Source organism: Equus caballus, chromosome 8, assembly GCF_041296265.1.
Source record: "Equus caballus isolate H_3958 breed thoroughbred chromosome 8, TB-T2T, whole genome shotgun sequence".
In the NCBI taxonomy this organism is placed as follows: Eukaryota; Metazoa; Chordata; class Mammalia; order Perissodactyla; family Equidae; genus Equus; species Equus caballus.
This window is the reverse complement of record NC_091691.1, coordinates 28,017,154-28,161,332: the sequence shown is the minus strand read 5'-3', so window position 1 is coordinate 28,161,332 and position 144,179 is coordinate 28,017,154. Positions and strand designations below refer to the sequence as shown.

Below are 144,179 nucleotides of genomic sequence, written 5' to 3'. Positions count from 1 at the left end.
GAAGCAAGGCAAAACAAATCAGTCCCCAGCATTTATCTTGCCAGAAAAACTGATGGTCCTCACCTTTACCCGCAGTAAATCTTTCTCCTCCTCTGACACATACTTAAGTAGTTTGGGGAAACCATTCGTTTTCCCATTTTTTCAAAAAGTTTTTAAATTGTAAAACAAGCCTTTTCTAGGCGCCTTACTGGTGGGAAGCATGACTGTCACCACGTTATCATAAAGATCATCAGAAAGGTCTCATTTTGGCTTCCAGAGGTTCTACCCTAGAAAAGGATCCTTGTTTATGTCGATGAGAGGAAAGGAATCGAGACCTCACTCGTCACCAATTTGGTCAACAGCACACTGGTCGCTGAGATGGGTCACTGGCCGGGACGCAGGCTCTAAAGGTCGCAGATCCGGGACTCGATTACCAAACAGTGTTGATGGCGGGTGGACGGTGTCTCGGCTGCCTCCCCCCCGAAGAGGAGAGGGGGATGCTGATGGTCCCACGGGAGCAGAAGCCAAAAGCAGCCAGCAACTTCCTTCCGTCTGCTGTTCCCAGGCACAAACTCCTCCAAGTTCCACTTGGAAGAGGGCCCCCCGGGCAATGGTTTTGGATATTTGATTTGAGCTGATCCTATTACGAGATAGAAAACAAAATGCCCGCTCCCACTTCGTACATCAGTTTAAGGAGTGGCGTTCTTTCCTGAGGAGGCAGGTGGAGCGTGACAGGCGAGAGGGAAAGGTACTGGGCCAGGAATTTACACTGGGTAATGTTCAGCCGGTGCCCAGAGTTAACCTGATTTCCACATTTATGTGTCATGATGGAATTTAGAAACGACTTTCAACAGCGAGCTGTAAATGCTGAAGCTCTCAGGGTCACGTAAGCCCCACAGAGTGGAAGAAGGCGGGGGCCTTGTTATCTCAGCGGGAGGGACGCCGGCCATGCCTGGAAACCATGTGACCATGAGTTTTGCCCCAGGACAGACCTTCTGGTTCTGTCCATCAGCTTCACAGATTTCAGACACGTTTTCCAACTCTCGACTCACCCGTCCCCTCTCTTGAGGGGAAGACAGACGCTGCTAACCCCTGAGTGACAGACGGCGGAGCAGAGCGAAGGAGAGACCAGAGTGGATCCTCCAGGTCACCGGGCAGGTCCCCATCCTGTGCACCCTCTGATGCCTTCTCTCGAGAGGTGACAAAGGCCAGGAGGGCAGGTTGGTAAGACGCTCCCTAAAGAGGAGGGGGATGCTTGGACCCAGGTCACCGACAGAATCAGTCATCTGCAGAGCGTCCTGCCCGTGAGCAGACCCAGGTCATCCCAGGACCCAGCGCCCGCAGGTCCCACCTCTCTGCAGGCTACTCAGGTGAGGGCCTGTGACCAGTGAGCCCAACCCTGCACGTTCCCCCGACCCCCAGATCCGACCTTGGCTGGATTCTAGTCATCATTCCTGTCTCTGCTCAAATGCCTCCCGTCAGGCCTTTCCCTCCCTTCTCACCCGATGGGAAGTGGGTTCTGCCCCAAGTGAGCCTCTGCCCTTCCACCCTGCACTGTTCCCCGCAGCTCATCGCAGTCTGAGGTCACCTGCTTATTGGCTTGTCATGGTGTGTCTCCCACTCTACACTGGGAACTCCGTGAGCGTGGGGCCTGGTCCCCCTGGCTTAGTGCTACATTCAGGGTGCCCAGCCCAGAGCCTGGACTCAGGAGGCGCTCAGTAAATACAGATGGAAGAAATGAGCAAATCCAAGTCACCCCAAAGCAACATGTGGCTGCCACCTCTGCAGACGCCTCCTTAGGTAGGAGGCCGAGTGATTGCTACCTTTAAAATAACAAACATTCGCTGACAGAGATGGCCTTCTGCCTCCCCAGCGTCTACCCTCCTCCCTGAAACAGCGCTCAGTTTGATCAGACAGCTGGTGAATGTCCTTGACCTCAGAGAAGGTGGCCTTTCTGCAGCTTCAGAAATCAATCATAGTTGGTGTCTGCCAAAAATGGGACTTCAAGCCTCTAGCATGGTGATCTGCCCAAAGTCAGGCTCAACTCTGGCCAGTGAGATATGGGGAGAAGCCATAGGGAATGCCTTTATCTTCCTGGGAAAAAAATAATAGTAATAATAATAATTGGCAAGTAGATAGTGATCACTTAGCCAGTATTTAAATCACTACTGATATAACTGAATTAAGATAAAATTTGAAGAGGAAAGCCCTTTACTCTTGCCTGTTAGCCTTTTTTCCCCTACTGCTGGCATGTAGATGTGATGCCTAGGGTACAGCAGCTATTTTGGCACCATGAGGCAAAAAGAATGAGGAAAAGACCAAGAGATCTCAAGTGCTCTGATCCTGATATTATGGAGCTGCTGAACCAAAGCAGAAACTGACTGCTTACAGAGCTCCTGCCCTGGACACAATAAACCCCCCTTTTTTTTTTTAGCTACTATGCTTCAGCTGTTCTCCAACAGACAAAAGCATTTCTAACTGACACAGGCTGGCTAAAGACAAGGATGAAAAAATAACATGATCCATCCCTCTCAATGGCTTAGTGAAGCCCAGGACAGGACAAACAAACAAAAAAGACCAATGGGGCATCAGTCTCTGTAAAAAGCTGGGGAAAGATAGGGAAAGTGGAAAAGAAACTAATTGACCAGAAAAGCTCCTTCTTTGATTCCATCTTTTGCAAAGGATGGTCCTGGACTGCCTTTCCCCTGAGACACAGGGATATCTACTGTAGTGCTAACAGTGACTGTGCAGCCTCTTTGCTGGAATTAAAACAGACTTTCATGTATGCAAAGGAAGCTTCTCTTTCTTCTCCCCCAAGCCAGGAGCCTTCTGACAGCAGAAAGCTGCCTAGCATGTTGCTGCTGTTTTGTGGATTTCTCACAATCTTCTAAGGTTCAGAATTCCACAGCATCTTATCCTATATCTGGGTCCCCATCTCTCTCACCGGCACGCCCCCTTCTCCACGGCATCACTACTGAGAAAGAAACCGACATGCGGAGAGAGGAGTCTGTCTACTTTGCTCCCCTCGATGGATTTCTCAGCTTGAATTATACCTCATAAAATGAATCTTTGCTCTTTATCTCAGCTGCTACCGTTTCTGCTGCATAATTCTTCAAAGGGCTGTGCTAATTGCTTTTTTCCTCCTTTTCTCTAAAATTGGAAGGAAACGGTTTCCCCAGTAAAGGCGCCCTTCCCTCCTAATCTGTAACAGTGAGCGTCTCAAGACCTGCAGGCAGCTGAGACCTAGGCTACACTGTGAGTGGCCTTCTCACCTTCTACAACACTGCCCCACTTGCTTTTCTGAGTCACGAATTCAGACATCTGGGGTGGCTGAAGATCAATGACATGGATGACAAAGAAAGAATGTGTTTCAAGTGGGAACACAAGAGCACACCGGCTCCCTGATCAGAGCTGGAGTTGCTGTGGGAGAGAGAGCAGAGCAGCCTGAGACTCACCCATCTGCCTCCTTAAGGAGGCTGTGTCCCTCTAGGGGGTGGTGGGGGGCCGTCTGTGCAGCATCTCCGCAGCTGTGTCTCTGAGACGCTGAGGACGGCTGACCACACACTGGCCCATGCTGTGGCCACAGTTGGGCAGGTGAGCTCCCACCCAGATCTGAGGGAGGCGCAGACATTCCTCACCCACGACTGCCCGTACGCCGCCCCCCGTGGACACACGGTTTATTATATCCATGAGCCTTCACAATATTATTTACTTGATATTCTTATTTAAATTGACCTCACAAGGTAACGAGCCTTGTTGTAAGCAATAAGCGCTGTGAAATCCTAACTCTGGTATGCAGGCTTCATTTTACTTTGTTTCCAGTGCATTTTCATTATAGGAATAGCTGCATATATGATGTAGATGTGTGTACACACGTATAGATCTCCCGTTCACACACAAACACATACATGCACACCCTCACCCGTGCACCACGTGCATTATTGAAGAACCTTCAGTGACGAGTGTGTTACACTTTGACAAACATGAATCTTTTTGAAATGACTCATTTTAGTTGGGAGAAGATGAGGCCTGGACAGGAGAAAGGACCTGTCCAGAGTCACTGAGCTAAAACAATGGCAGAGTGCCCCCCCGGGTGTGGCGCGATTGGGTGGAGCACGGTCCACAGCCCCGGGGCCTGTGTTCAGACACACAGTGGGGGCTTGGGGCCACTTGGGGGAGGGGACACGCGAGCTGCAGCAGGTGGGTTGAAATCCATGGCTTTAAGCTTCCCTCCTACCTCGGAATTGACAGCCCAAGATGACTTCTTGCTCCAGCCGGCCAGAAGCCCCACTGTGCCCTTTCCCGACCCTTCCCTCGGTGGAAACCCCATCATGACCTCAGCAATATCCAAATAAATGCCAGATTCCAATATCCAAATAAATGCAGAGAATGTTGAAAAAAAGGAGTGAAGAGAAAATAACGGTAAAGCTATTGAACCCTAGTTAACCCACATCCTAAGAGTGTGCCCTTGTCCAAGTACAGGCACAACACAGACCTCACAAAGAAAAGAGTCAGTGACTTTGTGGGCACAGTGAGCAGGACACAGAAGGAGCCCTTTCTGTGGGGTCTTCGGCACAGGGACAGGAGACCGAGAAGACCTCAGGGTTACTGTTTCACAGAGTTGTCATTTCGTTCCTCCCTAATTGCATTACAACCCATCATAATTCTGTGGGACTCAGGGACTCAGCTCAGTCGAGGCCAGAGTTGACACCCGGTGCAGATTGGCAATGTCTGGAGATATTTTTGGTTGTCTCACTCAGCGGGAGGGGACTGGCATCCAGTTCCTAGAATCCTGGGATGTACCTGAACACCCTACAAGGCACAGAGCAGCCCCTCTCAGCAAAGCATCACCCAGCACACAATGTGAACCACGCTGAGATCAAGAAACCCTGAGGTCAAAACAATAGCTCGGAGCGTCACTGAAGTGACCGTGAGCGCAGCAAAGGAAGGCACCCCACTTCCATGCACCGAAATGTCAGAGGATGGGTCCTGTGGAGGCCTCCCCATCTCTTCCTGCCCTCTCACGGGGAGCCCACGCTGTTCTTCCTACCAGCTGCACTCAGCTGCTCCAGGAGAGGATGCTGCACAGACAAGGATGCTACCTACTCCTGCGATCGTTAATTTCCTCGTTTCCATCTGAAGAGAAAATTGCAAAGGCTATTTTATCGGACGGTGTTTTAAGTTATGTTCATATGCAACGTAATGTGACAGGAAGTATTACTGAGAGGAAACTGTGAGAAAAAATGAAAAGTTATTTCTTCTTTGAGAATGGAGGAGACTGGGGAAAAGATCCAAAAGGGGATATTTTGCCCCCTTAAAAGGGACAGCCTGTCTCTCAGCGTCGTCCTCTGCACTGCGGCTCCCAATTACGCCATCTGTGGACACGCTGGACTTAAACAGAGCCCGACTCACCGTGAGCGTCGCCTGGCACGAGGGACCCCTGCTCACATGCACTTTCACAAGGTCCTGCACAGTTTTAAATTTTCACCCCTTGTGAGTGCCCTTTGGGGTTTGTAAACTGATCCTGGTTTTTATTTAAAATCACTTCGTTCATAAATAATGATGATTAGTGCAATAAACTCCTCCCTCAGTCTTGCTCATCTCAATTGATGGTGATTTCATCTCTCCTGAATCGAAGGCAAAACAAGAAAACAAGCCAAAAAAAACCCACATAATGAAGTGAATCTGTCAGCACGTCTTTGGGGCTCTACCTTCAAATATTGAAAACCTAGCTCCTTCCTGTCACTTCCATTGCTGCCTCCCTGGTCTGAGCCGCCACCACCGTCTGTTACCTGGGCTCCTCCAACAGCCTCCTAGCCGAGGCCTTCAGTTCTGCCTTTGCACCTCTTCGGTCTGTCCTGAGAATGACGCCCAGAGTGAGTCTACGAAAATGTATAACAGAGCAAGCACCTCCTCTGCTCAAACCCTCCACAGCTCCCTAATTCCTGCAGAGAAAAGCCGCAGTCCCTCGGCGGCCGAGAAGGCCCACCGTGATGCCCTCACTCGACCCCACACACCTTCCTGCCCCAGGGCATTGCCACTTTCTGATCCGTCTACCTGGAATGCCTGGGTATCCATGTGGTATCCATATTCTCTCATTTCCGTCCATGTTTACTAAAATGGAAAGAATCTTCATTTCTTGGAGAGAATTTTCCTGGACTCCCTCCAACATTGCAAATCTTCCTTTTATCCCTATCTCCGCTATCCCTTCCTGACCTCGTGGTTCCTTCTCCTTCGCACTGTTCATGATCTGACATGCTACCTACATCACTCACGTACTTTATCTCTGCCTGACCCCTAAGAATCTAAGTCCCACAAAACAGGGATTTGTGTGTTTCATTGTTATCAAATTTCCAGTCCCTAGAATCGTGCCTGCCACATAGACGAAGCTCTCAGTACACGTCTCTTGAATAAATTAATGAGATATAAACAGGAGAGTTGCTAACCATGTGGCCTTTAAACATACACTGTCTCTAAACAGCTCAAAATGATTGTAATACATGTGTTCCAATTTCCAAGAGAACAAATACCAGAAATCAACAAGCACAAAAAAATTCTACCTTACAAGTTATCAAAGAGATGCAAGTGAAAGCAATATGATATTTCACCTGTCAAAGTGGCAAGTAGTTTTAAAAACAAATTGATACTACCCAGTATCAGATGTACAAGCATTTCCTACACTACCCATGAGAACATAATAGAATACAACTTTCCTGCAAAATGTTTTGTCAATATGTAGCAAAAACCCTAAAAATACATCTGGGTGTTAAACTAATCATTCGATTTTAAGAAATAATTTAAGAAAATAACAAGAAAAGTAGACAAAGACGTATAAGCAAACATTGACTGTAAATTGCTTATAATATTTTTAAAAATGGGGAAATTCTTACTATCGTACAAGAAAAGAATTGCTAACATAAATTATATTTCAGCCATTTAGTGAGATACTCTGGCCAATGAAATCCTGCGTGGAAGCTTGCTGAGTGGCGTGAAGGAAGCGAACGGTATGTTCTTGTGGGAGATTAAGCAGTTGGTCACAATCTCTCACCCTTCCCTATATCCACACTCGCCCACAGTGAGGCCCGTGCTCTCACCTTCCTCTGTACGTGCCGGATGGTATAAATTCACAGCCAGTGAACTACCGCTCCTACTCAGAGTTACCTGAATCGTCGCCAGTACTAAACTCAGCAGAATCTGAACTTTCAATACATGTCCCTAAAACAGAGAGGCTTAGGAGGGTACCAGCCTCCCACAGCAAGTCAGCAATGGGATGACACACAAAATCTGTCTCCCAGGTCCGGGCTTAAGAGCTCCCGTCTTATCAGTGTTTCCTTCAGGTCCCTTAGGTGAAGATTACTGAACGATCCAGGGCCTCTGAAAGATTCTAAACGGCTGGGTGCTGCACCACCAAGCAGGCGGTGCTGAAATCCACGTCCAGGGAGGGGACTGCTCACGTTTCCCCAGATTCTCTTCAAAGACAGAAGCAATACACACCAGCTCCTCCTGCCAGCGATTCAGTGAATAAAAACGTCACAGTGACACTGCACCTGACACTGCAGGATGGAGACGGGCACCAGAGGATGGTGGGTGCAACGTGCTGGAGTCCCCCACCTGGAAGGCCAGTTCAGCACATGCCCAGGCATCAGGGAGACCAGCCTGGAAACCACTCGGCAGCTGAATCGACCTGCTGCTTGCGATCATGACAAGCCTCATTTATCTCCTCATCGATAGCAACACATCACAACAGGCTGCCAAGCCCATCTCGTGCAGCATCCCTTCTATTTATAGTTTACAGAAAATAATTTATTCTTCAAAACTTTCTAAGGGCTAACTTTCCTGTTGGCCAAAAGCAACTTTAAAAAGAATCACCGGTAACTGTCAACGTGACCGACCATCAACCTTTGGTCCAGTCCAGAATCCCCAAGTGCTGTACTCATATCAACTCAGGTCACACAGAGAAAGTACCTCAGGGCTGCCCTTCAAGGGGGACCTTAGCCACCTCCCCTGCCGCCACCCTGGGCCAAGCCACCACACCCCCTTCCCTGGATGCTGGCAGCAGCCGGGAAGTCGTCCCCCACCTTCCCCCCTTGCAACCCTCCAATCCACACCCCACACGGCAGCCAGACTCCCAGACTGAATCGTTTCAAGCATCCGTGAGTAAGATACTGCCACTCTTCTGCTTAAATCCCTTCAATGGCTTTCTACTGTTCTTAGGAAAAATAACCCAAACCTGTTCCATGGTTCCGGGAGGCCCCGCCTGACTGGGCCTCTATGTACATCCCCCGTCTCATTTTGTACATTTCCCCGTGTTCAGTGCAGACAAGCCCCGCGGTCCTTCTCCTAATTCCTGAAATAACAGACTCCCCCTTGTCTGTCCTGTCCTTCACTGACAGTTCCCAAAGTGGCAGTCACCTTCCATTCATCTGGCAGGACGTAGGTTACAAGCCATGTTCACATGAAGTGGATTGTTCCCAGCTGCAGGTTGCCATCCATGAGCGTGCGCGTCTCCTCTTCATCCAGCAAGCGTCTCAAGGAGCAAGACGTCTGCAGAGGGAGAGCTGCCGTGGACGACCCCAGAAGCCCCCTCCCCTCCTACGAGCAGGACACGCAGAGCCCGCGGCCGCCCCCAACCAGTGTCCCAGTGGGGTCCCCACCTCCCCAAGTATCCAGTTCTTGGAGAGCAAAAGGTGAAGAAGAGAGGGGCGAAAAAATGAGGGGAGGAAATCGTTCTCGCTGACACAGCTTTAGTGCGATCTCCTCACCAAATATATTTGTCAAATATCTATCATGCATCAAGCACTATTTTAAAGAATTTTATTGAGGTATACGTGATATAAAGTATAACACATATGTGTTACATATATAATATTTGGTAAGCTTTGACCTATGCATAAACCTGGGAAATCATGACCAAAATCAAGACAAGGATCAAAAAGTTTACTTGTGCCACCCTGTCATCCCTCCACCCCACCCCTCCCTGGGCCCACACCTATCCACACACAACCGCCAATCTGATTTCTGACGTTAGAGATTTGATCGCATATTCCATAATTTCGTAAAAATGCAATCATCCATTTTCTGCATGGCTTCTTTCATTCACCATAGTGATTTTCAGATCTATCAATATTGGAACCTGTATCAATAGCGAATTTCCTTGTATTGCCTAGTCCTATTTCCTTATATGAATACTCCACTGTTCATCTGTTCCCCTGTCCACGGGCACCTGCGTGGTTTCCGTTTGGGCTAGCACACAGGGAAATGCCACGAGCAGTCGTGACCAAGTCCTCGTGTGGACATAGTTTCATTTCTCTCTGGTAAAGACCTAGAAGTGGAATGCCTGCATCACAGGAAAGATGCATGTTTAGCTTTTTCTTAAAAACTGCCACTGTTTTCCAGAGCAGCTGGACCATTTTACCTCCGTCAGCAGAAAGTTCTAGTCCCATCCTCACCTACAGTTGGAAGTGTCAACTGGCCCATTTTTTCTTAAATTTTAGCCACTCTAATAGGTGTGAGGTCATACTCACTGCAGTTGTCATTTGCGTTTTCCTAATGACTGATGATGCTGAGCATCTTTTTATGTCCATGCATCCGCTTGCCAGCCACCTGTTTTGCTATATTAGATGCTTGGTTTCAGAGTCACAAACGATGCCCTTTGAACTGGAACTCACGTGGAAATGACTGAACAATCGGTGCCGCCTGGGAGGAGAAAGCTGACTAGATTGGCAATAAAATGAGAATGAACCTTCTGGTGAGAAACGCAGGCGGCTTCCGTCCAAATGACTCATAATTGCTCGTTATTTGAGATGAACGGGGCTGCTCGGCCACTAACAGCGAGGAGGAGTCCTGCCTGTGATGGTGACAACTGATAACTCACGACACTAAAAACAGCAAAGACCTCCTAATAGTGCTCATCCCCGTCCTCACTGGGAGGCAAGTGTTCCACAGGAAAGAGCTGGTTGCTCTGTGACCAGCAAATTCTCTCTGAACCTTGGGAAGAGCAAGCTAATGACCTGGGACCCGGAGGTGAAAATTGATTCGATGGTCTCCATCCAAATCAGACACAGTCTGTGACTCTCAGCCTTTGGGCTACAACTGTTGGAGACAGAGATACACATTCTGATGTCAAGGACAGGCGGGCGGGAGAAGGGATGAGGCCGGCCTGGAGGGGATGCCGTGCTACAGGGAGGTGATGTGGAGGTCGAAACGTGGAGGCTGGTGCCAGTTTCTGCTTTCTTGCTGTGTGACCTTGGCAGCTCTTTAAACTCTGTGCCTCAGTCTCCGCATCTATAACACGGGGGAAACAGGAGCATCTGCTCAGGAGGTGAGTGATTATCGTTATGACCACTGGAGGGCGCTGTCCTGTCTGCGCGGGGCGGCCGCTCCCCGGTTTCAGTTAATTGTTCCCAGAGGGTAATGTGGATCCCCTTTTGCCAGATCTTCATATTCTTTTCCCCAAGATAAGCCAGAAATCTCGACTTCAAGCAAAATTCCTAAATTCAAATCTTTCATATACAAAAATATTTTGTGGGCCAAAATATTTTGTTGGTCCAGCCTGCAGATTGCAATTACACATGTCACGCAAAATGAGGCGAGGGGGCCCTTGTAATTCTCTTGTGGTAACCACAACGGCTGCCGCTACTGCTCGATTCCTTATCACGAGTTTAGGAAATGCACGGCGCTCTGCACACCACTCCCTCTTTGTTCTCCCTGCAGTACCACCTCCACTTGGCAGATGGGGAAATTGAGGTTCAGAGAGGTTCAGGGATTTGGCCAAGGTCACACAGCCAAAAAGTGGCAGAGTGGGGATTTGAACCCAGGTCTGCCATCCCAGGAGCAGTGTCCACATCCAGTCTGCTCTGGTGCCTCTCTCCCTGCTCTTTCTCTGGCATATCCAGCTCTTCAATCTCCCTTTCCTGGGGACAGAGGATGACCAAACTAACATTGGACCAGATGTCTCCATTCAGGACTGAACCGCCTGGGGCAGAGTTGACAGACAATCACCCGGGCAGGAGGATCTGCTTCCCGCGCAGCCTCCCTCTGCTTCGCACATTTGGAAACAGCCCTTAACGAAGTGAGTCTGAGCCCGAGGCAGCTCATTGCGGCGGCGCCCTGCCCAGGCATCATTAAGTAGAAGCTGCTGTTTCTCCAACAGATGGGGCTGCTCTGGTTCGTGCACATCTATGTGCTATGTGTAGAAATCCCATTCCATTTAACGTTGCCAGCTGGCTCAAAATATTCCCCATGGCTGTAAGGATACAATTTTCCCTCTTCATGGGTACTCCTGCTGCAAATTCCCAGGTAGGTGTTGACCACATCAGACTTTCCTCATCCTATTGGGGGATTCTCAGTGTGCTGAAAATCAAGGACTTTGTACGATACCTCTCTCTTCTTTCCTCTCTCTCATAGTTGGACTCACGATCATGGACTGGACCAGATGGGGTGGAAATAGTGGTTGATTTGCATGTGCCTTGGGTGGCACAGAGATGAGTCTCTTTGTCAATGATGATGCCCAATCCTGGGGGCCATTTCAACAGCAGGATGTCTGCCCCGGGCTGTTTGGAATGCCACTGGCCAACACTAAAGCGTTTGGGCTCATCACAGATGCAATAGAGGGCGGTGGAGGCAAAGGTGAGCTTGGTTCTACAGATGCCTAGATTCCAATTGCGCTTCAGTCGTGGTGTCATCTTGGGAAAGAAATTGTTTTGTTGGGTTTGTTGATTCATTTTTGCCTTGAAGGATTTATCCTATTATAATGTTGTTCCTTCTTGGGACTTTTTTTATTTCAAAGCATTGATTTAATAAATAATATATGCAGATAGTAAAAGAAATAATCAGAGTGCTAAAGAGTAAGTGTACCCAGAAACAAATCAGGCCCACGCTGGTGACGCTTCATGTCTTAAGCTGTGTGTTACCAATGTGAAGGCTCATTCTACTGTTGTTCTTTTCACAACACAGGTTTCTTTGTGTATTTGTATATATTTAATGTATACGTATTTACTGAAAATTCTCACTGCCAATGTTGAACCCATCCTCTCCTTCCTTCCTCATTTTTGTGTTTATCCTTCCAGGCACATCCTATTCACACACTCACTCGTGCACACATATGCACACACACAGAGGTAAACATTGCCTCCCTTTACACACGTGGCAGCGTATGAAACAAGGTGCTCAGCACCTTTCTTTTCTCTCTGAGAAAAATATATCAGTGGGTGGTCCATGTCAACAGGAAGAAAGATCTATTTCATTTTTAATAATTAGTTATTGTTTACTCCATATTTTACCTAAGTTGTCTCATGAAGATGGAAATTTAGACTGTGTCCAAATTTGCTGTGATGGATGATGCTGCAACATCTCTTCTTGGGCACCTACGTCCCTGTGCTCATTCGTTAGACTGCCTGTGGAAGTCGAGCCTGGAAGTGGGCGTGCTGAGTCTCTCGCGCACCTTCCCGGCAGCTCCCCTCTGGGTCTGTTCACCCGGCCTGCTGAACCTACATCTCAGGCAACCAGGTCAGCTGGTCCCCGGGGTGGCGGCCAGCGTCAGACTCCGATCTCTAGTACAGAATGTCAGAGTAACTTCGCGGTTCCTAGGGCAGCAAGAACGCTCCTTTTGCCTCTTCAATGAACGCTTGCTACTTGGAGCAACACCATGAAGGAAGCTTAAAACTGTTCTAGTGAGAAGAGAAACAGTAACAAGTGTTGGCAAGAGTGGGAAAAAGCAGGACTCCTTAGGCATTGCTGTGGGGAGCGAAAATGGGGCAGCCGCTTTGAAAAACAGTTTGGCCGTTTCTGAAAATGTTAAACAGAAGTTTACCAAACTCCACTCCTAGGTATCCACCCCCAAAACATCACCATCTGTGCACACACATGCTTGCATGTGAATGTTCATGGTGTCATTGCTTATCATGGGCAAAAAGCAGAAGCACTGTAACCCTCACCAAATGGTGGGTTAATAAGCAAAAACTGGTGGTACATCCAGACAATGGGATGTTATTGAGGAATAGAGAGGAATGGAGTGAAGATTCATGCCGAAACACACATGAACCTTGCAAACATTACATTATGTAGGAAAAGCCAGACACAAGAGAGCATGTACAGTATGGTTCCATCTGTATGAGATATCTAAACACGGGAACTCTAGTGACAGAAAGTAGATTAGTGCCTGGCAGGAGCTGGGGATGGAGCAGACGTTAATTACAAATGGGTGTGAAGGACTCTTATCCGGTGATGAAAATGTTCTAAAACTAGATTACCGCGATGGTTGTACAACTTGGCCAATACAGTAAAAATCATTGAGTTGTACACTTAAAATGGGTAGATTTTAGGGTATATAAATTACATCTCAATAAAATTATTTAAAAATCAACCTTCCAGTGATCCCTCACCCAAGCATTGTACTTGGCTCTGTGGAGGACACCAGATGAGAAAGTCGTGGTGTCCTGCCTCTCAAAGGCTGGTGTCTAATAATGACCACTAGCAAAGTCACAAACCCGGACAGCACTGGTTCCTTCAAAGGTCTTTATTGTTTCCACACTTGGGCTGACATTTTAGAATGGGAAGATTTCACAATGAAAAATCTCCAGCTTTCTGTCTGGTCTTGAATATTGGCAAATCCGCAGCTCTGTCCTCACAGAGCCACGTGGAAACAGTTGCGGGGAGCTGAGTGGTGGCGCCCCCTGTAGACAGGGCGTGAGTCCTACGGGTCCCCCTCTCCATTCTCCCGCTCCCTGGCATCTTCAGTCATCCACAGTGTGAACCTGCTCTGCTGGAGAAATTTAATTTTCCACCCTGACCTGTGTGTTCTCAGCACTGTGCTAGACATCATGGGGTTTTCTGAGCACAAAACCCTACACCTGGCGCCAGGAGGCTCGCATTATGGGAGACCAAATGAAAACACAGGTGACCAGAAGTGAAAATGCAGACTGCTCGTCTTTCCACTTGGACTTTCCTCTGTGGAAACCCACATTGCTGTCCTCCTCAATCCTGGTAATGGCCCTTTGCACTCACAGCAGCTTCATCTCAGCTCGCTCCTCTCTGCAGAGGTCTGGCATCACCTCGGTAGCACAGACGTACACAGATTTGTGGGACCCTGTTCTGGGCACCCTGTGCCTGCATTCCTTGGCAAGTCAGCGGGGCAGCAGAACTGGGGCAAACCTGATGTCTAAAAGCAGATGGCAGGGTCACCTTACACACCCTGACACAACACCTTTCTGCTAAAGTGAGCCTGGGTTTTACACAGCTGCCTCTTAAATGGGGGTTTTGAACGGCCCACAAGGGAGCCCCAGTGGGAACTCTGATTGGAGGTAAAACCACAGGGTGCTGCACGGCTCTTCCAGAAAATTAGACGGCGCTCTGTCCCGTTTAGGTTTCCTGCAGCCTGGGCAGCTCATTGTGCTGAGTAACTGCTTTCATCTGCATGCTGTCCTGCCCTGGAGAGAGACTGGGACCTCACAACCATCGTCCATGAATGAGCCACCTCATCAGCCTAAGGTAAATATTTTCCAGAGGCAGAGATGGTTCCGGGAGATGGGGAAAGGCGCCAAGTCTGTCCTGTGGTCCACAGCAGCCCTGGGCTTGGTCTTCTCTGAGTTTTTCCGCCCCCTTTCTGCTCTCAGTTAAAAACCCTACAGCTTCCTTCACCTAATCTTGAACAGGTTACTTGTCTCAAGGGTATCAGTGTTTTCAGCATGCTCTTTAATTGTGGGGCAAAACCTACGATAGATTGCATGTACCCAGGAGGTCTGCCACAGTGCATTCCACGCCATCTTAATGCGACGCTGACAGTCTTAGGTCTAAATATCCTCCCTTCAATCTTGGGCAGACATGTGGCCTTGGTAGAAGTTACACTACGTGACCTTTGAGGCCTCGTCATAGAAGCCCATTCCATCTTTCAAAGGAGGAAAGGCGTGACGTTCATCAGTGTTATCTTGGATCATTGGTCTCCTGTTAAACATAACTAAACACAAATTTCACACATTTTTATCAAAAATGGCATGCGGAGTACTAGGGTATTCTTATAACATATTATTCTCATTCATTTGATGATCTATTTATATCCACCCTGTAGCATGAGGACTGAAATTGACAGTCCTCTGATAAGAAACATGGAAAATTTAGGATCTTATGATTTGAGGTGAGTTTTTTGTTTTCAAGTTTCTAGGCTGTTTGACTTTTCTATAATAAGCATCTTTTAAAGTAAAAACTGAAGTCATAACCAAAACACAAAGGCATCCGTCTCTCCAGGGGGCAAGCAGTGGGGGTGGGCTGATGGAAGCCAATGCACATTTTACCTGCAAGCTGCCACGTACCCATCATTGCAGGAGCACCTGGGAAGCTCTGGAAGGAGCTTCATTCACTCGCCCTCAGGTGGGGGGTTGGAGGCCAGGATGTCCCTCCTCCTCGAAAGGAGGTGGGTGAGGTCAGGAGAGCATGAAAAGTGCCACCGGCAGGGAGTCAGGGAAAAGGGGGAGTCATGTTATCCACTGAGTAGCATCCTCGGGGGAAGAGCGAAAATCACCAGCAGTGGTGACAATATCAAGTGTCCATCAACCAATGAACAAGAAGCAAATGTGGTCTATCCACACGACGAAGAATTACTCAGACAGGACAAGGAATGAACTGCTGATTTGTGCTGCAACATGGACGATCTGGAACGCATCTTGCTGAGTGAAAGGAGCTGGACCCGAAAGGTCACATAGTGTGGGATTCCAGCCACAGTAAATGTCCAGAACAGGCAAGTCCACAGAGACAGAAAGCAGACTAGTGGTTACCTGCCTGCGGGGCTGGGTTGGAGGAAAATGGAGAGTGAATGCTAATGAATAGGAGTTTCTTCTCAGGATGGAAATGTTGTAAAATTGATTGTGGTCATAGTTGCACAACTCTGTGAACATAGAAAAAACAACTGAATTGTATACTTGAATGGGTAAATTGTGTGGCATGTGAATTACATCTTAATAAAGCTATGTATGTACATACATATATAGAGATTATATATATCTATGGCACCTTTATCTCTCAGAAACATGTAGTAGGGAAAAAGAACTTAGACACAATTTTAAATGTCATCTGAGAGTAGGCAAAATAAAAACCATTAAAAACGCTGGAATCAGAAGTCTGCTTTGCAAAGACGTGGGTAGCAGTCGGTTCCTCCGTCTCTCCAGGGCAGAGCGGATGCACAGCCGGCAGCCATGCTCACGTCTGGACCTCGCACTTACAGCTGGTGTCTGCTCTAATTGCTTAGTGCTCGTGGCATTTTTCTGCTGAATCTTTGGAACATTATTTCTACTCTTAAATCTCTGTCTCTGTTTTTAAAGCACAAAGGCCTAAAATGAAGGGAATTGTTAATTTTCATTCTCTTACTGTGCACTAAGCATTTTATGAATTATATACTTTTAATCTTCAAAATACTCTGGTGAGGCGTTTCTGGTGGGAATGATTTTACTGTTTTATAGATAAAGATACTGAGGCCGTGAAACTCTAAGAAACTTTTCTAGGTCACGCAGGTAATAAACGAGGAGCTGAGATTTGCACTCATTCTAACATACTGTTATTATGCCTCTAAAGAAGCTGAAGAAGTGCAAAACGAGCACACAGCTCCATTTGTCATCTGTGTTCACTGGCAGAGAGGCCCGGTATGCGTGGGCATTTTTAAGCAGGTATGTCAGACTTAGAGATGGAGGTAGAAATTCTGGAATAAGTTAAGTGTCTCCTAGACAACCCAGTGTTGTGGCGAATAACCAGTTCACCCATGGACAGTGAGGGTGCTTATCTTTTCAAGGAGAACATCACTGTCTGAGAACACCGCATCCTGAGGACATCACCTCACACCCGTGAGGAGGTGTGGACCGGGAGCTTAGCACTTTCACGTCATTCCCCCCTTTGCATTCACCACTCATCACTAACCATGCAGAAAATTCCGTTGGCCAGCCTGAGGTGCAAGTGGCTGCTTTTGAAGCATATGATAAATATTAGAGGCATTAGCAGAACCTTTAAAAATTTGTCACATCCCATTCTTGCCACAGAAACAACCAAGATCCTCTTACTGGCTGACAAACAGCGGTTTCTCTCTGGACTTCTTTCACTGGGTCTGTATTTCCAATCTACCTAAGAAATTGCACGTCCAACAGGGTTTTCCTGAAGAGATGTAGGTCAATTGAACCAAATACTTTTATAGTTTATTTTCCGCCTTTGACATTTAGCTGACTCCAGTCAGCTCTCAGGGCTCAATCTTTTTGTATTTCTGTATGTCTAAATGTGTGCTAGGAAATGACCTAACGTGGAAACCCTGTGATGTGGCCACGGTGGTAATAGGTTTGCTGAAGATGCTCGCTGGGGTTCCGGTGCTATAATAACACTTCAATGTGGAGAGCTGACTTGCATGGGGCATCTTAGAAATGTGGCTGCCCACTCTGCAGTAGCCACAGACAGCACCGTTTACAAAGTGTGTTGCTCATTCTAGTTTGAGTAAAAGCATAAAAGGTTGACTTGCCCCAAGTTTATTCTGGAAACCAAGAGCCAGACAATAGAGTGCCATGTGGTGACAATCTCAAACAAACACTGACAAATTAACTTTGGGAGGCAGATGGGCAAAATCTTATGAAGCGAGAGTTCATCAAAGACAAGTCTTAAAGATATAAGAACTTATTTCTTGTCCTAATAAACAGAAACTAATCACTTTAATTAACTTGAAACTTTATTGTTCTCGATCACTATGAAGATCTTTAACGCTTCAGAGTCAGGCTCCTATATTTGAGGACGCCCTGGGAATTTGGAAGGTGAAGGAAATTCTGCTAATTCCATCATACCATCTAGAACCAGGAAAGCAAGGATATGACACACCTGGTGTCCACCCCACGCCTGCACCCAAGGCAGACATTGCTAATCAATCACAGCACTCTTTCCATCACAGGTCCATTTTGTCTTCAGAACCCTCATTGCAGTGCTCCTGAGTGAAACCAATCACCTGTTTCCTATCCTCAAACCAGACCAGTCTGTAAAGCTTGCAGTGAGGAGGGATAATTGGAAATGTGTGGATAAATAGCCACAGTGTGGAGTATTAATCAGCAGTTTTAAAAATATGAAGACGAACTATTCCACTGGCTTAGAAAGTCACTCAAAACATGTTGGAGTACACAAACCAATCTGCACAGTATAACGTCCTTTATCTTAAAACACACCTATATTCAAAATAATCCCATATATTTTCCACGACTACATATATACATATGTAAATAGATAGATAAAAGATTTGGATGAAAATACCAAAATGGTAACAGTGGTTAATTTAGGGGAGGGGACTGGATTGGGGGAGAATCAGATGAGATCGTAGCCTTGTCTGTAAATATTCCATAAGAGAATGCATTCATATATTATTTAGCTAATTAAAGTTTTACCTTAATTTTTTATTATGGTAAAATACACATAATATAGAATTTACCATTTTAACCATTTAAAGAGTATAATTCAGTGGCATTTAGTATATGCATAATGTTATGCAACCATCACCACTATCTAGTTCCAGAACATTTCATCACCCCAGAGGAAACCCTGTACCCATCGTCAGTCTCTCCTCACTCTTCTCTCCCCCCAGCTCCTGGCACCCATGAATCTACTCTCTCTCTTTGTGAGTTTGCTGTTCTGGATATTTTATATAAATGGACTCATATAATAGGTGACTTTTTGTGTCTGGCTTCTTTTAAAATTTAAACACCACAAAGAGAAAAGACTCAAGCGTAGGTCCTCAACCTTTCAGCGCAGCCCTCTGCCGTAATCAAGATTTTCCAAAGTTGCGGCTGATTCCAGGGGCCGCTGGCCTGTCTCCTGAGCTTTCCGAGTGGAACCTCGTTCCCTGGGGCTGGCCTGGAGGGTTGGCGGCTGTGTGGACAGAGGCTTCTCTCCGGGATCGCAGGGACATGCAACCTTTTGAGTTTCAAATAAAATATCTCTCCACTGTGGAAACTCATGACAGAAGTAACAGTTTGAGAAAAGTGTAGATCTTAGATTTCCGCTTCACGATGTGTAATTGTTAATGGGACCTACAAAAACAACAACTCATATGGTTCCGCCTCATACGTAGGTGCCTTAATTGTGTATTGTTTGTCTCCCTAACCATAAACTTCAGAGGTCAGGGGCCAAGTTATTCTGCCAAGTGCAGGATACTACATTCAGTGTACTCAGTACGTAACTCTGTGTCCAGCATACACTGGGGATCAAGTGTAATCTGTAGAATAAATGAATGGATGGATGATGAACCAATGGTCTGATTCCCTCATGTGAAAGATGGAGAAACAGGCCTAGAGACTGAATCTGACTTGCCAAAGGCCAAACCTTTCTCCCAGAGATGCAGGCTCCATCTATCCATGCACACATGTCCTGAGTGTCTTAGTCTGTTCAGGCTTCTGTAACACAGACAGGGGGCTTAAACCACAGAAATCTATTTCTCACAGTTCTGGAGGCTGGAAGTCCAAGATGAACGTGCTGTCTGACCCAGTTCCTGGCTGCCAATGCTCACCTTCCAGCCGTGTTCCACAGGAGAGAGGGGGAGGGGTCTGCTGTCTCTTCTTTAGGGGCACTGATTCCATCAGGTTAGGGCCTCACCCTCATGACTTCATTTAACCTTAATTACCTCCCAAAAGGCCCTATCTTCAAATACATCATATTCAGGATTAAGACTTCTGCTTATGAACTGGGTGTGGGGGAGTGTGACACAATTCAGTCCACAGCACTGAGAAGAGAAGCAGCAACTGCCAATTCCATAAAAGCAAGCAGAATCCCAGGCCGAGTCATTTCCCACTTCCGTCCTTCCGTTTCCCTCTCAGACAGCTGCAGTCAGCACTTCAGGACACGGAGGCCCTCCCACCCTGCCAGGGAATGCTCCGTGCCTCCCACAGCAGCTAAGCAGATGCTGGCACCCCCTACAGACCTAGCCTGCTCCCCACGAGCTCCTGGTGCACTGGGTCCCATCCTGTGCAGGGAGCTGGAAGGGGAAAGGAGGCAGAAACACACGATGGATTGCCAGTTTCACAAACCTCACTAAACAGAAGCAGGGCCTTATCACACCAGACCGGTGGGCGCCCCAGCAAGTCTAAAGGCAGACCAGGCGGTGCCAGTTTCCCTCTCTTCATCTCAAGCCCTGGCCTGGACCACAGGTGGGAGGGGGGTTTAAAAGGAGACATTCACGCATATGCTGCCAGACGTTAGATGTGTCTAATCAACTGTCTAAGGGCCAGGAAGGGATGTTTGGAGGATGGTGCAAGGAGCCCAAGAATACGAGTTTAAACAGAAGCCTTTGGAGTGGACTTCTGGAGACACAAAAAAGACTGAGCTGTCATCACTCCGTCTTAACTGGCAGATGACAGTCTCCAAACATGCAGGAGAAAACCATTCAGCGCCCTGGTCCTGTGGGGGGTGTGGGGAGGGAAAGCAGGTGCCTTCATTAACCGTGGATGCCAACATTCCCACAACTATGGCCACTTTCCAGCCAAAGGATTATTGCTCTTCCTGGATTACCCCCGCCCCCTCACCTTTTCTTGTAACTTTCTGCCAATCCGTTGTTTGTTTGTTTTTTTTTTTAACTTGGATGGATTGCCATCTTGACGGCTGTCTTTAGAATTTTCCTTTCAGTCTGACCCTGTTTTCTAGAAAAAGATATTTCTCTTTCCATTTCTACTCCTTTAATGAGGTCTGCTGGAAGTATTGTGCTCTCTCACCCAAGGCGGGCTCAGAAAAACCATTGGTCCACTTTTGAGCAATCATGGAGCACTTTCAATTCTTCTCAAGGATTCAGCCTCTGTCTACACTGGGATAAAAGTTTGGTCCAGACTCCTTAGTCAACATAAATCCGTGAGAGCAAGTTGCTGTCATATTCACATTAAAAGGAAGCAAATTAAAAATCCAGAATGCCCAAATGACTACGTTTGAATTTTCACCCAATGCTCAGGAGCTGATCAATAATAACTTAAACTGAGGAAATTTAGGATCCCAAAATAAATTTTGCCTCAAAAAGGAAAAAATAAATTTAGACCCTAGTGGAAAAATATATGGATTTTATTGAGAAAGATAAATCAGGCGAAGTCAAAGAGTTACTTATCTTAGCTAAATAAATTTTCAGAATACTTTCTCAGAAGGCAAGAGAGTGGATTGAATGAGAAAGAGAGAATATGCACCATAAATCAGAATAATTGCATTATTTCACTATCTCATTGGCTCAGTTTTCTCCTCACAAAATTTTTAAATTAGGAGGAAATCAATTTTTGCATTTAAAACCTTTTATAATGCACTCAGCCACTTCTAAGTGATAGTAAAATATATATCATTCTAAAAAGCAGGATAGAAATTTAGGTTGGATCCAAAACTCAATGGGCAATAAGGAATTCAGACCATTAGGACATAAATTGTCATTTGCATGCGGTCGAAGAGGGACTGGTTCTGAGACAGCTGGCAGTAAATTGAAATTAAAGGAACAGCTTCTTGAGTCTGATTGTAAGTGGGCAGGCACCCTCTTCTGGAACATTCTCAGCACTCTACATGTGGCAAGTTCCCATCCACCAACCCCATAAATTTGGGTGAAGAGGAAGATTAAATTTTATAATGCTCCATACAAATCAGTTCCAAGTCCTAAAATAGGGCATGTCATTAGGCTGAATTCTCAGAGCCTTCCTAATCAACTGGGGCCATGTTTGGGAGAAAATCAAGTTTTAAAGGGCAGTGGATCCTGAGAGGTAGGTGTTCCAACTGGCATCCAGCTCTGTATATGAAGCTATCAAATTTATAACTATTTTCAAACATTATTCCGTCTTTTCTCTTTTCATTTTCTTTATTTTTTAAAAACTAAATAGGCTCATATTATCACATTTTTTTTCTCCACTTTTATGACCACTCTTACCAAATCTTAACTCAAATGCATTGTGGTTGAGACACAAGGTATGCAGATATGTGACATTTTTACATTGCCAATCTAAAAACCAGACCTATGACAATTTTCAGATATTTTATATTCAAGATTTATGAGAGCAATGTTGAATAAAGTTTAATTAATAATGCAAATGACACCATAATGCTCTGGAGACATTTAACTCCAACCATCTGCTTGGCAAAGAAAAAAGAATTAATTTCTTCTCACCATTACAAAGAAAATGATAGGGAGAATTAAGATATTTCTTCCATCTTTCTTTTTGGTCCAACATCTCTTTTAAGAAATATGCACTTTTGGCAATTGGAAGTTATTAAAATAAAAAGAACTAACATTTATTAATTGCTAAGTATGGATCACATATTGTGCTGGATGCTCTATAAACTTAGCTCATTTAGGGAACCCTCCTCCACAAATACCAGCCGGGAATGGTGGACAGCTCTCCTGCCTCTCCCCACACACCCCCACGCTTTTGTTTACAACACCCGGATGGATTACTAGCAGTATAATTATCGTTAACACTCCTCAGCTAACCTAAGAAAACCAAGCCCATGGAGCCGCCGTGTAGACAGGATAGAAAAAAAGGGAAAATTCAGCTTCCAAGTATTCTGATATTTAGTGCAAGTTAAAAATGGTCAAATCAGACATTTCTGAAACAAAAGGCTTAATTTGAACTTTAATTATGTAGAAGGACAGTCTCCTGTGACTTGCCCATTCCAGCCTGCTAGAAGGAGAAGTTTTCTGATTAACCAGCTTTCCACGAAAACAAAAGCATTAGTCTACAGAGGCAGCGTTAAGCTAGTCACTTAATACTTTGGATGCATATAACAGAATTAAATAAGTGTAAATATGTTCAATCATATTCACTTTAGCTACTCCATAAAAATATTACTTTTTAAGTTAAATTAAGCTTATTTAATTTTTGTTGCATTTTAATAAGTTTATTTATAAGAAAGTAATCTTAAGAGGACAGTACATTTCATGGATTGAAATAAGAAAAACGAAAGGCTTCCAAATTAGAATCCATGGTTGGGCAAAATTCAGCAAATTATTATTAAATTAAATTCAGTAACTTATTACTATTATTTGATTGCTTGGGATTTTGACTAATCACCTCTCTAGGACCCAGATTACTGATTTACATGCCGTGTCTTCCAAAGCCATTAAATGTGGCTTCAATTCACCTCTGCCTGTTCTTCCTTTTCCGTTCTCGGTAATGAGTTATCAGCCGTTGAGTGGGAAAAAAGACTGTAGGTGTTTGCTAACATCCCTCTTCTCAAGGAGAGGAGGCTCATGATACCACAAAGCTAGGTGTCTCCTGCCTGTGTCTCAGAGTTTTTGTTTCATCTGAGCTCGGCGGAGAACAAGGAGATGGTAGAATGCCCTGACGTCACATCCTGGCATGCCGGCTCTTACAATGTACTAATGTAATGTCATCTATCTATATAGAGTACTTAGCATATCAGAAGGCTTTTACTTTTACAAAGCTCAAACTGGTCTTTGTCCATGAGATGGCAGTCTAAAATAGTGATCCAAATTCTTTTTTCAGCTCATTCTACAAGTGGGACCATGCTGAGAAGAGAGAAAAACTGTCTGCATTATTGCTCCAACCCAGCTCCCGGCCAGTGCACATAGCTCCACCTTAGCCTCGTCACAGTGCGGCATACTAGACGGTGAAGATATTGCTCTGTTTAACCAACAAGTATTTACTGAGCACCAACTATGTGCAAAGCACTTATCTATACACTGGTGATGCCACGGAGAGGAAAACTAGACTTTTGCCATCATAGACTCTATTTTTTTAGAGTGAAACAGGCTACAATCAAATATATAACATGTCACATGGCAATACAGCAGTCCCCACTTACCCACAGTTTCACATTCCACGGTTTCAGTTACCCATGGTCAAATACAGTCCAAAAATATTACACGGAAAACTCCAGAAATAAGCAACTCATAAGTTTTAAATTGCCTGTTGTTCTGAGAAACATAATGAAATCTCGCTCCATCTCGCTCCATCGCACCCAGAGGTGAGTCATCCCTTCGTCCAGCGGATCCACGTGGCACAGGCTACCTCAGTTATCAGATTGCAGTGCTTGTGTTCAAGCAACCCTTATTTTACTTAATAATGGCCCCAAAGTGCAAAAGTAGTGATGCTGGCAATTCGGATATGCCAAAGAGAAGTTATTGTTGTTAATCTCTTACTGTGCCTAATTTATACATTAGACTTCATCGTAGGTGTGTGCATATAGGAAAAACAAAGTCTGTATAGGGTTCAGTGCTATCCACGGTTGCAGGTGTCCACTGGGGGTCTTGGAACATATGCCCCGCGGATAAGAGGGCCTATTATAAATGCAACGAGGTTAAACAAAGCAGGATAAGGGAACAGAGAATGAAGACAAGGGTGGTTATTTTAGATAGAGCGGTCAGAGAAAGCTTCACTGAAAGGTGCGATTTGAATTGACAACCGAGGATGAGGATGATGATGATGAAGAAGAAGACAATCACATCAATGATAGTCGTGGGTACCTTTGTTGTTACTGTACTCACCACTTGGCATGCTCTGTCCAATTCTGATGACCCTGCAAAGTGGATTCTGTTATTACCTCCTATTTTAAGAAATATACACTGACAAGGAAGGGGGTAGATGCTAGATTGGGAATGGAGGAAACAAATTCCAAGAATCTGGAGAGGGGTCACAGGCACAGTTAGTTAATTAGACACATTGAATCAATGACAAGATAGTTTGAATGAAAGCTAAGCCTAGATAAGGACAATTATATCCAACCGATGACAATAGGGAACCTAGGATGTCACTCGTGGGACACTGTTTTGAAATGGCAAGAGCAGAAATCATTGAAATTTGCAGCCGAAGATATTTTAGAAATTGATATGTTCCTCCCTCAGGGAATTCTGCCATTCTGTCTGTCTGGAAGGTTCTCACTCCAAACTTCCTATAGCAGACGCCTTCTCATTACTCACAGTGCCACTCAATGGTTGCCATTCTCAGCGAAGCTTTCCTTGATCTTCTCCCCAAGGCCACACCCCTCCAGGCTACCTCAATTATATTATCTGATTGTATTTGCATCCTCAAGTTATCCTTAGCTTAATTACTCATTTGCTTATTCATCTATGTGTCTGTTGTCTTTTCTGGTAGAATATAAACTCCTAGAAATTAGGAACCTTGTCTACCCGCATGACCTGCTGTTTTCCTATGCCTAGAACAGTGCTTGGCACATAGTAGTTACTCAGTAAATGAGTGGTCCAATTATTCTATAAGTGAGCAAGCTGGAGAAAAGGAATGTTAACTAATTGGTCTAAGGTCATGCACATATCCAGGGGCAGAGCTAGGACATAAGTTTAAGAATCTTGACTCTTGGTGTATTCAGATTCCCAGATTCCTGGTGAAAAGTCCCTAATATTCATATGCTTAATGGTGAATCTTAAATTGAATGCTCATGGTTTGGAGGAACACAAACATGGGGAAGATTATCACTATTTTTTGTTCCTTCTTGTCTGCACAGTGAAGTCTTGTCACCCAGGAAAGCTGAGCCCTGAGACTTTTTGGAAGCACATACATTTCACCTCCAGAAGAAACTCTGGAAATGTTTTTCTTCCCCCGATGACATTAGCAATTTAGAAAATGATTTGAAACATAAAGGCATTTCACAGTAATGCCAATAAGACTTGGCAAATCTCATTAATGAGATATACTAACTTGGAAATTACCACAATTCTATTTCACAGCGAAACTATTGTAATTAAGTCAGAGCGTGTCTGTGTTATTTAGGAAAATAAGTAATTACACTATGCCCTTGGGACGTATTGCTGATTGGGTGCATCGAGCTAATACTCTTGCAGTCTTGTCTGGAACTGAGCTTGATAATCAGATGTCTAGGACCATGCTCAGAGCAGTTGACTGCCTCCTACAAAAATATATTAGTGTCTCAGCGACACTGCCCCGTGAAATGCAGGTCACACAGCAAACTGCCCGTTGACATATACTCAAACTGTCTTAATTACGAAAGGCACAATGTTATTAATTCAACAGACCGTGACTGAGCAACCCCTATACACGAGGCCTGTGAGGAGCACAGGGTCCAAGGGTGACACGGGCCACAGGGTGGAGCTGGCTACATAGGGTATTATCAAGAACCCAAAATCAGCTCAAAGATGCAATCATATCACGAAACAGGGTATCTGAGGGCCCAAAGAATTGCATTCCAATATTTAGAGCAGATATGGCAGCCACAAAGGAAGTCAAATCCAGCTTCTTATCAATCAGCACATTAAAGATGAGTAAGTCTAGAGCTAACGTACAGCATGATGGCTGTAGTTAATAACACTGTGTTGAATACTGGAAATTGCTAACAGAGTAGATTTCGGGCGCTCTCAACACAAAAAAATGGTAACTAGATGAGGAGATGATATGTTAATTAGTTTGGCTGTAGCAATCATTTCACTATATATAGAGAGAGAGATAGATATCTATACTGACAGATAGCCATCATGTGGTACACCTTAAATATATACAATTTTTACTTTAAAAGAAAGAGGAGGGTGACTCGGCCAAGGATCTAACAGGCAGTTGACCTGCTGGACCAGTCAAAGAAAAGTTCAGACTCAAACCCCACACCACCACCTCTGGTCTCACCTCTGTCCAAGGCTTTCTGATGTCTTGTGCCCAGCAGAGATGACCCCTGAGGGTGGCAGTTCAGTTTGTTTCTGATTGATACGATTTACCATCAACATTGGGACAACCTTTCGATGAATGGGTATTAAGAGTTTTTATCCATGGCCGAAGGGGAAAGAAAGAAACAAGCCTGCATTCACCATCCCTTCTAATTATATTCCTCTAGAAATTTTAGGCAGGTTGTGACTAAAAAACTTCTTTTTCAACAAAGAAGAGTTGGGATTTCAGTGTCTCTGCCTACCTGGAACTGGATCTTTCTCTTATTAATTTTCCTATGAATGCAGTCATGGGTTCCCCAAGACTAGACAATCACAATTACATACAGGGAACACTGATTTCATACATCAGAAATACAGAAAGTACCCAGATGGAAGAAAGGGATATTTACAAACGATCAAAAGGGACTTTACCTTAAAAAAGTGAGAGGAAATGGGCTTCTGAAATGCCCATCATACTGTGAACACCTCCCATTAGCATCTATTCCTATTATGATAATATTGACGAGGGCATGCAGCACCTCAGACTACAGTGTGAGCTCTCTTGCCAGCGTCATGAACATTGGCAGATTATGAATATACATTTTAAAAATATTCTTCCTCTAACAAAATCCCACTTGTTACCCAAGTAGGATATGAATTAACTATTCTGGGTCAGGATAGGATTGGAAAAGTTATCAAATGGAAGTTTTATTTAACTCTTAATGCTAGTTCAACTACTTTTTGCCATACTCAATACAAAAGGGCTAAATTCTTAACTTACTCTCTTTAAGGCGAGTGGAGCATGACACTCCTGACATCGAGGTTTAAAATTACATTCACAAGGAAGAACGGCTAGCTTTACAGAAGAAAAATCCAATCCTGAAGCACAAATTCCACTCCAGATCCCAGCTAGTTGGTTCACCAACGAGGGACATTGGGACTTAGGCAAGAAGATGTAGATACCTTCTCAAAGGAATTGCCGCCTTCATGGGAAGCCCGGTCTGAAGTGCACAAGCTGCTGATGGTGAGTTACTCAAGCCTTTTGTGCAGAGAAAGAAAGCACAATTGTACCGGTGGTATTCGTGCTCAGGAAGTTCTCTAGGATCATGTAAATTTTCATTTATATATATATAACATTTTACACATATACAATTTTTCTGTTTTATTTTGGCTAGTTTCTGTCACCACGTGTTCAAGTTGACTAATATCTATTCTGCCATTAGCTCCATCCAGTCTATTTTTCCTCTCAATCATTGTTGTTTTCATCTTTAGAAGTCTGACTGGAGACTTTTTATATATTCCATGTCTTTAATTAACTGATGAACATACGGGATGCAGTTATAACTGCTTTAATCTCATCGTCTGCTGACTCCAACATCCATATAAATTCCGGCTTGAATGGATGCATTGTGTTTTCTGATGCTGGGTTGTGTTGTCTTGCTTTTTTGTATACCCGGTAACTTTTCACTGGACACTAGACATTGTGTATTTTACCTTATTGGATGCTGGATATTTTTATATTCCTATAAATATTCTTGAGGTTTCTTGGGGGACACAATTAAGTTCCTTGGAAACAGTTTGGTCCTCTCAGACCTCACCTTTGATTTGTTTGGTAGGAACAGAGCGGTGCTCAATGTAATGAGTCACCAGCACTGGGCCCAGACTCTCCTGCACACATGATTCAATCTCGACGAACTGTGGGGTTTCCAGGCTGGCTGGTGGGACAGGAACTACTCCCAGTCCCGTGTGAGTGTCACCCTGTTCTCACCAAGCCTTTCTGGTCATTCTTTCTCCAGCCTCACATCTTTGTAGCTTTCTCACATCTTTGCCTGATAACTACCCTTACGAACTGGAGGGGGACCTCCAGCAGATCTCCGGAATCCTCTCTCTGGGCTTCTTCCTTCTCTCCTATGCTCTGAAGAAATGCAGTTGCCTTAGTCTTCCTTGACTCCCAGCTCTATTTCTTCAACTCAGGGAGTCCACCTGTCTCTGCCTGGCTTCTCCTGCCTGTGCTGAGGTCTTGAAACTCTCTCAAGGCAACGTGCCAGGGCAATTGTAGGGCTCACCTCACCTGTTTCTCTTTTCTCATGGGTCACCAGCCAAAGGGACTGATATGAAGTGTCTTGAAAACTATTGCTTCATATATATTTTGTTTTTGAGTGTTTCACGAAGAGGGTAAAGTCATCCACATTACTCCACCCTGGCTTGAAGGAGAAGTGTTCTCATCATAATTGCACAAAAGCAAACTGCCTTTGCTACTAGAGTTATAATGTCTTGAGTACAGGAACCGTACCTGAATTGTTCAGCAATATGCATCCTAACTCAGTGGAGGGCCTGACCCACGATAGGTACTCAATATTTAAAAATCAAATAAATAATGAATAAGAGAATAAATGATAGCACATCTGTTTGGGCATTTAAAATGGTTGATTAAAGATACTAGTTTATAGAGTCTAACCTATCATTACTGATTTAGGTGAGGATTCAAGTGGATAGACATCTGCAGTTTTAGCCACCCTGGCATCCTCTTTACTTTCTCCTGATAACAGCACACTAACCTCCTGCGGCAGACTGTCCCTTCCCCATTCTCAGTCCATGTGACAGAAGTGGGAGCAATGCCACTGCCAGGTCCAAGGGTAGCCCTGAAACCCAGGATAAACAATCAATGCATCCCATCCTATCATCACAGTTCAGAGAGAGACACGTGGCTCAACTGGATCTGTGAATCCAAACCTCATCTTTCTAGTAATTATTGAAACAGAAAAGCTTTGTTTTTGCTAAGTATATTGAACTGGCTGAATGGAAGCTTGGAGCTTCTAGGGGCTCAACTTCCAAATGCAAGGATAAATAATAAACTCAGAAAGATGAGCAAAAAGAGATCCTAATGGCATTATTTCAACACCTGGATCCATGTGGATTTCCTGTCATGTGAGTTAATGAATTTCCCCTGTGCATTAAGCCAGTTTTACTCAGGTTTCTGTCATGTGCAGTCTTAAATAATATACTCATAAAGCTAGAGTATATTATGAGGTAATACATAAACTGTTTCTGAAACATTTTGTATATATAGTGAAGGGTAAGGTGATTGAAGAGAAGTAGCAATCAAAGTGGGTGTATCAGTTAGCCATTGCTGAATAACAAAAGATCCCTCAAACAGATAGCATGAATAGTAAGCATCTCTTACCATGCTCACAGGTCTTCACATCAGCCAGAGCAGCTTTGAGCCCGCAGGTCTGTGCCTCTGTGGGTCAGCTGAAGATGCACATAAACTTTGACCTAGTAATTTCATTCCTAGGTATCCTCAAAGGTACACAAGGGAACAGGTACACAACGTTCATCTAAGCAATAACCCCACTGCCAAGCTACCTGGATGCATTGAGTTTCCAGGCAAGGAGTCTGTCAGCTGACTTCCTTTACCTCTGGCTTGGCATTAGCTGTCAGAACACTTTCAAATTTGCTTTGTTTTTCTAATCTCTTCTCTCCTCCTTTATAATCACATGGTTTTCATCTTCATTTCCTCACAATAAGTGTGCCTCAAAATATTTTACATTAAGACTTTTTCTGCCTTTCTAACCCAATGTGCTGGGGCTTTGCATTTAACAGCTTTTAAAATTCTTATCACAGTATTTCAGGCGGCCTGTATGGTATATTCTATTAAAACGATTCCAGCCCAGGTTGTCACAATTCAGAGATTACAGCTTCTGCAGGATGTTTTGTTAGGAATATATTCATATATTCGCTTTGTTAGCCATCAGACACATCCCATAAGCCTGCATTTAATATCTCATTTGATAGAATAATTCAACAAAAGGGATGAAATAAGCAATACTTATTAATATTACAGACTGGATTTTACAGTTATATTATCTAGTCACACACTGTCATCCAAGCGCAAACGTTTCGCGTTTCTTGCTCTGCAGGCAAGGACAAATGGCAAAAGGAAGTGACAGAGGAAGGGAGAAGGAGGCAGGAAATGTGGGAGCTTCTCTTAATTATGCAACTCTGATTATATAATTACTTTTTCTCATACACTCTTTCCTATCTCTTCCAAAAAGAATGCAAAATTTATTCTTGCGAAAGTGATAAACACCATCTGTGTTGTTCTTTGAGCTTGAAAACATCACTACTTGATCAAATAGTTTGAGAAAATAGATGCCCTATGTAAAATCCACAGATACCACGATCAGTTACCCAGGCAGTATTTTCCAAGGGCGCAGAGTTGGAAAATCACAGTTGGACCCCTCAGGCACAAAATCTGCATTGGTAAGACAGTGGGGACAGCCTGGCCACCTCTTGTTTCTGTCTTCCAAGCATCTTTCCAATGGGCACCTCTCTGCTGCTCTCTGAGCCCAGATGGGGTCCATTTGCCCCCCGCTTCCAGGGTTGGCTACAGTGGTTGGTTCTGGGTGGGTTCATGATCCAAGTTACCCCAAACTAAGCCAGTGATGACCACTCCCAGGACTTGTGCTGGACCTGACGGGGAAAAGCATTGTGGTCCTGAGGTGACCAGTCAGCCAGATAGACACTGGGAGATAGTGGTGGCCAACCTGCCACCAGGAGGGATGAGCCTGACAGAGATAATCCCAGTCCAGAAGAAAGGCAAGAGGCAGGCTATGCTTGAGCATCTGGATCCAGACACCCCTGTACCAGTCCACCCCTGAACTTCTCCACATGCAGGAGGAAACTAGGTCTCCTTTTTGGCTTAGTCTTCATTAGAACAGTACCTAACGGCATCAGGTGGACAAATGCACCCTGGCAACCAAGAGGAAGTCCTCCAGTGGGGACACACACACAGGGCCCCAGTGCAAAACGGAATCAAACAGATGCCACCTTTGAGAGAGAGAATGACTTGGCTACCTATCCAGCAGGCATTCTCTCATACTTCATCCTTGGTAACAGGACTTGCTCCCAACTACAACTCCTAAAAATGTCAAAGACTCACCCTACCAAACTCCTCTGAATTCAGGACCCACTGTGGACCAATGGGATCTGAAGGGAAGACTACTGGCAGGGCTAGTGGAAAGGTTTTCCTCCCTGGTAAAGAGCTATACATGAGGAGAAACATCCTTCTTCCTGCCTTTGGATATAGCTGGGTGAGTTTGTGATGTCTGGAAGAGCTGCAGCTACCTTGTGATCATGAGAAACAAGCTGGAGAATGACAACCAGTGCCTGGGGTATCATGGAGAGGAAAAACAAACATCTGAATGACATAGTGTGCCACTGGATTAACAAAATATGGAACCAGACATTTCTGTTCTTCTTGTTATGAATTATAATAACTTCTATAATTTCAGCCACTTTGGGGTGGTATTTTACTAATGGCAGCTGACATCATCGGAAGTAATACACAAATCTCACACCCTCTCCATGTATTTGCAACTGAGGCTTAGGGAATGTTCATTGAGTGTGTGCAGATTTCCAAAAGTCCCATATGGCATGACAGAGTTGCATCATGAAATCCTTTCTCAGTGGTGTAATGGAGCGTTGAGTTTGGGAATGTTGAGTTTGGAATCACCTAGGTTCCTGAATATCTTGATCAACCACTATCTGCTTAGAAGGTTTTGACCACTCAACCTCAGTCACTTCTTACTCATTGAGAGAGAGCTTTTAAAGCAGACAGAAAATGATCCCACACAAGGTTTGTTGGGGTCATCACGAACACAGTCCTCACTGCACACTTCCACTAGAAAAGGAAGTCCTAGCCAATCCCTCATGCTCTCACTCACTCACCCACTCGCTGATTCTTTCATTAAACAAGCACTCATCAGCACCTTCTTTGTGCTTAACATTGTAGAACTCAAGTATTTTAAGGATTGAAGAAGAAGAAAAAGGGAACTTTAAGGCTCTGTCACAATGACATAGCTCTGCTGTTGGAGCAGGAACATAGCCAGAGAAGATATAAATGAAAAGGTGTGGCTGTTTTCCAATAAAAATTTATTTACAAAACAGATAATGGGCCAGATTTGGCCCACAGCTATAGTTTTATGACCCTTGATCTAAGAAAAAGGAAGTTTCTGCACTTCTTATGTGAAGGCTCCCAGATAGATGAGGCTGTGGGGAGGAGCGTCTCTGTACGTTGATGGTGACCCCTTGGCCCTGTATCACCAAAGTGGAAAGGAAGAAAAAGACAAAGACAGAATCACTAATGGGACTCTTGGAAACTGAGTTAGGTCAACAAGCAGTTTACAAATGAGCAATATAAATTCTGACCTCCATTTGGTTTGAAATGTCACATTCCTTCTGGGAACTGCCAACAAATTACTCTGCGAGATCCAAGGATAATTATCATTCTGGAGTGCTGGCAAGTTACAAATGAGTTTAAGGTGTTATTTGCTTGAATGATAATTTGCAGTGTATTTAAATGGACTTTCATTCCTTCCTCTCTCACTCAGAGTTTGCCTCCTCTGAGAAGCCATGACTCAGGGCTCCCACGTCCCCTTTCTAATTCTCGTGCCCTCTTCTCCATGGTTGGATAGATCAGCCAAGGAATCTGAACCTCTGCCTCATTTGGGCCTCTAAGCCCTGTGGCTGCGGACACAGGATCCACCAAAATCCAAGTACAGAAAAGCTTTGGGCGAAAATGGTTTTCTCCCACAAAGGAATTAATTCCTAGACCCCCACAGCGAGCTTGAAGGGATGAAAACTTACTCTGAGGATGAACCATGAAGCTGAGGAGACAAAGAACCCAGGAGACGCCTGAGCTGTTTACACAGTGCCACAAACCATCAGGATGGTGGGAAGCCCATCTCAGAGCCGGGGGCCCCCTCACATGCTGTGTGGTTGAGGGACAGCCTCTCCAGGGGGAATCTCTCTCCTGTGCTGCCATCTTGGAGAGCGGAAACCCCACCCAGTTTAAAGGCTTCCCCAGAAGAACCAGCCAAGAGCCTCTGCTTGCATCTCAGATCTTGTCATGCCGCCGTACTCTCTGCTGGAAATGTGATTTTTTTGCTAGGCATGTCAGTGGTGGGGACAAAATCAGGATTCTGTAAGCAAAGGACAGAATTAAAAAGACTGATAATAAGAGTTGCTGAGAATGAGGAGCAGCTTGAGCTCTCCTGGATCATTAGTCATAAAACGGTACAACGACTTGCAGAAAAGCTTGGTAGTTCCTGGAAAACTTAAACCTATACTTATTATATGACCCAACACATCTGCTCTCGGCAAAGGAAGATTGCACATGAATGTGTATAGCAGCTTTGTTCATAACAGCGCAAACCTGGAAACCATGCAAACGTGATCAACCGGTGAGAGAGAAACGGGGGTGGGGGGAGGGGTATCTATTACCAGCAATAAGACGCTTCTCAGCAATAAAAAGGAGTATTATTACTCCTATTACTACAGAGCCACGTAACCACAGGCAGGAACCCCACAAACACTTGCTGATGGAAAGAAGTCAGACACACGTGCTGCGTGATCTTCTAGAAAGGACAAATCCAGCTTGCAGTGACAGAGAGAAAAGGAGTGTGTGCCTGAGTCTCCAGTTCGTGGGCGTATTGATTAAGAAGGAGAAAGAGGGAAATTTTGGGGGTGATGGCAATATTCTGCATCTCGACTGTGATGGTAGGTACATAGGTATATATATATTTGTCAAAATACATCAAACTATACATTGAAATGGGTATGCTTTAATGCATTTAATTACCTCTCCATAAAGCTTATTTTCTTCAAAAGATCCATATATTTGCTGAACGGAAAATACGCAGCACATTATGATAGCACAGCACAGATACGACATTTATCAGCATCTACAGCACTTCCACCATCATCTAGTCCAGCTGTCATCTTCCACCTGGATAACTGTCAGAATCCTCCACTGACAGCCCTACATATAGTCTTGGAGACTTGGTGCCTCATCTCTCTTAGTAGCCAAGGTGAGCCTTTAAAACCCTGAAACAAATCATGTCACTCCTTGGCTTAAAACCCTCTGAACACTCCCTCTAGGTAAGAATAAAATTTGAAGTTCTTTCCTTGGTATATCAAACAGGATTATGCTCAGCTGTGAGTCACACGAGGACCCCAAAATGCAGGGCCTTAAACAAGAGAGAAGTTTATTTCTCTCTCAAGATAGTGAAATCTAAAGGTTATTAGCCCAGGGCTAGTATCAGAGGCCCAGGCACTCTTCTCTTGTTGCTCCACTGTGCAAAGCTTCCATTCCTAAGGTCACCTCATGGTCCAAGATAGATGCTGGGGCTCCAGCCATTATATCCATGTTCTAGCTGTCAGAAAATAGGAAGGCATACCTCCTCCCATTAAAAGCACTTAAGGGAAATTTCAAGCACCATGACCACTGACATATCATAAGTTAGTCAAAAAGCCATACATACGTGAAAGGGAAAAAATGTTAGAAAATATAGTCATTATTCTGCTCAGCTAAACATCAGGATTTCTATGCATGAGGAAGGTAAGGCGGAATAGATACTGGAGAACTCCAGCCTCAGCCACATGCCCATCAGGGGCTGCATGGGTTCCCCCTCCCTGATCCCACTTCCCCTCACTCTTCTCTTCCTTCCTCTGCTCCAGCCGCCTGTCCTTCTTGCTGCTCCCAACACAGCAAGCTTATTCCATTGTCATGGGCCCTGCCCTGTCTGAACAGCTCCTCCCAAGGAGGTGTTCCCAGCCTTCCTCTCTCAGCCCTCAGGACCAGCCCATCTAACATGGCTCAGAGTCTTTCACTGTTCCCTCCCCCGGCTTCGGCTTCCTTCTGCACACTGATCCTGGAGATCTGCTTTGCCTTTTCAAGTTGACAGAAAAGAAATCTGTCCCCTCCTCCCCAGCCCACTCCTGCATACCTGGAGTTCCAGGGAGAAAGGGGCACTATTTTAAAAGAGTAGATAAAATGTTTGTGAAAAACTAGGTGTAGTGGGGCTGTATGGAAATGTGGCACTTCAAAGAAGGGGGATTTCCAGGGAATTCCTGGCTATGCCTAGTGACTTTGGGAAAGCAAAACTTTTTAATGTCACTTAGCAACTGTCCTTCGGATGCGGTTACAGGCCAGCTTCAAGAGCCTGAGGCAGAAAGGCTCGGGGGAGAGAAGTGGCTCTCACCACGTGCTCTTGGCTTCCAAGACTCAGCCCATCCTGGACTGAAGGGGCAGCAAGAGGAGACGCTGGGCGCCCGCGGTGGAGTTGAAGCCCAGGGCCCGGCGCGCTCGGAGCCCGGATCCACAGCCCCTTCAACTCAGCGTAGGCGGCGTTCTTCCTTTTTCTGCACTTGACCGGAACCCCGAGACCCCGGACAAGGGCCTGTGTCCTGCGAGGAAGGGCGCCCTATGCCAACTGCTCCTGGGACCCAGACGCTGATCCCTCCCCTCCATCCTCTGGTCACCCGGGCCCTGGTGCCGCTCAGTTCACGTGACCAACCGGACCCCATGTGCACGCAATAAAAATAGCAATTGTCATAATACCAGCTGGCCTCCTCGGGAACGCTCCAGGCGCTGTGCTGTGCGCCAACGGGCCCCTCCAATTCCCTCCACTCCGAGAGACCGTACATTCCCGCGCTGGAGAGGAGGAAGCCCAGTTCTGTTCCGGAGACTCGAACCCACCTCTCCCAGACAGGCGCCAGCCCCTCCGAGCCCCACATTCTCCACCCGCCACCCCAGACTGCTTTGAAACCAATTTCCGGTGCCCGCGGGGTGGTCCCAGATTCCTGATAGGAGAAAGTGCCTTTCTCCGTGGGCCAAGATCCACTCTTGGGCCCCATGGTGAGAGGCAGAGGGACGCAAAAGACTGGGCTCCCTACTGCTGGATCGCCAGCCCCACAATTCAAGCAAAAGGGCGGTGCAGTGGGACCCCACAGGTGTAGGAATGGACGCACAGTTATACACTCCATCTTCCATCCTCACAGGTTGACTGAGCAGGGGGCCGGGCAGGGACCCCACGCTTGGGGCAAAGATGAACAAGAAGCGGGGATAGTTCTATCCCCAGTACTACAGCTGGGCCGACCTGGGGGCAGGAGGTGGACAGATCAAAGGAACCTTTCCCTTAGCCACGCCCCCTTATTAATTGTGGGGCTGCACCAAGGACACGCGGGACCTGTCAGACCGCCCCAAACGCCCCACGACTCCCAAGAGTATCTGCCCATCCAGGCAGGAGGAGCTGCGCACTGGCGCTCCCAGTGCGCCCTGCCGTCTCCCCAGGTCCCCTAGACGAACTCCTGCCTTACCTCTGCCCGGAGGCGCCGGGTACAGCCCCCGACCGCGTCCTCGGAGCGCATCCTGCGTCCCCCCCGGCACCCCGCGGGCTGCCCCAAGCCCCGGGGCCACCCCGGCTGCGGCTCCGATGTCCGGTACTGCCGATCCTCCCCGCGGTGGCTCCTGATCCACCACCGCCGGCGCTCCAGCGGCCACCATTACTCGGCTGGGTTAACAGTCCGGGCGCCTCAGACGGGATCGCCCCAGCCCCGCCCCAACCCCTTCCAGGTCCACCCGGCCCACCTGAGCTCCGCCCCAGTCCCGCCCCGCCCCCTGCGCGGATCTCTTCTAAGCCCCACCCAGCCCACCTGTGCCCCGCCTCAGCCCCATCTCAGGCCCCTCCCAGCCCACCTGTGCCCCGCCTCGCTCCCGCCTCGCCATCACAGGCTGAGCTCCGCCCCCAGCCCCACCCAGCCCACCTGAGCTCCACCCCCGGCCCGCTGTCCTCTGAGGTCCGCACCGCCCTCAGTGCCCCGCCCAGTTCCCGCTCCTGGTCCCCTCGGCCTCCGGACAACACGCCTCTCCCCACCTCCTGCCCGACTCCACCTCCGGAACCGCCCCTTCTCCCTTGGCCACATCTCTTCCCCTCCGGCCCCGCCCCGCCGGCCTGGTCTGGGGCCCCCACCCCGTGGAGCGCCAGGAGCGCAGCAGGAGACAGCGCGGGATGGAAGTGGTGGTGCAGAAGGAAGATGCAGAGGGCAGGACGCGGCGCCTCCGGGGGCGTCCTCTCCTTGGCCCGAGAAACTTCAACGTGGCGACCCCCTCCTCCACGATCTGCGTCGCAGCCCTAGTGGCTTCTGCCCAGATCCGCAAGGACTCAGACGCGCAGAGGGCTCCTGCCACCCTCCCGCGGCCCTGTGGGGCCAGTGGTCAGCACTCCCCAACCCCAGCTTTCGGGTCACATCCCGCTCTTATCTTGGGAGCAGGGAACGTGTAGGATTAAAAATCCCCTGCTGTTTATTATAGAAAGATCTATAGTTACGTTTTTAAACGGGAAAATCAAGATGCAAAACTAGTTGATATGTATGCGTACATACACATCACACCAGAAACTGCTAACCGGGATCCTCGGGGAAGGGACTGGGACATGGGGATAGGAGAAAAATTATTTTAACTCCATGTTCTTTCTGTACTGTTTATTTTCTTAATGTGCATGTATTGTCACGGAAACAAGCAAACAAAAAAAATGAGTACCCCGCGGAGGCCCTGAGAGAGTCTGAACTCCCAGATGGCAGGATTCTGTCACCTTCCCAGCAAATACAGGTAAGAAGGACAGATGGACAGTCAGGGGCCGTCCCCCCCCCAACCTCACCACCACGCCGGCAGCGCTGGCAGTCCCCTCGGCCCACTCCTCACCCCAGGGCTCCGGGTTCTGTGCTCAGCCCGAGCTGGCTCAGTCGAATATCAGAAGGGCGGCTTGACCTTTTCATGTGTCACCATCGGCCCTGGTTACTAGAAAACCCCCCGAGAATCCTGATCCCAAATGCTTTGAAACAAACAAACAAGAAAAGTACAGATTGATCGAATGAGAAGAAGCGATAGAGAAATCCAGAAGGACTGCACACCCATTCCTTTTTTCCCCAGGACTGACCCTAATAGAAGAACAGGAGCCAAGCCTGGGGCTGGGAGAGCGTTTTGAAGAGCTCGCTTCAGCAGCGCGGGCCTCTCCCAGCTCTGTGGGGCTGGGGTCCTGGACCAGGCTGGGAGAGGAAGAATCAGGGGTGTTCTCAGTCCCTCCTGCTTGGTGATGTCAGAGGGAGAAGGACACAAGGGACCCCTGGTGGCAGCCGTCCCTTGTCGTTCCAAGGACACTTGTTGTCCACTCTGGTGGGAGCCCACAGAGGAGCAGGCTGGGGTGGGGCACTGACTTGATGCTGGGTCACCTGAGGGTGGGGTCACATGCTCTGGCCACTTTTCACTGCCCTCCCATCATGCTCAAACTCAGCCCCAGATGGACCTTTCACTTCTTATACAGGACTGCTGCTGGGCCCTTGTGACTAAAACTTGGCAGTTCTGACGGAATCCAGCCATTGGGACTTTCCCGACGTGGCTCTTGTTTCCCTGTGATTAAGAGTTTTATCTCACCCAGGGCACAGCGAGAGCTGTTTCTTATTTAAAAAGGTAGAGTGTGCTGCTTGGGGTGGCCCAGACTTGCTCTAGGATTCCAAGAGCCTGTCCTGTGACTCTCCCACTGGGACTTCCATCAGCTTCACGCCGTCCCTTTCTCCCCATGGACACCTCAACACCGTGGAGTCTGCCTGATGGTTTGGCCCAAACATTACGTTTGATTGCACCAACCCCTGGACTGACTGCAGTGCCCTTTACCCACCCAAATCCAGCAGCCTTGCAGTCACGTGGTGGATGGGCTGGAGTAATACTCCTGGGAGTGAAAGGTGTTCCCTCTGGACCCCAAAGAGGCCCACCAGGCACTGTGCTTCCCTCACTGTGGTATGGGATGAGGTGGCTTGCTGTTCACGTCAGAGAGGATACCCTGCAAGGCTGTGACCACTGAAGTTAGAGTCCCCGAAGCTTCCTGCCCGCCGGAGCACCTGTCCTTCCAATGCCTCTAGTGCACTAGCCACCTGGTTACTTGTTCTGTCCGATCAGCCTGGTGTCATTGATGGAGTGGATCCATGGCATCTTCAGTGGGATGTCCAGGCAGGCCAGGTCTGGGGGCTGTATTTTCACAGCGAGAAGGAGTGTTAATCTAGTCCGGAAAGAGCTCTGTAAGTTCATATTGCTGTCCATCCACGTGAATACAAAGATTCGTGTGTGTGCACGCATATGTGTGTGTGCTGGGTTGCCATGCAAAATCTATTTAAAAATGTATGCCCAACCTTTACAGTCTGTACACAGCAGGAGAATCCTTGCATCCTTGGGTATGTGTATCTTTAAGTTTCTGTGTTGCCAAATTGCTCTCCAGAATATTTGCACCAATAGGCAAGTTGCATTTGAGGTCAGAGGTTTCTTTACTTTCTGAAATGAGAGGATTTTCCAGAAGGTAGTGCTTGTATATCTTATTTTGGGGTGACATACATCTGGCTTGGTTTTATAGATCTGCAGTTGGTGTCTTGTTTTCCAGAGAAGCACTCATCTTTATGGCTCACCATTTAATTTCTCTGCTGTCAAGAGGCAGAATTAAGTTGTTCCTCTTTTTAAAAGAATGATCTAAGTAGGGAATAATGAATGCAAAATGCTGCAGTTAAACATCAGCAGATAAGCTGATGGATCGGCTGTCACTTAGATTATGCTGTAAACGGAAAGAAAGTAATATTTAATCATTTGCAAAAAACAAAAACAGTGGTGATGGATTTGGTGTACTTTGACTCTGAGTGACTCATTGCAGCAAACTGTTATTTTCCAGTTAGTGGAGGGAATTAAAAGGGCAAAGCAGAGAAAAGCCATTGCTTTCCAGAGCATGCCAGGTCTCCTCCACTGCTGAAACATAGGAACCGTGGCGAGTTAACTGTCATGGGCTGACTGGTGTCCTTCCCAAATACATATACTCAAGTCCTAACCCCTAGGACCCCAGAATGGGTCTTTATTTGGAGACAGGGACTTTAAATGAGTAATTAAGGTAAGATGAGGTCGTGTGAATGGTTCCTAATCCAATGTGACCAGTACCTTTAAAAGACGAAGAAGTGCAGACCCAGATGCACACCAAGGGAAGACGCTGTGAAGACACGGAAAAGACAGCCGTCAACAAGCCAACAAGAGAGGCCCCGAAGGAAAGCAGCCCTGCCTGCAGGACTCTTCCCTTGCCTTTCCCAGCTTCTGGCGGCTCCTGGCATTCTGTGGCTGTGGCAGCATTGCTCCAGTCTCTGCCTTCATGTCCACATGGCCTTGCCCTCTCTCATCTCTGTGTCTTCTCCTCTTCTTTAAGGACACTTGTTATAGGATTTAGGGCCCACTTGGCTAATCCAGGATGAGTGCATCTTAAGATCCTTCACTTACCTACGTCTGCAAAGACTCGTTTTCCAAATGAGGTCACATTCATTGGTTCCAAGTGGATATATCTTTTGGAAAGTCACCATTTGGTCCACTGCAGGGCCCACTGGATAATTCAGTGTTACCTCCTCACCTCAAGATCCTTAATTTGATTAAATCGGCAAAGATTTTGTTTCTGGAGAAGGTCACATTTGCAGGGTCTTGGGATTAGGGTACGGAATGGCTTTGGGAGTCATTATCAGTGCATCACACTACCCAACAGGGCTGTCATGGGGATGAAACTTTTCCTATGCAAAGTGCTTCCAACAGTGTCTGGCGCTGAGTAAGTGACCTGTAAATATTGCCTAAATTAATATCTTTGTTATCCACACCTGGATCAGCAGTGGGGGGAAGACAGACCAAGAGAGTGGTGAGTTTCAGGATAAATGAGAAAGCACATTTCTTTGTAACAAAGAAGAATATTCCCATATGATTAATATGCAGACGAAAGGTTTCCATGTTGTAAGAACCAATTTAAAACACCTATTAGGAATAGTCCTTAGTACCACGGTGATAAATTTCACAGAGAAGATGTATGATGAAAAACGTAATGACCCGGTAAAAAGGCTTAGATTTAACAGGGTTTCTTTCTAAATGCAAATAAGCCAAGTGTGGCTTTTGTGACCCATGCTAGTGCGTCACACCAGCGGTGGTCTCACTCCCTGAGGGTGTCTGCCGGCCCTTCGGGCATTTGAGACGCCCTCACACCCTTGCACACCCCACCCACCACTGGGCCGTGTGGAAGCCGCTGAGTGCGCTCTGGAGAGACGCTCTCAGATCCTGGGAAAAGGGGCTTTTTCAGAGGCAGGTGTAACCTGGGTGTGAAGGCAGAGAGCTGGGGTCCGTGGTGGCTCCTCCTTCTCTGCTCAGCTGTGTGACTTTAGTCGGGTGACAGACTCTCTCTGAACCTCTTCTGTAAAATGAGAATTTCTTTGCAGGCTCACCGTGGGAAATAAAATATAAAGAGCAGTCTAGCCTGTTAAACATTGTTCTCCTAAACGGTTTCTTCCCTCTGCAGAAATCCACTCTGAAGAATTGAACCCAAGCGCAGTGTTGTTTGCTTCTTTTAAATTTCTTCCTCAACCATGAGGGCAAAATGGATTTTTTAAAACTGAAAGCACACTATTAGGTGAATGAAAATAGATCCTCAAGGATATTTTCATGCTGTATTTTGTTTTTCTTCCCAGAAACCCCTTTTCATTATAATTTTACCTGCTTCAAAGGCAACAACAAAATAAAGTAATTGCTTTGTCAGAGCCCAGACCACAGCAGAGTCGGCCCTCCGTGAGAATCTCCTCAGAGAGGCTGAAGCAGTTCTGGGGGGGAGGGAGGACCAAGTGTCGGATGGGGGCCTGCGACACCCAAGCCGAGACCACCGGAGCTGTTTCTCTGAGGCCCCTTCTGATCATCCTGTGTAAGATCATGGTCTGTCCTGTGAACAGAGTGGAGTTTCTGACAAACAGAAATATGTATCTTCCCGTGACATCTACGATTAAGTTTCGACCAATGGTGAGTGAGCTGAATGAAGGAGATCTGGGGGTCAGGGTGGGCCTCTGGTCGTCTTTTGGCAGTTCTTAGACACTAGTCAGTCCCTACAGGTTATGAACGAGCGGGTTGTGTAGTAAGAAATTCGGTCACTTAACCTTGCCCAGAGAGAGGTCTGACCTTTGCCCTCTGCTTCTGGGAGGTAATCTGCGTCATGCCCAGTTATCAGGAGTATCTTCTTTTGGGGCAATGACTGGCCACACTGGCTCTTAGAGTGGGGCCAGCTACACCCATTGATTCTAGAATGGGGGCTACCCATGCCAGAAAGACCAGCCCAGGGACTCAGGGTTGGCCTTTGGGTCACACAGTGTCATCGGTTGACTGGAGTCTGAGTTCAATGACTCATGCCTCCAGGATGGAGCCCCAGTAAAACATGAACTCTGAGGCTCGAGAGCTTCCCTGGGTGGCAGTACTCCTATGTATTGTCACGCGCTGATAGTGGGAGGGCAACGTGTCCGGACTCCACAGGAGAGGACAACGAGCTCGTCTGGGACCCTCCAGCGTCCCCTGCATCTCCCCTCTGCCTGATTTTGATCTGATTCCCTTCCCTTTAATAAACCACGACCACAAGGAGAGGAGCTGCAGTGAACTCTGTGAGCCCTTCAAGCACATTGCTGAATCTGAGAATGGTTTGGGGGACCCTCGAACACGTGGTTGGTATCAGAAGTGAGGATGGGGGGCTGTCCCTGTGGCCAAGTGGGTAAGCTTTTGCACTTTGCTTTGACAGCCTGGGGTTCACCAGTTCAGATCCTGGGCACTGACCTAGCACCATGCTGTGGCAGCGTCCCACATGGCACAACTAGAAGGACCTACAATTAGAATATACAACTGTGTACTGGGGTTTTGGGGAGGAAAAAAAAGAGGAAGATTGGCAACAGATGTTAGCTCAGGGCCAATCTTCCTCACCAAAAAAAAAAAGGAAAGAAAGTAAGTGAGGGTGGTAGTGTGGAGGGGTGTGTGCCCCCTACACTTGGCTGTAGGCTCTAAACTTTGCAGTTTGCCTAAATGTAGGCAAAGGCCAAGTGTTGGGTGTGTCTCTCCAGTTCCTCCCTTTCCAGGGCACATCCAGATTTTCATTTATAATCGTGCTTCTCGTACATGCTGTCAGCACCTCAAATCGCGGGGGCCTTTCCTGCTGGGAGGTCGTGGTGGGAACTAGGCGTCTCTGCAGCATTTCAGGGGGCTGCGTCTGCCTCGGGTGATGCTCTCTCGGCTGCTTCTATTGATTTTCTCCTCCAGGGTGGAGCGCGGGCTTCTCTTGGTTGTCCTTTGAGTCACCGCGGCAGGAGACCCGGGTGTGCGGTGGAGGACGGCGCCTGCGGTCCAGGAGCAGCCCCCGCTGTCCAGCTGTGGGGGAGGGCGGGCTGGTGGTGATGTTCAGGTCTGTCAGGGAAGCATTTCTGAGGGTTCCGTGGCTGTGAACTTTCTTTCTTTGTGCAGGGATGGGGGGGCTGTAGGGTGACCCCTTTCTCTGTGACCTCCAGCCGAGCCGGAGGACTTCCTGAGGGTGGGGAGGGGGCGCTGGCTGGGGCTCCTCTGTGATTACCTGGCCGTCCCTGAAAGACCCTTAAGCGGCCATTCTGGGATCCCCATCCCCGCAGGGGAGCACGGACTGGAGTCCTGGTCTAGGAGAGCTCGGGAGCTGGGCAGCAGTCATGGCGGTGGGTACTTTTCCGCTCTGTTTTCTTGGTAACAGTTCTTTCTTAAGCTAGGAAGTGAATTTATCTTAAATTGGAGTGGAAACAACTTACAATGAAACATTTGCAATTAAAGTATGTTTATCACTAAGATAGTCACATTTTTCTTTTTGAACAGTGCCATTGACGCTAAATATACCACTGAAACTGTAAGAGAAATATCTATTACCTGTTAATAATGGCTATTTTTATTCTATTTATTTCCTCTAGAGCCTTTGTCACAATAAAATAGACGAGAATTGTGCACTGTGAAATTGAGCTGAATTGGGAAGAGCAGGGTTCATAGAAAGCATTTTCACTCCCTGTAGGAGTTTATTGAATTTCTTTTCATCGATTGAGAAAAGTTTCCTCTATTTATGGTGTTTGCTGGTTTGGGGAAATATCTTTTCTTCGCTATAAATCCTCTCAACTCTTTGAAGATGAAGTTAGGTAATTACCTTCATTTGCCTGTAAAATTTTAGGATCTGTAATCAGATCAAATATTCCCAATTATTGGCATAATATCTCTCTTTTATGCGTGCTTTGTATTTGGAATGTTTTTGCTTTATTTTACTTGTGCAATTCTAAAAGTAATACAAGGCACCATGTGACCTGGAATGACACTCTTGGTCATTTACTCCAGGGAAATGAACACTTATGTGCACACAAAATCCTGTATGTGGATACTCAGAGCAGCTTTATGAGTAACAGCCAAATCAGATGTCCTTCAATGGGTGAGTGGTTAAATATAGCAGTGGTACATCACGTCATGGAATACTACACAGCAATAAAAAGGGGAAAGCTGTCCATATACACATCCATTTAAAAGAATGTCCAGAAATTATGCTGAATCAAAAAATTCAATCTCAAAGTGTTCCACACTGAATGGTTCCTTTTATATAGTATTCTTGAAAGGACAAAATTACAGGGGAGGAGAACAGATTAGCGGTCCCCAGGAGTTAGGGACAGGCGAGGGTGGGGGAGGCTGGGAAGGAGGTGGCATCTCCATAAAAAGGAGCATGCTTGTGCCGACGAAGGTGTTCTTGGATGTGGTGGTGGTTACACAGAGTTACACACGGGGAACAATTGCGTAGAACGAAATACTCAAAGACACGCAAGTGAGTGTGTGTAAAACTAGCCAGATATGAATTATGTCAGTGGGTCATATCAGTGTCCACTTCCCAGCTGTGGGAAGTATGCTATATTTATGCAAGATGGTGCCATTGGAGGAAGCTCAATGAATGGTACATGGGACCTCTCTGCTTTATTTCTTACAACTATTTGTGAATTTACAATAATCTCAAAATTAAAAAGAAATAATTAATGAAACAATACAAGGTCATTGTTGAAAAACTGGAAAGCACAAAGTATAAAGAACCACTGTTACTATTTTTCTCTTGTCCCCTCCAGTGTCTTTATTCCATGTATTTATGACATACTTGAGTCCCGGGATGCGATCTCCAGACTTCTTGTTATGAAAGACAATATGTTCTACATTTTTTAGGATACAGTAATTTGTATTATCTTACCTGTAGGCCACAGCATCCTCGTGCATGCCCTGCCTGTGCTGTAAATCTTTGCGTGGTCATTCTGCCTGGTCTGCAGTGAAATTCAGTTTCTCTCCACTATGAAATGAATGTAAGATTTTATGCCATAAACAGCAACAACTTCCATTTATTTGAAAGGTTTTTTTTAAAATGTGTATGTACATGTACTTGATATGTTGCATCCATATGTCTTCTTTGGGTCAGGATCATGGGTAAATGTTTGAAACGGTATGAATCATACAAATGCACAATGCTATCCAGTAGCCTTATTGCTTTTTTGCAAAATATTGGAAACTGCCTAAATGTCTGCCTTCGCCACCTATCACTGTGTAACAAGTAACACCAATACTTAACAGCTTCAAACAACAAATGGTTATTATCTCACAGTTTCTAGGGGTCAGGCCTGGGCCCGGGATGGCTCAGCTGGATGGTTCTGACTTAGAGTCTCTCCTGAGGTTGTGTCCAGCTGTCGGCTGGGCCTGCATCTCCAGCTTGACCCGGGATGGAGGTTCCCCTTCCGGCTCACTCACTCGGTCATTGACAGGCCTCAGTTCCTCACCACAAAGGTTCCTTGAGGCCTGTGTGTCCTCGGAACATGGCAGGTGTCTTTCCCCGGAGTGGGTGACCCAAGAGAGAGAGCAGTCAAGGAAGAGAGGGGCCAAGATGGAAGCTGTGGTCTTTGCACCCTCATTTCTGCCTCTTGCGTTGACCGCACAGACCGATGACCCTGGCACAGCACAGGAGGGGCTGCCCGAGAGCGTAAATACCAGGAGCGGGATCCCTGGGGCCACACTGGGGCCGGGCTCCGGTGCTGTCCGCACAGGGGACGGTGGTATATAAACTACTGTCCACCACACAAAGGGACTCCCGCCAGGTGAACGACAAAGAGGGCGAGTTCCACAAACTATGGTTTCCAGGAGATATTGTTAGGTAAACATTCTACCTTTTGTGTAAGAAAGAAGGGAAAATAAGAAGACATCCATGTATCTGCTTATGTTTATAAAAACAAATAACAGGAAAATAAGGCAGCTGAAAATGAAGCTGTTGCCCTGAAAAAGGTGGGGCTGGAGGGGCGGGCGGACGGGAGGAGGGGCGGGGCGCTCTGTACACCTTCTTGAATAATTGTGACTTTTGGATGCAGGAAAAAATAAATCAGCAAGGATGGGAAAGGAGTTTAAAGTGATAAAACAGAGTATAAAATGAACAGGTGCAGCCAACTGTATTTCCAATGCAAACTGTAACCACACTGAGGGGAGCAAACTGAAAGAACCAACAGTCAGCCGTTGATGATTAAGTAGCTAGGAACTGCAGTCTTTTTCCTTTTTCACAATTACTGATTATAGCCGTTAGCTGTTCCCCCGCCCATTGTTGACTGTGCTGTTCAGGCAATATGCTCTCTGACCCCCACTAGGTTCCTACAGTTAACATCTCCTGGAGCCTGGGTCACCACGGTCATGGGGGTTTGAGCTGTTTTTCAGGAATTAGAACCCTTTGTCCACTTCAGGTGGATTGACACCAACAGCCCATCCACTGGGCCCGTGCAGGCGTCTGATAGGCAACCTTTTGACGTTAAGAGCTAAAAACTCCACCCCCAGATCATGCTAACGCCGCCATTTTGTGAACATGCATCCTATGAAGAGGCATGGGGTCTGACTACACTTGCGCAGATCAGCAATTATCTCACCTCTCCTCGCCTCCAATCACCTCTCTCCACATTTCAGACCAGCTTGCCCCCCCTGCCCCATAAGTATCCCTGAGTCCCCATTTTCTGGAATGCAAATCTGAGCCTCAGTCTCTTGCTTCCTCACATGGCTGCCTGGTGAGTAAACCCTCTCTCTGCTGCAATCTCGTCATCTCGGTGTTTGGCTTTCCAGGCGGTGGGCAAAAAGGAACCTGGTGTGGTAACAAAACTAAAAAAACAAAACAGAGGACAACCACCTAATCCGTGTGAACGCAGCATTTCCCTGTGTCCTCTGACTCGGGGGCAGAGCGTGGAGGCAGGGCAGAATCACGAACACATTCTGAACCCCTTCAGTTGTAGCAGCTGCGCTGACTAAGACGGGGGTACACCCCACTTTCTTTTCTTCCTTTTAAAGTGCAACCTGTCTTATCAGCCTCAAGGCATAGGGGACCCCAGCGTGCTGTGAAGTTTTCCTTTAGCTGGTGCGTGTGACTGTGGGTTCTTGGGTTTGTTCCTGTCTCTCTACAGGATTGTCATTATGATAATAATGTCCTGAGGTCCAGACCTGCCTTCTCTGACCTGGAGCCTGCTGCTCAGCCCCAGCTCCTACCCCTCGGCCACCCCAACCCCTCCGCTGTCCCACAGCCACCCATGCCCCTGGCCCTCCCCTGTTGCTGCCCCCTCCCTCCCGGGCCTGGAAACACACACATCCTCATGCTCCACCCTCATCCTGTCCCCTTGCTACTTTCCATAGTTGTGACCCTCTCAGGGGGGCTTCTCCAGCCTCTTTTATTTTAATTTTCCCTGATTTTTAAGAATAATTTTGTTAAAATAAAATGAAATGGAGGCCAGGCTTGAAAATCCACCAAGCAGACAGAACCATTTAAGCCATGAGAGCAAAACAAAATCTAGCTTATGTCATGAACATAAGCGAAAACTAACTTAGATTATTTCTTGTAAATGCCTCTGATAATCATCAACAAAGCTGAAGTCATCTTCCCAAAGTGGTAGAAGATAATCATCTTCTAAGCCATCCTGGCATGTCACGCCTCGGAACTTCGTACCAGCTCTGGGTTTGGTCTCTGGGTTTACAGAGAATCTGCTTATCGCTCAGTAAAATGTTCATATCGAGTAGAGCGCTCTGAGTTCTCTTTCAACAGCTTGTTGAGGTGAAATTCGCATAACATAAAATTAACTAATTTAAAGCGAACAGTTCAGCGGCCTTAAGTAGGTCACAATGTCGTTCGACCTTCATCTCTAGTTCCAGAACATTCCATCCCTCCAATGTGCCTTTCCTTGCAGGCTCTGCGCACACTGGCCTTTCTTCTTCTGTAGCCCACTGGTGTCCTCACCTTCCAGCTAGGAAAGCTGCTCCCCTGCCCCTTCCTCATGCCTCGATCCCTCCTTTCTCTCTCTGTTGTTCTTGTCTCCAGCTGGTTCTCCTCTTTCTGCCCTTCTGATCCTCACTCACCCCTCAAGGCCCAGCCCTGTTCCAATCTCTTCTAAAAGAGCCTCTTTGACTAGATTTTTTAATTCATTTTTCCCTTATTGTGTGCATGAGGTGGTTTGACTAAAAATATCCTGGTCTCCTGGTCCTTAACCTCCTTGAAATAGTACTTAATTCTCTCCTCAAGCAACAGAAACCCAGCTCAAACTGGTATAATCCACAAAGAAAATAAATTTGGTCACCTAGTAATAAAAGTCCAAGAGGACAGCTGACATCAGGCATAGCTGGATCTAGGTGCTATAATAATATCAGGAATCTGTTTCTCTGTCTTTCAGCTTTGGGTTGGCTTTGTTAAACTCCATGGGGTGACAAAGGGGCCCTCAGCAGCTCTAGGCTTTTGTCCCATCATGTGTGCAATGTTCACAGAAGGAGAGCTTCTCTTTCCAGGTGATGTCATTGGCCCAGCCTGAGTCATGTGACCATTTCTGAACCAATCACTGTAACCAATGGAATGGGTTATGCTAATTGGCCTGGCCAGGTCGCATGCCAACCCCTGGAACTACTGATGGCATCAAGACTTCTTGGAACCACATGGACTAAACGTGAAGACTGGGTAAGCTGTCAAAGCAAAATTGGCATGCCACTATCAGAAGAAAGGAAAACGGATACTAAATTGGTTAAAATCAACCTAAATCAAAAAACCCCACCCAGAGGTCTTGATTCTGGGTTCAGAAATCTTGGTTCTCAGGCTCCCAGCATGTCTCATTAAGATGAGTTGGCCAACTTGGATCAGAGAGAGGGGACAAATGGTCACCTTAGGACTAAACAAAATTTTCAAAGAAACTGTCTTTGCAGGCGCTGATCTCGCAGGTTCAAAGCTGAAGTGGAAATTCAGTCTTTGTTGGATACTGCAAACCCCAGCCTGCAGGCTTTGTTCCCAGCAGTCTCCTGACTCTCCTGGGTGGTGGCGGATGGGGCCTGATATTGATGTTAAAGGTCAGTCTCTCATAATGGCCATCATATTGTCACAGGGCCCCTCATTAGTGCCATGTGGGAAGAGTCGAGTGGGCCCCAGTGTCACTTCTCATTCTATTGTTTTAGGCCAATTACTGGTCTCCGCCCCCCACAGGGCTGACCTGGTGCTCACGCCCAGATTTCATCTCTACCTGGACTTCATTCTTCTCCATTAGAATGCACTATTGGATCGTTTGCTAATGAGCTTTCCAAGTTCTGTTGATGTGAGCTGAGCACTGGGCTAGTGCATAAACATTGGTGCCTGAACCCATACGGACCCATCTTCCCTTTCCTGGAACCTAGAGAAATAGCTGCTCCTGTAATGAACATTGTGGCCGTTTCCTATCCTGAGCCATCTTATTCTTGCATTCTCGCACCGGACATGAGCAGGTTTCTCAAGACAAAAGAGAAACATAATTTTTTTTTAATGCAGTTTACCATTTTCTCACTCATGATTCTAGCTGATGGTTGCTCAGCCAGACAAAACAATATCATAATCAATGCATTATAGATGAGAGCACGTTTCCAGGAAAAGAACTCCAGGAGTACTTGCATGGATGTAATTAGCAAAGAAGTTAGAGAAATCACACGCACACAATCCTTTTAACTATGGTTGACTTAAGACCTAATTACTTTAGAGTAATTGGCCTCTCAGAAAGCTTTTGAGGCTGTTGTAATGAATACAATGGGCCAATACGGGATGTGATGGAATCATTGGGTTTTAATTAATTGGATTCGGGGGGATGCACGTTTCCTGAAGGAAAGCCCTTCACTCGGGTGATTTACACTTTGGGATTTCAGAAGCCTATAAAAATTTCTTCCATTGCATTTCTGTCCAGCTGAGGAGTATTGAAGACCACCAGATCAAGTGAAAGTTACAAGAACATCATCCGATTTCCTACTGAAATGATACTCAGCATGTCAATATGCTCCTCGGCTTCTCTCTCTCTCTTTTTTCCAATTTTTTTTTATTGTAGTAAAATACACAAAACACAAAATCTATCATCTTGAACATTCTAAGCGTACAATTCAGTGGTATTAAATATATTTTTAATATTGTGCAATCACCACCGCCTTCCATCTCCATAGCTATTTTCATTTTGTAAAACTGAAGCTCTGTATCTGTTAGACAATAACTCCCTCCTCCCTCCAGCCCCCCGCAACGAGCTTTCTAAGTACCTCATACAAGTGCAATCATACAGTGTTTGTCTTTTTGTGATTAGCTTATGTCACTCAGCAGAATGGCTGCAAGATTTACACACATTATGGTACATGTCAGAATTTCTTTCTTTTATAAGGATGAATAGTATTCCACTGTATGTATATACCACATTTTGCTTATCCATTCATCCATCAGTGGACACTGGACACTTGGGTTGCTTCCATGTTTTAGCTGCTGTGAATAATGCTGCTGTGGACACGGATGCACATATATCTCTTTGAGACCCTGCTTTCAATTCTTTGGAATAAAAAATAAATAAGTGGGATTGCCGGGTCAGGTGGTCACTCTATTTCTACTCTAAGAACAGTAGGCAGAATCTCCCAGAAAGACTACCTTTCAGCAGTTTACGGGATTTGGAGACAGCCAAAAGAGCAGATTAAAAATTAAATAAGTTAAAAAGAAAGACTACCTATTCTGGTCTCATTGTATTAAATAGCTCTAATAACTTGCAGACATTGCAGAACCAAGCGAGGCACTGTGACACATCTTACCACTCAACCATCAGTCTTGCCAGTTATAGCAAAGGGTAATTAAGACCATATCCAATTCAGTGTGCCCTCAAGACAGCCTCCCTAAGTAAAGATCAGCCCCCTAATGTGACAGAAAGGCAGTATGCACGACATACACAAAACTGCCCCCCCACCCCCCCCACCCCCACCCCCCCGCCCAAGAAGCAAGAAAGCCCAGACAGGACTGAGGGGAAGAAATCAAGGGTGGAGAGCAGAGGACAGCCTGGGGGCGGGGCAGTGTGGTTTTTATGTGGCTTTTAATCTATAAATTTACTTCAGGCGTTCAGGCTGCTGGGCCAGCAACTTGATTCATTCTATTCGCTGTACTGAAACTCCTCTGCTATGAACACGTTCATTTCTTTCCTCCCTGCCCCCAAGTCATCCAGTGAACAGACTGTGCAAATAACCAGCAATAACTACCTTTGCTGGCCAGTGATATTACACCTGCGCACTTGGTAAACGCAGCTGTATGCAGTTTCCAGGTGGTGGACCGCTGCACTGCTAACCTGTCCACCGCCCACAGCTCATAAGGCAGCTCGTGGACCAGCAACACATTCAGCAAACCTTTGCTACAATGTTCACTTAACAGGGTTCTGAGGTTATGCCATTTCCTGGTGCACAAGAAAAATACAGGCATACAAAAGGATTGATGTGAGAACGCAGGTGGAATCAGCTAAGGAGAAAAGAAAAGGGGAAAACCCATTAAGATGTTTGATTCAGTTGACCTGTGCCTACAGGAAAACCTCTGCTCATGTATTCTTTCTGAAGATGAAAGGGAAAAACAGACCCAGCTCGTGAAAGTTCATGAAAGAAACTGGTGGCTGTCAGAGAAACAAAGTGGTGGAATTCTGGGTGCTTCTGTGGCTGCAGCAATGTGACATGACAAGTTTTTAAGGCTCTGTCAATACCATTAATATTTATGACCCATCTCAGGAAAACGTCCGTTGTGCAGCACATTCATCAAAGACTTCTGCTCAGGAGTTGTTGTGTTTTGTTGGGCAATGGGCCCTGATTGACAAAATTGAGAGCGATGATGGGAAGGGTTTGATTTGCTTCTGTTTTACACGTCCTTAAAGGGGTAAAACCATCAGGAGGCTGTATTCTCAGAAAATAATTTTCTTTACGAAAAAAAAATCCCGTTCCCTGTTGACAGGTGAACTGGATTAATTACCACAATGTGGACTCCTAAGTATGCAAGTTGTCTACAGTTGAGGGGCATCAAGTTGCTCCCGCTTTCCACCTCCTTCTCTGATTTTGAGATACTGCTTAGAGATGCCAGACGTGAACCCTTGCCTCCAGTGTTTCTCTGCCTCTGAGCTGATCAATAGAACAATCCCCTCGCCAGGGCTGGGGAAATGTGGAAGTGTGCGTGGTTAAGTGAGGTCAAGAGCCCTTAGATTACATCCTGCTCCCACACTGACTTCAGTCGTGTGATCGAAGACTGGCTCCTTAGCCGTCCAGAGCCTCACTTTCCCTCTCTGTGAAGGCGGTAGTACAATTCCTGCTAGGACAACCTTTATCATAGGTTACTTCGAGGATTAAATGAGGCAACAATTTATGCACAGTTCTTGTTACAAAGTAAGAATGTGATCCATGTCAGCACCTTTTTGTAAAATTAGTATTCCCATGGCTTAAAAAGGAGATGCTCAAGAGCAGTGGTGAAATTGAAAGTGTTTCACAACAGGGCGGCGTGGTCCCTGGCGGATTGGAACAGATGCAGCTTGTCCGTACCTGCTACAGCCCCTCCGCTCCCCCCAGGGCACAGCAGCTGTGTCTCAACTGGCAAGGGAATGTTGCAACGCATCTTTTGTCGTCGTCGTCGTCGTTGTTGCATGGCTTACCGCAGAGCCCAGCAAGCCGTGTTCTAAATAGCTCTGACTTCGCAAACTGCCAAGACGGCATTCTTGCCGGGCTTCTCTTTCCGGAGCCGAGGGGATCACGGGCGGCAGTCCCCGGGGTGCCCACCAGATGGCGCGCACAGACCAGCGGCGGCCGCACCTGCCCCGGGGCTCCGCGAACACCTGCCCCTCGCCCGGCGTCTCCCCGGTGGGGGGCGGGCGGCTCCCCGGCCCCTGGGCCCCCGGGACTCGCGATCTCCCGGCGCCCGAGAGCGGGGACCCCTCCTGCCCCCCAGCGCTCGGCGCGGCGCCTGCCCGCACCTGCCGCGTGGCGCCTGGCGGCTTGGGAAGGCGGTGCCTCCCTCCGCCTCGGGCTGGATGGACGTCCTGGGCGGCTTTTTTTCTCGAAAGGCTTTATTGCTTTTATTTAAAATAATCCATATGCACTATAAAAATTTGAAGCTTAAGAAGAGCCCAAACCCCAGCCCCCTCCAGTCTGACCGGTTACGTTAGAGAATTCTTCCAGGTCCGCAGAGGGATGAATGGCTGGCTGGCTGGCTGGCTAAGTAACAAATGGACATCATATTTTATAACAACGGAATCCTATGAAATGCAGCTATATTTTATTTGTGAGAGTGTTAAGTTCCTTTTCATTTATAAATAAAAGAAGACAAAGATCTTCAAGTAGACTTGCTGTATTTGGTAAAACAAACAAACAACAACAAAAGAGCTGAGAAGAGATTTTGACTTTTTAAATAACCCTGGTAAAGTGAAGGAAGGAAAGCTTGTATAAACAACGATTATATCATTATTACTGTAGCTGCTGCTTCCCTGGCTACCACTGCCCCAGCCTCCACCTGCCTCACCGCACCACCTCTGTTTCTTTCATGATGCAGTCTTAGCCGGAGATAAGAGACAGACTCCCTTATTTGAAAGTTGAAGAAATGGCACTCAGATTTCTTGCCACTTGCCCCGTCTGGCTGTTTATTAGCTTTGCTGTTTTTGCGATGTCAAAAGCTGTAATGTTGATGGCTCGCGTGGAGCCTAATTCCTGTGTTTCTTTATTATTAATTCTCTGCCTACGTGAAGCTCATCTTTCTTGCTCCATCAGTTACTCCCATGCCATCTGCTTCTTTGCACCGTCAGAGATGCTGGGCGGGATTTTTATCTGCGTATAGCCACTTGTTGTTGTTGTGGGATTACATTTTTATTCCTTTATTCTCATTTTAGTGTGATCTAGAGGATAGATGAGATTAGGCCAATGGTTGGTCCACCATAATTCCAACTTTCTTCTGAAATTGTGGAGTGCTGTTCAGATTTAGGGGTTTGTCAGTCATTCCTTCCACATCTAATGGAGGGCCTGGTGCCAGCACTGGGTGGGGGGAAGGGGCAGGGGGGAAGCCAGGATGGATACAGAGATTCAGTTTGTGGCATCGGTGATGTCAGCAAGGGCTTTCTACCCAGAAACAGAATTCTCCTATTTTTGTGTGAAATTTCTTTAATGAAGAAGGAAGTATTCTATCCCACTATTAAAGATCGAGCTAAAACCCTGACATCCTCGGGTGGAGTAATCGTTCCTTCATTTATTTAGACTCAGCTGGAGAAGCTACTGGTTCTTTTCTGAGAAAAGGAGTAGAGCATTTAGAAAAGACCAGAAGGGGTGATGTGGACCACGGGGAGACCTGCCACCGCTCCCATTTTCCCAGAACCACCTTTGATTCTGAAAAACGCCCACCCTTGGCTGGTGATGGTTATATGGTCCTGCGCTTTTTGTAGAGAGGAAGCTCGCAGACTGGGGAATAAATTAGCACAAGGAGCTGTCCAGGCAGCAAGAAACTGATGGGCCAGAACTCGGTGTCGTTTCAGGGACCCGGGGACTTGCATTAGTCTCTCAGTTCCCTTCGGGACTCCTTTGGGGGCTGTTCAGAGTTCCCGCTGGAGAAGCGGCCTCGGAAAACCAGGCTCGCTTCTGCAGGGCATGGTAGTGTCTGGGCGTGATAAAGCTGCTGTGCCTTCTGTCCCCAAATGTCAGGCTGGCCCAGACCTTACAGTTCCTCTGACCCGCCAAGAAGGGAGGAAAGAGGTGTTCAGGCGCATCCTGAAAGGTGAGGCTGACTGCACATGCCTTCCCCATGGGTGGTGGCAGGCCGCTGCTCAGGGCAGTTACAAGTCAGAGGGAAACTGAAGCTGCTGCTGATTAAGAGGCATCTTCTCCAGGGACGATGCCATCGACATGAATTTCCCAGGTGTAAAGGTGGTACAACAGGCTGGCCAGGTCTTGCTGACTCCACAGGTGTTCTCATTGTCTTTCAGACCATCAGCCTCCTGAGGACAGGTCACGGGTTTATAAAACTCCCATAGTGCCTAAGGCAGTGCTGCCGGACCAGAGGTCAAGGGGCTTCAAATCACATTTCTCCAGGTTCGCGTGTGGATGAGCAGAGGTGGGGGGTGGGGAAGAGAAAAGAAGGCTGATGGAGGCACATGAACGGGCAGCTCATTCCCCATCTAAAGCGCGCCACCGCTCATCTCCACTCCACTGTTCTCACATGGGAGTGAAGCCCCGGATTGCCAGATCTTCCATATTTTCATGACAGGCCAAAAATTTTAAATGAAAGTTTTTTTCATGTTTTTAACTGTTATCTCAAATTTTTCAAAGGAGGTAAAGCACAGTATGGCCGACGGGCAACATTTTCAGGCAGGTGGTCAGCTGTGGACGGAGCCCCCGTTGAGGGCAGGGCCTCTCCACTTCTTCATTCTGCACCCTCTGCAGAGCCCAGCGTGAGGGACCAGTCAGGACTGTTTAGGTGTCTAGGGGTGGCTGGCTGTGCTTCTGCAGCATCGGTAAACATGTCACATGGCCCTAGCACATTTTGCCTGCAAAATCCTCGCAGCTGGAGCCTGAGGCTGGCAGTGACAGAGAGTCTGCTACCCTGACTCAGTCTCGTTGGCTGAGACGTTGATGCCCCAGTAGGTCAGCTGTGTCTACCTGGGCGCATACCCTTTTCCTACAGCATAGACGGGCAGACAGCAAACCCTCGATTCAAGCCCAGCTCTCCCACTTACTAGCTCTAACCCTGAGCCTTCTACTTAGTTCTGGTGCATCAGTTTTCTCATCTGTAAAAAGGGGCCAAAGATAGTGTCCACCTTGCACATTGGTTGTGAGGGTTATAGGAGTTGATGTGGATAAAGTGTTTAAAACATTGCCTGATGCATAGTGGGCCCTCTACATTCGTCATCATCACCATCATCCTCCAAAGAGGTTATTTAAAAAAAAGGAATTGTTTGAAATTAACCAAATCACACCATGGATAAAACCATAGATCTATTTTGCAAGTTACCATCTTATTGCTCCTGAATATTTAGGTATCAAATGATAGAAAAAAATCCAAAATAAACTGATTTAAGATGTAAAAGGAGTTAATTAGCTGACGTAAGTGACTAAAGCAAGGACTGGTCCGTCTCCAGATCCAGGTGGCCAGCGATGTTCTCAGGAGGGCTTCTCTTTCCTCATTTCTTGTTGAGTACTTCCTTCCTTCTCTCCTTCATTCACTCGCTCACTCATGCAGTGCCTGGACTGGCAAATGTGAATACAGCAGGTGGCGTGTGGGTGAAGAGAATGAGGAATTACTGGATGGAGGGGGACGTTTAGCCCCGTGGGTTAGCTCAGGTGAGGCCACAAGGAAGGCCACGGCACTCAGGCCCAGCTTCCGTGAGGGCTGTGATTTTCTCTTCTCCTTCCACAACCCGGCCCACCGTCCCCTACAGAAAAGCATGGACTTAAGACATTTTTAAGAAAAAATTCTGTAGTAGAAGAGTGACTCTAAAAAGTACAGTTGACCCTTTACCAACTTCTCCAGATCCCCAGAGTGTGACACCAAGTTCCCTGGAGGAATTTAAAGCAGGAGGAACGCCCGTCTGCTCCCAGGTTGCTGGGGAGACGGTACTTACATGAAATTAGCATTCCACACAGACGGCAGAAATACACAGATGAGACGTCAGTGTGGATATACAGCTACAGATAAGGATAAAATACACGAGTATGTCTTTAGAAGTCTTAAGAAACATTATTACTCTTATGACTTATTTTTTGCACAGTTTGAGGTTTGCTTTTTCTTTTCTTTTCCCTTCTTTTATGTTGTTTTCAAAAGATATGGTTAACATTTATTAAAAATCCCCATAAGGACACTTATATTAAAATTATTCCCTAAAAGCAAAACAAACCAACTCAGCAAACACACACGCTTTCTAAGACTCCAGGTGGAGGAAGCATGACCTGAACCAGGACTCCCTGGCACCACCTGTGGCCTTCCCAGCCACCTAGAGTGACTGCTGCCCTTGGATCAGCTCCAGGAGTGGGCGTTGTCATTGGGGAAGGAAAGAGGAGATAGAGAGAGATAGACGGATCCATCCCTGGCTGTTTCCATGCGACAAAGGCAGAGCGAGGAGCAGAGGTGGGCCGTCTGGTCCTGATGTTGTCTTGGCCAGTTTGAGCAGGGGAGAGGAAAGATGCCACGCATCAGAGACAGCAGGTGGCAAAGCAGTAAATCACAGGGATGAGGAACACCGGGAGCTGGAGTCAGGCCAGCATGGGTTCACATCTCACCTTGCACGTTCTGGCTGTGTCACCTGGGGCAAGTCCCTGAATATCCCTGAGGCTCCATGTCTGCATCTGCCAAATGGGGGTGGCAATGCTCCTCAGAGGCTGCTGGGAAGGTCAAAGGCGTCTTGGCTCCAGAATCCACGCTCAATCGCTACCTCAATTCTCTGGTTCTCCCATCTGCCACCCCCACCCCACCCCACCCAGGCCTGCTCCACTCATCTGTGCACTTGGCTCTTGTTGACATTGGAACTGTATCCCCGCCTCATCCAGCTGTATTTCAATAGCTGAAGGTTCACACATGGTATTTGATTTGAATGGTAACATTGGAGATCATCTAATCAAGCTTAGTCTCCAAGGGAAACTGAGGCATGGTGGGGGGTGGCTTTTTCCGAGTCTTCTATTTGTTCTCCAGAATCAGAGAGAATTTGTTTATGATACCCAGGCAGGTAGGAGCTGAACTGACCTAAAAACCCACATCTCCTGAGTCCTAGTTCTTTCCTGTGATGAGAAATAACCACGTGGAGTCACCTGTGACGATTTCCATGGCCTCCGTTAGGTGGTCATCACTGACTTTAGTGGTGCAGCTGTTGGATGTCACCGTCCCAGGCAGGACGCAGACCCTCATTAGCATCAGATCCACGAGTGCATCTCGAGAGAATAACTGTTAGACAGTCTCTTGGACAGAGGCCCTTGGTGTTTCACCAGGAGCTCATTCTCCTTCAATTGCCTATTGACTAAGCGTTTTATTCCCGGTAGGTGAATGATTACTCAGTGTTTCTGATGTGAATTCCGCTTCAAAGGGCGTCATTTGTAACTCTGAGAACAAGCCTCTAATATAGAGAAATGCTTGTTAATCAACTCCTCCAGCAGCATTTGGTTTCAGAAATCTAGTTTGTAAAGGATTTACTAAGCTTTGGTAATTCCAGCGTTCAGGAGGTTCTTCCAGCCCCATTCTTTGTATTGACAGATCGGATTTTCCCACCAGGCTTCCCTGACTCAGCAAATGGCACTGCCATCCTCCCGGTTACTCAGATTGAAGATCTGGGAGCCATCCCTGGTGGTTCTCCATTTTTATGCCTCATCTGGAGCCCATCAACAAGTCCTAGAGGCTGTAACCTCAAAGATACACCCGGAATCCAACCACTTCCCTCCATCTCGCTACCAACCCGAGCCTGACCACATCCTCTCCCCCCAGGATGGTCGCCGTGCCCTCCTGACTGGTCTCCCTGCCTGCTGGATCTCACCTGCCTACGTATTCTCTTCATGGCTCTTCGCACCCTCCAACATCTTCTTGTTACATTTGTTTACATCTCTCTCGCGTCCCAGGAATGTCAGGTCCGTGAGGACAGTTCATGTTTGTTTTCATACTTCTGTCTTCTTACAACCTAGAACACAGCTTGACATCTGGTGGGTGTTCAATGAATTTCTGTTGAAGACGTAGTGGCAGGAAGAAGGGCACAGATGACACTTTCAGCCTGGGAGTCCCCTCAGCCTGTCTCCTTTTCTCCATCATTCCACTCTTTCTCTTCTTTACTTTTCCCCTCCTCTTTACATCCACCGTGCTCCCATCTTTCCTAGGACAGCTGCGTTTTGGGTTGGGCAGCGGGTGATAGAGGAACGAGGTGAACCTACCCTGCAAAGACACATAGGGTACTGAGATGCAGAGCATGTGTGAGAAGGGGCGTTCTCTATGTAATCATCGAAGTTAGCATGTGATCATAAACAGGGTCGACGCCCAGGAGGCAGCTGCTGAATGAATAAACGGAGAACACGAATGGGCTCGCCAGACAAAGGGAACGTGGGGAGAGTGTTTAAGATGAGTGAGGATAAGTGGAAAAGAGGGCGGTATGGTTAAAGAGCAAGAGAGGGGGAAAGATTCTGTCGGACATCGTAGGCCGTACTGCAGGCTCTTTCCATCTTACAAAACCTGCGTCTCTGGTGAGATGGGGTTTGAGAAGAGCAAGGTCTGGTAGACACTTTAATGGGATTGCTCTGACTGCTGTGTTAGCAAAGACTGAAGGGGTCTAGAGGGAAAGCCGGGACTCCGTGGGGCGTGCTGCATTGATTGAGGCAAGAGTCGATGGTGGGTTAGGCCAAGGATACAGTTCTGGAGCTGGAGCTGGTAAGGAGCGGTCATATTCTCGACACGTGAAGGACGATTTGAGAAGATGTGCTGACGAATCTCATATGGGCTATGAGAGAATGGTGGCACGGAGATTTGTACCTCAAAAAACAGAAAGGATAGAGTTGTAGCTAATTGAGACAAGAAAGCTTTAGAGGAAGTTGTTTGGTGAGGATGGAGGGACAAGCTTCGAGAGCAGAGCTCAGTAAATGATGACTTGGGGCCAAATGTGGCCCAGGGACTACTTTTGCAAATAAAGTTTTCTTGGAACACCCCTATGCTTATTTGCTTGTGCATTTTCTGCGACAGCAGACTGGAGGGGCAGCAACAGAGGCTGTGTAGCCTGCCAAACCTAAAATCTTCACTATCCATCCCAATAAGACCTCTGTCTCTAGCATGGAATTATCGTTATCTGTGAATTGAGTGATTTAAAATAAAAATTAGTGTATTTTATAAAATTCAACAATACAGTATATGTGAAAAGTTAGAAATAATGTTGGACCTGGCATTTTGAAAGCCTAATACATTTTCCAGGCAAAAGTTTATGTTCAAACTTTACGTCTGCGTCTGACCTCTTCAGTGGGGGAGCAGAGGCCAGTGGGGAACGTAGGATCTGTGTCTTGAACTGAGAGAATGACTTTGTCAAGAGGACAAATGCCTCCTCTTGGTCTCTGCCGCCCCCGACATTCCCGTGTGAGAAAAAGAAGTAACCTTTCCATTTTCTCTTCAGTTCCTTGTAGGAATAGCTCCTGTCACTTCGCATTCTCTGTCACTATCCAGGCTCATTTAAAACTCCATCTGATAAAATAACCTGCATGATTTTCTTCTCAGATGAAATGAGAAGAAAATAATGATCACAGAATTAGATATTGGCACCCTGTTGGTAGTTGGCTCTGACCTGCTGGGGAAGATGCAGATAAAAAAGTAGCCCAGCTCGTGTTTGTCTCCTGGACTGATGCAGTTTTCTGGGTCCCAGAGGGTCCCCGTCTCCCTGAGGTGACAGGATTTTTCTCTCAGCAGAGACGGAGTGAGGGGCCCTCTGGGCTGAGGTTTGGGGAGGGCAAAGGAGAAGCTGCTCTTCCTCTGGCTCCACTTTTTAACCACTTCCTGGTGGCAGCATGATTTTGAGTTAGAGCCTAGACGAAACAGTGGAGCTGAGCCCCAGAGAGTATGATGCCATCTCATTCGAGGTTAGCAAATATACGATTCAGGTAAGAAATTAGGAAAATGGGTGCTAGATTATTTTGCAATTTGAGTTTGTTGTACAAATGGAAAAAAAACCCATTAGTTTCTTCAAAACAGTTAGAGAACTGATAGACGAGAAAGATTGACTTTTCTCTAAAAAGAGGAGAGATTCAAAGAGTTTTCTTTCTTTGTGTGTGTGTTTCTCTAGCAAGATAAAAGTTAGTCCCGAGAAGTAAGCCCACTTACATGCTTAAAGATTCAGGCAAAGAAATGATGAAGTTGCGTTTAATATACAGCTGTGAAGACAAAAATAGATTTATATCTAGCAGTTTCTTTCATATGTATTTGATTCTTGAAACACTATTTGTAAGTGCTGGAGCAGCACATTAAAATTGCTCTGGATTATAATAATTTAGCAAACCACTTACTTTATATATTAATCTTAATAGATGTATGTCTATTAAGAAAAAGGTGGTGAATAATTTAACAAACACAAAAAGTGCACGTTGTAATACGTCCTGTAACTTATGTTTTTTAATAATGGAAGATTGTATTCGATCCTAACATCACAAAGTTCCTCTGGGAAGGTTAAAATGGAAGAAAGAGAGAATGGATTCGTTTTCGCTGAGTTCTGGTTCTTGCTCCCTTCTTTGAGCTTGTTTTCAACAACAGAAATTTCAAACACACAAGAGAAGGTTGCAGCTCTCTGAACGATTTGCCCGTAATGACATGCAATCTTCTTGATAGATTTTTCATAAAAAATGTCTGAATTCGACAAGTTCTTCTGAGAAGAGTTGTAGTTCTTGGGGAGCGGGGGTGATGGCCGGCCCAGGTGAACATTCAGACTTTGTCTCTATGATGAAAGGACCCCACGGTTTAAATGCCCCAACTCAGCTGGCTTAACAGCACCCAGTTTACTCCATGAGACTATCTCATAGCTTTGTATGTATTGTTTCCAGATATTGGATATGAAGAATAAAGTGTTTGTAAACAGCCGTGTACGAGTATTTTGAGTGAAATATGTTTTCATACCTCTTGGGTAAATATCAAGGAACCATTCCATCGTCTGTTGAGAAGTCTGCTGACATTCATATCTTTCTTTCTTTGTACCTAATGTTTCCTTTTTTCTGTGACGTCCTTTGATTTTCCTCTCTATCACTGATTTTCATCAATTTCATTTTCATGTGCCTTGCTGTGATTTTCTTTTTACTTTTTTCTTTTTGGTGAGGAAGGTTTGCCCTGAACCAACATCTGTGCCAGTCTTTCTCTATTTTGCATGTGGGATGCCTCCACAGCATGGCCAACAAGTGGAGCATGTCTGTGCCCAGGATCAGAACCCATGAACCCGGGCCGCCAAAGTGGAACGCACAGAACTTCAACCACTCAGCTGTAGAGCCAGCCCCCGTGATTTTCTTTATGTTTAGACCACTTTGGGTTTTTTGAACTTCTTGGAATTGTAGGGTTTTAGTTTTCATCAAATTTAGATAATTTTTGGCAATCATTTCTTGGAAATTACTTAATTTAGCAATTTATTTATATATCTGTATCTCTTTCTATTTTTATATATATCTATGCATCTATATATCTTTTCCTTTCCTTCTGAGACTAAAATTATATGCAGATTAAACAGCTTGATGTTGACCTTCAGGTCCCTGACTTGTTGATTTGTTGCAGTCTTTTTTTCTTTGTTCTTCATTTTTAATATTTTTCTATTGCTATGTCTTCAAATTATTTTCTCTTGAAATGCATCATCTGCCACTAATCCTGTCTAGCATATTTTTCATTTCTTGAGTTTCCATTTGGGTCTTTTATTATATCTTTTATTTCTCTCCTCATTAAATCCATGTTTTCCTTTATAATCTAGATCATATATTTGATATTAATAGTAACTATATTAAGGTCCTTGTCTGCAAATTCAATCATCTCCATCATCCTTGGGTCTGTTTCTATTGATGGTTTTCTCTCCTGGCTACAGACCACAAGTTTATGCTTCTTTTCAAGCTTGGTAACTTTTAATTGGCTCCTGGACATTGTGAATTTTATGTTGTTGAGACACAGATTCCAGTACATTTCTTTTACCAGTGTTGGGCTTTTTCTCTGCATGCTGTTAAGTTACTTGCAGATCAGTCTGATTCTTTTGAGACTTGCTGTTAAGCTTTGTTAGGGCAGGTGGAGAGCAGGCTTTGTTCTAGGGTTAATTTAGCCCTATTTTGAAAGTCTCACCCATCTGAGGACTCTCCCTGGTACACTCAGTATTATGCGGTCTCTCCTTCTGGCTGGTGGGGACATGGACTCTGCCCAGTCTCATGGGAGTTCTGGAAACTGTTCAGCTTGCTGCTTTTGGAAATCCTTTTCTCCGCCTTGGGAAATTCAAACCATGTGTGCACATTATCAGCACTCAGGGGAAGAAGAATGGGACTGCTCTGCAGATGGTCATCTGCTCTCTCTGTCACCTCCCCTCTAGTCTGTTCGCCTTAGCTGCCTGCAGCTTTCCTTTGTGACTCCTCAGCTCAGCACCACTCCTGGGTACCACCAGTTTCTTCCTCCTCTACTGTTGCCTGAAAACCGCCTCCAGCCCCTCAGCTGGGACAATCGTGGGGCTTCCTTCGGGCTGGTCCTTTCTCTAGGTGATCATAGTCTACGTGTGCCCTCCCTGCACTGTATCTGAATACAGATATTTCATATATTTTGTCTAGTTTTCTATGGATGCCATGCAGGGAAATTCTGGTAGCAGTAAATCCTTCGTGGGTGAAAGCAGAAAGCTGAGGATTAATTGTACTGGATAAGACAGATCATAAACAAATAACAGAACAAATAAGATAAATTTTAAATGGTTGTCAGTGTACAAAATCAGCATGTGCAATGTGTAAAAATAATGCAGGGGAGTGAATAGCCAAGAAAGGCTCCCTGTCTGTGGGTTGATGAGATAGGACACGCAAAGTACTCAGTGCAGTGTAAGTGTTAAATGCATTTTAGGCATTGCTGTTATATTATTATACTGATAAGCCAAGGTGCATAGTGTTTAAGAGCATGACCTCCTGGGTTCGAGAACCAGGTCCAGCATCTCATAACCCGACATTGGGCAAGTTGTCTCTGCCTCCATGTCTTCATCTGTAATGTGGGATGCTAAAAGTCTCTCCTCCTTGTGAGAATTAAATAAATAAACTATGCCAAGTGGAAACTGTGCCCGCACATCACAAGGACCCCATGGCACTTTCTATTGTTGGGGTTGCTTTTCTGTAGGCTTCTATCATTAGCTGCACAAATCTTGTTCCTCCTGTTATCTGTGACCACTAGGAACCCCCAAGGATGTGACCTTGTAGACAATCCCTGACTGGTGCTGCCCATCTCAAGGGAAGCTCTTCCCGGGGTCCTGGCATCATGGACATGAGTCTCGGCAAAGGGCCGGAGCTCGGTCAGCCTCAGCTGGACAGTCACAGAACACACCGATCAGTAGGCCTTGACTGCACAGCCTTCCTGTCGTGAGGCCACCCCCAAAGCTGTTCACTTTGTTCCCAGCAGAGAGCCCCCGACCGTGAGGCGCACTGACCTGTCTCTCCAGTTCTTTGCTCTGTCTTTCTTGCTACTTCCGTCTGTCTTTCCACCTGCCCTTCTGGGTCTGGCTGCAGGCATGTCGCTGTCTCCCTCACTCTCAGCCTTTCTCTGCTTCTCACGAAGTGTCTCCATCCTCACGCCTCGCCTCAGTTTGTCACACAACCTTGCTCTCTGCCTCTTTCTGACTTCGTTTATGCTTACATGTTCTCTTTATCCGGTTCCTCTGATATTCTCTCTCCCTCTCTCTGTCTTTTTCTGTCCTTGTCTTCCTCTCCTTCTTGCTCTGCTCTCTCCCCGCCTCTCCCCTCCATCCACCCACATGCAGGGCCTGACTGAAGGACTGAGAATCAGCCAGAGCCCCAGCCAAGGCTGTCACTGCTCATGGCAGTCACCAGGGCACAGAAAAACCGCACAGAAGGGTTTATTCGCATTTTAATCAAGTCTTTATTGTGGACTTGAGGCTCCGTAGTTCTGGGCTTTTCCTCTGGAGTATTTGTCTCAACGGTGCCATCTAATCAGGTTTGAGTTTTAATTGAGCAGCTGTCATTTGCTTGCTGGTTCAGTGGCAACCTGAAGCTTTATTAAATTTTAATTTAGCCCAAGATGTATACGGAGATTTATTTCAGACCACGGAGTAACTGTTATAATTAAGCAGAGCTTTGCCGAAGTGGAAATAGCAAGGTACCAGGAAGGAATTAGAGAGAATGCTTATATAATTATTATTGGCTATCAGAGCTGAGATGTGTAAATAAACTGGACCACTGAGTGCAGAGAAGGAAAGGACACGAGTGTGCAGGGCACAGACCAGTGCTTCATCTCCAGTGTCCTCCCTTCACTCTGACTTTATTTTTCTTTGTCTTGTGACTGTCTTTATCTTTCTATGTCTCTAAGCTTCAATGTTCCTGTCGTTCTATCTGCCTCTGTGTTACTCTTTCTCTAGTTGTCTACCTTTGTTTAAAAATATGTGTAACAATTACACCTCAATAAAGCTGTTAAAACATAAAATTTTAAAAGTGCAAAGAAAACTGTGTTTTCTTTACCTTCTATCCCGCTGCCTCTCCCTCCCTGTCTTTCTCTGCCCTATTTAAGCTGAGTGACACACGTTGGACTCCATGATGAAAAGGAGCAGGTGCAGCAGGTCGCTCCTTCCCCCTCAGCCTTCTCCCCGCTTAGACGGTGGACGCAGAGATGGCTGGTGTGATGGGCGCCATCTTGCTGCCTTGAGGAAGTGGCCAAGAGAACTGCAGAGAAGCAGCCCTGACCTCAGTGAGGCACTGGACCACAGCCAGCAGCCACGTTCCTCCAGCGCTCTGGTTATGTGAGAAGCCTGTAAACCCGTGTTGGGTTATTTCACTTGAGTCAGGTTTTCTGTAACTGCAGATTGACAGAATCCTCACTGAAACAGAGGCTGGGCCAGTCCCAAACCCAGACAGTCCAGCCCCAGAGCTTGTGCACCCGACGTCTCTCCTGCACAGCTCCTCACATGCCACATACCGTCCAGGTGCCGTGGATACGGTGGAGGTCAGAACAAAGATGGCTCAGACCCTTGGGGAGTTTGCAATCTAATGAGCAGTTAGAAATTAAAACATCAACACAAAATAAGCAGATAGTGAGCATCCGTGGTCATTGGCAGGCAGGGCAGACTAGGTGCTGTAAGGGATGCCAGTGGGGTGCGAGTTCACACTGTCGGGGGCAGAAGAACCCATCTTCTCGGAGGAAGTGGACATTTACGCTGAGATCTGAAGGATGGAAGGAACAGGGAGGCGTGTTTTGGGTCAGGAGCTCTGCATATGTCCGAGCAGAAGGCCTGGATGTGATCGCACTGTTGGGAGAACTGAGGAGACGTCTGTGAGGCTGGACCAGGGCAGCGGGAAGGGGCAGAGAGGGCTAGAGAGGTGGCCGAGGTCAGATCACTCGTGTTGGCGAATTTGGACTTCATCTTGAGAATAGTAGGACACTTTCAATGAGTTTTAATCTAGGAGAGAAATTATCTGAATTATATTGAAGTGAAAAAGATTATCTTGGACTATTGTGAAGAGAGCGGACACAGGGAGACGAGTGGGGGCCGCTGTGGCCGTCCCAGTGAGAGGACACTCCCTCAGGGGAGGAGCTGGTCGGGGGGACGGCAAGAATTTGGCAGAGTGGAGATAAGCTATGGAGACAGAGCCTGCAGGACCCCAGGGTGTCAGAGGAGGAGAGAAGCTACCTTGATGTCAGTGTTTAAAAATTCCCGGTTTGGAGGAAAACCTCGGGGTCATTGGAGGTCGGGGGAAGCGAGGGTGCTGGGGTCAGCTCAGGGGGCAGAGGTTTATGTTCTGTGACTGATTCTCTTCTGTCTGCGTGCTGTTCTCTTTCCTAATTTGACACCAAAGTGAAGGCTACGTCCACGAGGCTAATAAATGCAGAAAATTAGGCAATAATTTCCCGAGTGAACCTGTAGCCAAGATTTGGAAACTGTTGAAAAGAACTCTTGTGCTGTGTGTGAGACGTGTCTGTAGGACAGTGGGTGGGGGTCGGAGAGAGGGAGGGGAGGGGACGTCGAGGGTCGTGACATGACCCTGCCCCTGGGGACTGAGAAGGTCCAGCTCTCAGGCCTGCTGGTCAGTCTGCCGTGCAAAGCCGCCAACTGTTCAGAGTTTCCATTTTGCTTTGTTGGCCTCGTGACTTCATCCATTCACAGGTTTTTTAAACTGCAGAACAAGAACAAGGCAGTCGGTGGCGTGGTCAGTGCCCCACTGCTCCCAGGTCTGCCTGCTTGCTGACATGTGCCCTCTCCTCTCCTGCGTAGGACACGGAGGTGCTGAACACGGCCATTCTCACCGGAAAGGCTGTTTCGGTTCCCGTCAAGGTCGTGGGTGTTCAAGAGGACGGTTCTGTGGTCGACGTGTCGGAGTCTGTGGAATGCAGGTCTGCGGACGAAGACGTCATCAAGGTACAGCCCGCTGGACCTACAGGTCTCCCAGCTGCCAGGGCTTTGGGGGCCCCTTCTTCTGTCCCAGGTCTTGTTATGACCAGGCGTCCCAGGCTCCGAAGGGCGGGAGCCAGGACGACCACCCTAAGGAGTGAGTGACTGACGGCAGGGGCACCCCTGGGAGCAGGATGAAGCTGCACTGAGGTGCTGTTCCCTCCCCTGGCATGGGGACCCCTGGCCTTAATCTCCAGGAGAAATAATTTCCTCTCTCTCTCTCTTTCTGTCTCTCTCTCTACTCCACGCACCATCTTCACAATTTTTGCCAATTCTCCATACCACGTATTATTTCTCAGCACATTTTCTTTAAATGATTCACTTTTTTCAGCTCAGAAATCCATTTTACCCTCACCACTTGACAAGAGAACCATGAAGTACTTTTTTTTCTTAATGTACATTAAATGCAATGACTATTGAAAAAAAATGTTCATCCATATGCCACCTAACTTGAATATTACCAGTGGGATGTGGCTCACCGTTTGGGAAGTCTGGCCATGGGGCATTTCTGCTGGGTTCTTCATTCTCCTTAGCTGGATTTATGACTCCAGGTGCAGCCAGGAACTAGCTGATGTGTATTTTTGTGTGTGTGTGTGGTCTTTGCAGAGGTTTGCTTGAATCACCAAATTTAAAGTTTCTGACTATTTTTTCTTAGCACACTGGTTGGCAGCTTCGTTTTGCGGCGGAGACCTCAGGGAGACAGGATTTAAATCTTCAGAACCATCTTTTCTCCTTCAAGGTGCTAAGAGAGCCCCAGGTCCTATCTGTTCGCTCATTTCAGAAAATACCGTCATGCTGAGAGCTCTGTCCCGCCTCGCCTTCCATCGGCTCCGGTTTAGAAGTCAAAGGAAGCGTGGTCCCGGCCTCAAGGACGAAGGTGTAGACGGGAGAGCCTGCAGGGCGGCCTGTGGGGGAAAGAGCCGGGGGCTGATCTGAGGATGTTTTAGACTCGAGCTTGATGGAGGTTTTGAGGGAGGCTGTGCCTGAAGCCAGAGGTCGTTTTGATAAAGAAGCAATGAGGTTTATGTGAGGCAGATTTTAAACAATGATAATAATACTTAGGAAATCCAAACCTGGCACCGCCCATTCCTGGGCTTGGAATGTTCATTCTCCTTCCAGGTGGAAGATGGAGATGCTTAAAACCTGTACGCACAGCCCTGCCCTGGGGCTCCTGCGGGACTCGTGGTCTGTGCAGAGGTTTGATTAAACAAACCCAAGGCCTTAAATATTCAGAGTTTAGAAAGATCTGAAACAAGTCACAGTCAATCATCTGCTCAGGAACAAGAAGCTTCATGATTCACTGCCCTTCGTCGCCTTGGACAATGCACGTTATTAATTGTTTCCACATCGTTACCGATGGGAGACAGGAATAAGGATGTTTAGAGAGAGACTGTTGCTCATGCCACCCTGGGCTGAACAAATGACTCCCTCTGCAGTTCCCTCCCGAGAGCCTGCTGAGGGGTCCCTCTCTGCTGCCCTGGAGAACGCTACCCTGCAGAGGCGAGTCCAAGCCCTTGGGGCCTGGATTCCATCACTGCGTTGTACTCGGTTGTCTCTCCTCCACAGAAACGTACTGAAAACATCCTCTGCCCCACCTGATGGATGAACCACTTTGGAAAACAGCAGTTATGTGCTCACTGATCTCTCTTGTAGCTGCAGGAAGATGGGACTTTCCTACAGAAGATACAGAGCAACACACTGAGTCTGTGGATCACCAAACTCAGAGCTGCTCCGTCGCTCTTCCGGGCAATGCCAGGTTCTGCTCCAAATCCCGGGGCCCATGTAGATCAAGAGGATTTAACTAATTCGCTGTGTTGCACTTTCCGTAGCTGTAATGCCAACATTAGTGATGGATTTTGCCACAGCTCCTAGAGGATGGGAGGTACCCACAGAGCTGTGATCTCCTTGGTGCTGACATGGGATATTTCCGGGGCATCTCCAATAGTAATCACTCATTAGCACATGTGGAGAAACCCCCAATCTAGGATGTTCTCACTCTCATAAAAGTGCAGGAAATGCTGGGCGGTTCCCAAGGGGATCTTTCCAGGGTTGCAAGGATCTCATGGAACTTCTGTAAGAAAAGAATGTATATTGGGAAAATTCTGGCCTTTGGATTTAGCTAAGAGAGAAAGTGTGAATTTGGGACATGGCAAATTGTGATAATATAAAAACAAAATTAGTTTTTAATTCCAGGATTGTGATCAAAGTAGGGAGGGGGACCATTGTAGGCAATGACTAGAGTCTAGAAGCTGGAAGGATACAGAGATTTCAGAGACTGGAAACTTGACCTAATCTGGCAAGATGAGGAAGGATGAATATAAAGTCCTCCTTCTTATACTAAAAAAAAAGTCCTCGATAGTAGAAATTTTAGAAGATGCATTCTCGGTGTAATAGCAACATCTGTGTGAAAAAAGCCTTGACGTTTTTATCAATGGTGAGATCCAATGAGTCAACCATTTGAAGAGGTCGCCATCAGGCTGACCCAACATTCTTCGGCCTTGATCAGTGCATGACCACAGCCTAGAGGTCACACGCATGCAGACCACAGGCCAGTCTGAAATCTACTATCCTCTGAAATCTACTATCAGAAAACCAGCAGCACAAATGTAAGGAGAGGTGGCAAGTGCCCCTCAGCCTCCATGTGGGAGATGAGATGGAGTAGTGGGGAGTGCAGGACCCGCCTCTATAGATGGCATCGACCCCATCAGCTCCAGATGATGTTGACAGGCAGGAATTTGGACCCAGGGCAGCCCAACCACATAGTTTTTCAAGAGGAGCTGGGAATCTAGATTTCAAGGTGAAAGTGACAATTTCTACATGGTGGCAACTGATTTGATTTTAAAAGTGCAGAACACAAACACACCCCTCTGGGCCAGATCTGGCCTTTGTCTTCATGTGTGTGACCTCTAGGCTGGGATCGTGCACTGATCAATGCTGAGGAATGTTGGGTCAGCCTCATGGCGACCTCTTCAAATGGTCGACTCATTGGATCTCACCATTGACAAAAGTGTCAAAGCTTTTTCACACAGATGTTGCTATTACGCTGAGGCTGCATCTTCTTAAATCTCTGCTATTGAAGACTTTTATTTTTAAGGTAAAAAGATAGTAGATTTCAGACTTTGTACCCCAGTCTCTATCAAGTATAAGCAACAAATGATAGATCTCGCTCTGTCACTCTGACAGAGGATTCTGTGTCTTTCCAACCATAAGAGGAACACTGGAAATGGGATTGTGCTCTGTTCAAGAGTGTCTGGGGGGCGGAGGGCCCTTGAAATCAAATCACAGGAGAAATGATTAAAGGAAGTACGAGTGTTGAGCCTGGTGACAAGAAGAAAGGGCCCAGGGGTGAGGTGAAGAGGGGGATATGGCAGGTGTTTTTAAGCCTTTCAAGGGCCATCTTGCAGAAGATTGAGCAGATTTGTGCTTTTGAGATTCCAACAGTGAAATTTAAAAAGGAACCATTTTTAGCTCACTGTAAAGAAAGAGAATGCAAGGTAGTGAGTTCGTTGGTTAAGTTTTCAGATGCATGATGGTTCAAATTCTGGTTCCATCTTCCTCTCTGTTTGATCTTGGGAAGATTACTGAATTTCTCTGAGCCCAGTTTTCTTATCCATAAAATGGGATGATAATAATACAGTAAAAAGATACCTTCTGCAGAGATTTGTTCTAACATCAGCATATAAGGCAGAACTACCGACAATCAAAGCAATCCTCGAAAATCTTTTAAGGAACACCTGGGCTGTTAGGAGCTCAAAAGACAGTTGGTTTTTGTTTCGTTTTTAATTTCTCTCCTTTGAGCCATGGACAAATTTCCTGTGGCAACATGTGGCAGGGTCTAGTCTTACAGGCAGGGTTGAGTAGAGTCATAGATAAGTAAGATTTGAGACAAGTTGAAGATAAGTTAAATTTATCCCTCTGTTTTATTCATCTCTTCTGATGGATGTATCGTGAGATGAAATTTACAGTTATTCTGAGCACAAATAATTAAATTATCATTAAATGGTTAAAACAGTGTCTGATACAATCCGAATGTGGAATTTGGGGGAGAGTGAAATAAGATAATGTTTCTAAAGGCATCACACAATGCTTGATCTCCACTATATCAGTAAATATTATACCTACATCTGTGTCTATACTGTATCTACGTCTATGTCTTTAACCTCTACTTGAGTGAGAGACCCCTAGAGTCTAGGTTGTGTTCCATGTGTTAGCACGGTGCTTGATTCAAGTATGGTGTTCACTGAATATTTATTGAACTTATGAATGGATGATAGAATAATTCAGAGATGAAATAAGCTGCTTCAAGAGTGGTCACCCAGTCTTTCTTGAACCATCTCTGGTGAGTGTCTTGTCCATGAAAATCTTCGAAGATAGGTCGAAGGGACTTGGCATTGGCTGGGGCCTTGGACCTGAGCCCTTAGATCCTTGAATCTAAGTCTTCTTTGGATCATATGGAATGCTTTCATTCTAGAAATACATATTGAACAGATACTGTGTGGAGGGAGATGTACAAAGAACTGTGGGAGATACAAAGATGGAGTGGATGTGGCTTCTATGTTAATGAGCTTACGCTATAGTTAATGGATATTAATAGGTGACATTCACTGAGTACCTATATGACCGGTACTATTGCAACAAGCATATTACAAGTGTTGACCCATTTGATTTTCACAACAAACCTTCAAGGTAGGTAATACTACTATCTGCCTCCTATGGATAAGGGAATGGAGGCATGGAGGGGTTAAAGATCTTACCTAAGTCACCCAGCTAGTGAGTGCAGCAACCAGGTTTCCAAGGTGAGCAGGCTGGCATCACAGCCTGCAATCTTAAGCACTGGTCATTCCTGAATTGTCATTCCCTGCAGCTGTACAGGATTTGGCCAGGGGGAGGTTCTTAAGAGTTGGTAGCAAAACACTATTCCCACAGCTCACCCATCAAAGAAATCAGTCGGTAGAGCACCTTTTCCAACTTTTACAATACCATACCCTCAGGAAGGCATGTTTTTCTATTTTTGTCAAGTTGCTTTGAAATTCTTCACAGGGAGAATGGAAAATACAGTTTTAGAGAATGGTTATATTGTAATCTTATAGCGTCCATCTTTCTAGTCGGCTCCTGTTTGTGGGCTTGGGTTTTTATTTGACTAATAATTGTCTTGTTTGTCAATGAACTGTGGTTCCAAGAACTCCAGAAGCCAGTCATGCATCATCAACAGGGAATGAACTCTTTACTCTTGGACGGAAATAAAAATACGATCATGCTGATCTCAAGGATGGTACGCTCCATCTTATCCCTGCAATAATTCAGTTTCTCAGCTTCCAGTATCAGCTGGACTAGACATAACGAGATGCTAAAGGGCTGATAAAATGCCATTAACATTCTAAAGACTTCCCATCCCCAGGGAAGAATCGCATCTTCAAACTTGGTCTGCCAGTGTTTAAGGCAGAGTGTCTTCTGATGGCTGCACTGTCAGAGGGAGATCTAAAGTCACCCTGCTGTTTACATGGCAATGTGTGGTCACTAAATAGACCCAGTGTCACTTCTGGAGAAAATTATCAGCTTTGACATATCAGCTGCATTTCCTGGGTTAGTTATCAGCAGCTACCAAAGGGCTCTGTGATTGAGATTTCCTCAAGTTTTTGAACCTTTCAAGTTATGATATGGAAGGGAATCTATTTCTTGGAATCAGTGCTCTAGACAGACATGATGAAAGTGCAGTCATTGGTCTGAAGACGTCCTTATTCAGATGGACGGCATTGGACAGCTGTGACAGCCAGGGGGATCTGACAGGTAGAACTTGAATTCCCTCATCAGTTATATTTAGGCATTTTGTTTGTTTGTTCGAAAGTAACAGACATCCAAATGTCACTTGCTGGAGCCACTAAAGAAAGTGTATCGGCTCAAGTAAATAAGAGTGGCCAAGATGACTTCAAGCGGAATTGGATCAGAAGCTCATGAGGTCTGGTTTCTCTCTGTTCCTTGACTCTCATGGCCTCTATCTTGTATTTATTCTCAGTTGGACTTTCTTTTCTCCCTATATATAGAGAGCTGGCCCCCAAAGCTAAGAGGCTAAGAGGTTTATGTCATTTCACATTCAAGTCCAGAAAATGAAACCTCCCTTCTCTAATGCTTTCAACAAGACTCCTAGGTTTGCGTGGAGTTGGTCTAGCGTCCACTCTTGGTCCCGTAGTTCTGTTGCTGTAGGAGAGAAGACGTGCTTTGGTCTAGCCTGGGTCACGTGTCCCCCTCCGGGGCTGGAGGTGAGGTGGGTTTAACCTGAAGCACATGGTCTAGGATCGAGGGAGCAGGGAGGGTTGATTCCTCAGGGAAATTTTCATCTCCCTTTGTCTCAAGAACACTGGACCCCACTTACTTCCCAAACAGGCCGAGGTTTTGCGCACCTTTCTCCTGAGCTCGTGCTGTTTCCTCTGCCTCGCGTCCCCTCCCCGATCCCTGTGCCTGGAGGAATCCCAGTCGTCCTCCGGGCTCGGCTCAGACGCCCCTCCTCTGTGCAGCCACCTCCTTCCCGCCGTTCTCCCCCACCCCAGGGTCCTCCCCTCCGTGTTTCACCTGTGAAGGTGCCCGTGCGAGGGACTCAGCACATCGGACATCCTTGTGCTGGCTGACGCCTTTGCCCCTTGCGGCCAGGGTCTGAGCTCACTTCTCCTGCTGTCCCCAGGGTCCATTAGAGTGATCAGTGACAACTACAACCCGAGCGACAGTGACGCTGTGCTGGACCCTGTTCTTGTTTTAAGTGCATCGCAGCCTTCGACCCACACAGCCCCCCACGAGGCGGGTGCAAGCGTCACCCCATTCCACAGCTCAGGAAACTGAGGCACGGAGAGGTTTAAGCATCTGTACCCAGTGGGTTTTGAAGAAACTTTAGTCCACTGCATGTCTAAGTTCACAGTACCAAAAAGTGGACAAACAGTCCCTTCCTATTTCTTCTCTCATTTAAAGACAGATGTTTCCAGAAATCCAGATTTTCATGCAAGATTTTTGACTTTTTACTGTGGCAAGTCATTCAATTGTAAGAGCTCTGCAAGCAGATTTTGCGCCGGGGGCTATCAGTCTGACCCCCTCCAGGTGGAGTGCTGTGGGGGCAGGGAAACCACGTGGAAACCGGAGCCCCAGTCACTGGTGGGGGTGGGACTGAGGACGTGGTGAGGACCCCACGGGGTTGACGGAGCGGAGGAAGTGGGTTCAGAACAGTCTGTCCGCACTGACTTATCTTGAAAGGGTCCTCGTCTGCTGTGGCTCCAGTGGGCTTCCATAGAAACTCTCGGGCGGAACCCCATTTTACTTAGAAGGAGATGTAGAGAAATTCGAAAGAGATTAAAGGCTATTTCCTTCTCTTTTAACAATACTTGGCCAAAATTCCTACTAAAACCCCCACTATTTGTGTTCTATTCTATTTCTGGGCATGAATTTCCTTCCCTTCTTCCAGCACCAGGAGCCAGGCAGCTAAGAATAAGTTGTCAGGCAGTTTGGATGTTATTGCCTAATTTTGTCCTCTTTATGCTGGTAATTTGGCCTTGCATTGTTCCGTTCTAATTGGAGATGCATCACATATTTCCTGTTGGCCAGAGGAGAGAGACTGCCGCTTCCCAACCTTTTGTTCCTGTCAGTATCACTCGGATTTCAGGATTAATTCCATCTTCTGTTCTTGTCATCTTCGGCATCCCTAATTAAGAACTCCATACTGGAATCGTCTCTGCACAGTGCAGAGAAGTCCTGGGACGAGTAGAGTAAGCCAGCCAGCCTCCCCGCTCCCCTCCCCCAGCAAACACGCCAGGAGCCCCCTCCCTCCTCTCCAGTGGTCTTTCGTCTGTGCTTCTCCATCAGGCCCTGCTCGGCTCCAGGGTCGGGTTGACCAGAGTCCTGGGCCTGTGAATGGGTCTCGGGTGTCGGGCAGGCCAACCACGGCCCCTGGGCCCTGTGTCTCCTGGAGACACACTTGTCTTGTGTTCAGTGGGAGGGGAGGGGACATGATGTTTCAGAGCTTGGTTCACAGCTTAACCTCCTGCCACGCAGCTTTGATGGCGAGCAGAATGTATCCATTCCCTTGACGACAGAGAACAAGACGGCAAGATGAGGACTGAAGCAGGTTGCTACGCTGCTGGCTTTGAGGATGCAGGAAGGAGCCGTAAGCCAAGGCGTGGAAGTTACGAGCTCTGGAAACAGGAAGAGCTGAGCAAGCAGATTCTCCCCGGACTCTGTTCACAGTGAACAGTGTCTGCTCTCGACGTGCGAACCTTACCGTGAAAGGATGAGTGGGAAATCCCGGTTTCCAGGGGAAGCGGGCTCTTGAGATGGGCCAGAGTTCTAGGTGGCCTGAGGAAGGTGTTTTTGAGCAATCTGCTCTGTGCGATTGTGTTTCTGGGCCTGCAGCCTCCTCTGGAGACAGTTTCAAAAGTGTAAATCTGAGGTCTTTTGTGGATGTGAGGCCCAAGCCCAAACGGTTCTTGACGTCTGCAGCTGATGTGGTCACTGGATGACAGAGTCTGGGTCTCGTGTCCTGTTGTTGGTGGGGACCCAGCGAGGGCACGTGGGAAGCTCCCTAGAAAAGATAACAGTGAGCATGGCCGACCTCGAGGGCCTTTGCTACTGGCTGGGTGCTCTGCGGCTTCACCTGTGTGACTCCAAGGAACCCCCAGAACTGGAGGTGCTTCTATTGATGAGGAAGCAAGGGGCTGAAAGATACAGAGGTGTGTTTAACATCTCATTGCAGACGCCACAGTGGGGTGAGGACCCAGGCCTTCCTCTGGCTGACCAGTTGTAACCTCGTGACTCTGCAGGAGGAGCGGAGAGGGACACAGGGCACCCCACTGAGCTGCCGTGCAGTCTGAGCCACGGGCCGTGGGCCGGGGCCAGATCCCCATGGCAGACCCCAGAGGCTGACAGGCAATTAGCTGAAGGGACCTGCAGACTATTACGATGGCCTATAAACACCCCCCTCCTCCCAGAACAATTTCTCCAGGACGGCAGTGTCTTGGGAACAAATTAAAACTGAGGCACAGAGAGTGGGAAGGCTGATCCCACGCAGGCAGGCAGAAAATCCACACCAGTAGTGGCCGCTAAGCTCCTCTGTGGGCTGGCAGTGTCACTGGTGAGACCGTCAGTCTCATTAGCACTCACAAGGCGGTAGTCGTGCCCAGGCGTTTTCTCCGTGTTGTTATTATTCTAACATAATCACTATTGGAAACATCTGTTGTTGAACACAGCACTGTGTGCACAGTCTTGCTTGATTGGTTTCTATTAATTGCATCATAAATTATGCATGAAAGTGGATGCAGAAACAGAGAGGAATGTGGCAGGAGCTGGGCAGAGTGCACCACCATCACCCTGGTGAATCCAGGGACCCTTGTCTGTGCTCCTCTTGGCTGACGGCTTTCCCTTCATTTGCGTGTTCCTCTCAGCTCTAACACTGATCTAAGTCACAGAGCACTAACAAGCCATTAGGAGTCCAGGAAAGACCAGTCCCTAGGAGGCTGTCTCTCCAGCCTGCGCTGTGGTCTGTGCAGATCCACTCAAATGCTGTGTCCCGAGCCCCACAGAGAGGGAGCCCCCTGCACTGAGCTCTGAGCCCCCTCTGTGTTGAGCTCTGCTGGGAGCGTCACACCCAGTGTCCCAGTTCATCCTCCCAACCCTGCTGGGAGGGAACGGTTATCCCCGTAGAATGGGCCATGGATGTTTCCTTCTTACTGACCAAGGCCAAGGACAGGGCTTGCCTGCCTGTGCCGTGACAACCTCTGCTGGTGCTGCAGCCTCTGGCTCCAGTGCTCGCCCTCCCCATGCAGAGAGCCTCCTTATGTGCCCTTCCCACGTCCTCACCTCGCTCACAACTTGGCCACCGCCTGCGCTGGCCCCCCGAGCCTCCGAAGCCTTTCGGGAGGAGCAGAGCTGGGGGTTATGTGCAAAAACAAAGCACCCCATTAGACAGCACGTTCTGGAAAACTATGCTTATGTCATTGCCCCCAATTATGTACAGAGCTTCCTAGACTGTGACAGGGTAATAGCTGTGGGACATTAAACCCTCAGCGGCGTGGCTCTGAGCCGGTGACTCACCTGCAAGGTTCACCCTGGCACCACCCTGTCCCCGGGGCGTGACTCCTGGCTGACACATCTTGTTTTCTGGGCTGTGGGTCCACAGCCCTGGAGATCACGAGGTGGCAGATGCCCAGCCTGATAGTCCCGTCATGGGAAAAGGTTCTGTCCTCATGAATAAAACAATTGTTCATGTTCTGCTAATTGTTAATAAAGACATCAACTAGCATTAAGCAGAGAAACTGGGGCTTTCTGGAAAGCACACTGCCCTGATTGCTGTCAGAGCAGCAATCCTGTTTGGTTTAGTGGAAAGGAATATAGATATAAAGGAAGATAGAGAGATAGAGAGATACAGGAATATTCATATAGAGATATATAGAAGAATGTATCTATGGGTATATATGTGAATACACACACACATATGTACACACTTCGCATACATGTCATATATATCTCCCAGAGGTTGTACATGCACATTACCCTGGAGATGTTGTGACACTGCAGATGGGCACGCATGGGGACAGGTGATGGGCTTTCTCACCTTGACCAAGGGACTACAACCCAAGGATTTTAGGGGACCCATACAAGCAATGGCCACTGAAAATCCATGCTGACAATGCTGACTCCCCCTCTGTTCCTGAGTATGGGAGCTTCCCCCACATGTCAGCAGGTGCATGCCAGCAACTGATCTGTGACTGGCATTTACTGAGGAGGAAATGTGTTCATCCAACATTTGGACTTGGGACCCTTTTCCCCGCTGCTCTTAAATGTGAATGACAATCGGTGACTTGAGGTTGGCCGTGGGCAAATGTGGGGGATTTGGGTATCTGCAATCTGTCTGGTAAGCAGTGTAAGGTCATTTCACTGTTCCTGTGCAGAAAAGGGCATTGTTTTCATTGTAAAACCGGTTTAAATTAAATTTTACTTATATAAGCAATGCCCGCACAAACTGATATGAAAATTAAAATTAAAAATTTTAATTGAAGAGGGTTTCAACATAAAAATTCTAAAAATAAATGAAAACTATTTTAAATTAAAGTTAAAATCCAATTGAACATAAATGATTAAAATTGACTGTTCTCTTCTTTATCCAAGTTCCCACCTCATGGATAACCATCGCTGGTCTTTTAGTGTGGATTGTTCTAAATCTTCCCCTGGGCATTTCCACACATGTATGCACCTGCAGAAAATGCAGACAGTTGTCGTGTGCATATGTTTGCCTGGTTTTTGTATCATACACATCGGTCTGCCTTACTCTCCACCAGGCTCATTTGCACGGGGTTGGGGATGGAACCGGCGTTCTCATCAGTGGCGGCTGATCCCTCTTGGTTCATTGCCTTTCTCGGCTCTGCCACTTCTCGGAGAGGCTGTCATCAGGGGTGTGTCCTGCAGCCTCGATCCTTATCCTGGGAAGAGAATGGAGGAAGGATTTCTCTCTGGAGCAGGGTGGTGGTGTCACTGGGGAAAGATGAAGCTGCCCTTTCCTCCGCCCAGGTGCAAAGCTCCCTCCAGACCCGGCCCTGGCCCCACCCATCAGCTTCACCTTCACTCCATCACCCATTTGCCCCATCCGAGTGGAAAGGCTGCCCCTGCGCCAAATTAGCTGACAAAGGCTTGGCTTGAATATCCAAGACCAAGAGCCCTCCTCAAACCCCCAAGCAGGCTGCAGAGAAAGAAATCACAGAAAGGCACACACACAAATTATGATACTTCCCTCTGTGGGGGGGTGGAGGAGTCCCGGAGTGAGAGCTTGAGCACATGTGGCCCGGCTGCCACGCTTCCTTTCTGCTGTTTGGTTATACAAATTGTCTTTGCAGCATCGTGTATCATATTGCAATTAAAAATTAAAATTCTGGGGCCAGCCCGGTGGTACAGCTGTTAAGTTCACACATTCCACTTCTCAGAGGCCTGGGGTTCGGCAGTTCAGATCCCGGGTGCGGACATGGCACCACTTGGCACACCATGCTGTGGTAGGCGTCCCATGTATAAAGTAGAGGAGGATGGGCACGGATGTTAGCTCAGGGCCAGTCTTCCTCAGCAAAAAGAGGGGGATTGGCAGTAGTTAGCTCAGGGCTGATCTTCCTCAAAAAAAAAAAAAAAATTAAAATTCTCTAAAAGATGTGATTCCTGCCCAGGACCTGACAGCACAACATCATGGTTCTGTGGCCCTGCAACCATCTAACCGTCAGGGCAACAATGATTTTGCTGAAGCCCGTGAATCCATTTTGAACTTTTTTTAAACGAAAGAGGAGCTATTTGAGGTAATGAGCAAAATAAAATCATGAGGGAAATTTTTTGGTACTTAGTCCTTTCCCTATCTAGGGAAGTGTTTTGTAAGGCCACGAAGGCTCCCTGAGTGCCTTCCTGGCCTGGCCCTAGAAGTGAGGGGACATGAGTTTTGCTTCCTCAGCAGTAAGAGATAAAGGCAACGTTACAGTTCCAGTGCATCAGGCGACAGAGTCAGACCCCGGGGCAGCTCAGACTTCAAGACCTCGGCCCTGAGTTCTTTCTGACTTAATTTAATTAATTTCTATACCAATTCATTCAATTAAGTGCAATTCATAATTTAAAAAAATAAACTTGCAATGAATGCTTGCTGTGTGCCAGGGCCCGTGTCCCCAGCACGGAGGTGACAAGGGGCTCCATCTCTGCCCTCAGCCTGCTCCCATTCCCGGGAAAGCAGCGGCCACAAGAGAGGCTCTGAAGGTGCGAGTTCCACACCGTTTGCAAACTGCCTCTGGCTTTCCAACCCTCGAGGATAAATGCAGAACCTTTTCCTGAGTAGGTGACCACCTGTCCTGGCTTTCCCACGACAGCAAGGTTTCCCAGGTCACAGGAACTTCAGTGCGAAAACTGGGAATGTCCCCAGCAAACTAGAATGAGTTGTTCACTCTATTCCTGAGGCTGTATCATATTTCTAGTAATTTCTCATTAGGGGCTGATTCGTGAGACTTAAGGCCTGATAAACTAGCCTCAATAAATTTGCCATTCTTGCTGTAAACCATTTCCTCCGTCACAGCAGCCTTTCCACCATGGGGACCTGTGCCATCGGCTTTTCCTCCGACATTTGTCCTTCCTCATAGGGAATTTCTCTTCCAACCAAGGAATCTACCGTAGAAACAGGTAATATAAGAGACCAAATATGTTGCTTTCTCTATTCACTTTACTGTGAATTTTTCTCCCTCCGTTTCCCCAGTTCATGTCCTCAGAGAGCCCACAATGTGGGTGCTTTTGAGCAAAATCCGAATTATTGTTCCTAGGGTTCCTAGGACTGCAAGCCGCTTTTCCCTCCTATGCTGTGTCAAAAGCCTAATTTTCTGATTATTGTGTATTCTTCCAGCACAAAAAGGAGACAATTAAGGAAACAGTGGACTTGCCACGAGTAACATTTAATTATTAATGGGATGAATTCCAGAGCCGCTTCAGAAACCATCAGAGAATGGCTGCAGAAGTGGATGCACAGTGAAGAGAAGAAAGAGAACACCTCACTCTGGAATCTTAGCTCGAGAGCGTGGCTTTCTTACCCACACTGTTCTCCTGAGGTTGGAGCAGAAGCAGGGGCATACTTTTCCTACAGAAACCATGATATGGTATTATAATCTTTTTGTTGTTGTTGTTGTTGAGGAAGATTAGCCCTGAGCTAACATCTGCCACCAATCCTCCTCTTTTTGCTGAGAAGACTGGCCCTGAGCTAAAATCCATGCCCATCTTCCTCTAGTTTATATGTGGGACTCCTGCCACAGCATGGCTTGTCAAGCAGTGCCATGTCCACACTGGGGATCCGAACCAACGAACCCCGGGCTACGGAAGCAGAACGTGCGAACTTAACCACTGTGCCACTGGGCAGGCCCCTATAATCATTTTAATGATGATCATAATAGGTGATTCCTATGAAGCATCCTCTTTTGTTCTGGGAGTTTTAAAAATATTTTAAGGTGTAATACTCACACCTAATAAAAGTCATGGCTCCTATGTGCCCAGCACTGTGATCCCCCAAGGTCATCTCCTTCATCGCTGGCCCCACACTTCTGAGAAGGTGACGCTATTGCAGCTCACGCTGGTCCCCACACTCTGGCATCTTCCCTTCCAGGCAGAGGCTAGACTACATCGCCACGTGATGGAGTTCTGGCCAATGCCAGTGGACAGAAGGATATCTGCCCAATTCAGACATAGACTGTTCACCTCCCACTCTGAGGAGGCGAGTTACTTCCTCTTCTGCCACCTGCTGTCCAGTTTACGAGGACCCAGTGAGAACCGACAATGATGGAAGAAGCCGGACCCCTGCACGACCTCATGAGCAGTCACCAGCCATATCAGACGGTGAGATGAATGAGAAGTAAGCCTTTACGGTGTGAAGCCGCTGGATTGCAGGGCTGTTTGTCACAGCAATTCATCTATGTTGACTGAGATCATTATTGCAGCCAATTTCCAGATGAGAAAATTGAACGGGAGGAAATTTATTGAACCAAAGTTATTTATATAGCAAGTGGAAGGGTTAGAATTTAAATTTAGGCTCACTTCACTGCAGAGACCACACTCCACCAAAATGTGAATCTGGTCTGTATGCCAGAGAGTGGCCTGTTTCATTTAATCTTTCACCTTTGGCTTATGCTAGGGTGGCAGATTTAGGCAGTAAAACTACAGGATGATAAATTTAAGTTTCAGATAAACTACTCTTGTTTATTTTTAGTATTGGTATGTCCCATGCAATATTTGGAATATACTCGTGTTAAGAATGTGTCTGCCATTTATCAGAAATTGTAATTTTCCTGCCTCCCGTGTTGTCTGTGACGACTTTTGGTAATGTGTCCCATGAGGCTGGCTCCTACCTCGCAGAAACGTGCTGGGTCCAGTATTTGCCAACGCTCCTTCCCTGCAGGGGGAATGTTGCCAAAAGCTGAGCAGAGGAAGCACGCGGCCTCAGCAGCTGTGGGCTCCTCTGTTTCCCTCCTTCTCAAATCCTGCTGCTGAGGCCACGCGGCCACGTGGCTTTGCTTTGTTTGCTTTCATTTCCTTTTTTCTCTACTGCACAGCCTGCACCTCGGCCTGGGGCTGAGTAAGAGGGTTACTCCCTTGACTGCTTGTCGCTGTCCTGAGTACCTCCCAAAGCATTCCTATTTGAAGATGGTGCTCGCTATAAACACTCGGGTTTCGTTATCATTGTTTGAGACAAACACCATTCTTAGGCTGCCCATGAGCTCCAAACTGTAAACAGCCTCATGAGGGCACTTTATTTGGTGTTCCTTGTAAAAGATGTTTGGTGCAGACACTGAGTGTTTGATACTTAATTCTTGGTGTCCCTCATTGAGGGCAGAACTTGGGGATACTGTAGGAATATGAGAGTGGGCACTCCTCTGCCTTTTTATTCAGTGTGGTCCAGCTGCCTTGGATTCTCACAAAGAACAATAGCACAGGGCCAGCCCCACAGGGCCTAGTGGTTAAGTTCGGCAAGCTCCACTTCAGCGGCCCGAGTCCAGTTCCCAGGCATGAACCTACACCACCCGTCTGTTAGTGACCATGCTGTGGCAGCGGCTCCCATACAAAAAGAGGAAGATTGATAACAGATGTTAGCTCCAGACAAATCTTCCTCAGCAAAAAAAAAAAAAAAAAAAGTCTCACACGTCAGACTCCAGGCATCTATTTGATCAGCAAGAAACTCTGATCACCAATTGGTCACCGGTCTTGTTTTCAAAATGTCTACATGAAACCCACTAATGACAAGGATTTGAACTTGGATTTCAGGAAGGAAAAGAGGAGCAGCAGATGGTGCCTGGTGGAATCCTGGAGGCAGTGGACAGGCTGTGTCCTCTCTCCATTATGCATGATGTTTCCCGCACCTCCACACACCCCCACAGAGCAGGCTCCCACCCACAGAGAACTTAGGAGGGTCTGAGTGTGCGAGGGGCCATCTCTGGCGGTAACGCAGCAGGAGACTGGGGAAGACACACAGCGACGCTGCCCACAGGTTGGGTGGTGTTTCCTTTCTCGTAGTTGCTGCTGTGATGGCCCAGCCCCTTCAAGATGGGAGGATTATTCCCCAGATGCTGGCTGTGCGGCTCGATGACGGCCGCAGCTGTCAACCCTCTCCAGAAATTGTGCCTCGCTGGAGAAAGCCACTTTCTACCCAGGCCACTTCTCCTGGGAGGCCTGCTTCCGAGCTCCCCAAGGGATTAGCTGAGGCTCATCCCGATGCTACATCAGAGCACGTCTTCTGCCTCTTCCCAAACTGCTGCTGCGCACACAGGTGAACTTCCTGGGCGCTAATGTGCACCCGAGGGTCAGCTTCCCACGAAACCCAACCCGGCAGAGCGCACACTATTTTCTTCACGCTAAACTCCTGTCCTGTTCTTATTTTTCACTTTTCTTTTGGTTTCTTTTTCATTTGAAATAAGAAGTACCCAAAGGCTAGAGCACAGCATTGTATGTGGACAGAATACTTAGCATCACTTAATGAGGAAGGCTTGTAAACATCCACATAAAAGCCTGAACTTCTATCATGGGATGCAGGCTTGATTCAGGTAGGATGTCCTGGGTGTCAGTCGAAAAACCTCTTCTCGATCCTTCTTAAGAGTTTTATGTTCTTGTAAGTGAAAAGAACAGCACCAGGATGGCCTTCGTGCAAGGCCTCGTCACAGTGCAGAATGTGGTTCAATTTCTGGGTGATTCTCTCTGCGAGAATTCCTGAGCTCTGTCCTACCATGTGGTCTGCATCCTTGAGGGTGAAATCCTGCTGAAGTCCGAGGCCTCCGTAATCCACACTCTCCAGAACGAACGATTTCCTTTCCCACACCATAGGATGTGTCCACTTCTTGCACTGACCCAGGTTTGGCCACTTACGTGCCCCTGAGCTCTTCACTGTGCCTTGGCTAATCAGAGGCAATGGGAGTGACACGGATCAACGGATGGGGTGGGGTCAGCCACCCAAACCACATGGCTCCAGGTCATTGACTCCAGGTCATTGGAAGGTGGCGCCAGGAATCTCCTCCCTCCCGTGTGTGAGCAAGGACCGGGATGCCTCACAAGGCTCAGGCCGCAGGGACCTTTGAAACTGTCACTCTTGCAACAGGATAATTTGGATCAAGTTCTCCTTATAGCTTCATGCAATTTGGAGACAGTCTGCTGCCACATTTTGTTCTTATATTCAGATATTTGATGAACAAATTATACATCAGATCAGGCTAATGAAGTCTACCCTCATCTTTGCCAACTTACCACTTCACCTTCCACACAAAGGTCCTCATTCACTGTAATTTTGGAATACCCTCAGCTTGGTGTTTTAGACTATTTTAGTCCAATGTCACCTGTGTGGGGCCATTTGCATTCATTTTAGGCACAGAGAGAAAATCAAGCTGTCCGGGACAATCCAATAAATGTCTTTCCCGGGGATTCTGAGTGAGGGAGTCGGGACTCAGGCCAGCCGCCTTCCGGCCAGGAGAAGGGCTCAAGTCTGCCTGTGCTGACTCTCGCTGTTGGATTTATGTTGCTGAACTGTTTGGCAAAGTCATAAAAAGTTCCTGAAAGACAGCATTAGCAAAGACATTTCATTACTGGTCTCCCTCCCTCACTGAACGTCTGAATTCTCATGAGCTCAGGAGGTTAGTAAGGCACGTGCACAGCATCTGGAACTGAATTGCATCATCAGATTCATTAGATCTCATTACCTCAAATAACTTCCTGATTGGCCAGGGCATCTATGATGGGTGAGATGTTCTGTCACACATTTGGGAAACAATTTCAATAACATTAAATATCTCTAACACGGGTTAGCTGGGGAATCAATAAAGTATGTTTTGAAGAGAAATTCTCATTTCTAGTCTATCTGGGAGAAACACTCAATCCTTGGAGAAATTCTGCCTCTAAGGAGGAACTGATTAGATGTAAAATAAATTAAGATTTACAAATTGGTTGGGGTCATTCAACTTGACACTGGCCACAGTCACGTAGAACACGTAACAACGAAGTCACAGTCTTTTATGTTTATATCGCACATGTCACACTTTCAAACCCATCACGCATTCTCTTATTTGCCAGAACGGGAAGGGCAGCCTCTTTAACAATGATGGCTCCTTATTGTAAGACAGTGCTGTCAGAGATGCGTTCCTCCTTTATCCCGCCCTCCTGATTTCGTTACCTGACCGCGACCCAGGGGAGGTAGGCAGCAGAGGGACAAACATCCATCTTCAGATGAGGGAAGTGGCGCTCGGAGGCTGACCGGCTCAGGTCGGAGTCCAACAGGACGGAACCTGTGTCCTGTCCCCGAGGCAGCTGCTCATCCCTCATCCTGTGCCACCTTCATGCAGATTCCTGACCCCAGACTGCAAGGACATGGCCAAGGACCGAGCATCTCTCAGGGGTGGACGTTGCAGAAGAGAAGAGGCAGGAGTCATCATACATTGTTCTGAAGAAGACTATGGGATTCAGGCAGTCAGGTTCACATCCTCACTCTTCCGCACGCTGTCAGATGAGATGTTAACCTCTGGGAGCATCCGCTTCCTCTCACAGCAGTCGACTGGAAGACCGTATCTAGCTCATAGTACTGCTGTGGGATCTGAATGCAACCGGAAAACAAACCCCACAATTTAGAACACATCCCACAGTTTCTTAATAAACGGGATATAAATCGCAGAGTACGGTGAACAGGAAATCTATGAAGCTTGAACTACAAATGGCCAAAGGATGCACTATTTCCATTCAAGTTCAATAGTAATTCATGAAATATAAATTAAAGCAGTAACCAGATCTCAACTTATGCTAGCCAGATCACAAATAACTTTACAAAACGCAGAAGTGCATTTCAAACCTCTCTGTTGAAAGTGCAAATTTCAGGAAAGAATTGTGACAATCTGTGTGCTTACAACTGAATGTGCCTTTTAACCAAGGAATTTTGTTTCTTTGGAACTATGCTAAGAAAATAGAGACATGTGAAAACACGAGTGTGGAAAGGTTATTTGTAGTGCTTTCCTAAAACCACAACAGAAAAAAAAATTGAAGCAACATAAATTTCTTAAAATAGAAGTGTAGATAAATATCTTATGTGCATATAATGAAGAAAAATAAAGATCTATCTAAGCCATAGATAGATAGATACATGATAGACGGATAGATAGATGATAGGTAGGTAGGTAGATAGATAGGTTGGTAGAGAGATAGATGATAGAGAGATAGGTGGATAGATAGGTAGATAGATATAGAAAATGGACACCACTACCACGTACAACAGTGCGGACAGGCAAGTTGTCTTACAATCTCGCTCTCTCCTCCAGTACATCCTCTGGCCGAGTCCCCCAGTCGAAGAAGTCTTCCCAGAAGGCCGACCAGGTAAGTTCACTTTCACCCCCTCGGCCAGCTCTCGGCCACGTGTCCAAACATGGCTCTAAGGGAGGCCAGAAAATGAAGTCTACTAGCTGAGCACATTTTCCCTCCCACCAAATAACTTAAATTTCAGAGACAAAGGTGGAAAAGGAGGATGGACAGTGTGAGGACAGCCAGCAGACTCTGTCAGCCCCTTTGCTCTGTTCTCCTCGACGGTCAACATCTTCTCTGCCTCGGGGTTACCTGTTTTCGTGATGTTTTTAGGCTCCTGGGGAGTCGTGTTTAAGTCAAGCATTGTGTTAACCAAATTACATTTTACAGACACCCAAAAAGCTTTTATAGATAAGAATATTTGGCCAAATATCTTTTAATTCAAGGTTTTCCAAATTGGATTGTGAAATCCACAGGTGCCTTTCCCACGGGCTATTATTTCTATGAGGATTTTGAATCATGCTGACATCATGAATTTCTTACAGTCATAAAAGCACATTTTGAATCACCGTGCTTGTCTTTGAGGCAGAGTCTTTCAGTGCCCACACGTCTGTGTTTCTCCTTTCCTGAGTCCACTGTGGATCGCATGTTTCACGTCCCGGCTCTCGCTGGAGCCATCTCGCTAGATCTCACCAGGGAATGTGAGCGGAAGTAGTGTGTGTGGTCCCTTTGGGCTGAAACGGTTGAGAACAGGTCTGACTTCTCCACAGAATCTCTCCATCCCACCCATTGGCTGATCATAGAGGAGGACGGGTCCCAGGAGCCATCAGATGCAGAGCATGAGAAGTGCCGGGTCCCCGAATGATGCTGTGGAGCTGTCGGCCCCACTGCCCTGCCCTGTCCTGTGATGTGCTAAGAACCAGACCTGCACTATGATAGTCCTGAGGCAGCACGACCCCACAGAGCTGAGGACTGACATCCGATTCCAGCCCCCAAAGTTGTAGTTTTATTCCGGACTCCACTCGTGTTAATGATGTCTTAAGCAGAGGCTGCACTTGAGAAGCATGTGGTTGGGCCCAAGAAGAGGACTCTTTGGCTAACAACATATTCAAACAAATTTTGAGTAGTTGTCAACAATCAAAAGTCAGACATTTCACACAAAACCTGGATGTCTAATATCTCATTGCGCCAGGCAGAATTTCGGTCCCCATGACCTTTGCTCCTGATATCTCATCGTGAATATGTTACCTGGTAAGAAAGACTTTGCAGCTGCAATTCAGGTCACTAATGAGCTGCCCTTAAAAAAGGGCGATCATCCTGGATTACGCAGGTGGCCCAAGGGGACCACCCAGCCCTTAAAGCAGAGCTTTCTCCTGGCTGAGGACGTCAGAGAGATCTCAACGGTGAGCAGGACGTGAAGCGGGACTGCTGGCTGGAAGATGCAGGAGTCACCTGCAAAGCTCGAGAAGGAAACTGCTTCTGCCAGCATTCTGGATGAGCCGGAAGCAGGCTCTCCAGTCCGGGGAGCCACTCTGCCCACACCGGGCCACCTCGCCCTGGGCCTCTGAGGCGGTCAGCAGAGAACCCGGCTGCGCCCGTCTGGGCTCCTGACCCAGGGAAGCTGGGAGATAGTAAAGTGGGCACTTCATCCCACCAAGTTCGTGGTAATTTGCTGTGCAGCCATAGGAGACTAACAGGTCTGTGAGCAAACCTTGCACACAAATCTGGAAAGTCTCCCTGGCGCTGAGTAGCCGTCTGACTTAAGGTGAGTTGTGAGATCTCCAGCTGGTTGCTTCCTCCAGCCGGCCTCCTCACCCCTCCCAGCTGCCTGCTCTCCTGACTTGGTGGCACCTGAACTAAAATGGCATCGAGTTACCCTTCCTTCAGTACTGCCTACCTAGCCATCTGTAAAACCATCTTGGGTTCCATTTTTTTTCAGCTTATAAAAGGGGTAAAAAATAAACCTCAACTTTGTGAAACTGGTCTTCATTCTCCTCTTTTCCACATCTGTATTTCCTCACCTGGCCTCTTTCAAAAGCAGAGGATGCCCAAACAGCTTTTCTGAAAGTTTTGTTGTTGTTGTTGTTAAGGAAGATTTGCCCTGAGCTAACATCTGCTGCCAATCCTCCTCTTTTTGCTGAGGAAGACTGGCCCTGAGCTAACATCCATGCCCATCTTCCTCTACTTTATATGTGGGACGCCTGCCACATCATTGCTTGCCAAGCAGTGCCATGCCCGCACCCGGGATCCAAACCGGCGAACCCCAGGCCGCCAAAGCGGAATATGCACACTTCACCGCTGCGCCACCAGCCTGCCCAAGAAGTTTTGCTTTAACACAGGCCCAGAACCCTCTGTTTCCTTTGCTCTGTGTGGTCACCAAGAACCGAAATTTGGGGGGTCAGTGTGTTAGGAGTGGGTCATCCGTGCCGCGGTTGTACATATCTCCCACCCAGATCCCGTGTGAGACCTCCACCCAGGGTTCCTTTGATGCGTGAAAAACAATTCATTTTTAATTGTCTTTAAAAATGGTTTTTCTGGTGTATCAGTTTAGAACAAGCTTGTTTATCAAAACCCACTGATCCACATAATTCACAATCCAACTAAAATTACTTTCTGAAATAATAATGAGATTTTCAAGAAGGAGGTTTAGCTGCAAACAGCCCACGGGACTCTGAGATCAGAGATCAGGCTCATAAACAGCGCGTGCTATTTCGTGGGTAGCCTCTCTTGGGGTAAAACACATTCTTTTGGTGCTTGTCAGGCTGCCAGCTTATATCCTTTCCGATTCTTAGGTTGGCTGTTGAATTAACACCTGAATATCACTCCTGCTACTCCTTCCTTCTTTTGTACCTTCATTCTTTCCATCCTTCCTTCCCTTCTTTCTTCAGACATTTTGTGTCAATATCTTCTCATGTTTGCAAAGCCAGTGAGACCAGGATAAATGATATGTGGTCCTGACTTTACGAAATAAGTCAAGGGGCTCTCTCTTTCACAAGTAATACCAAAAAAATGGATCTGACAAACAAAAAGGGAACAGTTTTAGCTCATGTACTGGAACATCTCTTGGAAGTATGAATTGCAGGCACAGCTGTATCAAGGGGCTCATCAAGCACAGTTTCTGTTGCTCTACCTCCAAGCTTTTCCTTCTGCTGTGGGCTCCATTGTCAGACAGGCTCTTCCATCACATGGCAACATGGGCTGTCTGCTGATCCAAGGTAACCTCTTTCCAGGTTTATATCCAGTGGAAAAGAAGCTTTTATCCTTTCTTTCCAGTACCCCCCACCAGATTCTGGATTTTACTCTGACTGTGGTATGGGTCAGGCCTGCCTGCGACTGCCAAGCCCTTCTTAGGTCTTGAGGTGGTGGAGTCTGTCCAGAGACTGGATATTGGAATTAGTTACAAATCATCTGGGAAGATGTAATATCGATTAATCAGTGTCTATAACATGTGGGCCATGTGGAAAGATGGTCCAGGAAGGGTCGCAAGAAACCGAAACTGAACTTGAGCATTAGATTCTGACAAGGCGGACGGCCAAGGCCAGGTTTTGTGGATCCACAATGAATTAGGGCAGAGTTTTAGGCTGATGTGGTGGGGGAAACCGGAAGCTCGGTGAGCCTCACTCGGGACTTCCTGAGAGCTAAGGAGACCCCACCTCGAACAGTCCGAATGTCATCACTCCCAAGTCTAGATGGAATGGAAGAGTCAAGAAGCCACTCATCAAATTCCTAGCTCCCAATCTGCCGTCTCCTGAGACGTGTACATTCGTGGCCACTGCAGTGAGTTGTAAATGCTTTCAAAGTTACGCACCGGAGGGCTCCTTACCCCTAAGTCACCAGTGCTGCCCTCTGCGGGGTTCCAGGGTCACGTGTGTCCCTGAAACAATAATGGGGGCCATTAGGAAGCCCACGGGGACGCTGGGCACTCATTGGCTGTTGTGGGCTCACGTGGGTGGCCCTAAAGCCTGGGTGGTGCCAAATGGGGAGGAGGCTGCCTTCCCTCATCCTGCTCAGGAGGCGGTGACCTGAGGGAGCGCAGCGGATTCTGGGTGTCCAAAACTGCAAGATGTCAGACAGCTGTAACAACAGCATCACAGAGGTGACAATGCGCACAGGCGTGTCTCTCAGGCTCAGGGCAGAGGGAACAGGCAACGCTTCCAGGGAGCGTCAGAGAGGCCTCACTCCAACGGCACGGGTTGAGTGCGCCTGCCCGGGAGACAGAGAGACGAGCAGAGACAGGGAAGAGCGTGTGAGACAAGACCTTCTCCCTTTCGTTTTACGCGTCTCTTCCCCTCCGTTCCTGCCTTCTTCGGAGCTACGTGTTTGCGGGGTTTTTTCCGTTTTTCCTGTTCACTTGTGGGAAGTCTAACACCTATTTCTATTCTCCAGATGGCGTCATTTTACTGTGATCTGTCTAATCGCTGACAGAGCTCGCGAGTGTGGTTGTGAACGAGCCTCTCTCTGAAGGGGCCGTCACTGCCCACTCAGGATGTTTTCCTCGTTGTGGCTTCTGTCTCCTTCAGTGCTTGAGAATCGTAGTCCCAAGAAACGTTCTCAGTAGTTTAATTCCTTCATGTCTGTTCTGCTTCTCCATCAGCCCAGCTGTGCCCAGCCCAGGCTCTGCCGCTGTCGCCTGAGGGAGACCAGCAACACCGCCAAGGACTACCGGCTTCAGAAATACTTTGGAAAAATCCTCTGTGTAGACACTTCTTTTGAAACAAACAATTCAATCTACGACTTTAAATCAACTGTGGAAAACATCAAAACAAACTGTTAGTAGAAATATTCCTTTTATGGCTTCTTTACACTTTCTAGCCGTGGGGTCAAGAATAATTCCACGACTTTCTTATCTTTATCCCTCATAATTCCTGGTAAAGAGGTTTCCTTTAAGATCTTGCTGCACTGGAATGATGATGAAGAGCGAGTTCCTTATCTGTAATATGGAAGAATGCTTCATGTTTGTATGACCAACTCTTTTGAGATCCAGCATTAATATCAGATTAGTTTAGTCAATTAATTTTATATCTTGATATGAAACAGTAATATTTTATTACTTGAGCTGGTTTTGAAACAGATTTTGATAAATAGAGTCCAGGCTATGAGATCACACCTATGGGCTTTATAATTCAGTTTTATGTTTCCCTTTCTCATCTTTGAGCCATCTGTGTTCTGATCACCTTCAATTACACTAGCCAAGATTCCATCTGAAAAGGGAGAGAGATTAAGACAGCTGACTTTAACCACAGTCAGGTGACCTATGCAGGGCTTCCGTGGGAGAGTGTTCATATTATACCCTAATCAACACCAGGAAACATCCTTATATGATCATGTGTGTAAACAGTGTCTTCTTATTTGAACAGTGCACAACCTGTACAACTGTCTGTGGTTGCTTTCGAACACCTCAATTTCAGGCCCTTCCTCATCATGCTCTTGTTATTTTGTCAACTATAAGGCCCCCAGGCATCAAATCCACAAGTGGTTACTGAGAACCTGCCTTGTAATTGTCCCTGAGCTGGGACCTAGTGACACAGCCATGGATACAACATTGCCTCTAACTTCAAAGACTCTCAGTCTGCTGGAAGAGTTGGACTAGTAAACAGGAATTTTCTAGAAATTATGGCAACGGAATAGTACACTGGGAGCTTAACTTAAGGCACCAAGAAAGGAGAGAGAACAGATTCCTCAGCGAGCTTCGAGACAGGCCACCATATGGACATTTCAAAGTCACCCAGTGGTGACGGGTGGGAAGTCTCCACCTTGACGGAGGTGTCAACGGGCCAGGGCGGGCGATGGAGGAGTGATGAGATGGGTTCATGCGCACAGAGCCAGACCGTCAGGCCCACCCACCTCAAGCAGGAATGTGGGAGTGTTAGCCCCGAGAGCCTGGTCAGGTGAGAGCAGCTTCGTAGGACCCTTGCAGCCCGGGGCGAGCAGGGGAGAAGGTGTCCTCTGCCTGTGGCTAAAGGCGTGCACATCCTGGACTCCCTGAGAACCCGCATGGGGCAGGAATCCCGGCCTGGGGATGTTTCAGCCCAGGTCCTGCCCAAGGGGGCCGCGTGCGGGTAAGAGGGGTCCACTGCTCTTCCGAGGACAGAGCTGGGGGCGGCAGAGGGAAGGCCTTGTCTGGTCTGGGGGTGCACAGCCGGCCCCCCCTGGACCAGTGGAGGAGGGGCTGCCTCACCGCCCCGCCTCCCCTGAGCCCACAGCGAGCGGGCGGGAGGGGTTTGCCCAGAAGAGCCCAGAGGCCCCTGCGTCGTCCATTTACTTATTCCTGAGCCTTTAGGGCTCTGTGGAACAAACGGGATTTCTTCTTGGATTGATTCACGTTTGGCATTTTATGTGGCTTCCAAAATGCGTGTCCCTCTTGTATCATTCTGTTCCCTCTGTCCTTACATATTTGGACCTAAAAGAAAAATAAAATTCATGCATTGTTCCCTTAATTTGTTTTTAAATGTTGGGAGAAAGTGAAAATTCCAATTCCTTAAATTCTTCACATTTTTGTTTGAATGTTTTCACTAGTGTGGGTGACATTAAAACAGCATGAGAAATGTAAATGTCTAAATAACAATTCAGTGCACAAGGAGTTTCAGCCTCTCTTTTCACCATGTCGAATTCTCTAGATTTTTGTGCCTGCTAATCAACAAAAAGTAAAAAAAAATAAAAAAAAAGAGAGAAATTCAATGCATAGTTAGAATGGAAAAAGAAAAGAAGGGGAAAAAACAGAGCAGACAAGGAAATAAACTCCAGTGTGGTTGTTTGTTTCCTGCCGGGCTCTGCTAGGGATGGTCCCCCTCCCACCTCTCAGACAGAGACGCAAATCGGGCTCCATCAAGTGCTCACGTGACCTTGCTCCCTGGAGGCCGCACAGTCGAGGCAGGCTCACTGCCTTACAAACTATGCTTTGTCCACCTGAGGCTCAGTTTGCTGGGTGAATTTCTGTGTCAAATAATAATTAATCCCAAGGTCTTCACTTGCTAACATGGCACAGCGATGAACGACCCCGTGCTAAATGGCAAATCTTTGCGTTGTCTGTAGAGATTCATCATAACAGGGAAATAAGATGGTATTTGAATATGTCACTTGTCCGGAGGCTAAACTGTTCATTTTACTTTGAAATTCAAATGATTGTCTTGGTATCTTATGTGTGTGTATGTGTGTGTGTGTGTGAGGAAGATTGGTCCTGAACTAACATCTGTGCCTGGCTTCCTCTATTTTGTATGTGGGACGTTGCCACAGCATGGCTCGATGAGCAGTGTGGAGGTCCGTGCCCTGGATCCAAACCCACAAACCCGGGGCCACCAAAGTGGAGAGCACAAACTTTACTACGCCACCAGGCCAGTCCCTATCTTGGCATGTTTTTAGTTATTGTTTCATTGTTACTGCCATGTTAGTGTACTCCAGTCGTGAAAATTATACATCCCCTATAAGATGGTAGATTTTGGTGTGATTTACAAGTTTCATACTAAATTACGTCAAAGTAAAATATTATAGGAAAAGTGTGGATTTCTCTCTTCTTCCCTCCTCCCCCCACTCCTGCTTGCCGAGCACCTCAGTATTTGGTCTCTTCCATGAGAAATTAAAAGTGGATGGAGAGAGGACCCAAGGAGCCACGATCACTATTTGCTGTGGTTAATTGGCCCTTGCATGTTATAAACTGGTCATCACCTTTAATTTCTATTTCATTCCTTGAATTCTGGAAAGCTACACATTTCCCACTCCATCTACGTTACCCTTTGCCTACAGCCATCATCTGAAGTTTATTTTTGTGAGAGTCAGCTTTTGTCCTCTACTGGAAAATCAGAATTTTCACTTATTTTTGTAGTGATTGTTATCTGCTTCCCTAAAGAAAATGACCTAAGGGAAATGCTGGATAATAGAGAAGCTAATGAAATCGCACACAAAGGAGACTAACTGGCACCGATCTGGAGGATGTGGGGAAGTGGGAGATGAGCCATCCTCCGCCGAGGGATAACAACCACAGTCAGCAAATGTGTCCGTGATGTCAAGTGTCTGGGCTTTTAAATATCCCCCGATTGGGATTGGTAATATATAGACCAATCATTTGAAGATTGGGCGGAAATCTGTACATTTCACACAAATGTTTAGAGTACTACAGAGACAAATTTGAGCCCTATTCACATTTCTGGTTTAGGGAAGTAGCAGTAAGTGTTTCAGAAAACTCAACAATGTTTTACATGTTGCAACGATGGGCCACCGTCTAAACCACAGCTGTGTGTAGCTTACAACTTCACAACCCTTTTCTGGATAACAGTGTTGGCATTTAGCTTACCCCGGGCTGAAGGTCTGTCCCAAACCTGCAATTCAGGAGTGGTTCTGCTCTTAGAAATAAGTCTAGTGAATTTAGCTTCTATATGAAATACACCTGCCACCACCTGTTTAAGTTTCCAATTCCTCTTCAGTTATAAAGTTATTCCTGAAGCGAGTCCTCAGTTCCTAGAATTGGTTTTCCATTTATCCACTTGTTCTGAAATGCCGTTATATCTCACTGTCTTCTGCGACATCAGGGGATGACACCCTCACGTGCCTGTTCCTCTGGCCTCGGCGTGGATGGTTCCACTTTTGCCTCCCCGGGCAGGACAGCGGGTTTGTGCCTCAGCACATGGGACTGGCGGACACCTCTGGGTTTCCCAGCCTCCGTCCCCAGCGCTATCATCCTTGAGGTGGCGAGTCAGCTGGATGTGATGGCTTCTCAGAGCCACCGGTCAGGTTGGATGGGGAATAAAAGTGTTCTAGTAAAATACCCATCAACATGGAATGATAAAAAGAGCAAAACTGTTGTCAGATGATGATTAGAAAGCTCGTGTTTCCAGCAATGTTAAAATATTATAACAAAAGTGGATAACTTTGTATGTCATAAATTCATAACAACCATGTTTTCACGGAGAGTTGACTGCCCGAAAAGCTTTCCACTGTCTTGCAGTCTTAACGTAGGGCGAATTTAGGCTAACTTCCAGTGCAGAATCACCCACGTGCACTGGCTACTGCTGTGCCCAGTGAGGAATGCAGTGACTGCCACTGGAGCTATTGGTCTAAGACTGCTTGTCCTCTCATTAAATGACCCAAAGGGACAAGCTCTTTGAAATCTCCCCTTTGATTTTTACAGTGTTCCTCCCACCCACCGTCTGCTGTCACTTCTCCCTGCTCTTATCTTTCCCCCTCTATCAGGCACTACACCTTCTAAGTTGTTTCCTTTAAACCACTTTTACCCAGGAGACCAGCGGCCTCTAGACTACAAGCTGCCCAGGGAAGAGACCTTGTTCACTTTATTCATCTATTACCTAGTAGGTACAGTGTCAGGACATTTTAAATCAATCAGTAGATGTTTGTTGAATGAATATCCAAATGTATCACAGTTGTATGTAAAACAAGAGTATACTGCTCCCACGAATCCAAAGCAATTTCTTTTGCTCAAAATTCAAGTGTTTAAGGAATAAACTCAGTGGCCATACACAGGCTTTTAAGAAGCTTTAAAAATCCTCTCTTCACTTTTGGCTCCCATGTGGGATGATGCAACATTGCACATCACGGGTGCTACGACTTTGGTGCACAGTTCTGCTTTCCCACTTCTCTTGGGAAGTTATTTCCCCCTCCGTCTTCAAGTCTGTACAGGTCTCCAGGGTCAATATTCAGCAGATCCCCAGACATCTTTCCCCTTTTCTGTGTGTTGTTTTGTAGTCAGACTAGTGAGAAATCCTTGCAAAATATAATCACCAGAGCTTCACGGTGTTACTTTTTATTTACTTATCTCTTTCGAAAGTTGACTAAGTAACCATTCTCATATTTAAAATTTTTAAGTACTATAGTAACTTATTTGCAGGTAGTTACATCAATTCAAATTTCTCCAAATAAACAGAGCCCTCTTGCTTTCTTACTAGTAATTGTCTAAAAACTTTGAAGCTGATAAGGACACAAGGACCTGAGTGAAGGCTCCGCCATGCTCTTTTCAGAATGTCCGTTTCCAGCACAAATATTTTCTGCTAAAAATAAAGCCCTAGAGACAGTGGGAAAGTTGCAGACTTAAAAATTGACATTAAATGCAGCCAGTGTTACCTTGACATATTTAGCTGAAAGTCTGAGCTGGAAAAACAGATGTTATTTTATTTAATAGGTTCAGGTTTTATAACAAAGGTTGCAGAGATGGGGAATTTTCTTTTCTTCCAGAGTTCTTCTTTTAACCACTAATGGAAACCATTTTTCATCAAGTCCTTCCTTGGGTGGGGGTGAGTAGCAAATCCTGAAAGGACCCTTTGCATGGATACTCTGTTCAAGAAAGCCACGAAGGAAGCCACTGAATATTATCTGAAAGAGGCCTATGCCACACGAACAGAGGCGCACTGAAGGGGTTAAGAAAAATGACCAGTGAGGATATGAAACTATCTGAAACTCATGTGCCTTTACCAAACTAAAAAGTCTACCAGGTGCTCCTAATTCACATTTTCAGATGTCGTAGTTATCTTGTGAACAGCATATTTACAATAAAAATATCTCTATGTGTTGAAGGCATTAATTTGGGAAATGTATATATTTAAAGCATAGCGTAGTTTTTTAAACCTTTGATTGCCATTTCTTCACTGAAAAATTAAAATACCTTATATTTGTAAGTTAAAGAAAATATTACTGCATGTGTTGGCGTGTCCAAAATGGCACTGTCAGGACTGCTCTAGACCCCGGCCTATGACAGTGCCGCTGACTGTGACAGGAGCTGTGTGTGTAGATCACGGTGACGTTGTGCAAGAAGGAAGTCCCCGTGAGGAGGGGCGAAGCTGGTTGCCAGCATCACCTCGGCGAATCCACGAGCAGTTGTCAGGATTCTGCTCCTGCATCGTCAGCCGCGCCTTGAGGACACCCTACTCCCAGGGTGCCAGTAAGCACAGCTGTGCAGCCCTGTGTCCATGAGGCTCAGAGACGCCTGCCGGACCGTGGTCCATAGACACAGGTGGCTCTCGTCAGTGTCCAGGGGTCCCTGTACCATATTTGCTCATTGATCCCTGAAATGTCTCTCACTCCAAAATCAGTATATGTTATAAGCTCCATTTTCATTAGAAAGAAACCTGTGTCTCTTTTGGAAACGTTGACCATTTCTAACGAGTGGAATAGTGACCGCAGCCGCTTTTGAGTGTAAACTTGCAGTCGGGTTGACGATGAGCAGATTGGAAACTGACTGCTGAGCCCTGATGACTCTCACAGTTTTGTTTTTTTTTAAGAATATTATTTTCGGGGCCGTCCCAGTGGCGCAGCAGTTAAGTTCACACGTTCTGCTCCTCGGCAGCCCGGGGTTGGCCAGTTCGGATCCCAGGTGCGGACATGGCACAGTTTGGCATGCCGTGCTGTGGTAGGCGTCCCACATATAAAGTAGAGGAAGATGGGCACGATGTTAGCTCAGGGCCAGTCTTCCTCAGCAGAAAGAGGAGGACTGGCAGTAGTTAGCTCAAGGCTAATCTTCCTCAAAAAAATAAAAAATTAAAAAAATAAAAATAAACAAAAAAAGGAATATTATTTTCAAGCCCTGAAAAATTAATTGGAAGTTTATCCAGTTGCTTCTGAACATGAAGCGTCTCATGAAACGTAGAGCAGTTTGACGCAGATGTTGCCCCTTTAAACCCTTTCCAGTCTCTTTGTATCTAGCTCTCAGTTACTGAATAACAATGTTTCTGGAGAGAAAATATCCTAGCCTTTAACATCCCATCCTTTAAAGAGGAATGTTGGTTGTAGTGTCACCTTTTTAACAAGGAAGAACCAGTCCTGGTCTCTGAGGCTTAATTAAGTTGTTTCCTTTGAGTTCACAAGACAGTCAGACATTTTTAAGGGTTTTTCCAGGCGGTTAAGTGCTCCAAGCGGGATTCCATATGGCCTCGAGGCCTTGAACACGTCCCAATATTGCTACTTCCCATGCCTGTGCACAATAAGTAACTTCTTAGGTTAGACAGGAAGGATGAAGCCAATATACCCCCATTTCTTCCAAAGCCACACCAGAGGTTTATGGTGCTAAAAATTCCCAGAGCTTTCAATTTACCTATCTGAACACCTGCAGTAAATTTCAATGTTTGACAAAAGAAGTTATTCTAGGTCACATACCACCAACAATCATAAAGGTTAAACTGACGTCTTTTTTGCTGAAATAAGCGATGGGAATTCTCCTTGTGGATTCCTGTTATTCTGACACATGCTTTTTTCTCTAAAAGCTGTTTTTATTTCTCCTAGAATATCTTAAAAGAGTTGCTGGCAATGCCCTGCCCTTGGAGACCACCTTTTTTATTTTATTTCTTTGAGGGAAATTGTGTGTGTGTGTGTGTGTGTGTGTGTCTGTGTGGTCAGCAAACTTTGCCATTTTACAGCATCAAATACCTGTCACATATGAAGGAAACAGTAATTATGAATTATGGATCTTTTGCAAGAAGCGATACAAAATTAGCTCCTGGGCCTATTTCCAAAGTTGGAGTGAATTTATGGCAAACTGGATATTGATGAAGGATTTCTGAAGTCTGTTGAATTTGTCAGCATAGCCTATGAATGAGGATTGGTCAAATAATTAAGTTGTAAGCAAATAGGTTTTTGCTTTATAAAAAATTAAAATGCATGGGATCTGGTCATTGCGAGTCTAGATTTGAAATCTCTCCTTTATGCATGCTTTCATTTCAAGTTGTGAATGATGTGTTTAAGCTCTCGTGCTAGGAGGCACACCAAACTCTGAAGTTACAAGGGCCACTGGAAATGCTTAGCATCAAATTCAGGGTGTTGACTATCACTATCTCAAAAGGAGTGAGGGACAAAGCACATTCAAGCGGCTCAAATGTGATTAAAACAGCTTATTCCTAAAGTCACTGTGTTGCTATGTTATTCTCACGCTTCTAATAGACTGTTATAGAGGGACACTTTAGGGATCAGCAAAGCAATGCGAGGTAAGAACCCTCACTTTTCCAAGTGGGGTGCAGACCACCTTTGTAAAAATGGCGTCTGCAAATCTTGAGGACACACAGAGATGGACGGCAGGGAGGCTGAGCCTTAGAGAGGGCATTTCCCTGGAGAGAGTAGTCTGAGCGCGACAGTCCCCGCTCCTCCTGGAGCTGGCAGGGGGGGCGGGGCATCTCCCTTTTAGTTAAACTGAGAGTGAGCTGGATTTTGCCTTAATTTGCAGTCCTTCAAAATCAAACCTGGAGACAAGTATTCAAATATTTCTAGTTTATGAGGGAAGTGTTCCCAGGAAAATTTGCTGGAGAAGAGAGGGAGGCAGGGGAGGGAAAGAAGCCAAGAAAGGAGGCTTTGGTAATTTCTTTTATTTTTTAAATTGAGATAAAATCAACATATCATGAATTTTACCCTTTCAAAGTGTATAATCCAATGTTTTTTAGAATATTCATAAGATTGTGCAACATCATCGCTATGTAACTCCGGAACATCTTCAACATGCGAAGAGAAACCCCATACCCGTTAACAGTCCTTCCATTTCCTCCCCATCACCTCTGGAAACCACTCAATGTCTTCTGTCTCTACGGGGTTGCCTGTTGTGGTCACTTCACATACATGGAATCTTACAATACGTGGCCTTTGGTGACTGGCATGTTTCACCTAATATAGTATTTTCAAGGTTCATCAATGTTAAAATGTGAATTATTAATTCACGCATTTTTATGACTGAATAAGGTTCCATTGTAGGGACATGCAAGCTTTTGTTTACTTATTCATCAGTTGAAGGCCATTTGGAGTGTTTCTGCTTTTTGGCAATTATGAATAATGTTGTCGCAAACATTTGCATACAGATTTTTGTGGACATATATTTTTAATTATCTTGGGTAAATACCATAGAGTGGAATTTCTAAATAATATGGTAACTATATGTTTAACTTTTTTTTTTTTTTTAAAGATTTTATTTTTTTCCTGTTTCTCCCCAAAGCCCCCCGGTACATAGTTGTATATTCTTCATTGTGGGTTCTTCTAGTTGTGGCATGTGGGACGCTGCCTCAGCGTGGTCTGATGAGCAGTGCCATGTCCGCGCCCAGGATTCGAACCAACGAAACACTGGGCCGCCTGCAGCAGAGCGCGCGAACTTAACCACTCGGCCACGGGGCCAGCCCCATATACGTTTAACTTTTTGAGGAACTGTCAATTTTCTTTTCCAAAGTGGCTATACCATTTTATATTCTTATCAACAATTTTCCACAGCCTCACTGACCCTTGTTATTGTCCATTGTTTTTATTATAACTGTCCTAATGGGTGGGAAGTAGGATTTCGCTGTGTTTCTGATTTGCATTTCCCTGATGACTATGATGTTAATCGTGTTTTCACATGCTTATTGGCGACGTGTATATCTTCTTTAGAGAAATGTCTATTCAAATCCTTTGCCCATTTTTTAATTGGATCATTTTCTTTTTCTTGCTCAGTTGTCAGAATCCTTTATATATTCTGAATACTAGTCCCTTATCAAATAAATGATTTGCAAATATTTTCTCCAATTGTATGGGTTGCCTTTATTTTCTTGGTAGTGTCTTTTGATGCACAAACATTTTTTATTTTGATTAAGTCTGATTTCTCTTTTTTCTTTTTGCTTGTGCTTTTGGTGTCATATCTAAGAAAGTAGTGACTAGTCCAAATTTACAAATATAAATATCTATGTTACCTTTTAAGATTTTTATAGTTTTAGGTGTTACATGTAGGTGTTACTTTCATCAACTTTGCATTATTCTTTGCATGGGTTGTGAGATAGAGGTCCAACTTCACGCTTTTGCATTTGGATATCCAGTTATCCTGCACCACTTTTGGAAAAAACGATAATTCCTTCCATTGATGGTCTTGATAAGAGGGTTAATTCATCAAGAAAACATTACAATCCCAAGCTGTATTCACTCACAATAGAGCTTCAAATTGTATAAAGCAAAAACTTTGAGAATAGAAAAGAAAAATAGGTAAGTCTCTAAATGAATTCGGAGATTTCAATACACCTCATTAAATAATTGATATAGCCATTAGGCATTAAATCAGTAAGTATAAAGAAGTCCTGAAAAGTTCTGTCAACCAAGCTGATCTATTCGAAATTTATAGAACACACAACCCAACAGCAGAATGCACATTATTTTTAGGTATACATAGGACATTTGTCAAGGTGGGCAATATTTTGGGCAACAAAACGAACCTCAACAATTCTGAAATAGTTGATATCAGATAAGGTGTGATTTCACACCATTAGGAAACTGAAAATCAATAAGAAAATTTGGAAAATCACCAAATATTTGAAAATTAAACAACAAACTTCCAAATAACCCATGGATTATAGAAGAAATCTCAAGAAAGGTCAGAAAATATTCTGACTTGCATAAAAATTAAAAGACAATGTATCATGATTTGTGGGAAGCTAATAAAGCAGCTAAGAGGAACATTTACGTTATTAAATGTACATATTAGAGAAGAAGTCTCAGATTCATTATCTAAGCTTCCACCGTAAGAAACTAGAAAAATAAGAGGAACTTCAACTCGTAGCCACCAGAAAGAAGGCAATGATAAATATATGAACTGAAATCATGAAATTGAAAATAGAACAGATGAACAAAGTGAGCTAGGCAGGTTTGCTTGATTGCAAAATGTTCAAAGTGTTAGCTTACCACATATTGTATATTTATTATACCAGTAATTTATAATAAGTATCTGAAGGGTTGTATTTCTTTCCATTTAAATGTATTTAGTTCCCAACTCCTAAGATTTGGGTGTGGTTAAAGCACGTATATAGGCATATGTGGGTGTATCTGTGTATATTTTGTCTACATTGAGCATTTACTGGTGTATACAATAACAGTGGCTTTGTAGTCTGCATTTGTCGGGTCTCTAACAATCCCAGGCTTTCATCAACTTGAGAACATCATCTTTACAACAAGCCATCTCCAAAAAAACGGACAGTGAAGTGATCTCTACTAGTGTCCAGATCACTAATTGGAATGAGCTGAATTGTCCCTATAAGGGTCACATTCCTACCTGGAGCCAATCGCTGGTTCCAGAGAGTTGGGGTAATCTGATTGGCCCGTCTGAGTCACAAGCTCATCATAGCATAGGAGTTAAGATGATTGATTCCGGGTCCACAGCCTGGCTTTAAATCCTGGCTCTGCCACTCACCAGCTGTATAATTTTGTCATTACATTTACCTTGCCTCAGTTTCTTCACCTGTTAAGTGATCTGAACAACAGCAACCACCATGTGGACTTGTGAGGATTAAATACGTCAATATTTGAATAGCCCTTAGAACAGTGTCTGGCACAAGGTAATAACTACGCGGCTTTTACCAATTACTGGAGCCAAGCATTTCGCCGCTGTGTTAGTATCTCAGGGAGTCGGTAGAAGCGGTACTTGAAAGGAAGGATGCTGGGCAGAAGATAATAACCACGCCCACTTTCTCATTTTGTTATTTAACTGAAGTGTTGCACAAGTTGAATGGTGTGGATGCTTCATTTTTACAGGCGAGGACTGTGAGGTTGCACCACGTTAAGCTAGCTGCCTGAGGATAAAAGTTAGTGAGCAGCAGAGTTTGAACCCAAGTCCACGTGTAACCCCAAACCTGTGCTCCACCTCCTGCTGAGCATGCCTGCGGATGCCTGACCCCACGAGGCTTTCATCACCTTGGGCTTGTGATACAAACCCTGCTTAAAGCAACAGCTGAAAACACAACTCAAACTTCAACCAAAGTGCTTCCTTCCTCCAGAGATACAAGTAGATGATGTGTCACCCGGGATCAAAGGTGTCCTTTTGCTGTCACACGGCCCGGGCGCGGCACACATCCCCAGATGGCTCACTGTCGGGGTCGCTGTGAACACGAGGTCTCTGGAAGTTTCAACCTGGGGAAAACCAACCTTCATTGAAAACAGAGACACAGTGATGAAATCCCAAATGGTGCTTCTTAATTTTCTACATGGCCCAAGGCTTCTCCCTAATCCTTTATGAAATGTAGGAAAGGGCCCCTGAAAGCCTACAGGAAAAGCCTGATGTCTATAGGATAGCTCCAAAGATGTGCTGGCATCTTAAAATCCAACACCGGAGAATTCTTCAACTATTCTCAACCCTGATAACGGCATTTCCACACTGAGTATATTTTATTATGGACCCACTTATAACGCTCAGCAAAATAATCAGTTATGGATCAAAATGGACCCAATTTACTTAAAAATGTCTTTAGAAGACTGTGCAAAACTGACTTTCTGTAACCAAATGGTAAGGGTCCCTTAGAATAAAATTTTAATTTAGCCCCTTCATATTCTAAAGAAAATCTGGATTCCCACAGTCTGGGTCTTTGTCTTAGTGAAGTTATTGATTTAAGAATGGACTCCATACAGAGTCCTAAAGGTAACAATTGAGTGCAATTACTTGGAAATTTTACTCAAAAAGAGTATCATCATGTCTCTACTTTGGATTTGTATGGTCAAAATTTATATATTTATTTAACAATAGTTAGGAAAATATTCTTTTTCACTTTAGGGTCAAGTATTAAGGGCCAAATATAAAGTCCAGACCCCATTTGAGGAAATTTAGTAGTATTCTGGGCTTTCACTCCCAGTATTTAATTTAGCTGTTTACTTGGCCCTGTAGCCAGATATTCATTACCGGGCTAGAAATGTTTGCTGATCTATTTTTATGAAAGAGCAGCAGAAGCATCTTCTTAAATAAAAAATACGGGGAGAGGAAACTGCCCCTGTGAAGCATCAGATCTTATCAGAAATCTCAGCTGTGTCACTGTCTCACCCGCTCCCGGGATGCCATGTTGTAACCCTCGGGAACAGCTGTCCCGAAAGGTTTAGACATCTGCTTACAGGCAACTGAGGGATTTCCTCCCGTTGGGCTCACCATGTGTACATACAAGACCAACCGCCTGGGCATCTGCCAGTCTTAGCCATTCTAGAAATCTTCCTCTTGCTCACTCAAAAAAAACAGTAATAACTCAACCCACAGCAGACATCCAATCTAATTAAGAGCCTGTGCTGCCAAGAGGATGCTGAGCATATATTAGTGCAAAGTAGCGGTGGGTGTTTTCCTCAGCTTTATGCTTGCAGAAAGGAAACCCTTTCTTATTCTCGCGTCAGAGTAGAGAAAGGATGAGCTGGGCTCCGGCTGGATTGGAACCCCGTGTGTCTGGGCCAAAGTACAGTCCCCATCCGTGAGCCAAGCAAGTGCCTCATAGTAGGCAAGTTAAAGCTGTTCACATGCCCTTGGACAAACAAACTAGGTAACGTGGGTTTTCTCTGCTTTTATCTTGTCACATGTGGCCCTTGGCCAAACACTTCCAACATCTAGGTATAAATTCTCTAACTGCAAGGCGTGAGGGGTAGTGCTGCCTGCCTGTGCTTTGTGGGGAGGAATGGCGGGGGCGAGTAGGCGATTACTCCACTGGGAGTACCGTTTTATGCTGAGATCTGTACTTGCTGCTCAGGAGCTGAAATCTCTCTTTGGAGCTGACGAGTCATCTCCCCGCCTTCCGCATTAAATCCGTTACCAGTTAAAATGAAATACTGGCTCTCTCAGGAAATTTGCTTTTGTTAGCTTTTAAAACTCCTCTCTCCGTGTCACCACCACATCAAGGGTCCTAGTTGGGAAATCTGACTGCCAGTTCTGATGTCACCACTAACTCCTGGCGTCTCTCTCTGATTGCCAGACTCTGCAGCTTTCAGACAGCCTTGATGACAACCACTTCACCTCGTGTGTAGGCGAAGGATCGTTTCATGCTTGTCTGGGGCTCTGGAAACACTAGGCATTGCTCATGTTTAGGTGATTGCTGGGTAAAAATTTTCTGAATTAGATAAATTGCTATTAATATTAGTATTATTAGTGATACCAGCAGACATTCTCTGATCTTAAATAAATAGGGAACAAGGGATTGCTCACATCTGCTACGTATCTACAAAAGTGAATTTCATTGATTAAGAAGCTATTTTATATATAATGAAAAAGCTACTAATTTCTAGAGTATTTCTTTCACACATAGCCAGTGGTTGGCAGACATTAATGATAGTTTTCCAGATTGTGGTAAATAGACGTCAGGAAATTTAAATGTGAGTTAATATGATACAAAATTTCAAAAGAACCAATCATCCAATACTTTTCATACACTCTCAACATCACCACTATGCTTTCTAGAAGTAATAGAATCTAGGGAACCAGCTGAGTACTGAAAGGCAGGATTGGGGATGCTTTTTTCAAACTGTACGAAAGCATAAAGATAAATCTTGCAAGAAATTGCAAGAAAGCATAAAGGTAAACATGGAAGATGAGGCATGACAGAATAAATGGGCCAGATGTGTGCTTCCTGAGTTTATATTTAGATACAAGACCCTGGTATCAATTCTCCCATCTTAAAAAGAGACCAAAAATAACCCATGCTCTGTCAATGTTTATACGCTCCTATACAGTAGTCCTTTTCTCATTTAAGCATAAATGCAAATTTTAATTTGTGTGCCAACTTAAAGTTTACTTATATAAATTTAGGTAAATCATTGGAATGAAAAAAGACATTTTAAAGATGATTTACCATCATTTAAATGCAGAAATAAATTACTATATAGGAATTACTTCTCTGACAAACACATGACCGTATTTAAAATTAAAAAACAAAGTATCTACTTTGCTTAATCTAACTTACTTTGTAGTTTATCAGATTAATATTTTTGATAAGGCTGTTTGTTTCCTTAAAGAAAAACAGTCAAATAATTTTCAGCTTAGGGTCGGGTTGACGAGTTTAGCTTTCTAATTCGTTAGGAACATGGCTCTCCTATGAGAACAACTATGCAATTACATTGAGAATATTACTCAGGGTTGTCAGTTGGTATAGAATAAGAAATGCTTCAAGAACTTCTCAAAAGATGCACCGTTTGGGAAGTGTCAGCCATGACACAGAGCTGTCGGCTGTGTAAATGCCACAGAGTGTCCTAACCTGGAGGTGAAGATTCCTAGTAGGAACGCGCTCGTCCATCCCTCCACTGGCCCCGAGAGGCACTGTGCCCCTCCCAAGCCTGTGTGAGGCCAAAACCTGCTCTCTGAATCCCTCACCTCGCCTCAGGACGCCGCCACAAGTAGCCCAGAGTGTACCCCATGCTTATCCTGATGTGCCCCCCAATCCTAGACAATTCTGCACAGGTGGCGGCTCTGCTCCTATTCTCTTGGTGTGAAAGATGTAAGACCTCCCAGTTGGTTAGGACACTTAGTAAGACAAGAAATGATAACACGGTTCCTTTAATATAATTTACTTCTTGAATACAACTGTCATATATTTTTATTTGAAAAATACATAAAAGAAAAGTTTGCGTTTAATCCCACCACAAGTCCACTGTTGCCATCTTGATGTCCACACTTCCAAATGGGACATGGTGGTGACCCATGACGCTGTGCTTGTGTCATTTGGGTGGGCTGCTGTTACCAAGATGACTTTCCCTTGGGGAACTGTGAGGAAGAAAACAAAGAAATAAACAGGACGGTTTCAGAAAACAATAAAATTGGGGAGACTCTAGCATCCTGTGATGTGATGGACAGTGCCTGAAATAACTTCGCTCTTATCTGGAGTGTCCAGTGAAAACCTCTCAGAGGGGACCTTGGGCAGAGATCTTAAGGATGTGAAGCTCTGACATGCTGAACTGAGGGGAAGAGCATTCCAGACACAAGGAACAGCAAATGCAACAGCCTCAAACCAGCTACAGCCTGGCCTGTTTGAGAAAGATGAAGCAGCTCATTTTCCAGGCACATAAAGCGAGGGAGATGGGCAGGGCAGATTGGAGAGGTTGGCTGGAGTTGGTCGTTTTATTATAAGTGCATTGAGAAGCTTACGGTTTACAAAGCTCACTGTGACTCATGTGTGGAGAATGGTTTGTTGGGACAAGAGTGAACCCTGGTAGAGCAGGAAGGAGTCTACTGCAATGGTCCAAGCATAGGAAGATGAGAGCAAGGAGTAAAGCAGTAGAAGTTCCGATGGAGAGAGGAGAACCTTCTAGTGGGTGACATGATACAATTTGTAGCTGCGTTGGATGTAAGGGAAAGGGAGTTGCGGGAATCATGGGTGATCCACGGACAGACAGAAAAGCAGCAGAATAAAACTGGAAGGGACCACAGGACATGCTGTGGGTGCACAGAGGGAGGAGTATGCAGTAATGCCATACCAGGCAGTTCCAGGAGCATTTCCAAGACCATGCATGGTGTTGTGACTTAGATTGAGAAGATGACCAGCAGAGACACTGATATGCCCATCGCAGCACTGATACTCCCATTTTAGCCACAGCAGGCACTGGGCAGTGTAGGGGACAAAGGTGAGGTTTGAAGTAGAATCCATGAGAAATAGAAAGGGAGAGCCCTGCCCCTTGACTGCTTGTCTGCTCAGCTCCTCAGAGGACCCATCACAGGCTGCCCAGTCCCTCCCTCTTCTCTTCAGGCTCCTCAGTCTTCCTGTCCTGCATAGGACCCAGAGCCCAGCAGGCACAAACTAAGAGTCTGCCCTGAAATCCTGGGAAAGATGGCGAGATGCCGTTTTAGAATGTAATTAATCAGGGGGCCAGCCCCGTGGCCGAGTGGTTAAGTTCGCTGGCTCCACTTCAGCAGCCCAGGGTTTCGCCGGTTCAGATCCTGGGCGTGGACATGGCACCGCTCATCAGGCCATGCTGAGGTGGCATCTCACATAGCACAACCAGAAGCACTCACAACTAGAATATACAACCATGTACTGGGGGGCTTTGGGGAGAAAAAGGGAAAAAAAAAATGACTGGCAACAGTTGGTAGCTCAGGGGCCAATCTTAAAAAAAAAAATGTAATTAATCAGAAGAGGGGGACACCAGAGCAGCAGAGCATAGCAAATCCCAACTAAACACCTACAGCCACCAGGGAGGAGCCTTAAAATCCCGAGATGAGCCAGGAGTGATGCAGTAGGGAGGGGTGGAGACTGTGGCATCAGGAGAGCAAATTCCCTGTCTGACTGGGACAGTTGCACACAGCTCAGGATTATTCTGAGAACATGAGCCCAGAGTTACCAGATTTTTCCTCCCTTTTAAGAGAATCCTGAAATACAGATTTTTATGTTAAATACCATGATTTTTAAATATTGGTCAACAATTGCCCCAATTAATACTCTGTATGGACTAGAAAGCTCCTACCCCTGCAGACTTTGCACCTCTGCAAAGGGAGTTCAGGCCGCCTCATTTTAGCACACACATTCCCTTGACTGAGGATCCCAGAACCAGAAAGCCCCCTCTGTAGGAAACGTCCTTATCGCTCAGGGACCACATGGCCTGGTTCGCCTGGGGCAGCCACAGTTCACAGCCCTTGTCCTGCCATAGTTATTGCCATGGTCCTTTCCTTTTCTAAAGTGCCCTGCTTTGGAGCATCTGCGTTATAAAGTTCTTTCAGAGTCTACTTCCCTCAATGGGTTGAACATATCATTTGATTTAAGAGCCTTTTCAGAAATGGGGTCTGTCTTAGTCCTTTCGGACTGCCATAAGGAAATACCATACACTGGGTGGCTTGTAAACAGCAGGCATTTACTTGTCATAGTTCTAGAGGCTGTATGTCCAAGAGCAAGGCTCCCACAGACTCAGCATCTGGGGAAAGCCCGCTTCCTGGTTCATAGACAGCATCTTCCTACTTTGTCCTCGCGTGGCGGGAGGGGTGAGGGAGCTCCCCAGAGTCTCTTTGATAAGGACGCTGAGCCCCATAAGGAGCAGGGTGCCTTATCTAAGGCGGAGCAGAGGCGCAGTGGTGGAGGCAGGATTCGAACCACGGACGTCTTACCGGTGAGGGTGGGGACTCTAACCGAGGAAGAGAAGGGTGGCTGCCCACAGCTGGGAGGGAGCCAGCACCAGCGCTGCGGGAATCTGCTGAGAAGGGGGATGATGGTGGTGGTGGCGGCGGGGCCTGGTCCTGCGGATGTTGGGTCACGCTCCAGCCTTGAGAGTATACTGTGCACAAATACAGCCCTGTATACAGGCTGCTCCTGATACCTACAGCAGTGCGGGTGATGCGCCTCATTCTGTCTCCTCTAGCCACGACTCATGCAAACACAACTCGGGTCCCTGCGTATCTCTGCAACAGGAGAAATAAAATTCCGGGAGGATGGCAGATCTCAGGGCCTTTTGTAATCAGTCAGTGTTATCGCCCATCTAAAGTTTCTGCTAACTTTTTGCACTAGTTACCATCTAGTTATAAATAGTCTTGCACTATTTATAAACTTTGAAATTTCATTTCAGCTTTTCTCAACACAAACAATTTTGATTCTAACAGTAGCTCAGGACCTGGCAGGGGAAAACTGCGTAGTTCCACAATGTGAAAGCATAACCCGGCCTCGCTCATAATTTCCCACAAGTGACCTATTTAGATACATATGTTTTTCTTAAAGAAAAAAAGGAAATACGTTCATTCTTTTGCTCCTTGGGTTTCCGGTGGATGGTGCTTACGTTTCTGGTGAAAATTTTCCGCAGTGGAGGCCACGAAGAAAATGGACATGGAAAAACTGAAGAGCATAAGTACACATACATTAGCGGTTTTGTTAAAAAGCTATCAGAAAGGAAGAAAAAGTAAAACCAGCAGGATAAAACATTTTTTTAATATATATATATATATATACACACACATACATTTTTTTGTGGTTGAGGAAGATTGGCCCTGAGCTAACACCTGGTGCCAATCTTCCTCCCCAAACATCTGTTGCCTCTTCCTCCTCCTCCCTTTTTATTTTCTTTTCTCTCCAAAGCCCCAGTACATAGTTGTATATCCTAGTTATACGTCCTTCTATTTCTTCTATGTGGGATGCCACCATAGCATGGCTTGATGAGCAATGTGTAGGTCCACGCCCAGGATCCAAACCAGCGAACCCCAGGTTTCGAAGCAGGGTGTGCGAACGTAACCACTATGCCACCGGGCCAGCCCAGCAGGGTAAACCTTCATTGATATAAATTGCAGCCACCTGCTTACCTATTTCCAAAGGCAATGATTTTGTGCGTCAATTTCTCCCAAGAAGTGTTGTCAAAGCCTTTGCTGTTTAAGCTCTGACCTAGCCCAGCCCATGTCACTGTGTCAGCAGCAAGTGGCCACCTGTAAGCGGTCAGCCTTTAGGGTCAAAAGGTGTCCAGCTGAGACTGTTTAAGATAACCCGTTTTCCAGGTGTCGAGGACCAGGAGAATCCATTGTGCTCATGGTTATTGACTTCGTTCCTGGGGACGAGTCTGCAAGGTGCCGATTTGGCCTGTCACTGATTACAGGATGGCTTATAGGCTGAGCCAGAGATGAGCAGAGCTGGAGGGAGTCGTGTGTTTTAAAGCTGCTTCCAGCGGGTGAGGGGGCTCACACACGAAGGGCGGTCCACGGCCGGCACAGAGTCAGTCTGTAAAATACACGCTTATCACAGCAACTCTGATGTAGGACCCACAGGTGAGAAACAGAGAAACCACATCTGAGTATTTTCTATTTGTGAGAGTTTTCTCAAAATGCTACACAGGTCAGTTTAGTAACTGAGGGGACCGCGTGGGCCCAACACACACTGATCCATTTTATATTTGATTGGAAAAGACAAGTGGACATCTTTCTCCCGGGATGATAGGACTTTAATGATTTTCGTTTTGTTTGCTATTTTTTCTAAATAAATGTTTATTGATGTATTAAATATCTTTTAAATAAAATAAATAAAAATGTTTTTCAAAAGGAAGGCTGGAGGTCACTAGTTTGCAAAGGGGAATCGGAGGCCTGGCTGCGTGCTCTGATGCATTCACACCTCACTTCCCGCTCATGGGCTGGGAGGCTGGGCGAAAAACGATGCTCTTTGTGGCTGTGGTTCATTCAGGCCAAATGCTACCACCTTCACGCGGGTTCAGGCCTCACGTGACCTCATTTTTTTTCTTTATGCCCTTAAAAGGTGCAGATACGTGAATCCTTGCCAAGTGACTTCTCACGGTGGGGGAGACCTCTAAAGGAGACTGATGATCATTTCCTGATGTTGCTCATCAGAGATTCAGCTACAACTGTGACCACAATAAGCTCGTCTCTGCTTGATGTCATGTGGGTGAACTTCACATGATGTCTGAGTCGTCTGTAATAGACGGATGCAGCTTTGAAAAATTAGTACCATCACAGTGCATGGATTTTGCATATTATTTGTAAGGATGTATCTGACTCAGTTGCCAAGTTGATAATTGTGGTTGTGTTTCCACATCACAATGAACCACTCCAATTTCTTTAAATGACTGTGTGCAATATGATTTGTCATAAAATGATCATATTTAGCCTGGATAACTCAACTGACAGATCACAAATCATGTGTGTGTGTTTGTTCGTTTTTTTAAATATAAAATAGAATTTCCTCCTCTTCCTAAAAGTACTTCTTGATTTGGTCAAGGAATCTTTAAAGAATTCTATTTGTCCACACTTCAAAATCAGACTTCATTTAAAAAGAAATTATCATTTCACTCGCCAAAAATCTCTCTTTCGCTGCTGCTACAGACTGAATGTTTGTGTCCCCAAAAACTCTAGGTGACAGCGTTAGGAGGTGGGGCCTTTGGGAGGTGATTAGGTCCTGACGAGGGAGCCCTCGTGGTGGGATTAGGGCCCTTATAAGAGACCCCAGTGTGCACACTTGCCCCTCCTACCACGTGAGGTCACAGCAAGAAGGCAGCTGCCTGTGAACCAGGACGCTGCTCCACCAGACACTGAATCTGCTGGCGTCTTAATCCTGGACCCCCAGCTCCAGAACTGTGAGAAACACACTTCTGTTGTTTATAAGCCACTCAGTCTGTCGTATTCTGTTATAGTGGCCCAAACAGACTAAGACAGATGCTAACAGATTAATGTTGCTTTATGGGGGTCATGTTTAATATGAACAAAGAGCTCAATTTTTTAGGTGAGACATGACCAGAAACGGAACTTCCACAGAAATGCAGGCTTAGATTAAGGAAGCTGTTAAATGCCACCTGTATTGTTTTTCACCTGAAGGGCAAAGATTGACTGCAGGTAATTTTTAAATCTGATTTGGTACTCATTAATAAGTCCTTTTGGTAGCCAACACTTCTAAACAATATCTTTCTTTTTCCTTTTCTTTTGTTTTTTTTGAGGAAGATTAGCCCTGAGCTAACATCTGCCATCAATCCTCCTCTTTTTTTTTTTCTTTTTTTTGCCTGAGGAAGACTGGCCCTAAGCTGACATCCATGCCCATCTTCCTCTACTTTGTTTGTGGGACACCTGCCACAGCATGGCTTGATTAGCAGTGTGTAGGTCTGTGCCCGGCATCTGAACTGGTGAACCCTGGGCCGCCAAAGCAGAACATGCAGATGTAACCACTGTGCCACACCAGGCCAGCCCCTAAACAACATCTTTCTTCACCATCTCCCCATCCAGTAGAAAACTAAGTTGTGCTTAAAACTATTCGAAGCTGTTATTCTCTTGTTGCCAATACTCAGCAACCATTCTCTCCTCCCATTTTACCAAATATGATGTTGTTAGGCTACCATGTTCCCAGCCCAGGGGATCAATCAAGACCAGTGTAATCCAGTTACTGTAACACTCCTCCCCTCCCAGTGATTGGCCTTGGGGTCCACATGTCCTCATTTCTGGACAATGGGACATAAGTCAGAACTGGTGAGCTCTGGGCAAAAATACTCTACCTGGTTAAAAAAAAGAATACGCCAGGAGATCTCTTTCACAAATCTTTCATTCTATACTGCTTTGTACAAGGTCTGTGAGAATGTGATGCCTGGCTTTCAGGCAACCATTTTGTGACTGTGAGGCATCAAGCATTAGGGGAAAATTAACAAGTTGAGTATAGTAGAACGAAAGAATCAGCTTCTCAAAGAACCAGCTTTTGTTTCGCTGATTTTTTTCTTTATTGCTTTTCTTTTTTATTTTATCGGTTCCTAGTCTGATCTTTATTATTTATTTTCTTCTCCTTACTTTGGGTTTCATTTGATCTTCTCTCATTTCTTTTTGTTCCTTTCTTAATGTGAAAGCTGAGATCATTCATTTGGGACCTTTCTTCTTTCCTAATATAGGCATTTATTGCGGTAAACTTTCCCCCAAATAAACTATTTTAGCAGCGTCAAGCCAGTTTCAATCTGCTGCATTTCATTTTCATTCAGTTCAAAATACTTTCTAGATTCTTGTTTGAGTTCTTCTTTAGAACTGTGCTATTTGATTTCCAAATGTCTAAGATTTTTTCATAGATCTTTCTCTTATTGATTTCTAATTTAGTTCCATTTTGGTCAGAGAATATAATTTGTGTTATTGATTCTTTTTAAATTTGTTGAAGCTTTTATTATGACCCCAAATATGGTCCATATTGATAAATGTTCCATGAGTACTTGAGAAGAATGTAGATTTTCAACTTGTATCAATCATTGAAAGAGGATTACTGAGCCTGTCTCTCTGTCTTCTGTCCCTCTGTCGCTCTCTCTCCCTCTTCCTCTTTCTATTCTGACTCTGATTCCCAGATCTAGCAGAGACCAAGGACACTGCTGAGCTGAACACGCCTCTGTGCTACAGGAGTGCATCTCACGATGGAACCCAGACCAGTTAGGTCCCAGGTCTCCAGATTCCCAGCTGTTCCATAAACCCATCCTGATTTTCTGAGTGTCTCATTTATCCTCATTTTCTTCCTGATTTACCGTAATGTGGAATCAAAATAAAAGATTAAATTATTTATCACTATGTTATTGAACAGTTTTATGTTTCTTGTTCTTAATGATGAAAACTAACAAGTAGAACATTTGCTACTTCTCTAAGCATATAAAGTTATTTCATTGGATTTTTACTTATGAGGTCTGTAATAATTCTCTTCGTGGTTAATTGTCCACAGTATTAAAAAAAAATGGTTTCCCACCTCATTAGTAAGTTGCAAAAATCTCATTTATTAATAACCATCCCTGTTAATAAAAGCTCCTGTATCAGTTATACCAGCTCTTGTGGGTTATCTGCTGGCTTCAGTCAGTCCACTGCTTCCCAGAACCAGGCGCAGAGCAGGGCGTCATCAAATGAGCTAAATCTAGTCTAATTCCCTCACTGAGTCTGCTTCTTAGGGATCTTCTTTCTTGCTCTGATGGACACAGAGGCACATTTGTAAGTATTAAGGAGATGGCGATTAATGGTGTGTTCTTGCATCAGCTCTTGCCTTCACTTTGAAATACCTCATCTGCTATCTGGTGAGCAGCTGAACTTTCCATTTGTAGAATCCTGCGTCGTGTACAACATTATTTAGGGTCAGGTTCATCTTCCTGCTGCCCAATGACCATAGATGTCATCTCCTTAACTTCCCGCAGCCACTGCTGCCCCTACTGTAAGGTGGGCTTGAATTCTGTGTGTGTCGGTGTCAAGGGCATTACATCTCCCAGCAGACGTCAGCCTCAGAGTCGGGACCAACCAGACAGCAGATTCTGCACGAGGTGCCCTGTCTTCTCTGAACTGACAAAGAACGAGCTTCCGAATAGCCCTACAGTGGGCACAGTGATGGTGCCTCTGCTTACATCTGTCTGTTCTTCCTAGAAGGGTATTCACCTTCAGCCGTCAGATCCAAAAGAAATTCATTCTAATAGTCAGATATCAGAGAGTATGAATCCATATATAGAGACAGAAAACAATGTGCAACCCCCACCAGAGTTCCAAGGATCCCGAATTCGAATGCCTGCTGCTACCAAGTGGGTGACACGCATGACTGCGGGTGCAGGTACCGAGGAGCGGCGAGGCCTGTGGAAAACGGAGAGTGTGGGCTCTCAGTAAAGACGTTAACTGTGGACTGAATGTGGATTGGGCCCTCTGTGGGCCAGACCAGCCCAGGTTCTCTCCGCTGCCCTCCATCCTGACGTGAATCTGGGAGTAAAGCAAGGGCACTAATCATGGTGCCTTTTGGTGTTAGTTAAATCATGAGGTTTTTATGTGATTATTATATCGGGCAGTTTTCCTAACAAGGGATTGAGTTTAGGCTTAAAACTAGCTTGGGCATCCGTGCAGCATCTGGGAGCGCGCATGTCAGCGAGGCATACTGAGATTCCTAAACTGCAAGCAACGTCGTACGCTCCTATCTTTTTAGGGGACACTCAGTCTTGGGGAGTTAAGGAAAATAAGTACAATATTTGCCCAATAAAAGCCAAACTTGTACCACAGAGTCTTTTCAGTAAAATTGATAAAGGAAGGTACTTAACACATATGTGGAAAGAGCCAAGGCAGCCCCCAGGGAGAGGCATGAGTAGTGACCCGCCCAACAGGCAGCCGGAACAAACCTGAGGGAGACCCACTGCAAACAACCGCCTTCTCCTTTTGCTAAGTGCAGGGACACGGTCCGGGTTCCGGAGCTCCATGCACCAGGGAGACTCAGCTCTCACGGTTTATCCACCTTCACCCAGCTCACTTCTGAGGAAAGTCTTCTAGGACGCTCAAGACAGTGGTTAATACCACAGATTCTTTGCTTGTTTTTTTGTGAAGAAGATTGGCCCTGAGCTGCCATCTTCTATTTTTTTTATGTGAGGTGCTGCCACAGCATGGCTTGACAAGTGGTGCTGGGTTCACGCTCAGTGAACCTAAGAACCCTGGGACACTGAAAAGGAGCACTTGAACTTAACCCCTACGCCACCAGGCTGGCCCCCAGTAGCACAGAGTCTTAATTCAGGGAAAGCTGAGTTTAAATCTGAGCTCTGACTCTCACTCCCTGTGTGACCACATGAGATACAACCTTCCTGAGACTCAGTTCCCCCACAGGATGAGGATTATAGTGATAGTGTGGGTGGATTAAATGAGAAAAAATATAAAACTCTCAGCCTTGGCTGGACATAAAGTTTCCTGGTAATTATTATTTTTCTCAATTATTCTCTTCAAATCAAACTCTATAAACAAGGTACCTTGTTAAGTATTTTTTAATTACCTAAACTTTCAAAATATACATGACAAATCAATGCATAAATATGTATGAGATTGTGCCCAGGCAATGACTAATGCAGATAGGCTGTCATTGGCGGTGCTGAGAATCGGGACAAATTTCCCGTGATTGGTGCATAAGTTGGTTCAGAGCATGGAAGGAGGGCTCCCTGGGGATTGAAGTGGCCTGAGTGGGCTGCACAGAGGAGGAGGACTCAAGCAGGAGCTGGAGTGCCAGGCGGGGTGAGACACGGACTGCTGTGAACAAAGATGTAGGGTCGAGAGATTTGCTGCTGTTTAAAAATTGTGAGATTTCACACTCAGGTCCCAGGATTTTCTCCTAAAAGGGGAAAGTATTACGACATCTTCTCCATATGTGGATGCAGCAAAGACCGACTGGAGGGAGGGATGAAGAGGCTGACCACAGAGGACGTCTAGAGCAACGAATATACTCTAAATATATTACAGTTACGTATTATATAAATTATGTAACATGTAATGAATATGATGTATTATATTCAATATTATAATGCATAATGAATAATTATATGCTATATAATGAATATACTGTTAGTATATATAATATATATAATATTATAATGATAGATACATGTCGTTATGCATTTGTCCAAACCCAGAAAGTATACAACACCAAGAGTGAACCCCTATGTATACTATCAACTCTGGGTGATTATGATGTGTCCACGTAGGTTCACCCATTGTGGCAAATGTCCCACTCTGGTGGGGGATGTCGATAATGGAGGAGGGTCTCCACATGTGGCGGCAGGGGGCATATGGGAATTTCCTGTATCTTCTGCTCAATTTTGCTGTGAACCTAAAACTGCTCTAAGAAAGAAAGTCTATTAAAACATAATACATAAATAAATGGTGACTAAAAATAAATAAGTAAATTCTATTAAAAAACCAAAAAACAACCGATTGGAGGTGAGTAGCGATTTGCCAATCTAGGTTTTCTGTGCAGCCTGGAAGCCACACGGTTTTGCAGCCCCTGGGTAAGAATGTCCGACGTGAGCGTCAGTGTATGAAAGAGACGAGAGCAGTGTGAGATGAAGAAAGCAGATTCAGGCGCCAGGATAGAGGGAAATCCTCTAAGCAAGTAAATTGGCAACAGTTAATTGAACCTTGATCGCATTGTCAGTTTCACATTTCCCCGCCTGTCTGTTGATTTCCTGGGACTGTGTGTCCTCCGTTACAATCTCCCGCAGCAGCAGCCTGCACTACGCTCTCACGATCTTTCTCTAATAAAAGGAATCCCTTATCTTTGACAGGCCATCACGGCGAACTTTTTAGCCGACCAGGTGAGGAGGGAAATCATCACTGTGAGCCTACCGACTACTGTTACATTCTGTTCCACTTAATGACACAGTAGCTTCCGTGACAAGGAGACACACACACGTGGATGTTCAGATATCAGCTTGTTCACCCCACAAGCTTATCACAGCTTCCTTGTCTTGGCCACTCCATAATTTCCATTTTAATGCCCTGAAAGATGAGGATTGCACCTGACAGAGAGCTACGGAGTGCCCTGGAGTTAGTGCACATTAACGTCTTGTCACTGAGAAAAAGTGATGGCTGTGTAGTCTGCACGGTGGCAGGGTTAACGCAGCTTGCTGTAAAACCAGATGTGCGTCCACCTTCTGTTACTGCTTTCAGTGCTCTGCCCATTCATTCCTCAGAATTAGCGCCTGTCCTGCGCCCCATACCGTGAGATTCCTAACAGACAATAGGTACAGAATATGCACAGGACGTGCTTAGACCATGTTGACTCTTTACCTGAAATTCAAATTTAACTGGGTCTGCTGCATTTTCGTGTGCTAAATCAGCAGCTCCAGCCTTCCGTCAGTAGGCGGTCTGGCAGGGACACTGTCAAATACAGACAATCACAATACAGCACCATCAACGCCACTGTGGTGGGTTGGGCACCATGAGACACCACAGCACCGGCAGCCAGGACCAGCGTGTTTGGGGGTCTGAGAAGTCTTTGCTCAGGAGTTAATGTACAAACTGAGGCGTAAACGACACTGAGAGATGGTCCAGGCAGAGGAGGTGACGTGGATCTTTAGGCAGAGGGATAGAAGTTAGAAAAGACCGTCAGTGCTTCGTCTGCCCTTCCTATAGCTTCTGGATCTTTCAGTCTAAACCTTCCTCCATACCCTTGGCTTGCTAGTGCTTATATGTGCACCTCTGTGCCTGAGGGTTTTCCCTCCCTCCCACGCTGTGAAAAAGTCTACTGTCTCACTGTGGGTGGGGCTGGGAGGGCTGGGGATGACTGCACCCCCACCCCACGAGCACCCCTGCCCCAGTGGCCCTTAGGGGGTGCAGGATCAGCACCCCAGCCCCTCACAACTCTGACGGCATCATTCTGAGGAGTGTCTGCTGCAGTTTTTCCCAAAATTTCCTCACCCGATTAAGATCCAGTTTTCCCTGTGGTAGCTAGCTGGAGAACTACCCTTTACGCCATCAACTTCCCAATTCTCATCAGGTGTTCCCTCAGCTTCCCAAAGAAGCCCTCTTCTCTTGAATCCATTGTGTTGGATTTTACAGTGTAGGTGGAGGGGAGCAGGAGGAGAAGGTCCCACACAGTGAGCTTCTTCCATCTGTTGTAATCCATCTCTGGGCCAAGGAGCAGCATCCGTGTCACCTGTGGAGGCAGACATGCCCCTGCCTTGGCGTCTGGAGAGAAGACGAGCGCCAAGGCGAAGGCCCCAGAGCATCTTTCATCCCTCCCCGTGCTGGCTCCTGCATCAGCATCAAAGCTTCGCTGCCAAGAGTGATGGATTGCTCAGAAGCGTTATGGCTCCTTGGCTCTTGGTGCCGGCGTGCTGGCAGCTGCCACCTCATCCCACCTGCGAACCTGAAAGGGCCCAAAACAAACTTTCTCTACAAATTTTGCTTTTTACCTCAAGTTGTTGAACACAGTCAATCAATCATTAATCTCTGGATGCTCAGTAAGTGTTTTAGGTTTTATCACATGAAAGTATCCAAAAGCAAGGTTCCCCTTCTGGGAAGAGAAAAGCTGCTTTGCATCCAAGAATTAACACCAGGTGACGGCACAGTGAGGAAGTGGTGGGGGGGGGGGGTGGTGTGGCACGAGATCAAGACAGGTAAGTGAGCTGGGGTCCAATCACACAGGGCCTCAGTGACCACTCTGGGCATTTTTAAAAATTCTAAATGTAACGAGATGTCATTGAAGGCTTGGAAGAGGGAGAGTGCCATGCTGCAAATTCACATTTAAAGGCAGAGGGCAAAAAGGGAATCCTGGAAACAGATTCTTATCAATGTCCAGGAACAGAGTAGTAGTGGTGTGGGCAGGGTGGTGGCAATGCACATTGTGGCATGCAGCCTGATTTGTCACGTATTTTTGAGATGGAACTAAATAAGTTTGGGATTGTATTATATAGGGAGGATTTAAAGCCTGTTTAAAGTTTATCAATAGATATAAAATAAATAACTCATTGCTCTTACACACATGACATTTTCGGGCTCCAGAATTTCAGCAGATGCTGACAGGTGACCTGAGGTGACGGTCAGTTGGGTCGACCCATTGGCTCCTGCGGCACGTGGTTGTATGATGACGCCTGCGTGTTTGTTACTCCTTAACAACCACCGTGTTGTGATTAAAGGGGTGTCAATTTTGTTTTTCTTCTCAAAGAACCAGCTCTTAGTGTCGTTGACCCTTTCTATTTTTCTTTTGTCTCTATTTCATTTATTTCAGCTCCAATTTTTATCATTTCCCTTCTTCTGCTGACTTTGGAATTTGTTTGGCCTTTGTTTGTTCTTCTTTTTCTAGTCGTGTTAGTTGTAGTTTAAGATTACTTATCTGAGATTTTTCTTGCTTGTTGAGGTGGGCCTGTATTGCCATGAATTTCTGTCTTAGAACCTCTTTTGCTGCATCCTTTAAGAGTTGGTATGTTGTATTTTCATTTTCATTTGTCTCCAGGTATTTTTTTATTATTGGATTTCTTCATGGATCCAATGGGGGTTCAGTAGCATATTGTTTAGTCATCTTGTTAAAAAGTACCCTTTCTAAAAAGCTGACTTTCCCAGGTTTTTCTTGTAGTTGATTTCTAGTTTCATAGCATTGTGTTCAGAAAAGTTCCTTGATATGATTTCGATCTTCTTAAACTTATTGAGGCTCGCCTTGTTTCCCAACATATGGTCTGTCTTTGACAATGTTCCGCGTGCACATGAGAAGAATGTGCATTCTGCTGTTTTTGGATGGAATGCTCTCTCTGTATCTGTTAAGTCCATCTGTTCAAGTGGTTCATTTAAATTCGCTATTTCCTTTTTGACTTTCTGTCTGGATGATCTGTCCATTGATGTTAGTGGCATTTTGAGGTCCCCTACTGTGTTGCTGTTAATTTCTCCCTTTAGGTCTGTTAATAGTTGCTTTATATACTTTGGTGTTAGGTGCATATATATTCATAAGTGTTACGTCCTCTTGGTGGAAAGTCCCTTTTATCATTATATATTGCCCCCCTTTGTCCTCATTGTCTATTTTATCTTGAAGTCTGCTTTCTCTGACATACATATGGCAACACCTGCTTTCTTTTGTTTGCTATTAGCTTGGAGTATCATATTCCACCCCCTCACTCTGAGCCTATGTTTGTCTTTAAAGATGAGATGTGCTTCCTAGAGGCAGCACATAGTTTGGTCTTGTTTTGTTTCTTTTTTTTGGAGGAAGACTGGCCCTGAGCTGACTTCTGCCAATCCTCTTCTTTTTGCTGAGGAAGACTGGCCCTGAGCTAACATCCATGCCCATCCTCCTCCACTTTATACATGGGACGCCTACCACAGCATGGCTTTTGCTAAGCGGTGCCATGTCTGCATCCAGGATCCAAAATGGCGAACCCTGGGCCGCCAAGAAGCAGAACGTGTGAACTTAACCGCTGCACCACTGGGCCGGCCCTGGTCTTGTTTTTCAATCCATCCAGCCACTCTGTGTGTTTTGATGGAGAATTCTCTCCGTTTTCATTCAGAGTGGTTATGGATATATGAAGGCTTTAATACGGCCTCTTAATCTTGTGTTTTCCGATTGTTCTATATTTCCATTGTTTCTCTTCCTTTGTATTTCTGACTGCCACTTCAGTTTGGTGGTTTTCTGTAGTGGTTTTCTCTTTTTTTGTGAATTGCGGCTCTGCTTTGAATTTTTTGTTTAGTCACTACTGTGAGGTTTGTATAAAACATCTCATAGATGAGATAGTCCGTTTTCTGACAGCCTCTTATCTCCACTAGCCTAAGCAGGTTCCATCCCTCTCTTTTTCCCTTCCTGAGTTATTGTTGTCACAAATTACTCTGCTTTGTGTTGTAAGCTTGTGACTAAATTGAAGTGTTTTTAGATACTTTTGCTGCTTTTCTTCCCTTTATCTTTTAAGCTATATAAGTATTTGCTACCCTGTTCTGAAAGAGAGCTGAAGTTTTCTGATTTGTGTCTGTCTCCTTGTTCAAAGCTTTGTAGATGTTTGCTTTTTTGTTTCTGGTAGAAGGGCATCCTTGATCATTTCTTGTAGGGGAGGTCTAGTGGTAATGAACTCCCTCAGCTCTTTTTTTTTTTATCAGGGAAAAGTTTTACTTCTCCATCATACCTGAAGGGTAGTTTCACTGGATAGAGTATTCTTTGCTGAAAGTTTTTGTCTTTCAGTATTTTGAGCATATCATTCCATTCTCTCCTAGCCTGTAAGCTTTCTGCCAAGAAATCCATTGAAAGCTTGATAGGGAGTCCTTTGTAGCTTATTTTCTTTTGCCTTGATCCCCTTTATATTTTTTCTTTGTCATTGACTTTTGCCAGTTTTACTATTATATGCCTTGGAGAAAGCCTTTTTGTATTTATGTAATTAGAAGTTCTATTGGTTTCATGAATTTGTAAGTCTGGTTCCTTTTCCAGGTTTGGGAAGTTCCCAGATATTATTTCTTTCAACAAGCTCTCTGCTCCTTTCTCCCTCTTGAATACCTGGAATCCTTGTGTTGCTTTTCCTAGTTGATTTAGATATTTCTCGATCTATTCCTTCATTTTTTTGTTTGTTTGTTTGTGGTGAGGAAGATTGGCCCCGAGCTAATATACGTGCCAATTTTCCTCTGTTTTTGTATGTGGGACACTGCCTCAGCATGGCATGATAAGCAGTGTGTAGATCTGCACCCGGGATCTGAACCCATGAACCCCAGGCCACCAAAACAGAGCATGTGAACTTAGCCACTGCACAACCTGGCTGCCCCCAGAATTCCTTCATATTTATAGAATCTTAGTGCTATCTTCTTCTCCACCTGAAGCATTTCTATATTTGTATCCTCTAAATCATTAATTCTTTCCTCCATAAATCAGCTCTATTTTTTAAGGATTTTAGATTATTTTTATCTCATTAATTGTGTTCTTCATATCCATAATTTCTGCTTGCTTTTTTTAAAAATAGTTTCAATCTGTCTAGTGAAGTATTCCTTCTTCTGACTAATTTTATTCTTGAGCTCTTTGAATAGTATTTCTCAGTTTTCTTGTAACTGTTTGAGTTTCTTTATGACAGCCCAAGCTGTCATATATTTTTTGAATTCTCTGTCATTTAGATTGTAAATTTATGGGACTGCAGGGTTGGATTCTGAAGACTTGTCAATTTCCTTCTGCTCTGAATTGTTGCTGTAGTTTCTCCGGGTATTTGATTAACTAATCCTTCCCAGTACCCCTGTGATGGTATCAGTTGCAGATTCCACCTGCTACTTCTGGAGGGAAGCAGGAGCTGTGTTTCTGATCCCACCTCATCTTCTGGAAGTTGTGGGGGTACAGTGGTCACTCCCACTGGCTGGGATAGCGTTTGCACGGGGCTCAGAGCTTCCACTGCCTCTTCTTACAGTCACATTGAGGCGCATTCCCACTTGTGGGGCCACAGCATTACTATGTGTGTTCCCACTCACCAGGTGAGAGTTCATGGGCACCTGTAGATCTGCCACCTCTTCTTACAGTCATGCCAGCCACTGTGCTTGGTGAGTGGGGCTTCTTTGCAGGATCTGAGAGCATGGGCCACTCCTTGGGACCTCAGTGGCACAATGGGCTCTCCTGTTGGCCAGGAAAGTGCTCTCACATGGGCTCAGGGCTGCCACCGTCTCTTCTTACATTTGCACTGAGGCATGTGCCCACTTGTGGGGCTGCAGAGGTATTACGGGTGCTCCCACCAGGGGAAAGCATTTGTGCGTGCGCCTAGATCTGCTGGCCTCTTTTCACATTCACACCAGCTGCTGTGCTTGGTGGGTGGGGCTTCTTTTCAGAGTCCAAGCCTCAGCCAGTTGTTCGAACGACAGCAGCATGGTGGGCTCTCCCACCAGCCAGGAAAGCATCTGCACATGGGCTCAGGTCTGCCATTGCCTCTTCTTACAGTCCTGCCAAGATGTGTTCCCACCTGCGAGGCCACAGTGGCACTATGGGCACTCTCACCAGCAGGGAAAGTGTTCATGAAAGCACACAGGGCTGCTGGGGAAGGACAGGGCAGTGCTCATCTATCTCCACTACTTCCTGGGGACCCAGTCCATCCACCTTCAGATGTATAGCTGCGTGTGTCTCTCAGGCATCCAGTTGTGCTGTGTGGGTATCCTCCATTGGTCAACGAATGTTCAAAGGAGGAGAGACAAAGGGAAGAGCTCACACTGCCATGTTGCTGACATCACCTGTGGCTGATATAAATGTGTGCATGTTTGTAAGAAATGTTTTGCAAACGAAGGGAGTGGCAAAGCACATGAGGGGCATCATCCTGTGAGTTCTACCATGTGAAGTGGTGAATTCCAACCTGCAACTGATGCTCAACGTGTCTGCATTTGGCGATGGGAGAGCCTACGCTTGTGTTTCCACATTAGACCAGATCATGCACATAATACAATAGCAAATAAAAGCCCTATCTTGCAATCTTACAGCGAAAATTGGACACCAAAGATTGATATTTTAGCTTTCCATGTGGAGGATCTCTGTGTGTGACTATGTCTTTATAACTGAAAATGAGAAAACAACTCTCTTTCATGTGATGTTGAATTTGGTTTCCTATGTGGGCCTTGGGCAAAATTTGAAAAGCACATATTGTCTTTCGTGAAGCAACACCTGGAATATGCTTTGCAACAGCTGTTAATATAAATGATTCACCATTAATTGGTTCCAGGGGCACTCCTGAAATTTTATGGCAAGTTGGATAACAGGTTAATGGTGTATTAGAAAGTGATAATATTATGATTATTTATTCCCATCCACACGTGTTGGTTATAACAAAGAGGAGGCTCAGTCTCCGTTTCCTAAGTCTGTAAACCCAGCACATTCACAGGTTCTGGAGACAAGGTTGTGGACACATTTAGAGCCATTGTTCGGTCTGCCACAGGCAGCCTTTCTCAGCTCAGCCAAATACTGTCATGTGAAAACATAGGGTCAGTATTGATAGGATTTCTGATTTTTCAAGAGAAGCTAGGGATCTGGCTTTTTACATGCTTCAACTTTTCTTTTTTTTGCAATATGCCGTAAGCACAACAACATGTGTTTGTTGATAAACACTAGATCTTATGTCACCATTCTGCTGTCATCTCTAATTTACAATTTCAGATTGCTCCCAGTTTCTTTTTAGGAAATAAATCTTATCTTCTTAGGCAGAAAGTGGGTTCCCTGAAGGCTTGGACCAGCTGAGATGCCTTCTGTGCATTTTCCTCTTATCCTCACTCGTAAAGAGCTTTTCTCAGGAGTTGGGGCAGTTTGTGGAGGCTCCGAAGCCCTCCTGGAGGGGCCCGTGGCAGCTGCGGGAGGGAAGAGAAGTCATGCCGATTGAGAGGTGCCTCCGCAAAAATTGATAAGACAGATTATCTTGTTGTCAGGACTGAAATCAAATCAATTGGCAGTATTAGGCAGGAATTCCTGTTTGCTTTGAGATACCATGAGAAAGAAGCCACCTTCAAAGATGCTGCTCTGAATTATTATTTAGTTTGGTAACAATAGGTAAAAAAAAGGTGAATTTTACAAATACTAATAGTGGGATTTGGAAATACCAATGCAGTCTCCATTTATGAATATACTGTGAAATGATGCTTACACAAAGGTAAGAATTCTTATCATTGCATAAATTGGAAATGGTGCAGGCTAAATTAGTTGCACTATAGTTAAGCCATTGCTTCATGGTGGGGTCACTTGGGCTGGAAAATAAGAATACCTGCCATTCCTGCAGAGAATTGAGAGGTTGGTTACCCTCCCAGGTGACTCCAATGTGTACCCAAAGGTGGGAACCGGTGCCCCAGGCTGCTTCTAATGATTCCATCCCCTTATCATTCATTCTTATACCCAATAATCAGATTATCTTTTTAGAGAGCCATTTTGTAGGAGCAGAGACTGTGTAAGAGGAGGATCAATATTAGAAGCAACGAAGAGCAGTGATTAAGACCAGAGGCTCTGGAGAAAGACCGCCTGGGTCCAAAGCCTGTGTCTGCTCCTTGTGGCTGTGTGATAATCATGACAAATTACCTCTTGGGGCCACTGATTCCTTTCTGTAAGATAGTGATAATTACTAGTACCTATTTGTTGAAAAATTAAAAGAATTGTTAAAGGTAATACGTTTACTTGGCAAATAAGTGCTAAACAACCATTCGTTAGTTTTAGATAATCTTCAAAGTGAAATAAAAATAGTAACATTATATACAGAGCCCAATCATATGAAACTGATATTATTCACTTTGAAACAAAATATCATTAAAATTTAAAACACTTCCATTGTTTCAAATAGAGTTTTTTCCTACTCTAGGCATTTTGGACAGAAGGTCATGCTGCCCTGAAGAATTCGAAGCTTCATTGCTTGGGCTTCTGTTGTCATAAATTTTAATACAGACAGGTCTACCTTCTCATGCAAAATGTGAAAACGTGTTTTTACAATTATTGACATGTTCTTACATGACTTAGAAGACATAGTGGAAAATATGTCTGTTAGAATAATTTCTCATGGAGCCCTCAACCAGTGGTTTTCAAAACTTCAGCATTCATCAGAATCACTCGGAGAGCTTGTTAAAATACAGGTTTTGGAGCCTTATCCTCAGAATTTCACACTTTTTATGTTAGGGGTGGGACCTTGGACTTTGCATTTCTAGTAAGTTCCCTGCTCATGCTGATGTCTTTAATTTTAGGAATAATACTTTGAGAGCAAAGACACTAAAATGATTCACAGAGGGTATTCATTCACTTAAAAATAATTTAAGCACATATTGAGCTCCCACTGTGTGCCAGGCACTGTCCTACCCTCTGAGGATTCAATAGTGAATACAGCCTTTCAAGACTCAACTTTCTGGGAGCTTCCATTCCACTGGGAAATACATAAAATAAACAAACAAGCCAGTAACATTATACGCGATGAACTGAATGCTTGTGTCCCCCCAAAACTCGTGTTGAAGATCTAACTGTCACAGACTAACTGCCCAAGTAACTCAAAGGAGGTTTCGGAAGCACGGAATTGTTCTCCAAATTAGTGTTTTAGTTATGTTAAGAGATGCAATTACCAACTGCCCTGAACCAGTCCAAACCCCACCGAATGAGCTATGCCTGCACAGAGGGGTCAAGAAGTGCCCAGAGGAGTTAAGAAGTGCCCGAGAGATGACCTTTGCTTCCTTTCAATGCTAAGATCTCGTCTCTGGGAGGAGCTTAGGCCTTATGACCATAACATGCGATGTGTGCAGAAGCATGTCTTTTAACTGTGCCTCCATGAGTGAATACCCACCAGTCCCTTCTGCATATTCATTCCCCATTCGAAATAAAAGTCCCCTGCTTTCCCTTGCTCAAGGAACCATGGCTTTGGAAATAATTCCCCATGGGCTCCTTATTTGTTCCAAATAAATACTTTGTGTGACAACTATTTCTGGTGAAGGCTTCGATTTCAGTCCACCAAGGAATGGACCCACTTTGGTTTGGTAACATAACCTCTGATGTTACGGTGTTTGGAGGCGGGGCCTTTGAGAGGTTTTAGGTTTATATGAGGTCAAGATAGAGTCACCTTGATGGGATTAATACCCTTATAAGAAAAGGAAAAGGATGGAGCCCCCTCTCTCTCTGCCCTGTGAGATCACAGCTAAAAGATGGCTGAGAAGATGGCAGTCAGCAAGCTAGCAGAGAGCTCGCATCAGAATCCAACCATGCTGGTACCCTGACCTCAGACTTCCCAGCCTCCAGAACTGCTGAACATAAATATCTCAAATCCCTCAAAGCAACAGACTTGAAGGAACAGGGGCTGGAGAGCTGTGCTCACCTCTAAGGAAGAGCTGGAAGAAAAAGGCGTTCAGAAATCCAAGAAAACGAAGGAGAGTTTATCAGACAGCTAGGCACCTGACAGGGATCACATCCATGAAGAATGCTGGATGGTGGCTCCTCTGCTCTTCAGTACATACGTATTGAGTCACTTGGTGGCCACCGCTGTGCTGGAGGCTACAGAAACAAAGGGAGCTCAGACACAGTCCCCACCTGCTCAGTCACTCATAGTCCGTAGAATGGATCAAAGGCTTGCAGCCCTGAAGGGGGCCCACCAGCCCATCCAGGGAGAGGAGGGTAGGAGAAGAGGTGGCCTTTACTGGAACAGCTGCCATGTTTCCAGACAGAGAAAAGGGGAAGACATCTTGGGAACAGGAAGCAGTGCTTTGGAGGCACAGAAGCAGGAGAGAACTTCAACTGACGACACACGGTCAGGGCAGTAGGGTGCAGAGTGAGCGATGGGTGTATTTGTCAGAACTCTAAGATGCAAATGGCCCAGATCTAACCCAACTGCGATTAAGCAAAAACTAAAAGCAAATGGATAAAATGGTAATGCACTGCCTGTTGCTGCTGAAAAGCACAGGGGAGAACCAATGCTCAAACGCTGTTTTCAGGTAAGAGGACTGTCATCTTTTGGCTCTATTTTATTTTGTAATTCTCAGGTAGACCCTTCCCAAGTGAAAACAAGATAGGCCCCTGCAACTCCAAACCATCCACCTACCAGATGAGAAACTGTAGTGAAGAAAGAGCAACTTCCTCTCAATAGACCCAGCAAAGTCCAGGGAAGATGTAATTGGCCTACGTGCCTGTCATTCACATGCTCTCTAGGAGGTGTGCTGCATTGATTGGCCAACCTGAGTCAGGTGACTTCCTGCATCCTGGGGTTGAGGGCAGCCCCCTCTGAACCAGGTGCAAGGAGATGGAGGAGCTGGGATGGGATGGGACAAGGTGCGCCCCAAAGGAAATCAGGCCTAATACCAAAATTGGTATTGGGGGATTGCCTGTGGGAAGAGAGAAAAATGGCAGTGCCAAAGGAAACAAAACAAACAAAGCACAGGTGTCTGCTCCAAGCAGGGAGCCATTAAGGGATTAGATGCTGCCTGGGGTTTCTGTGCAACCGGGTTTTCCAAAGGTGAGGCCATGGAGCCAGACTGAAGTGAGCAGAAATGCAAGTCCTGGGGGAGAATAGTATCAATGGGGGTTAGCAGGTGGATAGTTCTGTGCTTGGTGTGTGTGTGTTTGTCCTTGCTGTGGTTTGAGGGGTTTTTACTTTTTTGTTTTGTTTTTCTTTGTTTTCTCTGTAATGCGAATAAAATGTTAAAGTGTTTACAAAGTCTCCTTGGAGGAGAATGCTAGCCTGGCTCAGCAAACTTTTGTTTTGTCATCCATCCGTTGTTTCCAACATTGTGTGTGTAGAAGAGGTGCAGGGAAATGGAAGGCGTTTTAAAATATCATTTGAAACATTTAAAAAACATTTATAAGTTGGACGTAAAATTTTAAGTGTTGAAGACTCAAACGCACAGTTTAAAAGAGAAAGAGAAAGGAAAAGTGAACAATGCTGTATGTTTTTTGCCTATTTCTCTTTTTTCTTTGCCCTTTTTTCGAAGGCTTTTTCAACTTTAGAGCCTTGGTGATAAAGGTCCACAATCCGGATGGATCCCAGGTGAGCCAGAGCTAGACGTAGTGATTTTGTCAAACTCCAGGAACTGATTTTCAAGTTTATTTAAATAACAAAAGGCCAGAAACTCAAGATGATGAGTCATTAATTAAAAATCTATCAGAAGGTGGGCCCAGCTGGTGGTGTAGTGGTTAAATTTGTGCATTCTGCTTTGGCTTGGATCCCTGGTCTGGACCTACACACTGCTCATCAAGCCATGCTGTGGTGGTGTCCCACATATAAAACAGAGCAAGATTGGCATGGATGTTAGCTCAGGGACAATCTTCCTCACCAAAAAAATGAAAATAAAAAATAAATTAATTAAAATATATATACATATATCAGAAGGTTCTTTGGACACATCTCAGCCTTCACACTCAGTGTAGGAGGGGCTGGGGTCCCCGGTGCTTCTTAGGCTGGATCTTTGGTGAGAGGAACCTCAAAAGCAGCCCATCCCCCTGATGTGTCTTGCCTGATGCTACATCTCATCAAGGCGGCTAATCCTGTTAGGGGATGCTGGAAGGCCAATTCCTCATTAAACAACACTACGCTCGCTCCATTCTGGTGGTTATCCTTAAAAGGGGAATATTCTTCATATTTCTTTTATCAGAAATCCCACTCTTTCATCCAGGCAAGTCTTCAATATCCTGCCTAGTTCTTTCCTGAGGCCAAAAGAATGAGGAGTTTCTACTGTCCCCTTGTTTCCCATGAACTAATAAAACCACCTACTATGCTCCATGCCATAAGCTCTGAAGGGGCAGCTCTGGTGTTCGGGCCCAGGCCAGTGACTTGAGAACCGGTGCTCATCTCCACTGCACTAAGCTGCCCTCCCTGACAGAGCCTTCTGTCCTGACGCTGGTCAGCACCAAGCCAATTCTGTCTTACTGTTTTCCATGCGGGGATGACCAACAGAGCTAACAATGGCTCCGTCCCAGGGGCAGTTTGAATCCATTGGTAAAGAAAGCGGCAGTGCATATTGTTTCTCTGTGGTGGCCCCATGTCCGGCCAGTGGAGAGATGCCTCCCCAGGAAAGCTTACCCACCCTCACCTGCAGGCTGCAGAATATGCATTTCCTCAGGCCAGCGCCTTTCCAGAAGAGATGCCATTCTCCATGCTGGCTTCAGAGAACCCTCCTATTCTGCCACCTGAGCTGATCTCTCCCTTGCCCTGCTGATGCCTGAGCAGCTGTGGCTCCTGGAGCCTGACTACGGAGCTCTCTCTCTGCCGTGACCACTCGGAGTCACTGCCGGTGGAACAAGAAGGCAGGAACGGTGCCGGCCGCAGAAGTGCCCTCTGGTAAATAAGATCAGCTTCCGCCCTTCCGCCTCCCTCCTCCAGGAGCTCACATACTCCCAGCCCCATTTCAAATTGAGGACTACGTGGGTGATTTATTACATTTTCAGGGTTGTCTCATGATTTGAAATATTTTACCTAACACTTGTCCAGGTTTAAGAAAAGCAAAAGATAAAGCTTCGCCAAGTCTCTGTGTTCTTATGACTTTGTTTATTAAATTACCTTTCTTTGAGTATAGTGCTCTGAAAACCCATGGCTAATAATCAGACCAGTTCTTACCACCGCCTTCAGAAAGTTCTCTGCATCATTCCCATCTTCCGAGAAGCACCATGCACCTGTGTCTGTGTGCAGCACTTGGCTCAGGACGAGACACAGAGTCCTCTGTCCCTCTGGAGTCAGCGGCACGAGGAATGGAAACAGCTGGCCTCCTGCACGCCAGCTTCCAGCCCCACGTGTATTTTCAGAGCTCCTTGTCGGGAAACACACACACAACAACAACACTCTTTAAGTTCAAACTTGAGACAAATGCTAGCATTTTTTACACTTTTTTAACACCAGAGTATTGTTGTTCTTGCATGGAGCTTTAGAAACAAAGGCAATGTGAGCTGCTGGTGGATGAGGCTACGCCTTCCTGTTAAAATTTATTAATTCCCAAGGTACATTTTCACACTCCTAGGACAGTGCTCCCATTAATGATTGTTCTCCAGGAGCAAAGACACAGCAAGTCCTTAATCTGAAAGTTTCAGAACCAAAGGAGGGCATGGTTTGGGTGCTGCCCAAACGTGGAGCTGGCAGGAGCTTGCTTTGTTCTGTTACAGAAGATGGGCTAGCGGTGCAGTTGGGAGTGGAGGCTGCAATGCAGGTGATGATGCTTTCTGAAATTGTGACCCTCCCAGGGGGCTGCAAGAGCAATAAACACAGTGAGCCTGGAAAAATGTCACTGTGTTTTTTGATTGAGATTTCATGAGCTGCAACAGAAACCCAGTGCGGGAGTTCACAGGTTTCCTTTCCTTTCTTATTTCTCTCTTCCTTCGAGGCATTTCCTTGTCTGTTGCAAAGTAATTGAAGTACAATGGATGTTTGGGGATGCCAAAATGGGAGACGAGTTCACAGTGAAGTAATGGGGACAGCATGGGCTGATCAAACTCTATGAGCAGGATTTTCAATAAAAGAAAGCAATGAAGGATGGACGTGCTGAGTTTTTCTTTCGATCCTTGCAGGGCAGGTTGTACTCAAGGGATTTTCCGCAGTTGGCAAGTGAAGAATAATAGACGAGAATACAAAACTGAACAAGTATAATGGTTTCTTCTGCTTAATGTCAGGAAGATGTTTTTGGTGAAAACACACTTAGGTGGAGCATAGTCAATATAACATTGAAATAAAATTACTCTGGGCTCCAACAGCTGGTGGCAATATCATCCACTTAATTTCTCTGATGACCCAGAAGTGCCTTTCCTAGGTACATCCTCAAGAGAAACTAGTACATCAGTCCACCAAAATATTTGATTTCTTCATAAGAGCCACGTCTGGAAGCAACCCAAATGCCCACCAGTGGGAGAATGGATGAACTAATTGTAGTATGTGAGTACAAGTGAATATTGCAATAACAATGAGCTATTGCTATGCACAGCAACATGCCTAAATCTCACAAAAGAAGACGAGAAGCCAAACACAAAATAATCCATACTAAATTATTCTGTTTATCTGAATTTCAAAAATATACAAAACTATGGCAGTAGATTTCTCTTCCTCCCCACTTCTCCACAGGGAGGGGTAAGAAGTGAGGTATTGACTGAGAAAGGCCTTTGGGGACATTCTCATGTTCTGTAAATATTCTATATCTTGATCTGGAAGTGGTCACATAGGTGGATACCACTGTGTTAAGGTGGGTGGAGCTATATTCTCCAGATTTGGGTGTGTTGATGTATGTAGGCTATACTTGAGTTAAAAGAAAATAGCGAGTTTCCCAAGAAATAAAATTAATGATAAACAACAGTTGAGTTATTGAACCTTTATTATGATAACTGTTTTGTGTTAATTTGGTATTCTTAGAACAAAGTCTATTGCATAGGAATGTCTAATTCCCAATTCATAGATAAGGAAAGCAAGGCGTAGGGAGGTTGGGCATTTACCCAAGGCCCCACAGCTGGTTAAGTAGTAAAACTAGGGCTTGAACCCAGACGGTTGCAGGGGAGCTCGTCTGTGAAGGAACGCAGCAGGAAGCAGAGAGATGGACAGAAGCATTTTATCTTGAAGAGAAGATGCAGCTGGTTGGTGTCGCTCTAGCTTTCTCCGTAATTTCTGCAAATGTGCTTTCAGAAAATAATGATTCTTTTTAAGTCTTCTATCCCCATGGTTTCCTGTCTCGACTCTCATCATTAAAAACGAAAATACCTCTTCATTTCTACAAAATCTATTTTACGATATTTTTTTCTTGGAGCTGAGGACGCAGGTAGAAAATACGACCAATGATGGGAATTTTCCCAGCAGGTTAGCCATGCAGAGGTGAGGGGCAGGAGACACATAGTTTGACCATGACGTTGACAGGCCAGCAGCATCTCAATCTAATCAAGACTCTAGTCTTGATCATCCAAGAGTTCAACAAGTGTATTTTTTAAAGCCCATCTACCCCAAGACTCAGGTAAACAGGGATTATGAGGAGACAGAGAGTAGCAAGATTATTGTCAAATACTCAGAAGAGTACTTTAAGCTTTTTTAACTTCTTGGAAATCATTCTTATTGACCACACAAATGCGCTGCTACCAGGGACCAAGTAATACTTTATGCAAATGTTAGTTTGGCCCCCAAAGTCATTGATTGAGTTATTATGACATTTTCAGAAGTTAAATATTAAGCTGCCGTCATGGATTCTCCACGCAGGGGTGATATTGTAATTCTAGGGGGGGTGGTAATCTGTGAGGAAACTCTTGATTTTCACATTAAGTGAAGAGCACTTCCAGCATTGAGTGAATATGGGCTAGGGGCTCTGAATGTCCTGAATTGCATGAATGGTCCCAGACAACTGAGAACTGTGTCAGCCCAAATGCCTAGAATATCCTCTCTAAGGAACTCTGGAACAGGGATGGTGTGGTGTTCTGGTCTGATTGGGAACCCTTTATTCCTACAGGGAAACACTTAACCATGTCCCTAAAAGCATCCAACTGCATCCATCCATCCCTCCATCCATCCATCTATGCATCCTTCCATCCATCCATATGTAACCACATGAAATTGTTCATTACATAAACGGTCCCCGGTCTCCCTCCCACACCCAACTAGTGATTCAGCATGCCTTGTCAAGTCTCCAAAACTCTCCCATATCCCACAGTGCTCTGCCTTATGGAAGAAGTCTTTGGACTTTTGCAGTAGAGAATTGGGAGGAAAGAAGCCAAGAGAGGGGAAGAGCAAGAGGCATATGGCATGTGGCAGAAGATAAATTGCCAGGAAGTTGTGAATGAGAGCAGAACCAGAGCGGCTGTGTAGGAAGGTGTGTGGACAAAGGCTCAAGGCCACTGCCCTCTTCAGAAGAGCAAGTGGATCAAGGCTCTGTCAGTAGCCATGAATATTTACGATGCACATGAAGAAAACTAATCCTGATCCTTAGATGTAGACAATTCGCTCCATGTTCCTCTCTTCTCTTATGGTAGATCCTTTAACGTGTTGATGAAAAGGAGACACAGCTCACTCAGTAAGACAAGGCACAAAGAAGCTTCTTGATTCACATAGCCCTCAGTCAACTTTATAAAACTCTGGGGAGGAACACAAGTGCTACCTTATAGTTTTTGCTCCAGGGTATGGATAAGTGAAGCAGCAGTCATTAATGTCCCCTGTCAAACAAAGGCAAGGAAAAAACACATAATCTCCTGGTGTCGCATATGTTTCTAGGCATATATTTTGTGTATGCTATTGGTGATGTACCATTTTTGATGCTTTTTCCCCTTGATAGCATTGGTTACCATGGAGGCAAAGACACCTCTGTTCTGGGCAACATCTAAGGAAATTGACAAGTGAAGGACAGTGGCATTTTATGAGGTGGTGACTTTTCCTATCCACACAATTAACTCTCAGAAGGTAGCCTGTTTATGAAAGATACACCAACACCCCACGCGGGTGAAGTTATTGTACACATGCTCATGCTCAGGCATTCCAATAGCTGGATAATTAAAAATAAATGACCTCCTCTATTAGATATTGACTCTTCAAAGGATGTGATATCTAACTTGATGTATTGCTGGCCCTCAGTTACCCAGAGCTAAATGTTTGAATTGCTCCGTGCCTGAGCTTTCAATAGACATAAATATTTTTAGCCTCAAGGATTTGAAATGGGCTATAAATCCTTGTTTGTGTTGCTATGGTAATTTGTATTGTCACCATTTTAATAACCACATCAAATGCAGGCATTAAATAGCAATATAAAACCTCTGGATAATTTAACATCAACCATTCCTAACAACTTGTGGCCAAATTTGTCATATTACAGGAGGAAATTAAAAGCGAATAGAAATAAATCATCCCAAGGAGGAAATATGTAAATGTCTGAGCTGAGCTGTGAGATGAACACTACATTAAAGAAAACTGATGGTGGGAAGAGCCAGTTCTAATAAATGATGGAAAATCATGATAGTTGTAACCCTTGAACTCAGGCCACTTTCTCCCCTCCCTTCAAATAGAAAAAGAGAAATACACACCTATAAATTTTTTGGACATGTGGCATGAGGGCTTTTTCACAGACTTTAGTGGTGAATGTATAGGCATTGACTACTGAGCCAAAGCGTCTGAGCCTTTGGCAAGAATGTTGACATGCAGGAGGTGTGATTACTGCCGACTGAAGGTGTATCCAACGCACGTCCAATGGGTCAAACTAAATGAGGCCGTTCCTTATCTCCTTCACCAGAAATATGTTTGCCTCCTGCTTGGTGAGGGGATTGGGCGACCTCGTCACAGCCAAGCCTGAAGTGAAGATAAGTCAGCAATCAGTGGAACACAGAGCCTGAAAGAAGGACTATGGCATGGGGCTACCAGGGTAGGGGACATGGAAGTTAGGGGAGTAAGGTGCTGAGAAGAAAGAAAATAAAATTCTTCCCTCAACAGCAGTCGTGTTGGCCTCTTTCCAATTTATAAGGAAACTCTCATTTGGTTCAGGGGTCTTTCTCTTTCTCCTTGTATTTCGGGGAAGCTGATCCCCCTGTTGGCTTCCAGATTGCACAAGGCCCCGCACCCCCTTGATGACAGTTATTGGCTCAAGAGGCAACTTGTAACCTGAGTCGGCCCAATCAGGCTGAAAGAAGGGCTTTATAGTCTTTGAATAGGGAGATTATTTTGTCTCTTTGCCTCTCTGCGATCAAGAAAACACATAGACGAATTGCCACCATTGTCATCTTGCATCCACGAGGGAAATGAGACATCTGTGGACAGCAGAGCAGAGAGGTGGAAAGAGCCTTGGTTAACAGGGGTGTGGTTGAGCAGAGGGATTAGCTAAAGCTGTGGCCAGTCCTGCCTCTGGCCTGTACTGCAAGACACTAATTTTCTTCGTTGTTTGAAAGATGTCCGAGGTGGAATTGTCAAGTCTTTCTGCTGGAAGCAGCATCGTGTCTGCTTAGGGCCAGAGCAGTGAGGAAAATACCCGTGTTCCCTCCCTTCAAGGAAGTTTCGGTCTAAGGAAAAGCCTCACCTCTTCCTGGTCTTGCCCAGGCCCCGAGGAGCACTGGGAGGTCATTCTAGGAAAGATGGCGTTCTGGAAGGGAAGCACGACCCTGACCAACACTTCGTTTCACAGTGTAAAACGGTTGGGGCGCTTCAGATGCACCGAGTTGACAGGAAGGTCCTCTCTGGGGGACAACGACTGTGTTCCTACTTCAGCACAGCACCTGAGTGAAACACAAGTAGGTGCTGTATCCGGCAGCGTGTTTGGTCTGTTTACAGGCGATACCGGGATAATTTGTAGGATCCTTTACTAAGGAATAGGCAGGGTGAAGGGAAATCACAAATGTATACCCAAGGGCCAGCAAGAGTGAAGAGCGCCATTACCAGCCCTAGGCCTGGGGTGTCAGCGGGCAAGCGGATCTTGGAACCTGGACCCTGAGGGCTGCCAGGCAGGAGCCATGGTTTCAGCTGAGAACCGCAGCCCTCCCCTGCAGGCCTGGGCGCAAGGCACCAGTACTCCAAGCTCTCTCTCCTCTCTCCCACCTCTCTCCCACCTGCTCTGCTTTGGTAAAATCAGTTGGAGGTTAGAGGGCAAGCGAGGCCTTGGGTGAACCACTCCGTGCACTGGGCACCGGGCAAGAGGAAGGAAGATGGGAGCCGATGAGAGAGAGCCAGCTCCGTTGCCTGCCTCTCCTGAACAATGACCTGTTTCTCTCAGGGCTACTTGGGGCCAGTGTTGCATTTGCTGAGACCAGCATTTGGAACTGGATCCAACAAAAAGGGAGAGAAACAGAGGCGATGAAAGGAGTCAGAGAGAGCGAGCCACACGGCAGAAAGGAGGCGGATAACTTTCTGGTCGGGGCGCAGGAGGCGTTTAATGATAATGTCTGCCTTCAAGGCTCTATTAGTTTGTTTAGTTAGTGAAGTATTTAAGTGTTTACATGTACCGGACAAGGTATTATGGACTCTGGAATAATAACCAAGTCATTCAAATTTAGAACTCATAGGACAGAAGTTAATGTGGAGAAAAAAAGAAGATACAGGATATCTATATATCCATGCGTATGTATCTTTCATGTGAAACTTATGTTGCTCTGAAAACAGAGCAGATAGAAGTATTTGAAAATAGCCTGTCTGGAAGTGACAATTCTTCAACTAGCCATGAAGATCCTCTTTGAGAGTGTATTGCTGGCAGGTGCGTGGAGAAGAGCAGAAATACTGCTCTCCTGGGACCAGATATTCCTGCTCTGAGTGGGATCCACACATAAAAACATTTGTTTTTCTTTTAAGTAGATTAAATGCATATTCAAAAAATTTGATATTTCTGTAGGCCTGAGAAATAAGAGTTCTCTTAAGGAAGTTCAGAGTCACATTCACAACAAAGGTCCGTATTTTTCAGTGCAGGGGGATGGTTCCCCGGAAACGTCTGGGCTGCCCCCAAGGGGAGTCTGTGGAAGTTAATAACTGGCCCTGATGTTTATCCTGCTGTTCCCGGCGCTCACCAGAGCAGTGTGTCAGCAGAGATCTAAGGAAAACTCCTTTCTTCTTTTTCCTCTGTGGTTCATTTAACTGAAATGAAACCTTCCAGCAGAGCAGCCAGCAAAGTGTCCTCTTTCCTAATCACCTGAGGAAGGACACTCGGGAGGGTGGAACGGACTTGAAGCATCCCTCAGCCTCCAGCCAAGCCCCGCTGACTCCAGTCGCGTTCGCAGATGACAGCACCAATCCTGGCCAAGAAAAATAAGTTCTTGAATCATAAGCAACTGAGATTTTGGTGGTGTTCTGTAGCATTATGACAACGATAGCTGCCTAATACTACAGTGTGTCACTAATGCAAGTCAGTTTATTACTGGATACCTTCACAGTATAGGGGTGATATTAAGTGCATACGTAATAGGTGTTTTTCAGGATTACATATAAGTTATAAAAGTACTTCTCATAATGCCTGCAATAGCAAGTATTCGATAATTGTTACTTTGTTATTATTATTTACAAAATTTATTTTACCCACATTTATTGTTGGATTTCCAATAATTTAATAAACAGTTCTGTTAAAAACTTCCTTGTCTGTTTGTCTGCATGTATGTGTGTATGTCTACTTCTAAATAAGCCCCTGTGTTTTTGACAGTTTGATATACCAAATAAACTTTTCTCATCTCTAAATGTAGAGGAAGCTGATTTTTGCTAGGAAGTCCTAATAGCAAAAATGATGACAAATACTATATTTTAGATTGGCCCTCATCTGAAGTTCCACATCATCATATATTTTTTATCAAGAAATTGACCCAAAAAAACCTTCATCTCAAGTAATCAAACAGGACCTATTCCATGATGATGGTTGTCAGAAATGTTAAAATAAACATGCGTCAGAAAGCAATTGTTATTGCTTGCCACATGTAGGCTCTTCCTTACAATCTTTTCATCAGAAGAGGGGCATTTCCAGAATATCAAACTTATTTGGGACTTTCTACATCGGTCAGCTTGCGGGTTATTTACATGCTTTCAGTCACCATTTAGGCACCTGGATCCAAATAGTGCTGCTGTATGTTTAAGAAGCCACTGGGTGGGATGCAGTGACAGCAGAAGGGGGCAGTGGGGTAGGGACAGGGCAGAAAGGCAGTCGTCAGTCCCTCGAGAAGGTGAGGTTTGTGGCACAGTCTGGTGTGCAGACGGAAGGAGAGGCTGAAACAGAACCTGGCAGTTCTCCTATGCTGGGAGGAGGGAAGGCAGAGTGTAAGACAGAGGCAGGAGGTTGTGGCTTGGCTGCCTCTGTTGTCTCAGTGAAATGAGGGGCAAGACCATGCGGTAAACTGACAGCTAGAGTCAGCGCGTCGGCAGGTGCCTCCCTCCCCTAACTTGGGGTCTGGCGGGTGTCGGCTTTTCTATGGATGAGTGGTGACGTCGTAATGTCAACTCTTCTTAAAAGTTGCTCTTCTCATACTAGACTTAGGCTGGCAGGTCTTGGTGTTTGATGTGACACCCAGTGACTTCCTGCGGACGCCTGTGAAAGGAGTGGCAGTCCAGGGCCAGCCCTTCTCCTCTAAGACTTTCCCCACCGCTGCAGCGACCTTACTGTGTGTGATACAGAGCTGCCTGACCACACTGGACTTCCAGAGAGATGAAACCTCACTGCTGTAAGCCAAAAGACGCCAGAATCTGTCTGCTGCAGCAACTGACCTTAATTACTCTAGTAAGGAATGACTTTTCCCAAAGACTTTCCGCAAACCCATGGTCTTAGACTGTGCGGGCTGCCGTAACAACATACCATAAACTGGGGCCTTATAAACAATAGAAATTTGTTGTTCACAGTTCTGGAGGTTGGGAGGTCTGAGATCAAGGTGCCAGCAGATTTGATGTCTGGTGGGGACCCGCTTCCTCTCTGATGGCTGTCTTCTCAATGTAACCTCACATGACAAGGGAGCCTTTTGGGATTCTTTCCTAGGCGCATTAATTCCATTCATGAGAACCCAATGGCCCCCATGACCTGACGACCTCCCAAAGAACCCATCTCCTAACATCACCACCTCGGGGGGGAGGATTTCAACGAGAATTTTGGGGTGACAGAAATGTTCAATCTATAGTACCCATTCTAGTCAATACAGGCGTGATAATCGTGCAGACAGTAGGTGCTAAAAATAGGGTTTCTGATCCAGAATTGGTGATCCAGGCGACAGAAGTAAAGATCTCAGTCTCTAAAGAAATCCCTGCTCATTTTCAGAACAGCATGACCTCCCGCTCCAAGGAGCACGGAGCCCCTGGGTGGGGAGCGATGAGTCGTGACCGTGCAGGACAGGCAGGTTTAACAGATCATTGTAAACTCTGACCAGTGGCGCTGAGCTGTAAATATACCTGGAGCCAGAGCCTGACATTTCACACTTAAAAATGATGGCCTTTTACCCATAAGCACAATAAAATAGCAAGGATTTTAGAACTGTTATTTTCTAATTCTCTCATTTCAGATACATATTTAGTTGCTACTCTGTGACAGAGACTGTGCGAAAGGCTAAGTATTCAGGTATAAGTGAGATAATGCCCGGTTCCTCACGGAGTCCGCCTGGTAAGGTGCTGAGCAACACGGCGCTGGTTTAGACACCCCACAAACCGTGCTATGCTAGAGGCTGCGTAGGGCGTGGTGCAGACACTGAATAGGAGCACGGGGCGCTGCAAAGGGATTGAAACAAAGCCTCCATGGAGATCACGACACAGTTCAGTCTGGCAAAAAGACCAGGAAAGGAATTGCATGTTAAAGGAGGTGTATCAGAATGAAGATCTGAGGAAGCAAGGCATATACGGAAATGATAATATGAACCAGCTATGTAAGTGTTACTACATGTCATGCACGACTTTAACCTTTTTTTGCTTATTTCGTTACATCTTGTTTGGTGTCAGTAAACTACCAGTGAGAAGGGAGGAGCAGCCTGAGCGGAGATTATGAGCTATTGATCGGAAGCTGAACTTCTATTGAGGTAATGAGGAATATACGTTAGGTGAAGTCTCAGGAAACAATATGCATTTGGTGAAAGGGATTCCAAAAGCACAATCTTGAGGTCATGTTATGCATGGAAACAAGTTGTTATTTTATTTTATCTTTTTGCTGAGGAAGATTAGCCCTGAGCTAACATCTGTCACCAATCTTACTCTTTTTTTGCTTGAGGAAGATTAGACCTGAGCTAGCATCTGTGCCAGTCTTCCTCCACTTTATATGTGGATTGCTGCCACAGCATGGCTTGATGAGTGGTGTAGGTCCACGTCCGGGATCCGAACCTGTGAACCCAGGTCATGGAAACAGAGCTTGCTGAACTTAAGCACTACGCCACAAGGCCAGCCCCAGAAACAAGCTGTTATTGAACTAGGATGTACTGTATTTAAGTGTGATTCTGATCATGCGACTCGTATCAAACAGTGTACTTTAATTTTTGAGTGGGATGTCATATGTTTTAAATTGTGGAGTCATTTTAAGGAATATTATGGCCTATTTGATTAAATATTAAATCTGCATTAAAATGATTTTTAAAAGTTTTTTCAAATATGGTGTAGAATTGGAACGTTTGTTAACACCTTTGGCATGCAAAGAATTTTAATAAGCGAAAGAGAGAAAAATGAACAAAGAGCATGAAAAGACAATTAACCAAGAAGAAATGCAAATGAGCACTAAAGAAATGAAGGATGTTCATCCTTACTTGTGAATTTCAACAACAAAATTACTGTAAATTAATTGGATTAACTTGTGTAAAATATAGGCTTATACTGAAGGTTGGAAAATGTGTCAAGAGACGGGCACTCACATACGCTCTGGTGAAGTTCCACGTTAGCAGAAGTGCTGTGGAAGGCGCTTCTCAATACATATCAACAACTTGAGAAAGTGTATGACCTTTAACAGAAAGTCCCAGTGATTGACGTTTATCCCAAGGAATTAATCACTTATTGTTTTCCAAGATTTCAGTTCAAATATGTTCACATCTACATTTTTTATAATAATGCAAAAGTGGAGACAACATAAATACCTAACAATTAATGACGGTTTAGTGAGAAGTTGCAAACTGGAAGCCCCAAAGGCACTCACAGCCTGCAGACACTTTCTGTTATTCAACTCAGGGATTTAAGAAAATGTAATGGGTTGCCAATATTTAAAAATGAGAGTTTGTACATAAAATCCTAAATTTTGGCTTTTCCTAAAAAATGAAGTCCACCACTGCATGCCAGCACGATAAAATCTAACTGCAACTAAGGAGCAACCATTTCCTCTAGATGCCATGTGTGCTTTCCAGCTCTCTCTGGCGCCCACTGCTACTTACTATGTGATGTCCCATGACCACAGTTCCTTAGCTTTATGGTCTATGGGGTTTTGGATTTATGATTCAAATTACCTACCTCATGGTATACCCATACTTGAAATATTAATCAAACTTTTAAAAGTGCATGGAAAATATTAAATGATATGGAAATATGTACATGATACATAAACAAGTGACAAAATGTTAAAAATAACTTTGTAAAGCACAACATCCTTTTTGTTCTTAAAATACATTTTTTTTTGAAGTACCAAAAACTGGATGCATTTTCAAAAAAACCTTAACAGAGTTTATCTCTGAGTTTTGGAGTACTTGGTAACTTTCTTTTTTATTTCCTTACCTGTATTTTTCAAAATTGCTACAATAAAATATATAGTTTTTGTTAATAAAGAAAAAAAGGAAATAAAAGTTTTTATGTTAAAAAAACATGTATAGGGGCCGGCTCCATGGCCGAGTGGTTAAGTTCGCGAGCTCCACTGCGGCAGCCCAGGGTTCGGATCCTGGGCACGCACAAGGCACCGCTTGTCAGGCCACGTTGAGGCGGCATCCCACATCCCATAACTAGAAGGACATGCAACTAAGATATACAACTGTGTACAGGAGGGGGTTGGGGAGATAAAGCAGAAAAAAAAAAATGTATATACACATATATTCACATCTCCCCTTAAAAGGTCATTTGAGATACGGTCATTGTGTGCTATCCTTTGCATTTTCAACTGTGACTTTGGTGGCTCCGTGTTGAGGCTTCGTAACTCTCGTCACCGTAAAGAGACTACGAGGTGCAGATTAGATAAGTTCTAGACGGTAGAGCAATTACTGAAATACCTCTCTGATGCTAACCACTGTCAAAAATGCAGATTTAACAGACATAAAACCAATGACTCCCCGAAGCAGTCGTTAATAAACGTTCATTGGGCGCATGCCAGAAGACAGTCTGCCAACTGGGAGCGCTCAAACCAAAACCCGGCATGAGGCTCCAGGGCACATGGTCATAAAGAGGCTCGACAGTGACACAGCAGCGACGGTTTGTTCTTCACAGTGATTGGTTATAATACTAGGATTTTCTTAAATGAGAGGGAAGTGGTCAGTGTTGCCTCTTATCAACCTTGGGAAATAGTTCCAGTTTTGCTTATGATTTGCAGAGGCACAAGCAACAAATGAGCTGTCTGGGGTTCCTCTTGGGGTTTCTTGCATAGGTGTGATGGATTGGATCACTGGCCACGTGCCTGAACTCAATCTGCAGCCCCTCCCCTCCCTAGGGGTCAGCTGATAGCCCCTGGCTCCCTGTCCCAACCTCCTAATCATGTTTCATCTTTCTACGGTGGTCGGCTCCCATCCTGAAACCATCTAGGGACCTGGAGTCACCTCACTAGGGTAAACTCAGGAGGAGTCACCTTTCCTAAGAGGCATGTGATGTTTGCTCATGGCCTCCACTCCATTTTCTCCTTCCCTCTCCTATTGGCCTGGATCACACATGTGATGGCAGAAGTTCTGGTTACCATATTGAACGTTGATATAGAAAGATGAATCAGGAAGGGCGCAGCACATAAAATACTGGACAGTCAACAAACAGTCACATGAATCAATGAAACCCTGCACTGCTTTCCTCTGGACTTGTCTGTGTGAGAGAAATTAATATCAATCTTTGTAAGATTATTTGATGGAGCAAATCATAATCAATATGCTTATTGATGCTGTATCTTAAGAATACTTGTAATCTTCTACTCTTTACTTACAATCAGCAATGAATTATCCTCTACACAAACTGTCATCTC

General features: G+C 45.6%; 1 protein-coding gene and 1 long non-coding RNA gene across 3 annotated transcripts; one reads left to right on the top strand and one right to left on the bottom strand.

Annotated features, from left to right (window-relative positions):
* Positions 1–32,468: 32,468 nt before the first annotated feature.
* On the bottom strand, positions 32,469–35,893 carry LOC138925357 (uncharacterized). Its single transcript, XR_011441392.1, has 3 exons — positions 35,602–35,893; positions 32,768–33,540; positions 32,469–32,653 (listed from the first exon to the last, which is right to left on the bottom strand). It is a non-coding gene; the product is annotated as an uncharacterized lncRNA (long non-coding RNA).
* A 10,549-nt stretch (positions 35,894–46,442) lies between these two features.
* Positions 46,443–87,001, top strand: LOC138915314 (transmembrane protein 132E-like). Of its 2 annotated transcripts, XR_011421117.1 has the most exons (5): positions 46,443–46,559; positions 49,077–49,242; positions 67,463–67,606; positions 68,295–68,516; positions 86,947–87,001. XR_011421117.1 is itself a non-coding variant. In XM_070221190.1 (4 exons), exons 2-4 carry the CDS (start codon positions 49,141–49,143, stop codon positions 68,436–68,438), a joined length of 390 nt encoding a protein of 129 aa, XP_070077291.1. In that variant the 5' UTR covers positions 46,443–46,559; positions 49,077–49,140; the 3' UTR covers positions 68,439–69,815. The 2 variants fall into 2 exon arrangements, 1 of the variants encoding a protein (XP_070077291.1); XM_070221190.1 differs by lacking the exon at positions 86,947–87,001 and having other exon boundaries at positions 68,295–69,815.
* Positions 87,002–144,179: the final 57,178 nt, after the last annotated feature.

Coding starts and splice junctions, on each gene's coding strand:
- LOC138915314 (XM_070221190.1), top strand. CDS start 49,141: ATGGGTTATGCTAATTGGCCTGGCCAGGTCGCATGCCAACCCCTGGAA. Junction 49,243..67,462: donor GGACTAAACGTGAAGACTGG/GTAAGCTGTCAA, acceptor TCTCCTGCGTAG/GACACGGAGGTGCTGAACAC. Junction 67,607..68,294: donor CGGACGAAGACGTCATCAAG/GTACAGCCCGCT, acceptor ATTTTTTCTTAG/CACACTGGTTGGCAGCTTCG.